General features: G+C 43.7%; 7 protein-coding genes across 13 annotated transcripts; 6 read left to right on the top strand and 1 right to left on the bottom strand.

Moving 5' to 3' along the window:
* The first annotated feature begins 12,182 nt into the window (after window positions 1-12,182).
* Window positions 12,183-26,568, top strand: LOC103717150 (glutamate receptor 3.5-like). Of its 6 annotated transcripts, none has more exons than XM_039116120.1 (7): window positions 12,183-12,267; window positions 12,399-13,117; window positions 13,774-15,119; window positions 15,247-15,524; window positions 24,532-24,563; window positions 25,146-25,552; window positions 25,641-26,568. In XM_039116120.1, the coding sequence occupies exons 2-7, from the start codon at window positions 12,766-12,768 to the stop codon at window positions 26,097-26,099; spliced, it is 2,874 nt and encodes a 957-aa protein (XP_038972048.1). In that variant the 5' UTR covers window positions 12,183-12,267; window positions 12,399-12,765; the 3' UTR covers window positions 26,100-26,568. The 6 variants fall into 6 exon arrangements, with proteins under 6 accessions (XP_038972048.1, XP_026664265.1, XP_038972050.1 ...); XM_039116122.1 differs by having other exon boundaries at window positions 12,223-12,515; window positions 12,649-13,117; XM_039116119.1 differs by having other exon boundaries at window positions 12,223-12,515; window positions 12,646-13,117.
* A 14,317-nt stretch (window positions 26,569-40,885) lies between these two features.
* On the top strand, window positions 40,886-41,511 carry LOC120104641. Its single transcript, XM_039116127.1, has 2 exons — window positions 40,886-40,930; window positions 41,408-41,511. The coding sequence occupies exons 1-2, from the start codon at window positions 40,888-40,890 to the stop codon at window positions 41,482-41,484; spliced, it is 120 nt and encodes a 39-aa protein (XP_038972055.1). The 5' UTR covers window positions 40,886-40,887; the 3' UTR covers window positions 41,485-41,511.
* Window positions 41,512-43,332: 1,821 nt separating this feature from the next.
* LOC103717151 (sigma intracellular receptor 2) lies at window positions 43,333-48,349 on the top strand. Its single transcript, XM_008805434.4, has 2 exons — window positions 43,333-43,774; window positions 47,869-48,349. Exons 1-2 carry the CDS (start codon window positions 43,451-43,453, stop codon window positions 48,043-48,045), a joined length of 501 nt encoding a protein of 166 aa, XP_008803656.1. The 5' UTR covers window positions 43,333-43,450; the 3' UTR covers window positions 48,046-48,349.
* A 22,562-nt stretch (window positions 48,350-70,911) lies between these two features.
* Window positions 70,912-74,748, top strand: LOC103717153 (septum-promoting GTP-binding protein 1-like). The gene is given in 7 exon segments (XM_008805436.4): window positions 70,912-71,483; window positions 71,581-71,659; window positions 71,662-71,700; window positions 71,852-71,948; window positions 72,257-72,296; window positions 72,445-72,528; window positions 74,380-74,748. Coding segments are annotated over 7 exon segments (813 nt in total). The 5' UTR covers window positions 70,912-71,174; the 3' UTR covers window positions 74,545-74,748.
* Window positions 74,749-80,856: 6,108 nt separating this feature from the next.
* LOC103717152 (pentatricopeptide repeat-containing protein At3g53700, chloroplastic) lies at window positions 80,857-84,762 on the top strand. Its single transcript, XM_039116117.1, has 2 exons — window positions 80,857-83,727; window positions 84,335-84,762. The coding sequence occupies exon 1, from the start codon at window positions 81,252-81,254 to the stop codon at window positions 83,547-83,549; it is 2,298 nt and encodes a 765-aa protein (XP_038972045.1). The 5' UTR covers window positions 80,857-81,251; the 3' UTR covers window positions 83,550-83,727; window positions 84,335-84,762.
* A 2,821-nt stretch (window positions 84,763-87,583) lies between these two features.
* On the top strand, window positions 87,584-91,789 carry LOC108510881 (putative disease resistance protein RGA1). The gene is made up of 2 exons (XM_017841063.3): window positions 87,584-91,427; window positions 91,567-91,789. Exon 1 carries the CDS (start codon window positions 87,700-87,702, stop codon window positions 91,276-91,278), a length of 3,579 nt encoding a protein of 1,192 aa, XP_017696552.3. The 5' UTR covers window positions 87,584-87,699; the 3' UTR covers window positions 91,279-91,427; window positions 91,567-91,789.
* Window positions 91,790-94,872: 3,083 nt separating this feature from the next.
* LOC113461820 (condensin-2 complex subunit H2-like) lies at window positions 94,873-95,883 on the bottom strand. Of its 2 annotated transcripts, none has more exons than XR_005507021.1 (4): window positions 95,729-95,883; window positions 95,538-95,639; window positions 95,260-95,422; window positions 94,873-95,131 (listed from the first exon to the last, which is right to left on the bottom strand). XR_005507021.1 is itself a non-coding variant. In XM_039116125.1 (4 exons), exons 1-4 carry the CDS (start codon window positions 95,822-95,824, stop codon window positions 95,035-95,037), a joined length of 483 nt encoding a protein of 160 aa, XP_038972053.1. In that variant the 5' UTR covers window positions 95,825-95,883; the 3' UTR covers window positions 94,873-95,034. The 2 variants fall into 2 exon arrangements, 1 of the variants encoding a protein (XP_038972053.1); XM_039116125.1 differs by having other exon boundaries at window positions 94,873-95,160; window positions 95,260-95,418.
* Window positions 95,884-103,107: the final 7,224 nt, after the last annotated feature.

Genomic DNA, 103,107 nt, shown 5'->3' with positions numbered 1-103,107 from the left:
ATGACATGCTCATTTATATTTTTATTGGACTAAAACATCCTTGGCATGAGTTGTGTAACTTGCTGGAGGAGCAAGCATCCACCGCCTTTGGAAAAACTGTTTTGCACCACCTCATTGGGATGTGCTTTAGCACACATAAAAAGCAGGATAGCCATTGGGTCAGTATGGGAACTCAAATCTACCAATTTTGTCTTAGGCTTTTATTGGGCTCGTGCGTACAGGGGCTACTTACTTTCTTTACTTCCTTGGCATGAGTTGTTTGTGGATCTGAATTTGAACTCCTGTAACTTGCTGGAGGAGCAAGCATCCACCGCCTTTGGAAAAACTGCTTTGCACCACCTCTTTGGGATGTGCTACCTTCGATATGGCCGGCCAATTGGTGAACCAGATCATAACCGATCCATAATGATCTGGTTGACCAAGTCAGGCTTGATCATGAGTAAATAGAAAATTGATAATGTACATTCTCCTTCATTGGCAAAATGCATTGCCATCCCATCAGAAATACTTGGTTTGGCCATTTTCCTTCATTGGCAAAATTCATTTCCAGTGAGAGAACAAGCTCAGAGCCTCAGAGAGGAGTGGAGCCAAAGCACATCCATGTATTGATCCAGTTACAGAACTAGTGAATCAAGATGGTCCCCTATTTGCCCTCGCCCATGCCAGCTTCCACTTCCAGTACTGTTCCCTCTCGACTCCCTCTTCACCCCCCTCCTCCTCGTCGTATCTTTCTTAGCCTCCACCATTAGGGATGATTAGGATGGTGGAGACCATGGCCCTGGCCCACCCTGCAACTCTTCACCTGAACGCTCCTCACTGCTGCCACAGGAGCATAAGAGCTGAAGTAGTGGTGATTGAGGAGGCAAAGCGGGTCGAGGTGGAGGGTGACTCGGCAATGGAGATGGTCCCCAAAGAGGGTGACCAGACCATCATTGCCAATGCTATGGGGCTGGCCTTGTGATCTTGGTCCGATCACTCCCACCGCGACTCCTCTCTCTTTAACAATGGTCGGATGACTGGTCGAAAGATCCTTGGAAATGGTCAAATATCTAACTGAATGGTTGTAAACAAAATGATTGCTGAAGAAGCAAAGACATGAACAAAGGATTGGAATGGAATGTGACAGTTGAGGGGAAGTGGAAAGGACTTCAAAAAAGAATTTTTTTTTTTTTTTTTTTTTTTTTTTTGTACATTGGCACCTCACATAATCCAGATGTGAGTGCAGCTCATAAAGTCAAAAAGAAGAAGAAAATACATCGAAGGCGGCACCGAGGTGTCAGTATCTCCAACAAAGTCTCCAAAATGACGAGCCGCAAAAAATGCCACCCAGTCTGCCATACTATTAACCTCTTGGAAGACATAGGTAGTCCAAGGTGCACTCCTCCAGGAGTCTGCGGATGTCATGTATTAGTCGTAATCCGCCTGCAGCATAGTCCGACTCCTGGACCCACTCGATCACTATAGCTGAGTCCTTCTCCAGAATAATACGATCTGCGCCCAACAGTCTCCTCGCATAGAAAATACCCTCCCACGCGGCCATGACCTCGGCACTGAGCACAAACTGATCGTAGATCCATCGGCCCCCAGCTGCCACAAATCTGGCCTCCTAGTCCTTGATAACAAACCCGACACGGCATACTAACAACATTTGGCGGTGGATAGCCTCAAAAATAGCACAAATTGGCCAAAGTGGGACTTCTGCAATTTTGCCTTAATATACAAATTGCATCATATTTGTTAAAATTTGAAGGATGAAAAGTGAGGGCCACATAATTAAGAACAAAAAGAAATAGCATCTTATCAAAAATTATTAGTATATTTGGATGGCATCTCATCCTAAGAGCTTGTCCTCTAAGAAATCTAGGATTCAAATCCTGAGATATATTGCTTCAACTAAAAAAAGAAAGAAAGAAAACATCTACAAGTGATACAGAAGCCATCCTCATGGTACATTCAGACAAGGGCATAACCCTTCTACAAACACCTTTGATGGTGTTGTACACCTCTAAGCTTCTAAATTCAGTCCAACTCCGGTCCGGTTTGATTAGGCTAGTACTTCTGCCAGATCGGTCGGTTCGACCCGGCGCTTATGGATGTATTTATAAACTTTATAGGCTGACACTTATGGATGTACTCATGCATGTTTATGTTATGTATGGTGTATCTGTTCGGCCAAAAAAAAATTGTGAGCAAATCTAGCCTGGTCTACTTGGAAGTCAACTTAAGTTGCTGGCAAGTTCAGGTTTCTAGTGCAACAAGAATCAGCCTGAGATCGGGATCAAATCGCAACCAAAATGTTTTAGAGACTTTAAAAATCAGTCTAACTCCCTCCCCCATTTACTTGGGTTTCAAATGACAAAGTATGTTTTTCCCCACCTACCATCCGAGCGGGATATCCCTCACTCTTTTCCGCCATTCTTCACCAACTCTTGGGAGTTTTCTGCAAGTAGTCAAGCTGAGCCTGAGCTCGCCACCAACTCCCCTACATCACAGCAATTGCTTCGCTCCGTGTCGGATGAGCACCCGCGTTGGGCCCCAGTTCCTAGTGTGACAAAAAGCAGCCTGAGTTCGGGATCAGATCGCAAACAAAATGTTTTAGCAATTTAACACACCGTCTCCCTGAGACTTCAAATCGGTCCACCTCTCCCATCCCTCCCCATTTTTCTTGGGTTTAAAATGACAATTAAACCTTTCCTCACCTACCCTCCCATTGACAAATCTCTCTCTCTCTCTTTTCCTCCATTCTTCCCTAGCTCCTTTCCTTTGTTCTTCCTTCGTTCCTCTTTTCCCTTCTCCATTCCATTCCCTAGCATTGGATCTCAAGAAGAGAGGATGCCACGTGTCCCAATGAATGCAGCACTGTCTCTGCCGAAGTCATAAAAGAATCCTCAAGCAACATCATAGGCTCTGCTCTGCAAAGAATTCCATCAATCTGAGGGTTTGCATGATCGGTTTGATCCGACCGTAGAGCACATTTGTTGGGGCGATGGGCAAAAAGAGGGGCGGAGATGAGGTCCATGTGGAGAGAGAGGAGATCATTTTGAAATTTGAAAGTCTCATCCACTTCCCGTGAGCACATTTGTTGGGGCAATGGGCAAAAAGAGGGGAGGAGATTAGGTCCATGGGGAGAGAGGGGAGATCATTTTGAAATTTGAAAGTCTCATCCACTTCCCGTGACTACGAGAGGCATTGCCATCAGGGATAGTGACATGCCATCTGGGATAGTAATAGGGCAAACCGAGTTATAGATTGGGTTGCCTCCTTCGTCACTCGATATTCCGAAGATTTTTTCTTGACTAGGGCAGATGTTATCCCTTCTGTCTTGTATCATTTTCTATCTCTTATCTTGACTTGGCTGGCTGTACTCATGTAAGAGCCATATAATATGCCGTTTTTACAAGAAGAAAAAAAAAACAAAACAAAACAAAAAAAAAAAGAAGAGTTGAGGGGCATGACATCCTCCAAAGCCCAGCCAACTCCGCGAGTTAGATTGGGCTATGAGATGACTCGATTTAGAACCAATTCTGGAACTCGTGAAGAGCAAGACAGGCTACTCAAGTCTCAAGCAGGAGACCGACCACCCAAAGCTATTGGAGATGAGTGATGATTAGCCCCTGCGAACTTCGTGGGGTGGGTTAAAGCTACCTCTTCCAAGGGTTGGGACCTAAGCATAGCAGCTTCAACCGGCAAATACCCACTAGAGCTCAGAGGATCTTTACAAGAGAGGGCGGATGAGGTCAAGGCATCCACATAATCCTGAAGCATAGAGAGCTCATACGACGAAGGAGATTCAACAGTAAAATTGAGGACCTCAATTTTAACTAGATAGAGGAGATCACTGCAGGTGAGCTCAATGGTCCTCGGGATGAGACCGGGGTCCTCGCAATAGATAGATAAGATGAAGCATCTCGATCAAGTCCAACTAGAGATGAAGGGAGGATATTTTGTAGATGACCAAAACTGTTGGAAGTCCAATTAGAGATGAATTATAGAGAGTACAAGTCTCAATGCTACATAAAAAAGCCGTTGGAATATTGAAGAAGTGATAAATTCGGTCTAAAAGTGGAATACATAAATAATATTCTATATTATTTAATGAGAAGGAATTTTATTAAAGTTTCGGCTAAAAGGTTGATACAAATAATATTGTCCTAGTATGATGAATTTCTACGGGTCTTTCATACTATTTTTTAATCTCTCTCACTTTTGTTGGAGAGCTTTGGACGTCGCTTTGGAGGCAACTATCCTATCGAAGAGGGTTGGAAGTTGAGATGCATCTTCTACCCATTTTTGATGGTTGGAAGTTGAGATGCATGCTTCTACCTATTTTTGAGTAGCAAATCGGGACTGTAACTACAGATCTCTACTCCACAGGAACCAATGAGAGACAACAGACATTTCATGTACTTCTTGATCATCTACCAACAAGATGTAGGGGATTTATTATTTACACTCTATCCTAATAACTTAGCTAGAGGCTATGAGTAAACATCACATGGACAAGTTTAGATGAAGTAAAGGAAGATGGAAATCACGTGACTTTTATTGAGCTAGATAGGGTTCGGGTACGATGAATCCTACCTGCAAACATACAAACTCAAGAGGAAGAATTCGACCACGATGCTGATGAGCAGCCTAATAAATCAAGACTTAGCCGTGATCAATCACAATATAAGAAGTATAAAGTCGGATGGTCCGTAGGAGTAGACCAAGATGGCTAAATCAATCTCAAAAGTATTCTCTAGTATAGGAGATCATATTATAGGTCGAAGTAAAAATAAACGGCCAGTATAAGCCATGTTGAGATAAGCTATGGTCAATAAGATATGATTATTGGTCTAACAGTCATTGCCGAGCAATTATGCTAACGAGCATGCATAGTGGGAGGACGATTGGCATCAGTTATTAGAACCGTCAAGCGTAGAGGCTAGACATGGATAATAACTATAAGAGTGGACAATTATTATATTATAATATAAATAAATAAAATTGTACTTTACAATCATCCTGCAACAATCTAATTTATCAATGCAATTTATCTTATCTTATCTTACATTACTGGCTGCTTTCTGCTTTAGGAGTAGTCTACATCCTATCCTTATACAAATCTATTTTCTTTGAACGGTGGTATGATGATGGCGGAAGTTTCAAAGGTCAAGATACTTGCACTCATGCTACTGTCGTATCCTCCCTTTGACCACCAACTTTTTGGCTGCTTTAATGACGATGGTATGCCTACGTACCTATCTATCCTACTATTTAACTTGTTATTCTTTCCATCCATCAGTGAGTTTCTTGGCACATCCGGACAGGACTAGGAGAGGGCAAACAATCACAAAAATAAAACACCCATAACTTGGTAAAATTCTTTATATCTTATTACCCCATCATTGGTTTCCTTAGCATGGTCATCAATAAAAATATTAGGCGTTGAGGTTCGAACTCAACCTTCCTTCTGCAACTCGACCTCATCACAAGTGGCCCGTGATCCAAGATGAGGGCAATATTAGGCCTCATGAAGGGCACCAATTATTTGTCAAACCAAATCCCTCCTCCTCGTCACCCAAAAAGGACAACAGAAGACCAAGATAGGGCCTACTTTGCTTGATGTATAGAAATGTAAAGAGACTACGAAGGGGCACGGTGGCCACGCTATGCCTTTGTTTAAGGGATATCAGCTCAATTAGAGTGGGTGTCACCGCTACAAAGTGCTTGAAGTAAAACCTCCCATTGACCATATTCTCGGAGCCAATGTATGGTACCTGACCTCTCTTTGAACCCTAGACTTCCTTTGCATTCCTTGACTTGGTTGAGCTATTGCTTGACCCTACCATTCTTGACCAAGTCTATATCTGCATCACAAATAACATTTGCATAAAAACCAGAAGAATAGACTTGCAGAAATAATTTTGGATTTGTATAAAATGTCATACATAAGAACAAAAGATACACAAATTCAGATATTATATAATTGGATATGTTAGTCAATTATCAAATATGAAATATTTAACATTCAAACATGAATATAACAAAAAATGAATCATTTTTCACTTGTGGCATCATCTTAAGTATGTGCAAATAAACAAAGAATGTGTGCAAGGTTTTATACTTGTGTAATTGGTCAAAAAGTGTGTGCATATTTGCACAAACAATAGTCATAAAATAGTAATTATATGCAAAATACGGTAGTTAATAAGTATGTGCAACTTCATATTACTTGTGCTCAAGGGAATAGAAAGTGATGCTTAATTGGTTTATTTTTGTACCAGTGTATAGTAAGTATGTGCATCTTTACATTGTTTCGGCGTAAGAGAACAATTTTTATCATACAGTAGAAAAGAATTTCTGTGACACATTGGAAATTTTGTGCAGGTGAACAATTTTTAAGACATAAAAAGATAGAAAAATTAACAACCAAAATTAAGTGATATAAAATTCAACTTTCTTTTCATAAACACAATTAATATATGGATATAAAATCAACCAAAATAAACAAAAAAAAAAGAAATAATTACAGAAAAACCTAGGGCAGCTATAGCAACGATGAGATGACGGTAGAGTTCACCATGTAGACAATCGCTGCAGCAACGACGAGATCGAAGAGGGGCTTAAGGGTGAAACCTAAATTCTGGAAAAATGAATAAACAAACCCATATAAAATATATGCTATGAATAATCCAAAATGGCTATACTTATTGAAAAAATCGAATTTGTAAAAAATTCATACCAATTCATAGAATAATTCGAATTTGAATGTAAAAAAATTTGGGATGGGGTTAACTATTTCGATAATATATCAAAATCCATTACTTCTTGATCAAAAAAAAATTCTATTAATCCAACGAACAAAGTAAATAGTACCAATACCTGTCTAGGAGTTGTTCCAATAGAGCTGGGCGAGCTTGGGGGATGGCTGGGGGATGTCGGTGAGGATGACATTGAGGTCGAGAGGGGTGAGGCCAAGGCCAGGGGGCCATCCCTAGAGACTTGCTCGATGGTGCATTTGTCGATGAACTAGAGGAGATAGCTAGGTGCAGGGGTTGGGGGTGGAAAGGTAGGGGAGCTAATGATTGACGAATTTAACAAAAGGCGAGGGAGCAAGGCCTAGATGGATGGTGAGTTTGATCACCAGCGAGACAATGAACTTCATCTTTTTTGTGCGGCCAATCAGGTCGGAGATTCTACCTTTTTCTGATCATTGTTGAAGAAAGTTGAGAGCGAGGAGAAATTTTTGTAGTTTATGACAGAGCGCTAACTAGGACCACATTGGATCGTTCGTGGGCCATAGGACCACATTGGAACCATTTGGTAACTCAAGGAACTCAATTAAAAATGTTTAAAGAAGAGGGGGTGCAAGTGAGAATCGCTCAAACTAGAAAAAGTGAAGCTATAATATATCCAAATAAGCTGCTTGAGATCCTACACGTAAGGCCTCCCACATAAACTATAATATCTCCAAATAAACTGCTTGAGACCGTGCAGGGTGACAAGCACTGCAGCTTTATGACTCGCATAAATGATAGTTCAGGATCTTCATGGATTTGCATCATTTGCTGGTAACACGAATTTCAAAGATAACCATGCATTGGTCATACCCCACACCCATTGCAAAATAGATTAATCCGCCCCTGAAATATATGTCCTATAGAACAATTAGATTTCAAACTAAGAGTTAAGTGGTTACAAAGCTACCCCTTTCAAGCTAGCATCATAAGCGCTTCCAGGTTGGAGGAGCTATGAAATTATGAAAAGAACACATAAGCTGGTTCAGCTTATGTTAGATTTTAGTGTCAATCATGCTCCAACAAAACAGATTGCTGCAATTTGTTATTCACTTAATCCATGGGAGTTATGAACTAATCTTACACGAGCAAGTCACACGAATCTCTTTAATTTTATCTCTTACTGGTTGGGATTTTATAAGAAGTTGTCTCGAAGGTTTGCTGAGAACCCAACCCAACCCAACCCATGCTTCTTGTAATAGGTGGAGGAGACCAGAGCGTCAACCAGGTAAAGCTAAGGTCGAACGTCCACTGAACGAACGCTGACCCACTTGTAGCCCTAACAAGGTGGCTGGCTATTGCCCAAGTTATTATTTCAAAGTGGATTTTTTTTCTCGAGGAAAGAAAGTGGCAGGTTGACTTAGGAATTCTTAGAAAGGAGAAGGAAGAAAGTATAGTCAATAAAAAAATAAAAAAATATCTTATATTTAGTTGAAGTTTTCAAGGAAGGGAGATGCAGAGTAACTTTCTTACCGAAATAAAAAGAAAAATGTACATGAAATATGAAAAAAATCTAATTCCTACCATTAGGAATTAGTATATTTTTTTTCTCAAAAATATCCTTAAGCTTTTGGATAGAATGAAATACAGTTTTTCCTTTTTAAAGGGTATAAAAGATATTTTACATAACATTTTTAAGAAAGTAGATACTCAACCAAACATAAACTAATTTGAAATATGTCATTTTTTCATAATCAACCAAATATGCAAAAATTATTTTTTCAAGCATCATATATTCACATATCAATTTTATAAAAAAAAATATTTCAGTAAAAAAGAATTCTTTCTACGAATCAAACGGGTCTTTAAATATAGTTTCAATACTCCAAAATAGCAAGCCACATCCATGGAGACATGTTTTTGCTGCATAAAGAAATTGACCAAGTTTTGCACCCGACCGAAGCTATTTTCTTTGTCTCATTTCATAAGTCGATTATAAATATAAGGTTGCAAATATTATACAAGAAAAATAGGGCTAATTATACTTGGCACTCATATTATCATCCGATTTTCTTCCAGATTATAGATAATGTAATAAGGGGTATTTTCTTTTTCTTTTGTTTGAAGCTTTAAGGATATAATAAGACTTATGACCTGAAGTCTTCGGTGGGTTTTGGCAGAATCGACGAAATTTTGTGGGTCGCCATATGATGTTTTTCAAATTGTAGCCCTCGAAATCATTCCCCGACCCACCAGACAAGTCCTGTTGACCATGTGTTAACCCAACGTGTGGTTCGGGTTTATCAAATTGAATTCATTCCAATCTAGATTTGATTCAGTTGAGGTCGACGACATGGCCTTTAATTCATCCCACCCACTCTTTCAACAATATCTTAGATTTACATAGATAATTTATACACATCTTCATCAAGTTGCAGTGACATCTTGGCGGTAGTGTCCGTCAATCATGTCTCCATCAAGTAGTTTAGTTTATGGCTCTGGTGATTAGAGTGTGGAGCAGGAAAGCCAAACTTTGTGAGGATTTACTAAATATAGTCAACGTAACTACGTAAGTAGCATCATCCTTTTCTCTCTGCTATAATTATATATAAAGTTCATTTGTAGATTGATTTGCTATCTCAAAAAGATCCGAAATTTATAAACAGTTGATCATTGTTTTGGAGCAACCAAACTGTACCTAAACCTATCAGCCCAAGGCGCAAGTTAAGCAAGCGAAGGGCTTCCAATTTCCTTTACAAGGCAAGTATAGTGCATTAATAGACTGTTTTACTAATATTATACTTTCAATACCTTTTTTGTTATCAAAATAATAGGAGGGATTCCTAATTACTACCTAATTCGCTGAGATTCTAAATTTAAATGTGTGTAAGTAGAGCAAGAACTCGATTCATTGATAACAATTCTAAATAAGTTTATTAACTGAATTAGTTGATACCCATGCTTGTAACATAATTCATAAAAAAATTGACCGTACCATCACGAATCATTCCTAAAATCTTGTTCCAAAAGTCTATCAAGCATAAAGAATCAGATTCGTTTTTGAGTTGAACAATCAAGTGCCTTTCACTGTTCCTGTTTGTTAAATTTTCTTTTCAAAAGAATAAGGTAATGGAATGGTGGATAACAATGTTTCTAACGACTTAGAGGAGGAAGAAAAGCATGGCCGGTAGAAAGGCGAAAAAAAAATAAATCTCATTGGTGTTTTCAAATGATTAAATCTTTCCGAGTGGAGACTTTGAATCCCGTATTAACCGCGCTAAGACGATAGCAATCCGGAATGAAGCCCAATAAATTTGTGAAGAAATGTAGAGCAAGGATCGCAACGTGGCCAATCCCAGACCGTATCTTTCCCTGGCAATGGTGGGTCACGTTGCGGGTCCAAATAATTAATAAGAGACCTTCGTCATCGTGGCCAAGATTTTGGAGACGAAGGAATTTATCCTTATCTTTTTATAGATAGACCATTGAATGTAAGTTGTGCCCTCAGAGGTTTACAAATATCCTTCTCATGCACCAAAAAAATCTTTGTACCTAACGCTGTTTAGACAAACCATACTAATTTTTCCATATTAACAAATGGGTTATGTGCGCAAATATCTTTTTGCTTGGAAGGTCAAAACTAGTTTAGTTATGTGTGGTCCCTCCTCCGTCTTGGCTTAATCATTTTCTAATGAGCACGATTGCCCCAACATCTTTTCAATTGTCCAAAAAAAAAAAAAAAAAGTACATTATGAAAGTGGAGCCTCTATCTCAAAAATAATCTTAGAACAAAAAAAAATATGGTATTTTTAGATTATTTCAAAAGAGTTAATTTATCTTTTTGAAAATCAAACCGTAACTTTTCGGGAGAAAAAATGTTCGGCAAAAGAAAATATTTAAACCAACTAAAATCTAGAAAAAAAATTTAATTTTTAAAATATTATTTTTTTAAAATTAAAACTAGAACACTTTTGGCCTACCATTCTCTCCATGGGTGTCAAGGGACGACTGGTCTTTGTCAAAAAAAGTTAGGGATTTATTAAAAATAAAAGTGGGGATGTAAACTACTTGAATTGGTGAAGTCTCTGGATATTGGACATCAGTGATAAATGCCCTTTTTTACCAGCTTCTTTGAAGCAAAGCATGCGAGTCCAATACGCAATACCCATCCTTTGTTTACTCTTTTGGGTGATCAATAATTCAATATCCCATCCTCCAGTTAAACCCAAGTTGCGGTCCTCCCTCGGCATTGGCCTATTCAGGCCAGGGTTGAACTCAGGTAGGTCATCTCATTGGCAATCAATAGAACCACGTCAACCACACGGAAAACGTGGTAAATAAGAATAATTGGGACCCATATCAAAGGTGTCTGCATCACTGCAGCCAACTTTGGTGGGCCAAAGCCGAGAAGGGTTAAAAAGACTTCGAGTCTTCAACCAAAAAATTAGAAGGAAGGTGAAAAAGAAATAATAACATTCCCCCCCAATGTAGAACCATCATGCAGGAGTACAAGTCACGTTGCATGCTTCCATACAGTTGATATGAAAGTCACATAGCTACAGTTTGCCGTACCCATCAAATTAAACCGTATGAATTATACCATATTCGTACCGATTCAGTACTGATATGCAGTACGGAAGGCATACTGATACTTGGTATACTGAAAATACTTTCTACCGTACTGTATCGATACTATACTAGCATGATACTAATATGGAGTCTGGCATCGAGACGGCGAACCATACATATAGCCTAATGATGTCAATACCAAATAAATAATAATTACTATAATTTCCAGCTTACTCCAAGTATGATAAAATGCCAAATTTCTGATCTAGTTTTTACCCTATACTAGAACAAGTAATATGGTGTACCAATAATTACTATGGTCGCCTGCAACGAGTTCCTACACTAAGTTATGATGTTAGAGTTGCAACGTACAACATATTCCAATTTATAGCACTTATCATGTCAAAAACTCAGAATTATGTAAAAAAAATTGCAGTTTTGCGATATACCAGTTGCTGAAATTTGGACACTATGGATTATGGTTTTAGATAACAATGTCATAACTACTAAAGTTATTGCTGAAATTATTGTTTTAGATTGATTTGCTTAGACATGCTTGCACCATAATAACTAAAAAGAATAGGCTACAAAAATCCATAGGAAGGTAGATTCGGTAATCAATTTGAAGCCTTACATTTATCAGGGACAAAAGTTAATGTCCCAAGCTTTTTACAGGCTATCAATGCATATATATTCCAAAATAAAGCATGAGACATTGGAAGGTAAATGAGGATTTTGCATGGAACAATCATATGCCTTTCTCCGAAACCTATAGGAAAAGAAGAGATTCTTTGACGGCCGTGGACCTCAACATCAATGGGTAGCGAGACAAGTCATTCCTTTCATCAGCACACGGTGCGAACTGTTCCTCCCACGCACGCACTCAAAGCTCCTGCCATTGTCTTTATATGTCTCCCATCCCATGCCCACTCCTTTTAACCAACCATAGTCAATATATTGCCTCTGGGTTCTCCTGGTATCTCTGGTTCTATCTATGCGTTTGTTTATTCCAACTAGCTCTAGATTTCCAAGTATTTTGTCCCCAAATCCAGTGCCATCCTATTCTAATCACATCCAAACTTATTCCAGTCTTCTTAATTTATACAGCAGGTAGTGTGTTGTCTCAGTAGAGTGGAATCTGGGAAGTCTTGCTATCCCTCTTCTTTGCCCCATGGTGGTCTGAAATCTTGGTCGTTCCATAAGTCTACAAACCATGTCAATCTGGTATCTTTGTTCTATCTATGCGTTTGTTTATTCTAACCAGCTCTAGATTTCCAAGTATTTCGTCTCCAAATCTAGTACCGTCCTATTCTAATCACATCCAAACTTATTCCAGTCTTTTTAATTTATACAGCAGGTAGTGGGTTGTCTCAGTAGAGTGGAATCTGGGAAGTCTTGTTATCCCTCTTCTTTGCCCCATGGTGGTCTGAAATTTTGGTTGTTCCATAAGTCTGCAAACCATGTCAATTTATCCATGAATAGCAAAAAAAACCACCACTCTCCCCTTTGCCGGAATACTGGTGGGAAACTTGGGTCTGTTCTTTTCTCAAAGATGGGCTCAGTTTCCCTTCTGGCTTTGTGTCTCTCCGTTCTTCTGATTGGGGCTGCGGCCGCCGGCCGGAACGGCACCGGCGTGCCCTCGAAGCCGAGTGTGGTCAACATAGGGGCTCTTCTCACCTTCAATTCTATTATTGGGAGGGCGGCGAAGCTGGCGATTCAGCTCGCGGTCCAGGATGTGAATAGCAACCCGAACCTTCTGGCTGGGACGAGGTTGAACGTGATTGCACAGGACACGAATTGCAGTGGGTTTCTTGGAATTATGGAAGGTATGATGATATAATTATTTGGTGATATAGTTTTAACTGTTACCATTGTTTTGCTATTAGGAACTTCTCGGTAGTGACCTTTTTTGGAAATTTAAATATTTTGTTTAGAGTGCTTTATGGCAGTTATTCAAGTTATGACCATAGGATTTCATGAGTCTCCTGCTATCTGCATTCTTTTTAGTTTTTACTAGGATTCTAAATTTAGTTATGTGTTATTGCATTGAATATTTTTAATTGAGTCTCCATCTGTGCAGTGTTGTTTCTTGAGGATGTCGAACTTTAAATCTTTAAGCTATGGTGTAGATGCATATTTAATATGGGAAGTGTGGTCATCATGAACTGTTGTTCTTTTCATGTCCAATTATTATAATGTTACTCTGTTGTAATTTACAATTTCTTTGTTTATTTCTTGTTCAGTTTGATGAAGTATATTATGGTATGTAGTGTTTTTTTTTAGTTCCTACTTCTCTCTTTCGTTATGATGAATAGGGACATGCGCATATCTTTACAAATACAAGGATTGACTAGTTACGGCCTGTAATTTTGTGCAAACATAGGGTGATCTAATGTTATTGGACTGCCTTCTCCTTTTATGACAATTTGTGATGACCAAAGTCTTGGATATGTTTGATGAGGAAAGCTCGTGGTTTGTGCAGCCTTGCAGCTGATGGAGAATGATGTGGTTGCCATAATAGGTCCACAATCCTCTGGAATTGCCCATGTCATCTCTCATGTTGTTAATGAACTCCATGTTCCTCTTCTTTCATTTGCAGCAACTGACCCCACTCTCGCTTCTCAGCAATATCCATTTTTCCTACGCACAATTCAGAACGACTATTTCCAAATGAATGCAATAGCTGACATGATTGGATATTATGGATGGAGAGAGGTCGTTGCCATCTTTGTAGATGATGATTATGGGAGAGGTGGGATCACTGCTTTAGGTGATGCCCTCGCAATGAAACGCTCTAAGATCGCATACAAAGCTGCCTTCCCTCCTAATGCTGATAGAAGTGTAATTAGTCAGTTGTTGGTACAAGTGAACCTGATGGAATCTCGCGTTTTTGTTGTTCATGTGAACCCCGACTCGGGGCTTGATGTTTTTTCTATTGCAAAAGATCTTGGGATGATGGCTAATGGTTATGTGTGGATAGCAACAGATTGGCTTGCTTCTGTTTTGGATTCATCGAAACCTTCCTATCCTGACATAATGGTCTTCATACAAGGGGTCATTGTTCTCCGCCATCATACCCCAGATTCTAATCTCAAACGAGCATTTATGTCCAGATGGAATAATATGCTTCAGAAAGGGAATGCTACCTCAAGCTTAAACACTTATGGGTTGTTTGCATATGATTCGGTATTGTTGGCCGCCCATGCCATTGACCAGTTCCTGAATGAAGGACAGACAATTTCTTTCTCTAATGATCCTCGGTTGCATGACGCAAATGGAAGTACACTGCATTTAACTGCACTCCGATACTTTGATGGAGGTGATGAGTTACTTGAGAAATTGCTGCTTACAAATTTTACAGGCCTGACTGGTCAAGTTCAGTTTAGTTCAGATAGGAACCTAATACATCCAACCTATGATATCCTTAACATTGGAGGGACAGGTGTCCGGAGGATAGGATACTGGTCTAATTATTCTGGTCTCTCGGTCGTTGCTTCTGAAACTTTGTATGGAAAGCCACAAAATGCTTCCAACACTAGCCAACAGCTTTATAGTGTCATTTGGCCTGGTGAAACCACAACAAAGCCTCGTGGTTGGGTGTTTCCAGACAATGGGAAGCCTCTGAGGATAGGAGTCCCATACAGAACAAGTTTTAAAGAATTTTTATCGAAAGATAGTGGTCCTGATAATGTAAAGGGGTACTGTATTGATGTGTTTAAAGCTGCAGTTAGTTTGTTGCCATATCCAGTTCCATTCTCATTCATTCTATTTGGAGATGGTTATAAGAATCCGAGCTACAACGACCTTGTGGAGAAGGTTGCTGATAATGTGCGTATTGCTTCAGTAACAGAATTGCATTTTAGATTTAACTGTACATAGTTTATGGATCTATTTTACTTGAATTTGTATGTTTTATGTTCTATAAGCGTCTTAACCTACAAGCTTTCTTCTTTAGTACTTTGATGCAGCTGTAGGGGACATTTCTATTGTGACAAACAGAACAAGGATTGTAGATTTTACACAGCCATACATTGAATCAGGCCTCGTAATCGTTGCACCTGTCAAAGAGATTAACTCAAGTGCTTGGGCTTTCCTAAAACCATTCACTGTACCGATGTGGTGTGTCACAGGGGTTTTCTTTCTTTTCGTTGGAGCAGTTGTTTGGATTCTTGAGCATCGCACAAATCCTGAGTTTCGTGGATCTCCAAGGAACCAACTTATGACAATATTCTGGTCAGTATCCTTGACTACTTATGTTCTTTTTATGGATAAAACATATACAAACAGTCAATTTTTCGATTGAAAGCTGCTAAACCACATGTTTTGATATGAATTGGTAAAACAAGAAAAAAAGCTTGATATGACTTGGTGGCAACCAATTATTGCAAATATTAAAGATATATTCTACTGCAATTTCTCTTCTCTACTGTTTATACAGGAGTAATAATTTATAGGGGACAACACAATCTCCATCAATTAAGTTGAATCCACGAAATGATTGTTTATGAATTTACAGTAGTTTAGGTCGTTTTCTTTTCAACACATTTTATCAAATATGAGTGCAAGTGCTGGAATGAGTGCTACTATCTCCTTAGAGAAAGAAATCATTATATACACCTATAGAACCTGCATCCAAATGAGCATATAACACTCTAGGATGCATGTGTATTCAAATCATGGTATGCCGTACCGGCCTGAACTGGGCGGTACGGGGCGTACCGTACCGGTTCGGTACCAGTACCCAGTATGGGTGGCATACCGACACTTGATACACCAAAAAAAACTCCATACCGTACCGTACTGACACTGTGCTAATGTGGCACCGGTACGGGGTCCGGTATCGAGATGGTGAACCTTGATTCATATTGTATACATACAATTCATATACAGTGTTATAAACAAAGCTACCTATCCACATCAAGGATCGAAGAGATATGCAACAATAATATACAAGACATACATTTTGTGTAATATAGATATGATACTGTAGGTGCTATGCTTATAATTTATTTTCTCAACCACGTGCCCCCTCCCAAAGAAGTAGAAAGATAAAAGGAGAAAACTTTCTCCTAACTCAAGGTGGAACTGATTCTTGTCAACAAAATTTGTTAGGAAAAAAAAGCAATATTTCTGTGATATCCAATCTTTAATTGCAAAGAGCGACAAGCGAAACTCTCTTTTTGTTGACTGAGGGAACAAAGTGAGCTCCAATAGCGAAGGCCTTTCAAAGGTAGACAATTTGTGACCTTGAGCGGTTATATTTTGGCTTCATCCATCCGTCCCCAATCCCACCATGGAGTTCTGGTAGAGCTTACTTGTCTTGGTTTTTGTTGTTGGCTTCAAGCCTTCCAAGTGCCACAAACAGTGAGCTCATTCCATTTTTCATTCTTAGATAGTGAATTGTGAAGCATTGGTGGACTATAGCATAGACTAAGTTGTTAACTTACCACTAGAAGGTGTCAACAATGTATGCTAGGCCTAGAAACGCCCACTCACGTGGAACCCAGACCAAGGTCCGCCGTACTGGTACCCGGTCGGCGTACCGGTGGTGGCCCGAATTGGTACGTACCGGTCCCATGCCGGTCCCATACCGGTCCCATGCCGTTCCCGTACCGGTCCCATACCGGTCCCGTACCGGTCCCGTACCAGTTCCATACTGGTTCTCCAACGATAAGCTACTAGTACTGGATTTCACGCTGATCCGATACCGGTCCCAGGCCGGACTGGTACGTACTGGTCCATTTCGGCTAGTACGGACCGGTACGGCAGACCATGACCCAGACCATGCATGTGAAAGCACAAATGCAACTCAAGATAACGAGTTTAGAATGACCCAAGTAAATGGGATTTGAACTCATGGCCTCCAACTCTGGTTCCATGTTAACTTACCACTAAACCTTAAAACCTTAAACCATCAAGGAAAGGGACTGACAATATATATTGAGCTTTTACCTGTTGGGGTAGGGTCCAGCCTCATGTGGACCCCTATCCTAGTCTAGTTTTGATCCATGCCTTTCTCCTTTCCTAAAGTGAGTGGAGAGAGAGAGAGAGAGAGAGAGTGGTGTGATGGGTGTGGTTATCAAAATAAAACACTAAAGCACTGTTGTGGCCATGGTGGAGAGCACAACTGCAACACACATGAGAGAGGAGAGAAAAGTGGGAAGAAAAGAGAAGAGAGAGAAAAAACTATCCTCGAGTGATTTGTTGTCAGCTCCAGATATTGACATGCAGGATCAGTTCAAGATTTGGCACGTTCTGTCGCATCCACCTGCTCGGTATTGTTTCTGATCTCTACATAATTTCTCTTGTGATCCTCCCTGGTACTTTTATGGTTAGGTGATACTGGCATGTGTTGTGTATACAAGCAGTGAGCCTCAGGATAGGATTAAGTGGCCTGAGTGGTGAATTTGTAACTACTCATTGCTTAGTGGATTGATCTTACTGCCTCTTAGGTTTTCCCTCCTGAGATACTTCCATGTAAAATTTGTGTGCCTAGTTTATTGCTTATTTTATTCTCTCTTGTGGGTTGGCAATCCTATTGATACACACACAGAAATGCTTTGTCGCTACACCAACTTGCACAAATTTCAGCATGACGTTGCATAATTTGCATAACTACTCAAGATAATGAGTTAAGAATAACTTGAGTAAATAAGATTTAAACCCATGACCTTCAGCTTTGATACCATGTTAACTTGTCACTAGACCCCAAAAATTTAAGCTGTAGGAGAAGGTATCGACAATGTGTATCACGCCTTAACAAAGTTGATGGTGTGGATGAAGAGCAGTTAGAAGGCAGCAAAGTCTGTTAATGGTGGTGCTTGTGTTTGAGTCAATTTATGGGTTTTAGACCTTATCTCTCACGTTGTGGAAGTCAATGTGATGGCCAGTGGGCTGCTGTTGTAATATCTCATTTTAAATCAGGGAATAAAGATAAAGAGACCAGTTTGGATCTTATGCAAAATTTGCCACAACATAAATGGACTGATTGGTGATAAGCAAGGTTTGTTGTACCATACTGAATTGGGCAATGTGGGGCGTACTGTGCTGTACCGATTCGGTACCGGTACATGGTAGAGGAGGCGTACCGACACTTGGTACGCTGAACCGGCTCTATACCATACCATACCATAACGACACAGTGATAGTGTGGCACCGGTACGGAGCCCGATACCGAGACGGCATACCTTAGTGATAGATAAAATATTTGTTATGAAAATGTAGAAAGCAAAGAACGTAATGTAGCAGCCATTGCATGAACATGATTGGATAGATGGTGGCTTGAGTGCTCGGCTACAATATGAGTTAATAGAATGCTTATATTCTAAGATTAGGAGTCACAAGTACATAAAGGCATTAGCATTGTTGACATCATCATGATGACTTCGTAATGTTGGATATAATGGAAGCCCATCAGCAAGCTTAAATAGTGGCTCAAGAATTTGCACAACGCTGAACAAATAATCATGCTAGGAATAGAAAATAATGAAGGTAATTGGCAGAACTCCTAGCAAGTGGGGCTAAACCAAGGTTTGATGTTTCAACCAAAACCAATCCAAAGTTGACCGAAGATTTCAGTTTGGTCCAGTTTCAGCTAGTACCGGTCAGTTTTGACTTGGTTTTTGTAGTTTTATCTGAAACCAACCAAAACTATTATTTTTCTTTTTTTGTTTAATAAGTTAATGTTGTTAGTATTTTCTAAAATTGACTAGGTACTGTTGAACCATGTTTTTCTAAGGCTTTAAATATCAAATTTGTGTTATTTGTATTGAAGTTTTGTTATTATGATGGGTAAGCTGCATATTGAAATATTGAAATAAAATTTGTTCTTATTTGTATGGGTTTCTTTTTTGCTTAGATGGGTTATTCAAGTGAAATAGAATGAAACATGCTTTTATATATATATATTATTTTTCTTGCTTAGATAGGCTACTAAAAATGGGTAGGTTGAAATGCGTAGATCACTTTTTTTTCTTAGTGAGTTATTAAAATTGGAAATAGAATTAAAATCGATGTAGATGGATTTGTTCTTGCTTAACTAAGCTATTAAAAATTGGAATAGAATGAAATACATAGAGGGAAAAGTTTAGTTTAATAAAAAAAGGAGTAAATATGGGGAATTTATTAAAAGTAAAGAGAAGTGTAGGTAATTTAGCAAAGCTATGTGAAGTGTGGTAAAAACACAATATATCTTATTGTGGGGTAGAAATTTTGTTGTAACGTATCAAGTTTAAATATAGTTTACAGGTAACCTAGATCTACCCAAAGTACACAAATTATAATCCTAAATAATTCAAAATATAATAAATAATACGAAATAACTTTACCTCGTATTATTTTCATAACTTTTTTTCTAAGATTTTTCTAACTTTTTGACGGAAACCTAAAACTCGGTGTGGAACAGTAGAAACCATCGAAACTGCCTACTTGGCACAAGGCTTTTCTTGCCGCCTAGGGATGGGCATACTAAAAAGCTTGTTTCACAACTCCTCGAGGCAAAGGTTAGATAGTTGTGCGGGTATTACACCGACATTCGAAAAGCCAGAAAGAGGTTAATCGAGAGGAGGATACGAGAGTAGCATAGGTCCATGTGCCTTAACCTTTAAGGACTTTCGCCAACGTCACACTGTCGTTCAAAATATGGATTAGATTAGGATGTCTCCTGAAATACAGTTTGAGTATATTCCTACTTTTAAGGTAGAGTTCTACTGGTACTGGTCAATAAAGTGCGAGATAATGTAAAACTAATGCAAAGATAATAAACATAAATTAAGTCTCATTGATGTGTTCTTAGTTGAAAAATCTTTCTTTTAGCATTACAATATAATATTTATAAATGACCCTCATTAACTACCTTGTACTTGTCTATGCCATTGTGTGCCATATGGGCCATTATTGCTAAGATAGGTACTACCGCCACTCCACTCACGTGCTAAATAGTGGTCGATGGGTATTAATACTCACTGTGGCTTATCCTTGCTATTGTGTGGCACATAGGCCAAAATTGCTTTACATGATATGTAGTTCGACCACTCCTTCCATGCATAGGTAGTGGTAACTGCTGGCCAACCACCATCCTTGGATTCTACTCTACTAAGACTTCCTCCTAAGTCGATAGCTCTTGTTCTCTCAGTTTACGTCACTCGGCCTGCATCCTTGGTATTGCGACCTACGCCTTTGGTATTCCGGCCAAAAATATTATTTCGGTCAGAAATCTTAGTGTTTCAACCAAAAATCTTATTATTTTGGTCAGAAATCTTGGTGTTTCAGCCAAAATCTTCTTTTGTGTATTTATTAAAAATCTTGATGTTTCAGCTCGAAACCTGGTGTTTCAGCTAGAAACCTTGGTGTTTCAGCCAGAAATCTTGATGTTTCAGTCACGAACCTTAGTTTTTCTGCCAAAAATCTTGGTGTTTCGGACTGAAATTTTAGTATTTGGGCTTTAAATCTTGGTGTTTCAGCCTGCTCTGACACTTGGTAGGAGACTGCGCAACTTGGCCTGGTGGATACATACGACTTCGGGACAAGTATTTCATCCTAAGATTCTCAGTCTACACCTTAATACTTGAAGGTTGACATCCTTCCAAAACCTTCTATTCAGCTTGCCCAAGATGTCCCTTTGGAAGACTTGCTATTACTCGGTCTATACTAAATAACCTTCTAAAACTTATTGTTGATCAGTCTTTGAATTATAGGTTTTGGTCTAGATGTGGTGTAAACATTGCCAAAACTAAAACTCCGCTTAAGGGACCAAAACTGAAATCGAAATTGGATTTTTAAACCTTGCGTTGAACCATAGTTCGCCGTCTCGGTACCGGACCCCATACTGGTGCCACACTAACACAATGTCAGAATGGTACGGTATGGAGTTTTTTTGTTGTACCGAGTATCGGTACGCCATCTGTATCGGGTGTTAGGAACCCGCCCATGCCGCAGAAAAATTTCAAAAAATTTCAGATGCAGCGGAAGAGGCATGCGCGGGATCAACCGTTCATCGCATGAACGTTGTTTAAAACCGTTCGTAGATAGATAAGGATTAAAAACTTTTTAAAACATTAGAAGATCAGATCTTCACCTTATGCGGGTAGATGATCACCGCAAACTGATGATCGTGGTTTTGGATGAAGATTCGCTTGAAGCCGTTCAAGTGCCCGGCCTCTACGGGTATCCACACGAAGCAGGAACCGATCCAAGCTTTCTATCTCCCCGGGGTGCTAGCTCCCTTGCAGAGATAACTTTTGATGGCTGATGTCCTCCCTTTTAATCAACCCTTGATTGTGCTTGGGAGGAGGAAGAAGAAGGATGAAGAGAGGAAGAAGATCAAAGCCCCTGCAGCCTTCTTTCTTTTCCCTGCGTTGGAAGGAAGAAGGGAGGAGGAAGAGGCCACCAAACAATCTTCCTTTGCTTTCCCTTGCTTGCGGCTGAAGATGGAGAAGGGGGAGAGGGAGGCCACGGCTGCAAGGAGAGGGAGATCACATTCCTTAGGGCGCCGGCCCTGGCTCCCCTTTTAAAGCCATCTAGGGCTCCTACAATTTAGGAGCCCTAGACTAACTTCCTAAGAGGGGGCGCCGGCCCCCTCTCTTCATGCCGCACCAAGAAAAGGAGAGGGGCTCATGCCCCTCTTATTTGGTTAACCTAATCCTCCTCCAAGGAGGATTAGGTGTCCCTCTTGTGGCTTAGTCCTAATCCAATTAGGCTTAAGTCAAATCATGAATCAATTGGGTTCAATCTATACTAGTCCTAATCCAATTAGAACTTGAATGAACCATGACTCAATTGAACCCTTCAATCCTAATCCAATTAGGAGTCATGTTGATTCATTAGATTAATAATTAATTAGGACTTAAGAAACCCTAATCCAATTAGGACTTATTTAATTTTAGTCCTAGTCCAATTAGGACTCTTATTTGAATTCGAAGTCCTAATCCGATTAGGACTCTAGAAATCCTACTCCAAGTAGGAATCCAAATTTAATTCAAAACTCCTAATCTAATTAGGATTGTAGGAATCCTACTCCAAGTAGGAATCCTAGTCCCTACTCCAAATAGGATTCCCAGTCCAAGTAGGAATCCCAGTCCAAGAAGGATTCTTGTTTGAAGTCCAATTAATTATTTCCCTCTGTTCCTTCTTCAACTTATTATCAATCGAATTGATTACTTGTGATTCCTAATCACGATTCAACCATCGGATCGGTCAATACCTCTAGTGTGTGTGACCCCATAGGTTCTACCCTGACTGGTAGTGAGATATATTGTGATCTCTATCACAATATCATTGAAAACTCCTTTCAATAGATTGGAACGTTTCCAACTCTACTCATTAGGGTTTATCGATCATCGAGATAATCCCTATGAGTCCCACCATCCACCAGTGACACCTAGCAGCATGTAGTGGCTACCCAGTAGAATAGAATGATGAACCTCTAGGTGCAGTTATCATGTGATACAGTCCTACTATCGTGGATCCCTACAGGACGGAGGTCATGGACAACTCGTCAAACCCCATCGCCTGTCATATGTCAAGATTTATTCGACTTAAGTTCGAGAGTGGAAACTCTTTCTCCACTGTGCATACTGCCCCGGCCGAGGTCTTACGAACTCAGTCTTATAAATCACATAGGATCTCTCTTTATCTATCAAGGTCGATAAATTCCTTATAGGTGCATACCCTACTCCTACAGGAAACCTACTACAGCCAATCTACACTGCATAGACTCATATGGCTAGAGACCATGCATGTGTGCAGTCAAACTACAATAACCTTACTGTGAGTGGCCGAAGCACCGCAGGTCAAAGGACCAGTCACACTATTGCAACATTAAGCAAGTCACTGACGAGTGGATAGACATCCAAGTGATTTCTTGTCTTGGTGACGCTCAGTACCCTTGTTCTCTAACAAGCACCTGCACTATTACTTCAGTGTCTCCACACCGTGGACTCGAGTCTCGTCCATCCATAGGGAAAGTAATGTGTGCACTGATCTCATCGGATCGATCACCGTCCTCGTGATGATCCATCGATCTTGAGCGTTTAGAAATTAATCACTAATGATATATGGCTCAAATTCTCAACTCTTGAGAATATACATCGTCATCTTATTAATTCCTTGGACGATTCATAGATACAATAACAATATGAATGAAAAAGATGCATTTCATTTATTCAATAATAAATAGTCAAGTACAAAATTATGTTCCTAGAATTAACAATGTGTCAGCCAGATTGGCTTCTAGGGCATACATCTAACATCGGGTATTGGTACTTAACCGGTATGGTATGGTATGCCCTGCACTGTCTGATTCGGGCCGGTACGGCGTACCATGCATTGAACCATTTTATAAAGCCTCAAGCTATAATTTCAGTAGTTAGAAGTTCTTTTAGAGTGATAATCACATAACTCTGGCGAACATCTTTTATGTTTTTCTTCTAAGCACAAGGAAGGCTGCATTCAATTGGCTGAAGGAAAATGCCATGTATGATCTGTGGTGAAATTTAATTAGAATAAAAATACTCTTTAATTTTTCAAATCAATCAAAAATGGTTATTGCAATTTTGGAGTGTAATCCCTTCTATATCCCTGCAAAAATGTGCAGTTATGTGTTTTCTTAGTCTTCTCTGATATCAAGAATGGTGATCAGATGTAAATCAATGTTTGAAACCTCACAAATTTAAACAATCAAATATTATGCAATAATTGCTAGGATAGCAGTCCTGGTTTATCTTTTAGATGTAATGGTTGGGCTGTTACTTGCTGAGGATTTGTGATTAGTGTTTCTTCATAATCAAAGCTGAGTGTTTATGTACTACTAACAGTGGTGATGACATGTTTTTTTATGAATTTGGGACTTATTTGAACTTTTCTCTTTTCAGTTGGTTTCAAAATCATGCTGGAGTTTGTCTAGATGTAGATGGCTTAAATCAATCTGTCTATTTGTTTGTAATCTGGATGTTACTCTGTTCAGTCTCAATCCAAAATTCTGGTTGGATACTTTATGATTTGACTGCATTATCAAATAATGGTGGTTAACATATCTGATGGATTTGACTTGGATTGAAAACTATAAATTTGTTACCTGAAAAAAAAACTTATCATCTTATTCCATTTGATATGCCTTCTTTCACGTTTTAATTTCGTAGGTCTATCATGATTCAATTTCTCTTATATGTATTTGTCTCTTTATTTTTTTCTACTTTTTTGCTTTGAATACTGAAGAATTCATTCAGCTTTGTTTGTTTTGCAGGTTTAGTTTCTCAACAATGTTTTTTGCTCACAGTAAGTAAACATCACCACTATACCATAATCTTGAGATTTCAGTTGCTGAGGGTTTTGCTTTCTCCCTTAGCACAAATCTCTCAAAGAGAGAATAAATTTGCGAGCCTTACCGGCGGCGGACCGGAACGATTCCGGCAACCGAAATGAAAAGCTGTTGGAGGGGGAGAAGGAGAAGGAAAGAGAGGAAAAGAGAGAGAGAGCGAGCGGGGGAGGGAGGGAGAGGGAGAGGAAGGAAGAGAGAAGGCCGTGGAGGCCGGCGAGCCGCGCTGAGGAGGGGCTCCGCCTCTGGGTCAGGTCCCCTCCCCTGCCTCCTTCGCAAGCTCGCCATCCCTCTGCCAGCCTCCACCACCCTCTTTCTCTCTCCCTCCCTCCCCCTTCTCTCTCTCTTGTTCTCTCTCCCGTTCTACCTCTCCCCTTCCTCTTCTATTGTGTCGGTACGGGCCCGGCACGGAATGGTGCGAGGGCGTACCGATCCGTGCCGCCGGACAACTGGTCCGGGTCTCGGTTTCAGCACAACAAACCTTGCTTTTGAGTATGGAAGTCCAAAATTCCTATGTTAAAGTTGTGTGGGGTCTGTTTCAGGAGAGAACACTGTGAGCACCCTCGGACGGCTTGTGCTGATCATATGGCTGTTCGTAGTGCTAATTATCAATTCAAGCTATACTGCAAGCTTGACATCGATCCTCACGGTTCAACAGCTCTCTTCTAGGATTGAAGGTCTTGACAGCTTGATATCCAGCACTGACCCAATTGGTTTCCAGGTAGGATCATTTGCAAAGAACTATCTGACACAGGAACTCAACATACATGAGTCCAGGTTGGTCCCGTTAAACACTCCTGAAGATTTTGCAAGTGCTCTTGAGCGTGGGCCAAAAAATGGGGGCGTCTCTGCAATAGTAGATGAGCTTCCATATGTTGAGATCTTCTTGTCCAATTACTGCAAGTTCAAGACAGTAGGTCAGGAGTTCACCAAAAATGGATGGGGATTTGTAAGTATCAAAGGTTCATAATCATTCATCGCATTTCTCTTTGCAAATGTATCATATGGTCTGAAAAATTTTGATATCCTTCCCACAGGCCTTCCCAAGAGACTCTCCCCTTGCAGTGGACTTGTCAACGGCCATCCTGACACTGTCAGAGAGTGGTGATCTCCAAAGGATCCATGACAAGTGGTTAACACGTAGCGGATGCACTTCACAAGATACAGGAATCGATTCAAACCGGCTGAGCCTCGGAAGCTTCTGGGGCCTCTTCCTTATTAGCGGCCTGGCATGTTTAACTGCTGTCATGGTATTCACTATGAGAATACTTTGTCAGTATAGCAAGTATAGCAGCCGAGAGGATGTTGAATGCCCCGAATCCGAGGGAAGTAGTAGACGTCCAGCAAGCTTAACTAGCTTAACTAGCCTCAGGGGTCTGATGTCTTTTGTTGACAAGAAGGAAGAAGAAGTTAAGAGTGTTATCAAGAGAAAACCCAGTGATAGCCTGAATCGAAGTGGTCCGGGTTCAGATGGACAGTCCATGTCACCAGCATAGAGGGATTTATTTTTGTTTGGGACCAATGGATGGACTTGATTGTAGACTTGTAGTTTCTGATCAATAGACATCATGATATACCAAGCAAGGGTTCTTTTCGCGCCGCTACAAAATTAGCCTGGAGATGCTGAAGACTTTTCTAGTTAGCTGTTCATCGTGATTACGTGGTAGAGCAGAAGGAATTTCTTGCAAATTTTGCAAGGTTATGACTAGAGATCACTTGGTGATTTAAAATTTGCATTGCTCATATACGTCAACCAAAGTTTCAGTTATTCTGAATACAGCTTTGTAGTGATTACAAAGAGAAATAAACTTGGCTGTCATGAAATATTTGGCCATTTCCCAATTGAAATGCAATACGACCATGCAGATTATGTGTGTACCAAGGTATTGCAACATTTGCTTAAATAGAAAAAGCTTGCAAGATGTATAGAATTTTGTGAATATGTTCCTGTCAACATTGCATAAATGGTTTCATGCATGTGCGTATATTATACTGTATAACTTTATACTGCAATAACTTTATGCTGTATAATTACAGAACTGATTCAAACTTAACTGTCTGTGTTCCAATATATAATTATTATCAAAGATGATCTTCCATTTAAGCTGCATATGTTTAGTGTTAGTTGTGATGTGCTGCTATCTGCTTGTTAAGTATTGGTTTTTCTTATTTGGTAATTGGGACTTCGAAATGACCAAAACTCTCTACAAACACACATGTATATGTATATTGTTGCTGGAAATTGGACCCGGGGGCTGCTGCGAAACCAGAGGAGGAGGAGCTCCGCTGCCGGGAGGGCGGACGGCGGTGCGCCGGCCGGCTGCGTCCTCCGTGGAGGGGGTGAGCGAAGAAGAGTGCGTTCTGTCCTGCAAAAAAGAGCCGGTGGCCGGGCTTTCCGGCGCCGGCCCTCCGATGCTTAAGTCAGAGGGAGCAGATATGTGGAGAGAGCAAAGAAAAGAATATTTTGTTCAATTGTGTCTGTGCTGTTTTCTTCTTTTTTCTTCCGGTCCCCTTCCTCTTTCCTCCCAGGTTCCCTTTTATAGAAGGGTATTATGTTACCTGGGAGGTGACAGGGGAATTTGTCTTCTTTTGTGATAATTGGGTACGATTTGGCCCATTAATGGCATAGTGGAGAATAATGTCGAATCAGGCCGGAGTCAGGGAGTTGTCGTGGGTGACCAGACCCGTTGGAGTGGTTGAACCGTCGGCTGTAGTGGGCCTGGGGTTCGTAGACGGCAAGTGCATTTATTACCGAGTGAACCGGCGGTCAGGGAGAGCCATATGCTTTAATGGTTCAGCGATCCGGAGATCGTCTTGGGCCGTGTTCATTAAATGACTGAGTGCTCTGGAGACTTGAGTGGGTCTCGTGCATTAATGATAGGTCGTGCCAAAATACCTGCGGAGATCTTGTGCCTTGACGGCTCAGAGATGGCGGCAGGTGGCAAGTTGTAGTGGAGTCGTGTATATAGCCGTCTGATCTTTAAAAGGTTAGGCGGAGATCGAGTATTTGGTGAGGGCATCGGCTCGGCAAGGATGCCGAGCCGAGCTGGTCGCCCAGCGGGGCGCCCTGTGGCGGGGTTGCTTCTAGTACTTCTGGTCGGCGCCCTTTGGGCGAGCACCTTCTAACCGAGCGCCTCTACTTGGCGCTTTGGTTGGGCCTCTTCTGATCGGCGCTCTCTTAGCTGAGCACCCTTCTGTTCGGCGCCCTTTGGTCGAGCGCCTCTACTTGCCGGTATTTCCCTCTGGTCGGCGCTCTCTAATCGAGCGCCTTCCTGGTCGGCGCTCTTTCGCCGAGCGCCTTCCTGGTCGGCGCTCTTTCGCCGAGCGCCTCCGTGGCGGTATGACTTGGGTTTTTCCCCCAACACTACCCCCCGACTTCCGAGTTCCAGCTGGCTTCCAGCTTGAGCGCGGGAAGTAGCATTAGTTGGGTCATTTCGGATTCCGAAAATTTTAATTTATTGCGCGTTTTAAATTATCGGGTGCTTTGAGGTGCCTTTAATAGGCGGCATCTCCTCCTTTTCGAAATATCTCATTATTGGGATGCTTTCTCCGAAGCGTCCTCGCGTCGTGGGCTCATGATGGGGCCGCACGATCCGATGGGGCGCTTCGGTGTTCGAAGCGTCAACCTGAGTTAAATGCGGCGCTCTGTCTTTCGGGCCGACGCGTGTCGTAATCCAAACGGGATGCAGCATTTTTCTCGCTGATCCGGGCCGTTGGGGAGGTCTATATAAACTCTCCCCTGGCCTTCCGTCCTCTTCTTATTGCCTTCTTCTTCCAGCTTTTTACAGTCCGAAGTTCTTTTTTCTCCGGCGTCTCTCTCAGGTCTCCCTTTTTCTTCCTAATCTTCCTTTTTCTTCCAATGGGTTCTATCCCAAGCGAAGTCGAGTCCACCATGAGCGTCCTGGAGGTCGAAATGACCGAAGAGTGGTTTTTCCCTCTTCACGGGTTCCGTTTGGAGCCCGCCAGGCGGGGGGATCGGGTAACCGATCCTCCGGTAGGCCGGATCGGAGTGTATCTAGAATCACTCTGGGCTGGCCTACGATTTCCTCTTCACGGCTTCGTGAATGAGTTGTTGACGGTATACCAACTGGTTCCGGCACAACTTGCTCCGAACGCCTGGAGGACAGTTATCGGTTTCCTGTCGCTGTGCTTACTGCACGGGATTCCGACCTCTGTCAACGTTTTCCGGCGGCTTTTTATTTTAAAGTCGAATCCGGGAGACGGAGAGTGGCTCTATATTGCCCTTCGGGCGGGTAGGCCACTTTTTCATGGTGCCCCTTCATCTATTCATGACTGGAAGAAGAAATTCTTCTTCCTAGGTTCCGAACGGTCATGGGGGTACGACCCTAGGTGGAGACCGGCCCAGCTCAGGTCTATCAATAAGCCCCCCCAGCTTTCTCCACGCGAGCAGGGGATCGTCGACACCATCCGCAGCCTCAGGGACGGCATTTTACTGAACGGCCTCATAAGTGAGGACGCTCTGGTGAACGTGGGCTTGAGCTCGGCGCGTCCCCACGGTAAGGATAGTAACAGTATCTTTTTCGTTTTATTACTGTTCTAATGTTCTAATCCTGCTTGCCTTTGCAGATATCGCAAAGATGGTAACTAAGAGTGAGGTCCTCTACGCCCGCTTCCAGAAGAGGGCGGCCGAGCTCTCGGGCGAGCCCACCGAGCCGAGGAAAAAGGCAAAGGTCTCGGCGACCTCGGCGGCCCTGGCGACAGCAGTGGCTGAGGCGGGCCCTTCTCGCCCCGCGCACTCCGAGGCTGGTCGGAGTGAGGGCGCGAATTCCAGGGGCACGGGCTCCCGGGGAGCTTCGGTGGTGCTCCCGTGCCCGGTGCCCTTGGCACAAGTCCCTGGTCGGCAGGATGCTTCAGTTGCCGACCAGGGGAGGAGTCCTGCGGGTCTCGCGCTTGCGCGCCCCGCTTCAGCGATGCGGCAGTCAGATCAGCCGCTTGTCCGACCCCAGCCTTCTAGCTCCGAGCCGGGGAGCAGTCAGGGGGCCTCGGGGTCGGCTCCATCCAGGCCAGCCGGTGCTGACCTTCCAGGCCCATTAGGCTCGGGGGAGCGGGTGCCCCTTGCACCCGTCTGGTCGGTATACGAGGGCGATTCAGCCCTCGACAACCCTCGAGTGGCGCGCGAAATATTTCGGGTCGCGCTGCTCCCGGCCGACCAGGCCAGGATTCGGTCCATGAGCTATAATGCTTTCATGGACGCTACCCGCTGCAATGCCGTCCGGGTAAGTTAATTTTTTTGTCCGTGTAATTTGTGAAAATTTTTACTCGTAGCGCCTAATGTTTTTTTTTTACGTCTCTTTTACAGCACTTGCATGAGACAGAAACGCTGATGCACGTCGTCCAGGACTACTGGGAGCGGGCCCGGAGGTATCAGCGTGGATATGAGGAGGCCGAGGCGAGGTGCCAGGCCTCCGAGGCCGAGCGTCAGGTGCTCCAACAAGAGTGGGAGCAGCTGAGGAAGAAATCCGAGCTCTGACCGCCGAGCTCGATGAGGAGAAGGGCGCGCATATACTGACAAGGTCTGAAGTGCGCGCCGCAGAGGCTCGTCTAGCCGAGGCCGAGCTGGCGCTGGCCTCCCGCGAGCAGGAGGTGGGGAATGCCCGCCTCCGACACTTAGAGCTCGAGCGGGAAATAAGAACCCTCGAGCGGAAGGCCGCATATCATGAGGCTCGGGAGCTCGAGGCTCGGGAGCAAGCTCAGAACGCGGTGACGCTCTTCCGGGAGTCGGAGGAGTTTCACGACCTCCTAGCAGAGGAGGGCGTGAACGGGCTGATTCAGGGCTTCCGGGACTTCCGCAACCAACTGCGGCGACTCCTCCCGGATTTTGACGTGAACCTGCTTCAACCGAGAGCAGGGGTTGAAAGGCCGGAGGCGGAGGCGGACACCTCGGAGGCCGACCAGGGAGGTCTGGCCGAGGCGGCCGAAGCCATCCTTGAAGTCGCCGAGGTCGCCCCTTGAGGCTGCTCCTGCTGCCGCCGAGGCCATTGAAGAGGTCCCGACTGCTGAGCCAGCCGCTCCCGACACCGCTGGAGCCGAAGTAGTCGAACTCGAGTCTTAAAGTGTAATTTTTGTTGTTTTTTGTTAAGTCGGGATGGTCCCCACACTTGTAAGGGCCGAGCCTGAATCTTTGTACTTGGCCTACGGGCCTTCTTTTGAAATGAATATATGTTTTTGGAAACTCGTCTGTTGTAGACTGAAGTTTCTCTGCTCGGATCCATTTTAGGTTCCAAGGATATGGGCTCTATGGCCTCAACTTCGTCCGCCACAGGGTTCGGATTTAGGTTCGGCTCGCCGAGCTCCATTGCTCGGTCCTTCGGCCAGCGGTACAGTAATGCTTATGCCTAAAGGGATTTGGGCTCGAAGAGTCTTTCCGAGCCTGGTCCAGAATACGACCGAGCCCTAGGGCGGTTATTAGGACTAACTTTTCAGTAAAGTTAGTGAACTTTGGGTCCGAGCCTCGAGTTACCGGGGCGGACCGGATTCTTTTCCAACGAATGGGTTGAATGCTCGTCAGCTCGTGACGGGGATTCACCAGACTTAGTATAAACTAAGCTTGCTGGTACCGTGAGCATTTTCACGCCGAAGCGACTGAAGACGCTCTGCTCGGGGTCCACTCTTTGAGGACGTCGAGAGAGAAACCTAAGAATAGGTAGGATAATGTAAAAACATTAAATAAATGGGTACCTGGTACCGCGGTTGTTTTTTCGCCGAGGCGACTGAAGACGCTCTGCTCGGGGTCCGTTCTTTGAGGACGTCGGCAGAGAAATCCAAGAATAGGTAAGATAATGTAAAAACATTAAATAAATGGGTACCTGGTACCACGGTTGTTTTTTCGCCGAGGTGACTGAAGACGCTCTGCTCGGGGTCCGTTCTTTGAGGACGTCGGCAGAGAAATCCAAGAATAGGTAAGATAATGTAAAAATATTAAATAAATGGGTACCTGGTACCGCGGTTGTTTTTTCGCCGAGGCGACTGAAGACGCTCTGCTCGGGGTCCGTTCTTTGGGGACGTCGGCAGAGAAATCCAAGAATAGGTAAGATAATGTAAAAACATTAAATAAATGGGTACCTGGTACCGCGGTTGTTTTTTCGCCGAGGCGACTGAAGACGCTCTGCTCGGGGTCCGTTCTTTGAGGACGTCGGCAGAGAAATCCAAGAATAGGTAAGATAATGTAAAAACATTAAATAAATGGGTACCTGGTACCGCGGTTGTTTTTTCGCCGAGGCGACTGAAGACGCTCTGCTCGGGGTCCGTTCTTTGAGGACGTCGGCAGAGAAATCCAAGAATAGGTAAGATAATGTAAAAACATTAAATAAATGGGTACCTAGTACCGCGGTTGTTTTTTCGCCGAGGCGACTGAAGACGCTCTGCTCGGGGTCCGTTCTTTGAGGACGTCGGCAGAGAAATCCAACGATGGAGAATGAGCCGAGCTCGTCTGGTCAATCAAGACCGCACCTCGACGTCTCAAGTCTTCCCGACGTCTCGGGGCATCCCGACGTCTCGGGGCATCCCGACCGTGGTCAGGGTAGGAGAACGAGCCGAGCTCGTCGGTGGAAGTCGATGGAGAACGAGCCGAGCTCGTCTGGTCAATCAAGACCGCACCTCGACGTCTCGAGTCTTCCCGACTTATCGGGGCATCCCGACGTCTCGGGGCATCCCGACCGTGGTCAGGGTAGGAGAACGAGCCGAGCTCGTTGGCCGATGGAGAACGAGCCGAGCTCGTCGGTGGAAGTCGATGGAGAACGAGCCGAGCTCGTCTGGTCAATCAAGACCGCACCTCGACGTCTCGAGTCTTTCCGACTTATCGGGGCATCCCGACGTCTCGGGGCATCCCGACCGTGGTCAGGGTAGGAGAACGAGCCGAGCTCGTTGGCCGATGGAGAACGAGCCGAGCTCGTCGGTGGAAGTCGATGGAGAACGAGCCGAGCTCGTCTGGTCAATCAAGACCGCACCTCGACGTCTCGAGTCTTCCCGACTTATCGGGGCATCCCGACGTCTCGGGGCATCCTGACCGTGGTCAGGGTAGGAGAACGAGCCGAGCTCGTTGGCCGATGGAGAATGAGCCGAGCTCGTCGGTGGAAGTCGATGGAGAACGAGCCGAGCTCGTCTGGTTAATCAAGAGCGCACCTCGACGTCTCGAGTCTACCTCGACGTCTCGAGTCTTCCCGACTTATCGGGGCATCCCGACGTCTCGGGGCATCCCGACCGTGGTCAGGGTAGGAGAACGAGCCGAGCTCGTTGGTCGATGAAGAACGAGCCGAGCTCGTCGGTGGAAGTCGATGGAGAACGAGCCGAGCTCGTCTGGTCAATCAAGACCGCACCTCGACGTCTCGAGTCTTCCCGACTTATTGGGGCATCCCGACGTCTCGGGGCATCCTGACCGTGGTCAGGGTAGGAGAACGAGCCGAGCTCGTTGGCCGATGGAGAACGAGCCGAGCTCGTCGGTGGAAGTCAATGGAGAACGAGCCGAGCTCGTATGGTCAATCAAGACCGCACCTCGACGTCTCGAGTCTTCCCGACTTATCGGGGCATCCCGACGTCTCGGGGCATCCCGACCGTGGTCAGGGTAGGAGAACGAGCCGAGCTCGTTGGCCGATGGAGAACGAGCCGAGCTCGTCGGTGGAAGTCGATGGAGAACGAGCCGAGCTCGTCTGGTCAATCAAGACCGCACCTCGACGTCTCGAGTCTTCCCGACTTATCGGGGCATCCTGACCGTGGTCAGGGTAGGAGAACGAGCCGAGCTCGTTGGCCGATGGAGAGCGAGCCGAGCTCGTTGGTTGATGGAGAGCGCATCACGAAATCACGAGCATCTTCAGGGAGCCCACGTAGGTACTCCATCATCCCGAAACATCGGGGCATCCCAACCGTGGTCAGGGGAGGAGAAATAAACCTGGCACCATGGGATAATCAGAAAAATTGGTGAGCTTGAAATAAGTACGCAGGCCATCATAAAATGAAATCCATAAAATGAAATTCATAGTTGAATAATGGGGGACCCCTTGGGGTTCTACTGGTGGTACACGCGGAGATTTTCAGAGCTCCAGCTTCGTGGAATGGGAGTCCCGTCTAGAGACTCTAGTTTATAAGTTCCGGGTCGGCGGATGCGCGTGACTCGGTAAGGTCCTTTCCAATTCGGGGCCAGCTTCCCTTGCTCAGTTGGTCGGGAGGTTTCAGCTCTTCTGAGGACAAGGTCCCCTGGTCTGAAAGATTTGACTTTGACCCTGGCGTTGTAGTACTGAGCTGTCTTTTGCTGGTACCTCGCCATACGAACTCGGGCAGCCTCCCTTGTTTTCTCGATTAGGTCAAGGTTGCTTCTGAGTTGCGAAGAGTTGGAGCTGGCATCATGATGCTCGACTCTTGGAGAAGGAAGCCCAATCTCCAGTGGGATGACAGCCTCCGTTCCATATGTTAGGTTGAAGGGAGTCTCGCCGGCGGGGACACGGAACGTGGTCCGGTAAGCCCACAGGACATTATATAGGTCTTCGACCCACTGTCCTTTGGATTTGTCGAGCCTGGCTTTGAGACCCTGCAAAATAGTACGGTTTGTTACCTCGGTTTCTCCGTTCGTCTGAGGGTGCGCGACCGAGGTGAAGCGGTGGTCAATGCCAAGCTCGGAGCAGAATTCTCTGAAGTGAATGTTGTCAAACTGGCGACCGTTATCAGAGATAAGGATGCGGGGGAGCCCGAATCTGCAGATGATGGACTTCCAAACAAAATCCCGCATCTTCTGCTCGGTGATCCGGGCAAGGGGCTCAGCTTCCACCCATTTTGTGAAATAGTCGATGGAAACGACCAGGAACTTCCTTTGCCCGGCGGCCAGCAGAAATGGCCCTAGGATGTCAATTCCCCACTGGGCAAAAGGCCAAGGGGAGCTGATCGAGGTTAAGGGAGCCGAGGGCCGGCGTTGAATATTGGCGTTCTTCTGGCACCGGTCACATCTTTGGACGAAGTCCACAGCATCCTTCTGGAGTGTCGGCCAATAGTATCCTTGGCGTAGAATTTTATGGGCCAATGCTCGTCCTCCCAGATGATTTCCACAAATTCCTTCATGGACTTCGCGCATGGCGTAATCAGCCTCCGTTGGGCGAAGGCATCTGAGGAGGGGAGATGTGAAAGATTTCCGATAAAGCTTTTCCTCATGCAGTATGTACCGGATGGCGGAGCGCTTTATTCGGCGAGCCTCTCGTTCGTCAGTAAGGAGGATTTCGCCTTGTAGATAGCTGGTGAGTTCATCCATCCAGCTTGGCTCGAACTCAGTGCAGAGGGTCGGCTCGGGCTCGTCTATACTGGGCTTTTGGAGATACTCCAGTGCTGCCTCCTTGGGAAGCTCGCTCATACGGGAGGACGCCAGTTTTGACAGCTGGTCGGCCCTAAGATTCTCCGACCTGGCAACATGTTGAATGTAAAAAGATTCCAAGGTCGCGATGAGATCCCGTACCTTCTGAAGATACTTTTGCATGGTCGGGTCTCTAGCTTCGAAGTCGCCCATGATTTGATTGACGACGAGCTGAGAATCACTGAAGGCCTTTAAGTCCTTCACTCCTAGCTCTTTGGCTAGCTTGAGCCCGGCGATAAGCGCTTCGTACTCCGCCATGTTATTGGAAGCAGAAAATTCGAGGCGCAAAGCTTGCTCGGCGACCACCCCCTCCGGGCTGGTGAGGATAAGTCTCGCTCCGCTACCCCCCGAGTTTGAAGAGCCATCGACATGCAGAGTCCATGTCAAACTCGGAGTCTGCTCCGTTGGTGGCTCGGGCTCGGGCTCGGCCTCATCCAGTATGGTGCACTCGACTATAAAGTCTGCGAGCGCTTGTGCTTTGATCGCCGGTCTGGGTCGGTACTCGAGGTCGAATTCTCCGAGCTCGATAGCCCATTTAGTGATCCGACCCGCACGGTCTGATCTCTGCAGGATCTGCTTGACAGGCTGGTCGGTCAGCACAGCCACTGTATGAGCTTGGAAGTAGGGTCGGAGCCTCCGAGCCGAGATGACCAGAGCATAGACAGTCTTCTCCAGCTTGGAGTATCGGGTCTCAGCATCCCTCAAGACCCGGCTGGTGTAATATACTGGCTTTTGGAGTTTGCCCTCCTCTCGGACCAGGACCGAGCTTATTGCCATAGGGAAAACAGCTAGATATAAGTAGAGGAGCTCACCCTGTTGAGGCTTTGTGAGCAGGGGAGGGGAAGCCAGGAGATGCTTGAGCTCTTCAAAAGATTGCTGGCACTCATCCGACCATAAAAAGTTCTTCGGTTTCTTGAGGGCTGCAAAGAATGGAAGGCAGCGCTCGGCCGAGCGGGAGATGAATCTCCCGAGAGCTCGGCCTGTTAGCCGTTGTACCTCCTTGACCGTCCCGGGAGGCGTCATCTCCTGGAGGGCTCGGATCTTCTCAGGATTGGCCTCGATTCCCCGTTGCGTAATGATGAAGCCGAGGAATTTGCCGGAGGTGACTCCGAATGCACATTTAGCTGGATTGAGCTTCATCTGGTACTTTTGGAGTGTGGAGAATGCTTAATTGAGGTCGGCTATATGGTCTTGCACCATCTTGCTTTTCACCAGCATGTCATCTACATAGACCTCCATGTTTCGGCCTATCTGGTCTTTAAAGATCCGGCTGACCAGCCTTTGATAAGTTGCCCCGGCATTTTTTAAGCCGAATGGCATCACTTTGTAGCAGTAGGTTCCCCCGTCGGTGATGAAGGCTGTCTTTTCCTCATCCTCTGGCGCCATGCGGATCTGGTTGTATCCAGAAAAGGCGTCCATGAATGCCAGCAGCTCATGACCCGAGGTGGAGTCCACGAGCTGGTCGATGCTAGGGAGTGGGAAGCTGTCCTTTGGGCAGGCTTTATTCAAGTCGGTGTAGTCCACGCACATACGCCACTTTCCGCTGGCTTTCTTGATGAGGACCATATTGGCGAGCCACTCCGGGTAGGATATCTCCCGGATGAAGCCAGCTTCAAGGAGCTTGCCGACCTCCTCGGCTGCTGCTCGCTGCCGTTCAGGGGCGGCGCCTCGCTTCTTTTGTCGCACGGGCTTGCAGGTTGGCTTTACTTGGAGCCGGTGGACCACGATCTCCGGATCTATCCCCGACATGTCTGCAGGCGACCATGCGAAGACGTCCATGTTGTCTCGTAAGAAGTCGACGAGGCGACCCCTCTCACGCTCGTTGAGGCCAGAGCCGATCTGCACGGTTAGCTCGGGAAAGTTCTCACGTAGAGGAACTTGGATTAGTAACTCACCAGGCTCTACCCGCTTTTTTTGAGGGTCGGCCCGTGCCTCCATAGCCTTAGTTGAGGGCTGGTCGGATGCTGGGACGGGCACCTTGACCGGTCGTTTTGCCTCGTGGGTCGCCAGGTAGCATCGCCTTGCCACCATTTGGTCCCCTCGAACTTCACCGACTCCCTGGCTGGTGGGGAATCGCATGAGCAGGTGGCGGGTCGAGACCACTGCTCGGAGGGCGTTGAGACCCGGCCTTCCGAGGATGGCATTGTAGACTGAGGGCAAGCGTATCACGAGGAAGCTCATCCCCACGGTACTTTCACGGGGAGCGAGCCCGGCTGTGACCAGGAGGTCGATCTCGCCCTCCACTGGGACTGAATCCCCAGTGAATCCGACTAAAGGAGCATTCATCCTCCGCAGCTGCTCTTTTGTCATCCCCATTTTACAGTAGGCACCAAAATACAAGACATTCGCCGAGCTTCCATTATCAACCAAGATGCGTTTTACATCAAATTTATTTATGACCATGGAGATGACCACGGCATCATCATGGGGAGTTTCGACTCCCTCTAGGTCATCATCTGAGAAGGAGATGGCTTTAGAGGCGCGCAGGCGCTTCGAGGAGGATTCTTCCCCTGAAACTTCTCCAGCCGAGGCCCCGCCTCGGATGGTGTTGATGATGCCGGCGATGGGCCTGTTGGCATTTGAACCTTCAGGCTGTGCGACTCCTTCGGCTGGCTTCTTCTCTTCACGCCGGCCTTGTACGAACCGATCGAGCACCCCTCGGCGGATGAGTGCTTCGATCTCGTTTCGGAGCTGATAACAATCCTCAGTATCATGGCCGTGATCCCGGTGGAAACGGCAATACTTCCGGGGATCACGCCGGATTCTGGTGTCTTGTTTCGGAGGTGGGAGCCGGATGCAATCCCGACTCTCAATCTCCATGAGGATCTCAGCCCGAGGGGTATTGAGGGGAGTGTAATTTTCATACCTCCCCTCGGGTGCACGGGCCCGCAGTGGGAACCTCGGGCAGAGTGGTGACCTCTGCTGTGGCGGTCCCCTCAATCGGGGTGGACTCTTCGGGCGGGGCGGATTCTTGGCTCGCCGCGGAGACGGGCTTCTGGGCTGGCCGCGCTCCTCGCGGCGTCTCTTCTTGGGGTTCTGCTCGGTCCCGCCCCGCCTAACAGCCACGGCTTCCTCAGCCTTGGCGTACTTCCGCGCCCGAGCGAACATTTCGGTGAGGTCCGCGGAGAAATTCTTCTCGATCGAGAAGAGGAACCTGTAGGACCGGGCTCCAGTCTTTAGCGCCGATATGGCGATCGACTGGTCAAGCTCCCGGACCTCCCATGTTGCGGCGGTAAACCGGTCCAAGTACTCCTTGAAGGATTCTCCCTCCTTTTGTTTGATATCAAGGAGGGAGTCAGATGTCCGCCGCTGGGGCTGGCTGGCGGCGAAATTGCCGGCAAATTGTCTGCCGAGCTGCTCAAAAGAGGAGACAGTACTCGGCTTTAGCCCGGTAAACCAAAGCCGGGCTGGTCCTCGGAGTGTTGCTGGAAAAGCCTTGCACATCATGGCCTCCGAGGCTCCTTGTAGGGCCATTAAGACCCGGTAACTTTCCAGGTGGTCAAGGGGATCAGCCTTGCCGTTGTAAGGCTCCACCTGGGGCATCTTGAACCGTAGTGGAACCGGCTCATCTTCAATCTCCGGGGAGAAGGGCGACTTCGTAGTGAACTCGAAGTCGCCATCACGCCCTGATTTTCTTCCGTGGAGTGCCTGGATTTGGCGTTCCAACTTCTCGACCTTCTTGTCGAGTTCGTCATTCTGGAGGATCGTTGCAGCGGTTCGTTCGGGTGCAGGTTGCCCCGGAACCGACTCAGCTTCTGAAGGTTGTGGCCAGCCTCCGTGGCCTCTGACTGGGTGCTCTCTCCAAAGGGAGGCCTGGACTTGAGAGTCCTGACCTCGAAGAGGAAGTCCGCTTGTAGGGGGCTTCGGTTGAACTGGAGCCGGAGGAAGCGGTGCCGTTGGGATGCCCCTGGGTTGCAAGCTTTGGACAGCAGTGGCCAAGGCTTGCACTTGTTGCACCAGGGCATCAAACTGCTCCGGCCGAACTTGAGGGGTTGACTCGGCCGGAGGCGGCGAGTTTCGAACAGAACGTTCAGGACTAGGTTGAGGACGTCGAGAGGCATTGGAAGCCCCTTTACTTCTTAGCTTCATGGCAGCAACTCGGGCCCTTCCTCTAGCGCCAACTGTTGCTGGAAATTGGACCCGGGGGCCGCCGCGAAACTAGGGGAGGAGGAGCTCCGCTGCCGGGAGGGCGGACGGCGGTGCGCCGGCCGGCTGCATCCTCCGTGGAGGGGGTGAGCGAAGAAGAGTGCGTCCTGTCCTGCAAAAAAGAGCCGGTGGCCGGGCTTTCCGGCGCCGGCCCTCCGATGCTTAAGTCAGAGGGGGCAGATATGTGGGGAGAGCAAAGAAAAGAATATTTTGTTCAATTGTGTCTGTGCTGTTTTCTTCTTTTTTCTTCCGGTCCCCTTCCTCTTTCCTCCCAGGTTCCCTTTTATAGAAGGGTATTATGTTACCTGGGAGGTGACAGGGGAATTTGTCTTCTTTTATGATAATTGGGTACGATTTGGCCCATTAATGGCGTAGTGGAGAATAAGGTCGAATCAGGCCGGAGTCAGGGAGTTGTCGTGGGTGACCAGACCCGTTGGAGTGGTTGAACCGTCGGCCGTAGTGGGCCTGGGGTTCGTAGACGGTAAGTGCATTTATTACCGAGTGAACCGGCGGTCAGGGAGAGCCATATGCTTTGATGGTTCAGCGATCCGGAGATCGTCTTGGGCCGTGTTCATTAAATGACTGAGTGCTCCGGAGACTTGAGTGGGTCTCGTGCATTAATGATAGGTCGTGCCAAAATATCTGCGGAGATCTTGTGCCTTGACGGCTCAGAGATGGCGGCAGGTGGCAAGTTGTAGTGGAGTCGTGTATATAGCCGTCAGATCTTTAAAAGGTTAGGCGGAGATCGAGTATTTGGTGAGGGCATCGGCTCGGCAAGGATGCCGAGCCGAGCTGGTCGCCCAGCGGGGCGCCCTGTGGCGGGGTTGCTTCTAGTACTTCTGGTCGGCGCCCTTTGGGCGAGCACCTTCTAACCGAGCGCCTCTACTTGGCGCTTTGGTTGGGCCTCTTCTGATCGGCACTCTCTTAGCTGAGCACCCTTCTGTTCGGCGCCCTTTGGTCGAGCGCCTCTACTTGCCGGTATTTCTCTCTGGTCGGCGCTCTCTAATCGAGCGCCTTCCTGGTCGGCGCTCTTTCGCCGAGCGCCTTTCTGGTCGGCGCTCTTTGGCCGAGCGCCTCCGTGGCGGTATGACTTGGGTTTTTTCCCCAACATATATATACACACCCATGTATATATGTATATATATACATGTATATATATATATATATATATCTATATGTGTGTGTATACATGCAGGGGCGGCTCGGGCCTTAGGCGACTGAGGCGGTCGCCTAAGGCCCCCGACCCAGGGAAGGCCCCATCCCACCGCACTTTTTTTTTTTTTTTTTTAATTTAATGCATAGGTTGAGCCGCTGAGCTAGTATATCGGGTTGTCCTCTACTGAGTCTACTCCTCTGTTAGCTTGAATAGCTTCTAAGCTAGTCGTAGCTGGGCAGTGGACAGGAGCCAGGACGACGCGACGCCGCTACAGTGCATCCCCTTCGGCCTTCGGCGTCTCCCCGACGACAGGCTGGCTGGGCAACGCCGCAACGGCTACGGCAGTTGACAAATGACAAGCAACGGGCATTTTCTCCCCCCTTCTCTCCCCCCTTCTCAGTTCTCTGCCGCCGGTGCTCTCTTTTTTATTGCTGAACCAGTGATGGTGAACCTTCTCCCAAATTCCAATCTCCCGACTCCCGTTCTCTGGTTCTCAGCAGACTCGGAAGCTCGGTTCTCAGTGCTCCGAAGTCCTCTCCAAGCTCCACCGCAGCACGCCAGCACCGCTCCTCTTTCCTCACCGTGCTCGGCTCTTCCGACTCCGACCTCCGACCTCCAAGGCTCTTCCATCATGGGCCTCTACATGCTCGATTGGTGGGAGCGCTACCTCTTCAGTATCCTTTCTCATCCAATATTTCCCTACTTTAATTCGGATTCATCCATCCATTACGGCTCTATTTTTTTTTCTTTCTTTGAGGTTCTGCTGTTTGATTCGGCGAATTAAAGAAACCTACCGTGGAATCACTACTTGAGCTTTTGCATCCGCCGTGTCTCACTTCTTTTTCTTATAATTTTGACTCCGTCTGAAATTTCTATTCAGTGTCATGCAAGGGCTACAGAATTGCATCAAATTTTTGTAATTTTTATGGTTTCTTAATCCATGAAAGTTTTCCCCCCTTTTTTATATTAAGCGCGATGTGCTGGTCTTTATTTTGCTCTGCTTCAGCTGCTTCGTTTCTCTTTCATATCACAGAATCGCCACCATTTCCTTCTAGGTTTCTTCATGGGTTACCGAGGTATTTTTGGAGTTTTTGTTCCTATGATATTATACTAAGGATACTCTGGATTGTGGGCTTTCTTAACTCTGGTAGACATATTAATCCTTATTTTGCTCTGGTTCATCTGCTACAATGGATCTCGTTTCGCAACTGAGTTCTATGAAAGGTAAAATCTCTTTCCCTAATTTTGTTTTCTATTTTTTTTTCCAGAAAAGCCTGAGGAATATTACTCCAAGGTCGCTCTAAGAAATATTTTCAGAGTGTGGAGGCAGCCATTTGGATTGGACCATGACTTGAGCTGATTAATAGTAACTACCACACACCATAGACAATTTTCACTCTAAGAAATTTTTTTATTATTTAAATAATAATTAAAAAAAAGGCCTTATCTAATGAGTTCGCCTTAGGCCCCCAAATGTATTGGGCCGCCCCTGTATACATGTATATATATGCATGAATGGGTGCATGCATATGATATTAAATTTTATTTTTTTATATATCATAAAAATAACTAATTTGTGCGATTGGTAAAGTAGGTGCGGTGTCTTTATATGTATACATATAATATTAATTTTTTGTTTATTTTTTTTATAGTATACCATAAAAATAAATAATTTGTGCGATTGGTAAGGCATGTCCGGTGTCATTCACTAGAAGAGTGGTGCGAAGATGACAATCTTCCAGTTAACACGTGAAAAGCCAGAAGTGTAGAAGAAAAAAATTAGTAATCGATAGGATCTTTTTTATTATTACTTTTTCTGACATTTTTTTAATTATTACTATTATTTGGTTTCTTGATGCCTTGCTTCGAGCGCGGTCCACACGTGCAAAATATGCCGGGCTCCAGCTAGCTGGCAGGAAACATCAACCTTTTGGCTCGACCTGCTTGCATCAAATTTGAAATAAATTCAAACTACGTGCACTCCACTGTTCACCCACTTGCCTCGCCACCCACGCTCCTGGCCCGATGGAGTCATGGAGATGTGTCAGAGACTGTCCCTTTTGCTTTCCTTTACGGGTGAGAACAGTTGGGTGTAATCGAACGGTTTTAAATCTATTTTCTTCAATACTAGAGATTCGGATCCAAGTGGGCCACGTGGACATGGAGTTTCGGTAGCCATGCGCCTCTGAAGCATTTTAACTAAGATGATCCGCACCTACTTTCCAAGGCGACTGATCCTTGCACATGAGGGTTGGCTTTCGTTCTTTAATTTTGATTCCTGACCGGTCTGGTCTGCCAACTTCCAACGCTTCTCTGCTTTTTTTAATTAACCTTTCTTATTTCATTCAAAAAAAATACACTTTCTTATTTTTTTGGAAAACAATCTGAAGTTTAGAAATGCCGGAACATGAATTAACTACAATTATTTTTTTAAATTTAATCTTTATTATTTTTATTCAATTATTTTTTCTAGATTTCTTGTTTTTCTCTGAGTGTACACATATTTATTGGATTGTGTAATTTTTTTGTATCTTATGATTTAATATTTTTGTTTTTTCTAGTGATTAGCAAATTAAGAAGCTTTGCAAGATAAAACTCAAGACAGATGAGACATTCCCACAACTCCATTGCCAACATTTATTTGATTTAACATATCTTACTCCTCATTTAATAGGTCAAACAAAGCCTAACAGTTTAACTTATAAGTTATAGATAAGTCAACTCTTATTCTAGGTGAGATTGGTTGGCTTATGTCTAATTTGATTGGTCTAACAAATTCTAGGCTTGACTTGACTTGACTTACCAATATTGCAGTGATTTAGACCCATGTCCAAGTTGTGTCCATCTTCCATAAAGCAACGGTTCATGTAAACCGTCACCCGGTCGGTGTTGCTCCGACCCGGCTCGGCGGTCTACGAGCGCGGTTCGGTTCATCTAACCATCCCGGATTCCCCCGGTCCCCGATTTCAGGCAGCCAACCTACCCTCTACGTTTACTCGATATAATGACTCGCGGGACAACAGAACAACGCCAACCATTCCCATCGGTCCGTTCACCGGTTCCGCTTTACCATATCACTCGCCTCGGGCGAACGGAGAAACCGAGAGACAGACCCAGAGAGAGAGAGAGAGAGGGAGAAAGAGGGACAAAAACAGAGACCCTTCGTAGAACGGTAGAAGAAGAAGCCGAGAAAGATGGGGTTGATCTCGGGGCTCGTTGATGCCGTGGTGGTGCTGTTCTCGGCGGTACTGGCTGTGGCGGTGCCGCTGATCGACTCCCAGACCGTCCTCCCCAGCTCGCTCTTCCCGGCGCCGCTGGTGGAGCTCAAGAAGTGGTACGGCGAGGAGTACGGCGACTACCTAATGGTCGAGAAGCCCCACTTCTTCGTCGGGCTCGTCTGGGTCGAGATCGCCTTCCTCTGGCCCCTCTCGCTCGCCAACATCTACGGCATCCTCGCCCGCCGCCCCTGGGCCACCACCACCACCCTCATGGCCGGCGTCTCCGCCGCCACCTCCATGGTATGCCTCCTTCCCTTCCTTCATCGAACACCCCCCCCCAACGAAAGATCCTATCTTTTCTCGTATTTATGTCCCGTTTCGCGAAGAATTATATATTTTTGAAGATTAATTAGTTGTTCGTGTTTTTTGTAGGTTAATTAGTGAGATTCGTTGTTTTAAGTACTCTATATGACTATGTGATAATCGAATCCCAATAATGACGAAGATTGGGTTCGGTAAAAAGTCTTAATGTTCTAATTAATGTTCTATAAATCTTTTGGTTTCTGCCCTTACCACGAAGAAAAGATCTTAATTTGATTTCTTTCGGGATGGTAGAGAAGTGGGTATTTTGGAGCCAAGTTGGGAGGATCAAGTTGCTGCAAGAATGATATTTTGGTTATCCTGCAAAGATCCTAAAAGGATTGCACTAGGAGGTTCAGGTTATCCTGAATTGCTGACATGTTACAGCTGGCTCCATAGTGACAAATCTCTGATTCTTTTTTTCCTCCTTAATATATATTCCAAAAGTTTTTGAGATTTTGTAAGAGAATGATAAAAACCCGACAATAAATGATATTTATCTGTTGCCATTGGTCTCTAAGGAAGATCTTGATATGATAGCTTTAGGCTGATGATGTTATTACAAGTATTATTATTTGGTTATCATGGTCCATTTTGTGAACTCCCACAACTCAAGCTCTAAAAATATTGGACCTTCAACACTATTTCCATGGATTTTAAGATATTGCAAACTATTATCATACCTATAGAAGCTATAAATCTTCTAAAATAGGAATTACACACTATTCTTATCAGAAGCAGAAAATAATCAAATAAATAATATTTCATCGTTGAGAAACATGATTGTGTGGTACAGACTATTTGTCGCTATACTAAAAAACAAGAGTTTGGATGTTCTGAGATAGTCCATGTATCATTTGTGTCATCTTTTTCCCCAGAATACCTTCCACTTAACTCTGAAACACCCTCCACACGGTAGAAAAAATATTTCCAATTTTCATATACCATCTCAGAGAACAGATGTATCTATTTGTGCATGGCTGTGCATGGCTCTATCCATGTAACATGTGGTGTTAGAATCAAACTCTGAACAAATGCAAACTCTATCTCTCTTCTTTGCACTTACGAGATTTTAAGGGGAAAAATAAAACAAGTATGTCACAATAGTAAAGAGGGAAAAAAGCCGAGATGGAAGGAGCCCAAGACAACTGCCACCAATCCTGCTTAGCCCCTCCTTTGTCAGCCCTCTCAGGACCCTACTCTAGCACCATTGATGTTAATCATGACCTTTTTTCTCTCTCCATCTCTATCTCATAACTTCACATTTTTTTTAGATTTATATAGTAGCAATCCGATATCCTCTCTTTGCTATTTGCCATTGGCAGCTGCTCTAGCACCACTCTTGGTCAGAATTCATCCACGTATATTGGATAGGGCTGCTTTTCTCTTTATCTTCATTCTCTTTTCACTCCCATGATATTTTAGGAAAATCTATATCACAAAAATAACATGATGGTAACAAACACTTGCAATTATTGGGAATTTATTAGTGTAATCTTTCAATCTCTCTTCCTCTTGAAAGTGCAAATTCTTGTTTTCAAAAGCCAATAAAGGCGAAAAAAATTCTGATTATAATATTCATCAAAAATTAAAGAAATCGTATTGGTATATGAAAGCAAGTCAATTCCTGTGAACTATCTTGTACTTTGATGAGATGGGGATGAGAAGGGGCCAAATCCTACATTTTGAATCTGATCTTGATGTGAAGGGTGCCAGAGTGGGACTAATGACAAAGGATGGCAAGGAGTAAGGTGGTGTCAATCCCCTTGATCTCCACCTGTTGTCATACCCTTTACCTTTTAGGTTGGAGAGACCCTAAAGAGCAAGGTTTTAAGTTTCAGCCAATGTCAAATCTGTTTCAGCGGAAGATTGAACTGAATGGACCCCTAATTTTTGGTTTTGGTCAACTTCATTGGTTTCAGTCAATTTCAGCCGAAATTGATCTAGGTGTTTTTTTTTAGTTCTGATTTGCTTTGCTATTATAATGTGGTCATTTCCTTTTTGTCTAAATACATAGGCTATATAATACCAAATTTAAGAAGGATTTCTTTCTTTTTCTTAAGTTAAAAGAGAGTATAAATACATAATAGACAGTCCTTGATATATCAAGGCCTCATAGATCATGGCCTCTAATATAGCCCTTACCATAGTACCCTACGTATATTATCATAAACAACTAAATATGATATATTTCACAAACATAATAATTTTTTATAGAATAAATTTAACATTTCATAACTCAGTGGATTGGTCATGAGCTATCACATTAATATCATCCTCCCTATCGATACTCCCACCCATGTTGTGATGATGATAATGATGAAGACCAGTATTTGCATAATCCACCTTAAAATAGTATCTGGTACTGAATAGAGAAATGTAATTTATTTTATGCAATTGTACTTGTCTTGTTAGTTTATGAAATTTGTTATTTTACCAAAGAGAGAATATTCATGTGATATATTTAAAGCATAAGCATTAATACAGCTTAATTTCGGACTAAAACTAACCAAACTATTTAAATGATATTCCTGAATAACTTAAACACAATTAAGTGATGGGAAATAAGCTTCCTTGATTTTTTTTTACTAATTTTCTCTTTTTTTTAAATTTTTCTGACCTTTTAAACTGAAACTCCATTATTGGAGAGACACTTGAAATCGCCAAAACTGAAGCCTAGTTCTAAAACTCTACTTGCAGGACCAAAATTGGAAGTGAACTGAAACCTAGTTCTAAAACCTTGCTAGAGAGATAATTCTTTTGTTTTCTCTCAATTTTTTCACATTTCCTCCTCTTTTTCATCTATCTTCTTTGATTTTGTTGGAAGCAAAGAGAAGATAACAAGATCCTTCTCTTCTACCCAATTGAACTTTTTATTTTCTGTCTTATTCGGCTGTGAGGTATTCATTAGTTATTCCATTGATATCTCGTAAATGCAATGAAACGAAATGGAACTAGAACTCGGCTTTTTAGATTTGATTCCAATACCATGTGCCACCTGTATAAGGCTGTCCACCCTAGATGCGTCCCTATCCGCTCCTCCCCTTCCCTTCCCAACCCTTAAATCTAACCACTAACCATCTGAAGAAATCTGAGCCCCGAGTTACCTTAAGAAAATAGGAGTCCTGACATTTCTAAGTTTACTGAATATAAATTTACTTCAAATTTTAAAACCTGGTCAACTTAGGAAGTTCAATCCAACAAGATTTGGATTCTCATTGGAGAGAATGGTCTAGGCTGAAAAGAATTGTTTCCTCTGTTATTCCCTACGTCGCAACACCTCTTTGTTTGCAAGTACATTCAAATATATCAAAATCAAATTTGAGTACTTTTTCCAGACTTCCTATTTTATATTTAATGTGTATTACAGTGCCCATTCACCAGAACTTAAATCCAAGGATAACTAATCATGGATTCAGGCAGTAACTATTATTTGGCGATGCAAATGGGCTCCATTGTTGTCAGTTAACCTGATACTTCGATTCAACTTATTCTTATATTAGCTTCATTGTTTGTATGGGACATGGCTTTTGCATTATAATTAAAACTCTCTATGGCTCAGAGTTTTTTAGAGTGCCATTAGAATAGAGAACATGCTAATCTACTCAATTATTCACCATACCAGCATATACAAATAAACTCTTCTTTTATAAAATGCATATCTTCCTAAAGAATTGGTTTAGAAAGATCCTCTTATTTTTTTTGCAAAATGATAGCAATGAGTGGGTCTAACTAAGTATAAAAGTGATGGGAATGCTGACAATACTTATGCTTGGAAGAAGTTAACAAGTCATTAGTTCCATCTCCTAAAGGGAAGGGTTAGGCTGTTGCTGTGATAAATCACAACATTCTGGGTTGATATATAATAAGGGTGGCTGGTCTCATGGTGGCAACATCCGTCAAGCTTGATTAGTATGGTGTGATGGATGAATATATTGATAGCAAACCTAAATCATTTCTGTAGTGCTGAAATATAGTTGGATAGTGTTTTCTTTGAGTTTTTCTACCATCTGATATTGTGCTTATTTATTCAGGCTGCTCTAATGGCGGAGCTGAAACTTTCAGGCAAGGCATCAGACAAGCTGATTCAAATGTATTCTCCGTTTCTGGTTTTTGCCTTCTTTGCAACCCTAAGAGGACTTTTCTCCCGCCCTCGACGCACAATTACAAGTGCATCTCATTCTGCTGCTGCTAGGAAGAAGAGGGCTTAATCTACCAATTGGTGCTTTTCGATTTTGCACTATTCCATTGCTGAGAAATTAGTTAGGAATCTTCAGTTATAATGGAAGTTTAATGTTGGTGGAGAAACTGGGGGACACCCAAGATTTTTCTGTTTCAAGTATTCTGCTAGAAACAATTTATGATCGCCTAGATGGTTTTGCCTTTGAATTTTGTTGTAGTTTTTGTCTTAAGTTCTGATCAGTGTTCTAACGACAGAGATAAATTGCTCATTTAACAGGGCATCTATGATTAACTCTAGAATGATATGACATTGTTGCAATGATTTTCATGCCATTAACAGTCCAAATATTTAAGAAACGTTTACTATAAGACCATGGTCTTCAAAATTCAGGTGTGGGGAGGCATAAACGGCCGTTGCTTCTCTCCTCTGAAAATTGGATAAATTTTATATGAAACCAGCAGAGCGAGCAATCACTAGTTTGCAGCTTGTCTCCAAATCCTACATTCAAGGAAAGCAGTTGCAGAGGACAGCTCCAGGTCCAGCATAACCCGGAGATCAACCAAGTTGGTTTGTGTTCTTGGCTTTAATCTCAGATCTGGTCTGACTTTGTAATTGCATTTGTTGTCCTGGAGAAAGTCATATATTTCCAGGAAACTCGAGGCTGAATTCCATGTTAATTCTCGAGTACTTGCCATAGTGCCATTGCTGGTCTGTCATTCCTGCATCTTCGTCATGGGAGCTTACTCCTTGTTCATGGTTTTTAATTGATGTAGATCAACTGACAACCAGGTCCCTGCAGTACACGGCGAGGGGCACGAGTGGCCCGCTTGGCTGAGGAGCAGGCGAAAACAGTTTCATTTCAGGTTTTGTTGCTAACCTGCCTTCGATTTCTGTCTTTATTGCAGCCATCAATAAGACTGCAAACAAGTCGGTTTGATTAGAATTTGGTTCAGACATGAATCAGCTGTAGAAGAGCTAACTTTAGATTGAGACTGATGAATAGTTTCTCATTCTAAAGCTGGAGTTGCTGGCATAAGCTTTTGGCTGTCTGATATGTTCCAGACTAAGGTGGTGATATTCTACTCGGCTTAGGTTCCATGTCCAATTTAGCTCTGTGGTCAGTACCTTTCACTTCTTACTGAAAGGTCAGCAGTTTGAATCAATGGGACTTGGTGTAATGACGCTACCAAACTAGGATCTCAGAGCTGGAGAACTTTGTTGATTGTAATGTTTGATCAGTTATTTGACTTACTACTTGGATCTTGAGAGGGTGGGTCAACTCTTCTCCCTTCCAAATACAGCAACTTAGTTTGGACCTGTCTTAAAAACAGAGCTGCTTTTTAACTTGTGTTCCTGTGATGCAGCATGATAAGCTCAATGGAAGGTTAACATGTATAGCTTAGATGCAACTTTAAAATAACATCTGTGTGATCCAAGAAGTAGAATTAAAAGAGTCCGCCTAATCCAACCGGCATTTATCGCATGTCATGCACATGAGAAGAAGCAGGATGGATGGATTGAATCCAACTCAAGATCTTCAATGCATTACGCTTTTGACTGCTAACCTAAAGGAACTAAGCAATGTGGGGGCATTTAGTGAAAAAGGAGAAATATTTACTAAAATTGCTAGTAGAAATGCAAGCTCTTAGTTGTACATCTAGTCAAAAGTTTACTGCATCATAGAGATGACTTCGCGAAAAGCGATTAATCTAATCTATGGATATGTATCTCAGTTAATTCTACACCCGACATGGCCCGTCTCAATCAAAATATGATAATTCATGTATACGTAGTACATACATGATATAATAATTAGGTTAGACCAACCTACAGCCAAGTTCTAAAACTATTTGGTGGTTACCTAGCAGTGACCAAAAACAAACCTGAGTCATTACATATCGCTTAACACATGGCATGAGTACCTAAATGCTACTCACAACTACACTTTTAATTTAATTCCACACCTACAACCGCCTCCCCTAACTATAATTCAAACCTATGACCTCATAGTTAGGGGGCAAGCATGACAAGTGTCTTACCATGAAAGCTAAATAATGAACTTTAATTCAAGCATAGGAGGTCATGGCCAGTTCCTTGCAGCCATATCTAATTAATCCTCAACTCTTAACATGATAGAAAAAGAGAATGCAACAACCCAATCCCTCGAAAAAGAATTTGTTTCTAGCACTTTCATGGCTTTGTTTGACACCAGGGCCTTGAAAAGCTTGTCCCTTGTGCATCACCAGCTTGAAAGAGAACTTTGCTTAAGCCAGTGACTCATGATCACTATGAGACAAGTTGTTCCCCTTCTTCACCTGTTCAAACAAGTACACAATTCAGACACGAACCTAGCGATGACATAACTTAATGAACTCTTGCATAATGCAGTGATGGTAATCATTATATAAATCCACCAATTATTTTGTGGTAGTAATCACTGTTGTGGTTCCAAGCCAAATGCCTGGAAGAGGAGAAATTCTGGTGGCTGAAATCTTATTCGTTTGGCAAAGTAATCTAGATCGAACATGAATAATGCACTCCAAAATTCTTAAAAGAATACTACTTTATGTTGACTGGATATATGATATTATAATTTGTTTGGTTAGTAGTTTTGGTAAGGGTCATTAATCCCTTGTGTGCTAACAGAACTAATCCACCAATCATAAATCTCCACCCATTTACCATAGAAAAGGATAATTACATTTTCCAAATCGATTAACTAGAACAAAAGTTTCCTTAAATGGTTTAAAGCACCTAATTGATATGGGTGCTGTCAATTTCCACAGCACTATGTAAAGCTTTTCTCTCTTTTTTTTTTTTTGGAATAACCATGCAAAAAAACCCTGAACTATGTGAAAATTTTCAATTTTCTTCTGAATTTAGTATAATTAAGTTATCGAATTTTTAAATTCATTCAATTCGAATCCTAGCTATGAATTCCATCTGACTGCTGTGACGGAATTGTCACGTGATGTTATATGAGGCATCATCCTCTACTGCCATATAAGCAGGTCATATAACAATTTCATCATACCAGCGAGACGGAACTCATAGCTAGGGTTTGAATTGAACAAATTTAAAAGTTCATTTCTTTTAACTACTCTTTTCTTTTCTCTATCCGTCTTTTTTTTTTAGGGTAAGCTTTCCTCTATGGGTTTAATGAAGTAAGATGGTTCTCTCGTGAGCAACTTAATAACAATTTGGTGGGTAACTTACATGGTGATGGGATTCAAGTCTCTTGTCTATAGAGCGACCCTGTGGCAAATTAATACCAAGAAATAGAAATTTATAGATGATTGCTGCCACCATTAACCACATTTCAGTATCATAGTATACGACATGTCTTAGTTCCAACTGCATTAAGACACCACACTGTTGTTTGGTGTGGATGGTTGCTTCTTACTAATTTTCCTTTCTAAAGTGGATTAGGTGTTTACCAATGGAGAGTTGTCCCAATCCACTGCACTCATCATGTCGTTCTTAGCTTGTTCATATTTTTCTGAGTGGCATATGCACCAACTCCCATTCCTCAGACACTTGATTTAGCTGTTCTACATGTTCACTCTTGTAAAGCCGGTAGGTATGGCTCAATGGATGACATTTCAGCTTCCACAACTTGGCAAGAAAAGATTAGCTGAGAAAGAAAAGAAACAGAGACATAATATCTTTATGCTACACTAGGGCAGATCAAGTTATAGCCATCACTCGATCTTATTTAAAAGCAGATGGCCTAAAAAGGATGATAGATTGTGAAAGATGTAGCACCATATATGTAACCTTTAATGAAATTTATGATGGCTATCAAGCTCATGGAATAGTAATGTCTATTTCGTTGCGCATTATGTAGTCCATTGAATAACTTTTCTCGGGTTTGAGTTTGCAAGAATTTAGTTGAATTGACCTAAACTTTTAGAAATCAAGGAAGTCTTGAAATCATGAAACATTGGTCATTCATACACCAATAAATTTGTCCAAGGGCATGTGCAGTATTCCCAAAAAAATATTTTTGTGAATTTTAAAAAGGAAAATATTTTAAAAATAATAATAATGTCTACAAAAATATTTTTTAAAAAAAAGTCTGAAAAAAGATTTTTAGGAGAAGCTAGAAAATCTAGTTTCTAATTTTGTTTTCTTGTTACAAAGTAGTCTTCTATGTCCAAGTAAAATAGCAAGTCCTCTCCTGCATGACCTTCAAGATATCAAAAAACACCTTACCATAATTAACAATCCTTAAAAGAGAAAAACAAAGTCAAGCCATGGTTTACAGAACTCCAAGGTCTTGAGACCTCTTGCACCAAACCCACTAAAAGCTCCCTTTCCACTGGACGCCACAACTAGCCATTACTTACTCTTAACATCTATAATAGTAACATATAATGCATGTGTTAAAAAAAAAAAAAAACCATATTTTCCTATCTCAAATTATAACACTAATTCTAATTTGACGCTCATATATCTCTCTTGTTGGTCATTTTTAACATCTTATTGGGTCTTTATTTATTTAGTTAGTTAGTTAATTTTTGATATGGATAGTATTAAAATCACCATTTGTTTCAAAAACTTAAGTTTGGAGAATAAAGTAGACTTATTAATATATTTTATATTTTTTTATATAGGATCTTTACTCTGATATTATGTTGAAGTCACTGTTTGTTCTAAAAATTTAAATATGTAAAATATGATGGATTTATTTATATATTTTATTTTTTTTATATGTACAAGTGGCACGTTACGGGTGTTATTATTATCCTGGACTATTGATCAACCTGGTTCCTTTTTCCTCAAGTGGTTTCGTTAACAATTATTTTAAAAAAGCCTTGAAGTACTGATCCGTGGACTGGTTGGCGACCCATAGATTGACAACAACGTTCACCAAATGAATGGATAAACGTATCAATCTATTCTCATGAGTTGGTAATGCCATTGTCGACGAATGGGACCCAAGTTTGAAATTGATGTTGGCCAACCAAATACAAGAAAGGGGGTCAATTTTAACTTGTGGCAAGTACCTTCCTAGAAAGAGCCTCTCGAGCACTCTTCAATGCCCAAGGTGCCAACCCTTGGAAGCCTTTCTGAAAATCTAATCTGTGGCTCGGCTTCGCATGGACCAATGGGAATCATGATTCCAATAAGATACGTTTGAGACGCTGTGGTGAAGTATTCTCTACTCCAGCGTGATTGTTTTCTATAAGAAAATAATTAACGTTATTAAACATATGCCAAATTAATAATTACACCTTTGGAGAATGGATAAGGGTCCTAGGGGATGATTTATTGACATCAAATTTTATTATCATGCAGCATAAAAGTAGAATTATCTTTAAATACAAATCTATGACATATATTATTTTATACACTATGTTATATAACTTTTCGATATTAATGTCCAATATTTTTAGCATGTTTGGTGGGGTTCATAGGCACTTTTCTTGTACAGAAATTTCCAGCCCATCCTTATATTACATTATGTTTTCCTTTCATAATGCATCGAAGAGGCACAATGAATAACCAATATTAGGTCATCGTTTGCAAAATTAGATGATGATGCAATTGCTACATGATGCGAAGAACATCACCTTTAAGTTTCTCCAAGGATCCCTTATCATTGGTTTTTTTAAAAAATTAAAGATCGCCTTACCATTTGCTTTTCTATTTTTGGGTACAAATCATTGTCTTTATAATTAGAATTCCATCTCTGGAGTGATAGTTATATATTAGTCTCTAAATGGGGTTCCAATGGTTCCCCTTCTGAGTTTTTTCTTTTTTTATAAAAAGAGAAGAAAAAACATCTTGAGGGATGCAAAGTATGTGTTATATGGGAATCTAAATGCTATATTATCAAATAGAAGAGTATCTGTGAGATCTGTACGGGCATATGTTTAATCCCACATCGTTAGGATAGATCTTGGATACTTATATAGGATCAAGAAACTTAAATAATAACTTTTAGTTGGCTTTCTAGATAAGGCCCTCGATTGTTACAAAATGGTATCAGAGCGTATCTAGTTTATGGTCAATAAAGACCAGAAAACACTGTAGCCAATAGATTTGGACCTTTAGCCTGGCAAGGATGCTAGGGCTTAAACGGGAGATAGGACATGTATTTAGTTTGATATTGGCTATACATTGGATAAAATCTTGAGTACTTGTACATGACTGAAAAAACCAAATAATAACTTATGGCCGGCTCTTTTGGATAAAATTCTGAATTGTTAGATGCTCAAATTTTTTACAAGATGTAGCAAAATTTCTTTACTTCGGCATATGTTGAAGTTTCTCCCATATGTTTGTATCGAAATTATCTGCCATAATCCGGTGCAAGTACGGTGTTGTTTTCCACAAAGATGTTGTATCCACTGATGAAGTTCTTAAGTGAGATTCTGTCATGCACACGTGTCATGGTCTACACCTACGAAAGAAGAAAATGTAACGTAGTTAGCTACTTTGCCTTCAAGAAAAGCGACCAAAAATCTTGGCCATTTCGTGTTTCATGGATGTGAAAATTTCTAATACTTCAGAGCTAGCTGAAATTCCGCGTTGTTAAAAAATCTAAATGCACCCCACCTTGGTGGTACAATTATGTCAAAAACTATTATACTTTTTCTATTGAAACGGTTTAAAAATGAATAGTAGATAATTTATTTGATATAGAATATGTATGATCATGTTATGTAAAAAGATAGATAAAAATTTTGTAAAGGGGCAGCGGTGAAACGGCGGTTCTCTTTTTTTTTTTTTTGTTCTAATTGCAAGTTTCTTTATGATACCCAAATCCCTCATAGCAACATTATTCTATGTCGGTGATCATATTGCCCTATTTCTTTAAAAAAAGAACACAGACAAAGATTCCTGTTGGGGGAAAAACCTCAAGTCATGCGTCCACGGAGGCGCTCAGCCAAAGAGCGCCGACCGGAAAGCTGCTCGGTCAGAGAGCGCCGACCAGAGAGCTGCTCGGCCAAGGAGTGCCGACCAGAGAACTGCTCGACCAAGGGATGCCGACCAGAGAGAGCGCCAAGAAGAGGCGCCCAGCCAAAATAATCGAAGTAGGGATGCTCGGCCAAGGGATGCCGACCAGGGGGCAAAAAGCGCCGAATAGAGGCGCTCTGCTAGAAGGTGCTCGCCTAAAGAGCGCCGACCAGGAGTACTCAAAGCGGCCCCGCCACAGGGCGCCCCATTGGGCGACCAGCTCGGCTCGGCACCCCTGCCGAGCCGATGCCTTAATGCTTAACCTCCGCCTAAAGTCCAAGTGACTTGACAACTCTTACAGCTTGTAACCTGCCGTTATCTCCAAGCCATCAAGGCATAAGATCTTCGCAGGCATTCGCCACGACCTGCCATTAATGCACGAGACTCCCTCAAGTCTCCGATGCACTCAAGTCATTTAATGAACACGGCCCAAGACGATCTCCGGATCACTAAATCATCAGAGCGTATGGCTCTACCTGACCGCCGGTTCATTCGGTAATAAATGCACTTACCATCCACGGACCCCAGGCCCACCACGGCCGGCGGTTCAACAACTCCAACAGGTCCGATCGACCGTGACAACTCCCTGGTTCCGGTCTGATCCGGTCCCGTTCTCCACTACGCCATTAATGGGCTAAATCGTGCCCAATTATCACAGAACAGGACAAACCTCCTGTCACCTCCCAGGTAACCAAATCCTTTTATAAAAGAAAGCCTGGGGGGGAAGAGGAGGGGGATTCTCTCCGGACGGACTCTGAGAAACCCCTAACAAAAACTCTCCGGACTGGACCCTCCGGGAGGGGGTGGGAGGAAGCACAGACACAATTGATGACATCATCCCTTTCATCTTCTTGATCTTATCCAAATATCCTCTGTGTCTTCTCCACATACTCTCCTCCCCGCTCTCTCCACATACTTGCCCCCTCTGACTTAGGCATCGGAGGGCCGGCGCCGGGGAGCCCGGCCACCGGCTTTTTTGCAGGACAGGGCAGGACTGGACGCACCACTCCCCTCCTCGGACGCTCCCACGCCCCACGGTGGAGGACGCAGTCGGCCGGCGCACCGCCGTCCGCCCCCTGTAGCAGCGGAGCTCCTCCTTCTCCGGCTTCGCGGCGGCCCCCGGGTCCAATTTCCAGCAACAGTTGGCGCTAGAGGAAGGGCCCGAGTTCGCTGCCATGAAGCTAAGAAGCAAAGGGGTTTCCAATGCCTCTCAACGACCTCCACCTAGTCCGGAGCGTTCCGTCCGGAACTCATCACCTCCGACCGAGTCAGTTCATCAAGTTCGGCCGGAGCAGTTCGATGCCCTGGTACAACAAGTGCAGGCCCTGGCTACCGCTGTCCAAAGCCTGCAACCCAGGGGCATCCCAACAGCACCGCCTCCTCCAGCTCCGGTTCAGCCGGAGCCTCCTACAAGTGGACTTCCCCTTCAAGGTCAGGACTCCCAAGTCCAGGCCTCCCCCTGGAGAGAGCGCCCAGCCAGAGGCCACGGAGGTTGGCCACAGCCTTCAGAAGCTGAGTCGGTTCCAGGGCAACCTGCGCTCGAACGAACCGCTGCAGCGATCCTCCAGAACGATGAACTCGACCGGAAGGTCGAGAAGCTGGAACGTCAAATCCAGGCACTCCATGGGAGGAAGTCAGGACATAACGGCGACTTCGAGTTCAATACGAAGTCGCCCTTCTCCCAGGAAATCGAAGATGAACCGGTCCCGTCACGGTTCAAGATGCCCCAGGTGGAGCCCTACAACGGCAAGGCTGATCCCCTGGACCACCTGGAAAGCTACCGGGTCTTAATGGCCCTACAAGGAGCCTCGGAGGCCATGATGTGCAAAGCTTTTCCGGCGACACTCCGAGGACCAGCCCGGTTGTGGTTTACCGGGCTAAAGCCGAGTACTGTCTCCTCCTTTGAGCAGCTCGGCAGACAGTTTGCTGGCAATTTCGCCGCCAGCCAGCCCCAGCGGCGGACATCCGACTCCCTCCTCGATATCAAACAAAAGGAGGGAGAATCCTTCAAGGAGTATTTGGATCGGTTCACCTCCGCAACATGGGAGGTCCGGGAGCTTGACCAGTCAATCGCCATGTCGGCACTGAAGACTGGAGCCCGGTCCTACAGATTTCTCTTCTCGATCGAGAAGAGTTTTCCCGCGGACCTCACCGAAATGTTCGCTCGGGCGCGGAAGTACGCCAAGGCAGAAGAAGCCGTGGCAGCCAGGCGGGGCGGAGCCGAGCAGAACCCCAAGAAGAGACGCCGCGAGGAGCGCGGCCAGCCTAAAAGCCCTTCTCCGCAACGAGCTAAGAATCCGCCCCGCCCAAAGAGTCCACCCCGGCTGAGGGGACCGCCACGGCAGAGGTCACCACCCCGCCTGAGGTTCCCACTGCAAGCCCCTGCACCTGAAGGGAGGTATGAAAGATACACTCCCCTCAACGCTCCTCGGCCGAAATCCTCATGGAGATCGAGAGTCGGGATCGCATCCGGCTCCCACCTCCGAAGCCTGATACCCGAACCCGGCGCGATAACCGGAAGTATTGCCGTTTCCACCGGGATCAAGGCCATGATACCGAGGAGTGTTACCAGCTCCGAAATGAGATCGAAGCACTCATCCGCCGGGGGGTGCTCGATCGGTTTGTGCAAGGCCGGCGTGAAGAGAAGCAGCCCGCCGAAGGAGCAGCACAGCCTGAAGGTTCGAATGCCAACAGGCCCATCGCCGGCGTCATCAACACTATCCGAGGAGGAGCCTCGGCTGGAGAAGCTCCGGAGGAAGAAACCTCCTCAAAGCGCCTGCGCGCCTCTGAAGCCATCTCCTTTTCAGATGATGATTTAGAGGGAGTCGAAACTCCCCATGATGATGCCGTGGTCATCTCCATGATCATAAATAGATTTGATGTAAAGCGCATCTTAGTTGATAATGGAAGCTCGGCGAACGTTTTGTACTTTGGTGCATATTGTAAAATGGGGATGACCAAAGAACAGCTGCGGAGGATGAATGCTCCGTTGGTTGGATTCACTGGGGATTCAGTCCCAGTAGAGGGCGAGATCAACCTTCTGGTCACAGCCAGGCTCGCCCCCCCGTGAAAGTACCGTGGGAATGAACTTCCTCGTGATACGCCTTCCCTCGGTCTATAACGCCATCCTCGGAAGGCCAGGCCTCAACGCCCTCCGAGCGGTGGTCTCCACTCATCACCTGCTCATGCGATTCCCCACCAGCCAGGGGGTCGGCGAAGTCCGAGGGGACCAAATGCAGGCAAGGAGATGCTACCTGGCGACCCACGAGGCAAAGCGACCCGCCGAGGCGCCTGCCCCAGCGACTGACCAGCCCTCAACCGAGGTTATGGAGGCACGGGTCGACCCTCAGAAAGAGCGGGTAGAGCCTGGTGAGTTATTGATCCAAGTTCCCTTACGAGAGAGCTTTCCTGAGCTAACCGTGCAGGTCGGCTCTGGCCTCGATGAGCACGAGAGGAGTCGTCTCGCCAATTTCCTGCGAGACAACATGGATGTCTTCGCATGGTCGCCTGCGGACATGCCGGGGATAGATCCAGAGGTCATGGTCCACCGGCTCCAAGTAAAGCCGACCAGCAAGCCTGTGCGGCAGAAGAAGCGAGGCACCGCCCCTGAGCGCCAGCGAGCAGCAGCCGAGGAGGTCAGTAAGCTCCTTGGAGCCGGCTTCATCCGGGAAATAGCCTACCCGGAGTGGCTCGCCAATGTGGTCCTCGTCAAGAAGGCCAACGGAAAGTGGCGTATGTGTGTGGACTACACCGACCTGAATAAAGCCTGCCCGAAGGACAGCTTCCCACTTCCCAGCATCGACCAGCTCGTGGACTCCACCTCGGGTCACGAGCTGCTGGCATTCATGGACGCCTTTTCCGGATACAACCAAATCCGCATGGCGCCAGAAGACGAGGAGAAGACCGCCTTTATCACCGATGGGGGAACCTACTGCTACAAGGTAATGCCGTTCGGCTTGAAAAATGCCGGGGCAACCTATCAAAGACTGGTCAGCCGGATCTTCAAAGATCAGATAGGCCGGAATATGGAGGTCTATGTGGATGATATGCTGGTAAAAAGCAAGGTGGCGCAAGATCATATAGCCGACCTCAATGAAGCATTCTCCACACTCCGAAAGTACCAGATGAAGCTCAATCCAGCCAAGTGTGCATTCGGGGTCACCTCCGGCAAATTTCTCGGCTTCATCATTACACAGCGAGGAATTGAGGCCAATCCAGAGAAGATCCGAGCCCTCCAAAAGATGACGCCCCCCAGGACGGTCAAGGAGGTACAACGGCTCACAGGCCGAGTTGCAGCCCTCGGGAGATTCATCTCCCGCTCGGCTGAGCGCTGCTTTCCATTCTTTGCAGCCCTCAAGAAGCCGAAGAACTTTTTATGGTCGGACGAGTGCCAACAATCTTTCGAGGAGCTCAAGCATCTCCTGGCTTCCCCTCCCCTGCTCACAAAGCCACAACAGGGTGAGATCCTCTACTTGTATCTGGCCGTCTCCCCTATGGCAGTAAGCTCGGTCCTGGTCCGAGAGGAGGGCAAACTTCAAAAGCCAGTGTATTATACCAGCCGGGTCTTGAGGGACGCCGAGACCCGATACACCAAGCTCGAGAAGACCGCCTATGCTCTGGTCATCTCGGCTCGAAGGCTCCGACCGTACTTCCAAGCCCACACAGTGGCTGTGCTGACCGACCAGCCGGTCAAGCAGATCCTGCAGAAATCAGATCGCGCGGGACGGATCGCCAAGTGGGCCATCGAGCTCGGCGAATTCGACATCGAGTACCGACCCAGACCGGCGATCAAAGCACAAGCGCTCGCAGACTTTATTGTCGAGTGCACTATACTGGATGAGATCGAGATCGAACCTGAACCACCAGTGGAGCAGACCCCGAGTTTGACATGGACTCTGCATGTCGATGGCTCTTCAAACTCGGGGGGTAGCGGAGCAGGGCTCATCCTTACTAGCCCAGAAGGAGTGGTCGCCGAGCAAGCCCTGCGTCTCGAGTTCCCTGCTTCCAATAATATGGCGGAGTACGAAGCGCTCGTCGCCGGGCTCAAGCTAGCCAAAGAGCTAGGAGTGAAGGACTTGAAGGCCTTCAGCGATTCTCAGCTCGTCGTCAACCAAATTGTGGGCGACTTCGAAGCCAGAGACCCGACCATGCAGAAGTATCTTCAGAAGGTACGGGATCTCGCCTCGATCCTGGACTCTTTTCACATTCAACATGTTGCCAGGTCGGAGAACCTCAGGGCCGACCAGCTATCAAAGCTGGCGTCCTTTCGCATGAGCGAGCTTCCCAAGGAGGCAGTACTGGAGTATCTCCAAAAGCCTAGTACAGATGAGCCCGAGCAGACCCTCTGCACTGAGTTCGAGCCAAGCTGGATGGACGAACTCATTGGCTACCTGCAAGACGAAGTCCTCCCCACCGACGAACAAGAGGCTCGCCGGATCAAACGCCTCGCTACCCGGTACATATTGTACGAGGGAAAGCTCTATCGGAGATCCTTCACCTCTCCCCTCCTCAGATGCCTCCGCCCAACGGAGGCTGATTATGCCCTACGCGAAGTCTACGAAGGGATTTGCGGGAACCATTTGGGAGGGCGAGCATTGGCCCATAAAATTCTGCGCCAAGGATATTATTGGCCGACACTCCAGAAGGATGCTATGGACTTCGTCCAAAGATGCGACCGGTGCCAAAGGAACGCCAATGTTCAGCGCCGGCCCTCGGCCCCTTTGACTTCTATCAGCTCCCCTTGGCCCTTTGCCCAGTGGGGAATTGACATCTTAGGGCCATTTCCACTGGCCACCGGGCAAAGAAAATTTCTGGTCGTCTCCATCGACTACTTCACCAAGTGGGTGGAAGCCGAGCCCCTTGCCCGGATCACCGAGCAGAAGATGCGGGATTTTGTTTGGAAGTCCATTATTTGCAGATTCGGGCTTCCCCGCATTCTCATCTCTGACAACGGTCGCCAATTCGACAACATTCACTTCAGAGAGTTCTGCTCCGAACTTGGCATTGACCACCACTTCACCTCGGTCGCGCATCCTCAAATAAATGGAGAAACCGAGGTAACAAATCGTACTATTTTGCAGGATCTCAAAGCCAGGCTCGACAAATCCAAAGGACAATGGGTCGAAGACTTATATAATGTCCTGTGGGCTTACCGGACCACGTTCCGTGTCCCCACCGGCGAGACTCCCTTCAACCTAACTTATGGAACGGAGGCCATCATCCCACTGGAGATTGGGCTTCCCTCTCCAAGAGTCGAGCATCATGATGCCAGCTCCAACTCCTCACAGCTCAGAAGCAACCTCGACTTGATCGAGGAAACAAGGGAGGCCGCACGAGTTCGTATGGCGAGGTACCAGCAAAAGACAGCTCAGTACTACAACGCCAGGGTCAAAATCAAATCTTTCAGACCAGGGGATCTTGTCCTCAGAAGAGCTGAAGCCTCCCGACCAACTGAGCAAGGGAAGCTGGCCCCAAACTGGGAAGGACCATATCGAGTCACGCGCATCCGCCGACCCGGGACTTATCAGCTAGAGTTCCTAGACGGGACTCTTATTCCGCGGAGCTGGAGCTCTGAAAATCTCCGCGTGTACCATCAGTAGAACCCTAAGGGGTTCCCCATTATTCAACTATTGAATTTCATTTTATGAATTTCATTCTATAATAAACTTATGGTCCGCATACTCATTTTGAGCTCACCGATTTTCCTGATTATCTCATGGTGTCAGGATTATTTCTCCTACCCTGACCACGGTCAGGATGCCCTGCCGCAACGGGAGGCCCCGGCTATAGGGATGCCCGAGACGTCGGGATATGAGTTAGCGGTCCTCTCTGACCGGACGAGCTCGGCTCGTGCTCCATCGGCTATGAGTTAGCGGTCCTCTCTGACCGGACGAGCTCGGCTCGTGCTCCATCGGCTATGAGTTAGCGGTCCTCTCTGACCGGACGAGCTCGGCTCGTGCTCCTACCCTGAGACGTCAGGATGCCCCAATATATTGGGATGCCCTGCCGCAACGGGATGCCCCGATCCGTCGGGATGGCCCGAGATGTCGGGATATGAGTTAGCGGTCCTCTCTGACCGGACGAGCTCGGCTCGTGCTCCATCGGCTATGAGTTAGCGGTCCTCTCTGACCGGACGAGCTCGGCTCGTGCTCCATCGGCTATGAGTTAGCGGTCCTCTCTGACCGGACGAGCTCGGCTCGTGCTCCTACCCTGACCACGGTCAGGATGCCCCGAGACGTCGGGATGCCCCGATCCGTCGGGATGCCCCGAGACGTCGGGATGCCCCGGCTATAGGGACGCCCGAGACGTCGGGATATGAGTTAGCCGTCCTCTCTGACCGGACGAGCTCGGCTCGTGCTCCATCGGCTATGAGTTAGCGGTCCTCTCTGACCGGACGAGCTCGGCTCGTGCTCCATCGGCTATGAGTTAGCGGTCCTCTCTGACCGGACGAGCTCGGCTCGTGCTCCATCGGCTATGAGTTAGCGGTCCTCTCTGACCGGACGAGCTCGGCTCGTGCTCCTACCCTGACTACAGTCAGGATGCCCCGAGACGTCGGGATGCCCCGGCTATAGGGATGCTCGAGACATCGAGATGAGTTAGCGGTCCTCTCTGACCGGACGAGCTCGGCTCGTGCTCCATCGGCTATGAGTTAGCGGTCCTCTCTGACCGGACGAGCTCGGCTCGTGCTCCATCGGCTTCAGCCAACGAGTTCGGCCCACTCTTCATCACTGGATCTCTGCCGGCATCCCCGAAGAACAGAGTCCGAGCAGAGAAGTGTCTTCAGTCGCCTCGGCGCAAGGACACACGGTACAAGAGAAGCGTCTTCAGTCGCCTCGGCGCAAGGACGCACACGGTACAAGGTACCCATTTATGTAATGCTTTTACATTATTTTATCTATTTTCGGATTTTTCTCTGCCGACGTCCCCAAAGAACGGAGTCCGAGCAGAGAAGTGTCTTCATTCGCCTCGGTGCGAGGACACATGTTAAAGGTACCCATTTATGTTTCTACATTAATGTTTACATTACCTATTCTGTTCTCGGATTTTCTCTGCCGATGTCCTCAAGGAACGGACACCGAGTAGAGGAGCGTCTTCGATCGCCTCGGCGAAGGAGTGCTCGTGACACCAGCACATTATCATACAAAGTTCGGCGAATCCCCGTCACAAGCTGACGGGCATTCGACTTGTTCGTTAGAAACGAACGTGGTCCGCCCCGGCAACGCGACGATTGAAAATAGGTAACTTCGCTGAAGTTCGAGTACTGGTGACCGCCTTAGGGCTCGGTTAAGTCCTGGACTAGGCACCGAAAAGCTCTCCGAGCCCGAATCCTTGGTATAAGCTCAAGCGTTGCTATACCACTGGTTGAAGGACCGAGCAATGGGGCTCGGCAAGCCAAACTTAAACTCAAACCCTGTGGCGGGAGAAGCTGAGGCCCTAGAGCCTATATCTTCGGAACCTAAAACGGATCCGAGCAGAAAAACTTTGGACTATGACAGGCGAGTTTCCAAAAAGAAATGTATATTCATTTCAAAAAGGCCCGTAGGCTAAGTACAAAATTCGGGTTTGGCCCTTAGAAGTATGGGAGGCCATCCCGACTTTACAAGAAATAACCAAAATTACATCGAAGGCTCGAGCTCGACCACCTCGGCCTCGGCAGTACCGGGACTGGTTGGCTCAGCACCCGGGACCTCTTCGGTGGCCTCGGCAGCAATGGGGGTAGCCTCGGAGGCGACCTCGGCAACTTCGGGGACGGCTTCGGCCGCCTCGGCCAGACCTCTCTGGTCGACTTCCGGAGTTTCTGCCTCCGCCTCCGCCCCCGGCCTTTCGACCCCTGCTCCTGGCTTGAGCAGGTTTACATCGAAGTCCGGGAGAAGCCGCCGCAACTGGTTGCGGAAATTCCGGAAGCCTTGGATCAGCCCGTTCTCGCCCTCCTCTGCCATGAGTTCGCAAAACTCCTCCGACTCGCGGAAGAGCTTCACTGCGTTTTGGGCGTTCTCCCGGGCCTCTATCTCCCGGGCCTCGTGGTACGCGGCTTTCCGCTCGAGGCCCCTCAGCTCCTGCTCGAGCTCCGAATGTCGGAGGCGGGCGTCCCCCACCTCCTACTCGCGGGAGGCCAACGCCTGCTCGGCTTTGGCCAATCGAGCCTCTGCGGCGCGCAGCTCGGACCTCGCTAATGCGTGCGCGCCCTTCTCTTCATCGAGCTCAGCGGTCAGAGCTCGAATCTTTTCATCAGATGCTCCGACTTTCCCTTGGAGCACCTGCTGTTCGGCCTCAGAGGCCTGGTATTTCTCCTCGGAGGCCAGGTACTTCGCCTCGGCGGCCATGTACCTCTTCTGGGCCTCCTCGTAGCTGCGCTGGCACCTCCGGGCTTTCTTCCGGTACTCTTGAACCAGGTGCATCAGCATCTCCGTCTCGTGCAAGTGCTGTAAAAGAGAGACGTAAGGCGCCACGAGTAAAAAATCTCTACAAATCACGTAAGAGGAAAATTTTACTCACCCGGACGGTATTGCAGCGGGTAAAGTCCATGAAAGTGTTGTAGCTCATGGACTGCATCATGGCCCGGTCAGCCGGTAGCAGCGCGAGCCGAAATATCTCGCGCGCCACTTGTGGGTTTTCGAGGGCTGAGTCACCCTCGAACACTGACCAGGCGGGTGCATAGGGCACCCGTTCCTCCGAGCCTGATAGGCCCGGAAGGCCAGCATCGGTTGGCCTAGGCAGAGCCGACCCCGGGGCTCCCTGACTGCTCCCCGCCGCGGAGCTAGGGGGCTGGGGTCGGATGAGCGGCCGATCTGACCGCCGCACAACTATAGCGGGGCGTGCAAGCACGGGACCCGCTGAACTCCTCTCCTGGTCGGCAACTGGAGCGTCCTGCCGACCAGGGACCTGCGCCAAGGGCGCCGGGCATAGGGACGCCATCGGGGCTCTGGAGCCCGAGCCCCCGGAGCCCGCGCCCTCTCTCCGATCAGCCTCAGGGCGCGCGTGCTGAGAAGGCCCCGCCTCGGAGTCAGCGGGGCGAGAAGGCCCTGCCTCGGGATGCGCAGGGCGAGAAGGCCCCGCCTCGGGATGCGCGGGGCGAGAAGGACCCGCCTCGGCCACCACCGCCGCCGAGGGAGTCGAGGTTGCCGAGACCTTCTGCTTCTTTCTCGACTCGGCGGGCTCTCCTGAGAGCTCGGCCGCTCTCTTCTGGAAGCGAGCATAAAGAACTTCGCTCTTCGTCACCATCTTTGCGATGTCTGCAAAGACGAACAAAATTAGAACATTAGAACAATTAAGGAAATAAAAGGTTGCTGTAATTATCCTTACTCTGAGGACGTGCCGAGCTCAGGCCCACGTTCACCAGAGCGTCCTCGCTAATGAGGCCGTTCAGCAAAATCCCATCCCCAAGGCTGCGGATGGTGTCGAGGATCTCCTGCTCACGCGGAGAAAGCTGGGGGAGCCTATTGATGGACTTAAGCTGGGCCGGCCTCCACCTGGGGTCAAACCCCCAGGACCGTTCAGAACCCAGGAAGAAGAATTTCTCCTTCCAACCATGAATGGATGAGGGGGCACCATGGAAGAGTGGCCGACCCGCCCGAAGGGCAATGTAAAGCCACTCCCCGTCCCCCGGATTCGACTTAAAAATAAAAAGTCGCCGAAAGACGTTGACAGAGGTAGGAATCCCCTGCAGTAAACACAGTGACAGGAAGCCCATCACTGTCCTCCAAGCGTTCGGAGTAAGTTGCGTCGGAACCAACTGGCATACCGCCAGCAACTCATTCACGAAGTTGTGAAGAGAAAACCGGAGGCCGGCCCAGAGTGACTCCGAGTGCACTCCGATCCGGCCTACCGGAGGATCGGTTATCCGATCCCTTCGCCTGGCGGGTTCCAAACGGAACCCGTGAAGAGGGAAAAACCACTCTTCGATCATCTCGACCTCCAGGACACTCATGGTGGACACTACTTCACTAGGCAAAGAACCCATTGCAAGAGAGAGAAGTCAAAAAGAAGGGGACCTGGGGAAGATGCCGGAGAAAAGGGACTTCGGTCTGAGGAAGACTGGAAGAATAGGAAGCTGGAACAGAAAGCAATAGAAAGAGGACAGGGGGCCGGGGGAGAGTTTATATAGACCTCCCCAACGGCCCGGATCAGCGAAGAAAATGCTGCGTCCCGGTTAGATGATAACACGTGTCGGTCTAAAAGACAGAACGACGCATTTAATTAGGGCTAACGCTTTGAACATTGAAGCGCCCCATCGGATCGTGCGGAAAGGCGTCCGCAATCGAAGATCGTGCGGCCCCATCATGAGCCCACGACGCAAGGACGCTTCGCAAAAAGTGTCCCAATAATGAGGCTTTTCGGGAAGGAAGAGACGCCGCCTATTAAAGGCACCTCGAAGCTTCCGATAATTCAAAACACGCAGTAAATCGAAATTTTCGGAATTCGTAATGACCCAACTAAAGCTACTTCCCGCGCTCCAGCTGGTAGCCAACTGGAACTCGGAAGTCGGGGGGTAGTGTTGGGGGAAAAACCCCAAGTCATGCGTCCACGGAGGCGCTCAGCCAAAGAGCGCCGACCGGAAAGCTGCTCGGTCAGAGAGCGCCGACCAGAGAGCTGCTCGGTCAGAGAGCGCCGACCAGAGAGCTGCTCGGCCAAGGAGTGCCGACCAGAGAACTGCTCGGCCAAGGGATGCCGACCAGAGAGAGCGCCAAAAAGAGGCGCCCAGTCAAAATAATCGAAGTAGGGATGCTCGGCCAAGGGATGCCGACCAGGGGGCAAAAAGCGCCGAATAGAGGCGCTCTGCTAGAAGGTGCTCGCCTAAAGAGCGCCGACCAGGAGTACTCAAAGCGGCCCCGCCACAGGGCGCCCCATTGGGCGACCAGCTCGGCTCGGCACCCCTGCCGAGCCGATGCCTTAATGCTTAACCTCCGCCTAAAGTCCAAGTGACTTGACAACTCTTACAGCTTGTAACCTGCCGTTATCTCCAAACCATCAAGGCATAAGATCTTCGCAGGCATTCGCCACGACCTGCCATTAATGCACGAGACTCCCTCAAGTCTCCGATGCACTCAAGTCATTTAATGAACACGGCCCAAGACGATCTCCGGATCACTGAACCATCAGAGCGTATGGCTCTACCTGACCGCCGGTTCATTCGGTAATAAATGCACTTACCATCCACGGACCCCAGGCCCACCACGGCCGGCGGTTCAACAACTCCAACAGGTCCGATCGACTGTGACAACTCCCTGGTTCCGGTCTGATCCGGTCCCGTTCTCCACTACGCCATTAATGGGCTAAATCGTGCCCAATTATCACAGAACAGGACAAACCTCCTGTCACCTCCCAGGTAACCAAATCCTTTTATAAAAGGAAGCCTGGGGGGGAAGAGGAGGGGGATTCTCTCCGGACGGACTCTGAGAAACCCCTAACAAAAACTCCCCGGACTGGACCCTCCGGGAGGGGGTGGGAGGAAGCACAGACACAATTGATGACATCATCCCTTTCATCTTCTTGATCTTATCCAAATATCCTCTGTGTCTTCTCCACATACTCTCCTCCCCGCTCTCTCCACATACTTGCCCCCTCTGACTTAGGCATCGGAGGGCCGGCGCCGGGGAGCCCGGCCACCGGCTTTTTTGCAGGACAGGGCAGGACTGGACGCACCACTCCCCTCCTCGGACGCTCCCACGCCCCACGGTGGAGGACGCAGCCGGCCGGCGCACCGCCGTCCGCCCCCTATAGCAGCGGAGCTCCTCCTTCTCCGGCTTCGCGGCGGCCCCCGGGTCCAATTTCCAGCAACAATTCCAATTCAATCTTAATTCAGATAATATTCTGCTCTAGTCAAAACCAATATCTTGAAGGATTGAAGTTCTTATCTTATTGCAAGCTAACCAATATTCCCTATCATTTTGCATGGAGTCAAACAATTTTCCTTGCATCACATTCATTTTAAAATATTTCGAGCCAGTAGCAGTAATGGAATCTGATGCAGGCTGAACAAATTCAAAGCATGCTCATGAATGAGTAAGTGGCACTCCATCAGACGAGTATTAGTCTTCATCCTAGGGCCGTTGCTATGTCCAAATAGGCCTATAAATAAAACTACCAGTAATTAACAAAAGATCTTCTATACTAATAGTCTTTATTAATTATGTAACCACAAGGCTGAAGCATTGTCTTATTCACATTTCAAAAATGTGCTGAAATGGAACACATAGCCTACTCTAAGGTGTACAATTTAAATCATAAGGGCGGGTAGCCCGACAACTGATTAATTTATCTTGAAAAAATCGCCATGACTAGCTCCCATTTCGAGGTTGGTGGTGCAGATGCCATTAAAATTACTTTGAGGATACCCCACAAAAGTACTGACATCCATCAACTTTTTAATGCCGGGCTTTTAACTTGAGTTCTGACGGAGCCCAACCTCATGAAAGGCTTGTACTTGGTGTATGGATAAACTATAGCTCTCAGCCTTCCTTTTAAAATTAAGGGCTCACGGAAAGAGAAGGAGGAAAAGTATGGTTAACGGGAAAGTAATGAAATGCCTCTTATTTAGTTGGAGTTTTCAAAGAAGAAAAAAGGAAAAGTTGTATTTCCATGGTAATGTGATTCCCATATTTCATGGAAAAGTCTTTCCCATGAGAAACATGAGAAAGTTACTTTCCCATGAGGCGGGAATCACTCCATTTTTACTTTTTCCCAAAAAGTCCCTTCAGCATTAAAGAAGCATTAAAGAGGCATTAAAAACCTAATTTTTATTAAGGGCATAATAGGAATTATATATAACTTTCCTAGGAAAGTGGATGGCCAACCAAACATAAGCACCTTGAAAATTTGTCACTTTTCCATGGTCAACCAAACATGCCAAAAGTACTTTCCTAGGCATCCTCTTTCTAGGAATTTGTTTCCCAAAAATCATATTCCTAGGAAGAAAAATGCTTCCCGCGAACCAAACGAGCCCTAAAGGGAAAGTAGACCCTTCTCCTGCACTCGTCCCTTGATTCCCCAGCCATTCAACTCCAAAACCTAAAAAGGCTTCTAATTTGTGGACTACTAATCTTTGTTAATTAGCACCCATATAATAAGATCATGAATATAAACACGCCCATAGCTTTTCAGTGAGCTTTAACTTTCTTGGTTTAGATGTTCCACAAGCCAAACAACCAATGGGTATATCGAAATCAGCATGACTTCATTCGCACTTAAATACAATGAATTTGCTCCTAACAGAAGTTGAAGTTGCTTAAAGTTGCTTGCTATTTGTTCCAACCTTAAAAACAATGATTGGATAGCTATGCCCATGGACCTTCCAACTTACCTATCTATTCACATGGGAACACTAGGAGCTTGTGATAGACATAACGGTTGCTTTATATTTTAGACAAGGTTGCATTATTATAAGATTATATAAAAAAATTACAATGAATTTGTATAGTAATTACCTTATAACTGATGCAAATTTGCAACCTTTCTTCCGTGGTAGGCGTTTTAGTATGTTAACCATGGCATGACTAAGAAGTCAAATACCCTAAGGTCCTAGGTAATTAAAACCAAAGTTCTGATTGGTGGCACAAGTTATATAGCAAATGAGAATCTTTCTTTGAAAAACTAACAATTCCATTTTTTTGGGTTAGTTAATGTATATATACGAATTATCAAGAGATGCACATGAAATCCTAGGATGAAAAAAAAGTGATGTAGATATATTTCGATAAAAAGCATGAGTTTCAAAATCTAAATAATCACCATTATAGTACGCCACGCCATGCTGTACCGAACCAGATGTAAGAAACATACCGTACCAAACCAAATAGTAAGGACATGGCGTATTGTATAGAGGGTGTACTGAGTGTCGATACGTTGAACCAACTATTATATCGAGCGTACCGATACAGTAACAAGATGACACCGGTACGGGGTTCAGTACCACCATAGTGTTTTTCTTTCTTTCTTTCTTTTTTAGATGAACCACCATAGTCTATTTGCAGTGGGAATTCTTTCGTATACCCCGTGCATCACAATTTCAAACAAACCAATCAACTTTCTATTACTACCTATATGTTCTCGATGAATCAAACTAATTCTAGAAGAATCCTTGTCACTAGGATTCTGCAATAAAGGATTAAACTATGTGGTTATTCCTCTCTTACAATCATGCACTGTTGGTTTGACTTCAAATGACTAATATGATGTACTCTTTTCAAGTTTGAAGCTCTCATCATTATTGGATTTTCTCATAGACATACACTAAGCGATTTTAAACATCAGATCTCTGTAACCATTTGATAGCACTCTTCTGAAAATTGCCATCTAATTATCGCTTAGCAGCTAACACATTCTAAGAAAAGTTGGCAGCTAACTATTAGCAGTACTTTCCCCATTGTTATTGTCTAGTTAGTTTCTTGGATTCTCTATATATTGAGTTTTATCAGATTTTCTATATTTTCCTTTCATGTTTATAACAGAGAACTTACCCTTAAAATTCCCACCACTCAAGGACTTCCATTTAGCTTCCAAAATAGGTTACATTGTACTCCTGGATAACACATCAAACAAGCAATTTGACCCCTAGGAGGTTATAATCCAAAATGGCCAAAAAGACCAAGTGTCTTTGGTTCGAGTTTGAAATTTGAAAAAATTGAAATTAAAAAAATAAAATCAATCTTATATTCTAAATTTTAGTTAGTTTAAATATTGTAAAATATTTTTTTAGTCTCATATAAAATATGTTTTAGGGGAAGTAGATTGGTTGCGCGCATGTATAGTCACCAGCCATCACTATGTTATGATGTTTCAGAAATATAGTTTCCCTCCACCATCAACTAAACTTTAAATTTTTTTAAATTTAAAAGGTCAGATTGATTTTATTTTTTTTAAAATTAAAAATTCCACCACCTTAGATAGGCCTCCCTCTTGCCAAGAAGCCGGCATTTTGGACTGACCAAAGATATCTCTCCTCTCTTATAATCGGTCAACCATCCCCCTCCCCACGCACGCAGTCTTCGTACTATCCGGTCGTTACCACGATAACAAATGATAGATAGAGAGAGAAGGCCAGATTAAAGAAGAGGGGAGGAGAGAGCACAAAGAAAGAGAGAGAGAGAGAGAAAACAGAACACCACCTACAATAACAAAGATAACTCCTCTATCCCCTCCCTTGTTGATGGCCAACCCTGTTCTTCAACCCTCCATCACCACCACCACCTCAACATGACTCACCTCCGCCGGACCTTGCTTCGCCTCGACCGCAAATGGGCCTGCTTCGTCCAGCTCGCCGTCGTACGCCGCTTCTTCCACCTCCTTTGGGACCGCCTCCTCACATGTTCTTCGCCCGGCGGCCACGCCCGGTACCGGCGGCTCAAGGGGTGCTTCTCGCCGCAGCTCATGGTGGTCGAGGACGCTCCCCTGGCTGCCGCCTGCCCTGCGGCCGCATACGGCGATGTCGACGTGGATTCCGACTTGGTGCCGCTGAAGATCAGCCTCCTCGGCGACTGCCATATCGGAAAAACAAGCTTCATGGTAACAAAAGTTTTTGATGGTTTTTAATAAATTTTGTATTACATTTAATGCTAATTTATTGTGTTCTGTTAATTTTGATGGTTGCTTTTATTGGCAGGTTAAGTATGTGGGTGATGTGGAGGAACAACAGGGGTTGCAGTTGACAGGACTGAATTTAATGGATAAGATTTTAGTCGTTAGGGGGCGAGGATTGCATTTAGTATTTGGGATGTTGGAGGTTTGTTTTTTTCTTTTTTTTAATGGCCTTTTTTTTTTCTTTTCTTTCAACATTCTAATTAATTTTGTTATTTCTCATTTAGTTAGTTCTATAATTCAACTTTTTCTTCCATTTTAATTTTTTTTCTTTTGCCTTCCATTGGTACTCGTAGGTGATCGTCAATTTCTTGATCATGTTCCCATCGCTTGTAAAGATGCTGTGGCGATTCTTATTATGTTCGATCTAACCACCCGTCGCACACTAAATAAGTAAGTATTATCTCTAATTCTATTTATTTATTTATTTTTATTATCTACTTAAGTTTGGATTTCTGGTTCAGAGTAAATATTTCTTTTGTGGTCTGCTTGAAAATTATGAGATTCAGAAATGGTCTTTGAGTAGAAACTTAAGGAGGGCTTTAGATTTGTCAATATACTAATTAATTCCATGTTTTGTGGTGCTAAATATAGCCATAGGAAATATGTATTTCATCTGAACAAGCAATATATGTCATAGATATCATGTGGATAAGCTTTTGATCTGCCACATTATGATTTGTGTCCTTTTTTTGGTTCAGTGCTATCGGCTGGTATCAACGGGCAAGAAAATGGAATAAGGTATTCAAATCTATATCATCACTGCCCTACAGCTTATGTTTGCTTGGATATGTGCAAAAAAAAAAAAAATTATGTTATCATATTCTGATAAGTTGTTTAAGCTGATCATTATGTTAACTTTTTTCTCCTTTTTTTCTCCTGGATTCAGACAGCGATCCCTATATTAATAGGAACAAAATTTGATGACTTTGTTCAGCTTCCTCTCGAAATGCAATGGACGGTTGTGAATCAGGTAATCTAAAATTTTATCTTCCTTATGCCGGTTGATACATATGTTAGTTGCAAAAGCCCCCAAAAGTATGAGGGCTCGTTTGGTTCGCGGGAAAAGAAGGAGGGAAAGTGTGGTCAACGGGAAAGTAATGAAATGCCTCTTGTTTGGTTGGAGTTTTCAAAGGAGAGAGAAGGAAAAGTTGTATTCCCATGGGAATGTGATTCCCACATTTCATGGGAAAGTCTTTCCCATGAGAAACATGGGAAAGTTACTTTCCCATGAGGCGGGAATCGCTCCATTTTTACTTTTTCCCAAAAAGTCCCTTCAGCATTAAAGAAGCATTAAAGAGGCATTAAAAAACTAATTTTTATTAAGGAAATAATAGGAATTATATATAACTTTCCTAGGAAAGTGGATGGCCAACCAAACATAAGCTGAGTGTATTGAGGCTGAGCTTCCTTCCTACTGAGTAGTTTTTTTGGTTGGGAAACAGGAAAAATGTTAGGTGCCATTAGGATGGCTGAACTATATGATTTAGACCTGAACTGAAAGTTGCAACAGCTATGTATATGGTAGGCCTGATGAACCCATGGGAAATGATGGCACAAATCAATACAAAAGTGAAAAATAATTGAAAAAATCATGCCACAGTTACCTATACTTCTCTGTATTAGAAGGGAGAAGAAAACAGAAGAAACAATTGACGTATGAAACTAGCAGAAGTAACATGTCCCATGAGTAATGCTCCTAATATATAGGTAGAATCATGTCATCTGATTTCTTCAAACCTCTAGGTTCTACTCAACACATGAATTTAAATTGGCTTTCCGATTGGATTCTCCTAGAAAAGTTGCGTGGGAAGCAATATTATATGGTTCAAGTTCCATCTTGGAACAAATCTTTTCTTTGGGAGTCATGACTTCTGTGGTGGAGGTCGAATCACAACCTATTTTGATTGTTGTATTGATTGTCTTTTTTGATGAAATTGTATCAATTGTCCCCATCAAAATAGTGCATATTTTCTCTAAGCCTTGTCTCCATATCAAAAGCAATTGAGACTTCCATACACTCTAATGTGAGCATTAGCAATTAAAACTGTCGATATTGAGTAGACCCCCAGCTAAGTACTACGGAGGCAAAGCCATCATTTCTTCACTACAGCAGCCTGTTTTAGAAATTATATACCTGAAATAAAGATAATCACAAACTGATCCAAATATGAGAAAAAATAATGCATGTACTTTCTTGGACCACCGAAAACTAGTGGCCCTCAGCTTGATGGAGATCTTGTTCTGAGCCTCTTCAAAAGTAGAATAAGGAGCTTTCAGAATGGGGTCCATTCCATGGAATAATTGAGTCCCCATCTGCTTGGGTTGTGATTTTCCACACGTTCAGGCCGAAGAGTTCAAATTTGATGCATTGCAGCACGTTTTCTTTCGGCTTTGTCCCCAAGTCAGTAGGTGATAGGTTGATAGCTACTCTGCGCCGATGAAATGATCACCGATTATTGTCGAATGGATTAATGATCGGCGGTCGAATACCTTTTCCATCTTGAACAGAAGTGGAAAAAATGATCTGCTAATTATTCTTCTTTACAATGAATTCTACAATTGAATTTGGAGCTGTCTTCAATTCAGATAGACTTAACAAAAGAAGACAATTTGGACAGAAGTCTTGAGAATTGGTCTAATAGAACCTTCCATGATGGAAATCTTGCTCTTAGATGGAAGCCAATGGCAAAGTGGGACCATGGAGCAGTTCAGGCTTACTAGTTAATTTATAACTTTTTTAATAAAAATATTTATTTATAACTTTATTAAACATGGTTTCTGAAAGAAACTAAGTTGGATTTTGTTCTTGTTCTTTGGGCAGGCCAGAGCATGCGCAAGAGTGATGAATGCAACTCTCTTTTTTTCAAGTGCCGCCCACAACATAAATGTGAACAAGATTTTCAAGTTCATCATAGCCAAGCTCTTTAACTTGCCATGGACTGTAGAGAGAAACTTGACACTCGGAGAACCCATCATCGATTTCTAGGGTTCTCTCTTTCTTTTTTCTTTCTTCTGTTTTGCTTTCTTTAGTTAACCTTTTGTCTTGCAAGTGCAAGATTGTACAAAGCAAAAAATCCCATCATGCCCTGGTGTTTATCCAGGTGTTTCACAGTAATTTTCCCTAAAACTAATTGTGTTATAATCATCATTATTATAAGGAAAAATAAATTTTGATGCAGCATGTCTACAACACTTGTAACTCCTCACATCATTACCATTGGTTATTGTCATTTGTTTAATTATTTATTTATTTATTTATCTTAAGGTTGAACATCAAGTTGTTAGTTCCTAATTTAGAACCAAATCCATCATCTACTTCCAATATAACAAAACTGAGATACTGAGGTGCTTTTGATGTTTTTATGCTAACTGCCAATTTAGCCTAATAATTAGTCCATGAGATTCGATAATATTTATTATCAGCAGCTGTTATAAGGGTTAGTGATGGAGTGGACTACAAGACTCAAATATTAATTCATTCGAATGCTGCCCTTATCCTCTAGTCTTCTCTTCTACTTCTCTTATGCTTTCCGACCATCCTCTCTTCCTCTTCTTTTGCCATATCTGACATTGCTCGAAAAAAGATCTTTTCCTAACATCGAAAGTAAAAAAGGTGTTTTATGAAAAGAATAATTGTTTGGTTTATGGAAGAAGCATAAGCCAGAAGGTGGCTTTTGGCAGAATCTAAGAAAATGGCCTCTGGCTTTTGCTTTAGTGAGCTTGCTCTTGATCTTCCAACTATGACAAGTCCATCCATAATAAACATGATTGAGGATGGGACCAAAGGGATTCAGCATCACCAAGAAAAGGGCAACCAGAGTATACTTGAAGGATTAAGGAAACAAGCATGCTAGACTAAATATCTTTTCTTTCAAACACCGATCGAAATGCCCAGGAATTTTGGATCTTAGCTCTTTCATATCTATTTCCATTTGGTAGATAAAGGTAATACAAGCAACATGTTGGTGATCTTTCGGCTGGGTCTCATCATCTGTAGGCACCTGAGCAGCAACATAGCCTAAACAGAATGTAAAAGGGCTCATACTCATCATGAACATGAAGACATGAGATTTATGAAGTGTCTCACATATATGCCCTTCAGAACATTAGTATTAACAATTTTCACAAAGGGTTAGATCTAGAGATCAAATGAGAGATTAACAACTGAGTCATCTGAACTTCCTTTTTTTTCTTCCCATCTAGCAGGCATCAACTAAATATTCCTGTTGGAGTTTTAATTTGTAAAAAGATTTATTTTTTTTAAAAAATAAAACCAATCCTATCTCCTATTTGTCAAGTGTTTCAAAGACTCTAAAACTCTTTCTTGCTCAAAGGAAACTTTTTCCAATAAGCCCAAATCGGGCTTTGAGGGAGTGGGCTGGTGATCACACACACATAGTAGGCTCGGCCGACTATGGTGGCGAGGTGGGGCACAGGTGCGTCGCATGACTCTTCGGAAGAGAATGAAACATCACATGACCTCAGAACTATAGCATTTCCTCGGCCATAGAGTCTATAAATAGGCTCTGGGTGCTCTCACTCACACCCTTCTTGGCCACCTAGATAGGGTCTATAAATAAGCTTTGGGTCCACTCCTCTCTCACTCACACATACTGAGATAGAGATTTTTTTCTCTTCTTCTCTCTTCAAATTCCGGCTTTTTTTCTGAACATCTAAAGGAGTCATTTGTGAAGGTTTATTTCAATTCATTTTTTCAAAGCGTAAATAGCAATTTCTGGGTATATTCCTCTAACAATCCCAACCTCAGCTAAGTCCCCTTATATGACATGTTCAAGATTCAAATCCAATTGGTGGCATCTCACCATGTATTGATGCAAAAAAATGATAATAAGATGGTTCCATATGTGATCTTCTATGATTAACCCAAGCATGGCCAAGTTCAAATAATTTGTTCGGTGTTAGCAGTGCCTACTTCTGATCACTGGCCACTCCTCGATACTGGTCATAACTTTACAAGAACTTCTTATTCCATTTCTAGAAAATTTAGCTTCGATATGAAGAACTTGAGGATCTTATTAAGCAGTGGTGGCTTGGTGGAAGAGAAAAGCAATGCAGCACATGACCTGGTAGTGATGCTTAGATTTCTTGGATAGAAACAGAGAAATTGGAGTAAAACTAGTGTAGTGGATGTTACGGCAAGAAGAAAATTAAGTTTGGATGGGATGCATTGGTTGGACTTGGAAGAAGAGAACAGATCGTTGCTAAAAGAGGAGCTTTCTGAACGTTGTTCTCTAAAAGTGGAGGAATTCAGCATTCTTCCACCGAGCTGCCAATAGTACCAGGAGGAAGAATCATATTAGCCGGCTTCTAACTAGTGGGAAACATAGATGAGTCAGAGATTGGAAGCGTGACTTTGGTCTACCATTTGATGAAATTTATGCAGGCAAACAAGAGATTGGAAGGTTGAAGTTTACCATTATAACCCTGACACGAAAGAATGCTATGAGATTATCTCTCTAATGAATGGTGTTCTTAAGATGTTTCAAAGATCCTCGCTGACAAGGCTGGATGGCGAAATTAATAGGTTGGTGACTCACAATCCACCTTAGGATGCTATTTTCTAGGAATTGCTAATAATTGCACGAAATTAAATTTATAAATAATTTTAAATTAATAAGAAAATTTGGAAATTGTGCTTGGAATGAGGTATATGAAGATAAATAAATTTCACCTTATGCAAGTCTTTGATGAGATTGTCTCTAATGTACAACAAACTTGATTCAGATCGAATTCTCCTATCACTAGCACGATCATATGGAGGTGTGGCCTAACAACTCTTTTGGTTGCCCAAGAAGAAAGGACGGAACAAAATTAGGAAAAGAGTAGAAAAATTAGGAGAGAAAAATAGAGTAGAATTGGGAGAAAGCAGAAGTTCAAAGCAGGCTAAATTGTAACTCACACAAGCTTTCTTTGCCTTGTATTTCAGACCTAGGACTTGGAGCTTTTTTACAGGTTCGGTCCAGATAATCCTTGGAGACGCTTATAAATGTCTTAATGGCTCTTTCAATAAAGACCTTAATGATTTTCTTATACTAGAACCTTATAAAGACTAGGTAGCGCATGTGGGAAAGAGTCCTGTCGAAATTTTTGATATATGTAATGCATCATGCATGTGCACACTATGCTTGGATGCATGCCACGCCACGGCCAGCTAAGCCGAGGTGAGTGAGTATACATGTGTGGTTGCAAGCCCAACATCTCCAAAGTCCAACGAGGCCTAAAACTACTATATGTTAATAAATACAAATTTACTTGCATTTAAGTATCCAATTTGGGACTATTAACAATGAGTTAAAAAATTCAGACCTTTTCAAAAAGGGAAAATCAATCAAAATTTTCCAACACATTGAAGGGAGACAGATCCAAAGATACCTTTGCTTGTGCTATTGAGGTAATGTGTCACTGCAAGTTCACCAAGGAAGAAGGAATGTTATGTAAATTAGATTTCGAGGAAGCTTACGATCAAGTAAGCTTATCCTTTCTATTTTGGCATGAAGTGGTGTAGATGGGCTATTCCCCTGAATGGTAAACTGAAAGGACAACAGTGCAATCGAACATCGTGACGTGGCGGAATGTTAAGACTAGATCCCTATTTTCAAAAACTCACTATAAAAACTTAGGTTTCATGAATATCAAGATAGACCATTACATTCTCGTGAAGGCGTATCAGTCAGCGACAGTGTGTCAAAGTCGACTTGTTGCAAGCTTGGGGTCGACTGTTGAGGTAGCTCAGGATAATATTTTTTTTGTCTTGTATGTGAATGTGAGAACATAATAAGATGCAGGAATATGGATGAATACTTCTCTAGACACCACTTAGATGTACTAGGCAAGCTCTTAAAGAATTACTCAGAAGTCCACATAAGAGCCCTAGCTAGAAACCCTAGGCCATGTGATGCCACACTAGGACGCCTTTAGTGGCAGCCACTAAGGGTTCTCACATACGGTCGGCCAACTAGAGTTGGTCCTAGGAGGCAGGAGCCAGCCACAGGAAACCTTAATCCAATGTATAGATCCAGTTCATTGACCATTCTAATTGGGACTTGTTTTCCCATATGAACCAATTTCTATTCTAAGGTCTTGGTCCTTCTAGTCAGATGAATTTGGTAAGTATGAGATGAGAGAGACTAAGGCTGATGGATAAGTATAAGACTTGAGATCAATTTAGGTTTCTAATCTACACTCACTGTAAAGTAAGTCAGACTAACCTTTCAATATATAATGATATAAAATTAAACTGACTCCTAGTAGATATAATGAACCCAATAGTCTCTTTTTATATATGATATCTATTTCTGCAACTCAATCTATCTGCGTTTCTTTGTCTTCGATCGGTTATTGAGAAAATATTAGCACGGTCAAGCCCATAGCCAATTGATTTCATGGCCCATTAGTATCTTGGGTTACGTGTTAGACTCCACCAAAAATCGATGTGAGCGCAAAACCAATTTTGGATAAAATATTTTGTTTATGTTCAATATAATATTTGCATAATATAAAAATAGATTTTGTTAAAATATAGTCTAGATCTAGGACTTCTATATCTGAATATCTCTATTCTGATACGGATAAACTCCTATAGATGGATTTCTTGTTGGACAATCTTTACCCCCACTAATGGCAAAGCACAATAAGCTAGTGTGCTTGCTAAGATAATTCCAGAGTATCCTAGAAGGTACAGGGATTTGGCCCTAAATTTATTGGACTAACCTCAAAATGGATAGTCATGTCTTCAGGTTAGAGGACCACTTGCATACTATATATAATGAGATCACAGTCATGATAGAATAGTAGAGGTAAATAGAGCTTTTGTATATTTTCATAATCCATGAACAGAATTTGTATAGACATATAGATCTATGGACCATACATCTCAGTTAGAAAAGAAACAATAGAAAAAGAATTAAATGATATCTTTCTTGAAATATGTAAAAAATAAGAGAAGAAAGATGAACACATAAATCATGATTAATTAAGCCCAAGTTTGCTTAAAAATAAGAAAGAAAAATCTTGATGCCTACCTCATATATAGCTGTGAACTATTTACAAGTGTGGGGAATGATCCAATTTTTCTTGTGAAATACATAATTGTCCACTTAGTTATTCTATCTATAAACGATTTTTATGGACTCTTTTCTAGCTCTAAGATCGATGTGTGACGCAATCCCCTAACTATTTACGAGCGTGACAGGAGAGATACCTATAAAAAATCTCAAAGCACAGCAGCCCATTAGAAGGCTGCAGGCTCGAAGTTGCTCGGCAAGAAGTTCATGGCTATGCCTGGGACCCCACTATTTTTCAGTAGATTGGAAGAAACTCCATTAGTGGGTCTCCAGTGAAGTGATGAGGATCTCCTGTGAGGCAGGTTGAGTGTGGCTTTTGGTGATAACGATCCTTTGGTTGGTATCTCCAATATGAAAAACTTGTTACAAGATGCAGTACCTAACCCCAGCATGAAGAGAAGGCACAAGTTAAAGGTCAGGATTTGATGCATTTGCTATGGCATCTTCATTAAGAAAAAAAAAAAAAAAAGAAGAGAAGAAGAAAAGAAAGAAGATGAATCGCTTCCAAAAGAAAGAAGATTTGCTGGGCCTCCCAAAAACCATTTCGAGCTTGATTAGTTTCCTTCGAATATAATTTTCTTCCTTGTCAAACTAGCCTAAATGGATAGCAAATATATATTTTCTGATATTAAAATATTGATACAACGAAGGATCTGGATTGCATTAGGATTCTTCTTACATCATAGAAAGGGTTCTAGTTGGTCTAGATTAGTAGCTGGCAGGAAGACTGGATCCTGAAGGTATGGCCCCTGACCACTGGGAAGCCAGGTCCAATCCTTCTCTTATAAGGCCACCACAAAGTGGAACCCCAAGCTTGGTCCATGACCATTTGGACTCAAGCTCGATGTACCAAATCTGGTTGAGTCCAATCTGACCTATATGTAGGCGGCAAAAATTATATCCTATACTACGTGCACCAGCATGGCTGTGTACACCACCAATCATCAAGATGCATTATGGGCCAATCATCAAGACAAATGTATGTATGTTGTGCACCATGTGGCGTTGCACGTGGCCATTGATAGCTGCTCGTTTCTATAGTTTCTATCCATCAAGGGCTCATCTGAATGCACTGCTAGAGAAATGGATGATTGTGATTATCTGCATGCAAGTGCTTTTCTTTGGAACACGGCAGCCAAGGAACAGGAGGGCGCACGGCACGTGCATGCAGTGTGGGGTATAATTTCTCCCGTTATGGTCACCACTTCCCTCAATTCTCAAATTGGGATAGCGACTGGACCTCTTATCCATTTCCACTCCACCTGTAAACATCTTTGTTTCCAAAACAATTCCTTCTCCAGTTTCCCTTGTTTTATCCCAATTCTTCTCCACTTCTAGTCCTGCACTCCTTTCTCTTGGAAAGAAATCCTCTCCAGCTGATTTCTATTTCTAAACTTTCCAAGCTCACGATTTCCAAATGCCATCCGCCTCGTATATTCTCACTACCATTTTGATTTTTCTCTTTAAGCAGCTGGATCTTTGCACCTCCATCTCCCTTTCTATTATTTTTTAGATAATCCCCAGCTGTTTGAGCGCTTCAACTGAAGAACCCACTTCTTGCAGATATCTGTTCCCTGTTCGAGCGCTACATGTTTGAGATATTTCCCCAATGGCGCCTTTTTTGTCAGCTCTGATGCCTCATCCCTCTGTTCTTCTTCAGAAGTTAAGCTGCCCCCCTCATACCCTAGACCGAAAGCTGCCGAAGTTTGTCCCATTTGCATCCGTCCAAGGTCGCCAAGAGCTTGCAGTATCGACTGCTTCTGACGCCAGTCCTATCCACCAAATCCCTCCTGATTTTACCCCAGATGATCTTCTTGGCGTCCTCCGCCGCCAGAAGGATGCGGAGTCCTCTCTCCGCCTACTTAATTGGGTGTCAAAGAAAGAGAATTTCACACCCACTTCCTCCATTTACAAGGAGATCCTTCAGCAGCTCGGAAAGGCCGGATCTTTTGATCAGATGAAGGGCCTTTTACAGGAGATGAGGCTCTCCGGCTGTAAGATTGATGCAGGTATTTTCCAGATCTTCATTGAAAGTTATTCTAGATTCCAGCTGTTTGATGAGGCTGTTAATGTGGTTCTCAATCTGATGGAAGAATTTGGAGTCAAACCCAATACATATATTTGCAATTTTGTGCTAAATATCCTTGTGGAAGAAAGCAAGATTAAATTGATTGAATTGGTGTATTCTACAATGACTAGTAGAGGAATCCAACCAGATGTATCTACTTTCAATATCTTGATTAAGGCTTTGTGTAAAACGCATCAAATTAGACCCGCAATTTCGATGATGGAGGAGATGTCAAGCTATGGTTTGGTGCCTGATGAGATAACATTCACTACCCTGATGCAGGGCTTCATTGAAGAAGGGAATAGTGAGGGTGCATTAAGAATAAAGGCAAGAATGTCGGAGATGGGTTGCATTCGGACCAATGTAACGGTTAATGTTCTGATACATGGATACTGCAAACAAGGAAAAGTAGAAGAAGCTCTTGGCTTGATACAAGAAGAGTCTGTAAAGGGATTCAGCCCTGATAAGTTCACTTTCAACACTCTGGTTAGTGGGCTGTGCCGAGCTGGGCATATCAAGCATGCACTTGAGATATTAGATGTGATGCTTCAGGAAGGTTATGATCCTGATGTTGTAACTTACAATACTCTGATTTCTGGGTTGTGTAAATTAGGAGAGATTGAAGAAGCTACATGTGTCCTGAATCAGATGGCCGAGAGGGGTTGCTTACCAAATATGGTAACCTATAATACTCTTATTAGTACTATGTGTACAGAGAACCGACTTGATGATGCTATAGAACTTGCCCGTGGCCTCACTCTCAAAGGTCTTCTACCAGATGTATATACTTTCAATTCCTTGATCAGTGGTCTCTGCAAGGCTGGGGATTATGAGATAGCTTTGCGAATGTTTGAGGAGATGAAAAACAGTGGTTGCTCGCCTGATGAATTTACTTACAACATATTGATTGACCACCTTTGTCTCCATGGGGAGCTAGGGAAAGCTCTGGGCTTGCTGAAAGAAATGGAACTGAATGGCTGTGCCCGAAGTGTTGTGACATATAATACTCTAATAGATGGGCTGTGCAAGAACATGCGAATTGAAGAAGCAGAAGAGATATTTGACCAGATGGATATGCAAGGAGTCTCAAGGAATTTGGTGACTTATAATACTCTTATAGATGGCTTGTGTAAGAGTAATAGGGTTGACGAAGCCACTGAACTTATGGATCAGATGATAATGGAGGGATTGAAACCTGACAAGCTCACATATAATTCCTTGCTCACACATTATTGCAAGCAAGGAAACATAAAGAAAGCTGCGGATATAGTTCAAACTATGACTTCAAATGGCTGTGAACCTGATATTGTTACGTATGGGACTCTCATTGGTGGCCTGTGCAAGGCAGGTAGGACACAAGTCGCTTGTAAGCTCCTTAGAACCATACAGATGAAGGGGATGGTCCCAACTCCAAAAGCTTATAATCCTGTGATACAATCACTCTTTAAGCAGAGGAAGACTAGAGAAGCTATAAGGCTCTTCAGGGAGATGGTAGAGAAGGGAGAGCCTCCAGATGCTGTCACACATAAATTTGTTTTCCGTGGTCTGTGTCTTGGGGGAGGACCAATTGGAGAAGCTGTTGATTTCCTGGTGGAAATGACAGAGAAGGGATTCTTACCCGCATTTTCCTCTTTTTCAATGCTAGCTGAAGGTCTCTTATCCTTAGCCATGGAGGATACGCTTAATAGGGTAGTTGAATTGGTAATGGAGAGGGCTGATTTTACAGAAAGTGAAATTGCCATGATAAGGGGTTTTCTTAAGATACGCAAATTTCATGATGCACTGACCACCTTTGGCCGTCTATTGAGAAGTAGAGTGCCTGAGAAAGTTTACAATTAATGCTAAAATGTGGAGAAAGTTCTGCTGAACAGCTTGTTAGCCTTGAATATCATACACAGCACCATCGGATGTAAAGCCAAGTCTGTATAGAATTAGATGGAATATGATCATACATAAAAGGATGGAAATCATTCTGGCTGTCAAAGGTCAATAGGAATTGGTTATCATATAATGATATGTAAGGAGATCCTTCTGGAATATTTTTTTTGCAGTCAAAGCCTGTTCAGTGACGTAGTTTGATTTCTAGATTGCTGAATCAACGTTTTAAATCCTGTGGGACAGGAGTATTCTGGTTTCTCCTTTTTCTTTCTTTTCTTCCTCTTTCCTTCCTTTTTTTTTCCTTACCTTTCTTTCTTTCCTTTTTCTTCTTTCTTTTTGCTATCTCTTCTTTTTCTTCTTTCTTTCCGTTTCTTCTTCTTTCTCTTTCCTTTCTTCTTTGTTTCTTCTTCATTTTTTCACTTCTTCCTTCCTTTTTCCTCCTTCCTTCCTTCCTTTCTTCCTTTTTCTTCTTCTTTCTCCGTATGGATAGATTTCGGAGTCTTGACCCTATCCCGGTCCCATTTTCTCACAAGAATGGGAGAGGACATATGTTACTGTTGTAAATTATTCCATCTGAAGAAACTGTAGATCTTATGTTTAACATTGGCTTTTCTTCTCGACTATCATTGCCTTTACTGAGCTTCTCTTCAGATCCTATTCCTCTCATGGCTTATTTTAGTTTGCAGTTTGTTTGCATCTTAGTTTTATTTTGCTAGTTCTTTTTTAACATTATTGTTTTTCTGAAGGAAACAAAGCTCCGAACTCGTGATTAGTCTCTAGAAATCTGCAGTATGCTAATGGTTTGCTGTACTGGACTGTGGTGCAACTAGTGGAATACCTGGCTCTGTATATCTAGTACTTGTGGCTGGCATATGGAATATCAGTAAATGAGCTTCATACAAAATTTGAATGCATCACCTGGAATGCTCTTCAAACATGGCACAGCAACATTGTATTTTGTCTTTGTTTGGCATATTCTAACTGGTTCTTACTCTTAGTCCTCATCTAAATGCATTTACTCTTGTAAGACCTATTTATTGTCATGCATTGTACCACTTTGCATCCTTATAGTTAGTTTATGGTCCAAACTCTGTAGCTTTGAAATTGTTGGAAGAATATGCTGTACCTTGCCATACTAATATCTTGATCTGTAATCTTTTTCAACTTAATTGTTTGATATTGTTGTTAAATTCTATCATGCTCTTGATAACTATGTTTAGGAATTACTAACTATTAGCATTTAGTTACTTGAGCATAGTGTTAATATCTTCTTGGCTAATGGACTTTAAGAATTCTTAGACTTTAATGAATCTTCTGCATGTAGTTAATTTTGGTTGGTCCAATGGAGCTAAAAGATTTTGTTTTGTTCTTGTATGACTTAGGAGAAAAATCAGACTTTTTTTGGTGACCGATACAGAGGTAATATACCACCACTTGAACCTTGGACCTACGGTGGGCTCTTGAGAGAGGGGTGCCAACCAGGTGAGCTAACTGTTGTTGGCGGCTATTATCTTATAACTAAGAAGCATATTCTGATAATCTTCTTTGCTAATTGTGGGAATGCTTGATTTTCATGGGCGATCTGTAGTTCATTGATTTCAGTTGGATGTGAAATTTTGTAATCAGACCACTGCCATCGGATCTCTTCACTATAGTGATATCTCCCTCTCTGCACTCACCATTCATTGGAGGTTACGATAACCTACCCCTCTCCTTTTCAAGGATCATTCCATTTTCAAGGCATTGAATCGGCCAAACTTGAACTCAGAGTTCTGTCACCACGTCATGGCCCTTGTTATTGGACAAATCATGTTGAGTCCTGCTGCGATACAATTACTGCCCTGCTGGCTCGTCTGTGAATTAGCCATCATTAAGACTAGGGGTGTGAATTACCTGCTGGCTGCGATGTAAAGTGGTTCACCTACTTCAGTCGTTCAGTTCACTTCAAGTCCTAGCCATCCCCAATCATTCGGTCCTTTTCTTGCCTCTCCTAAGACTCCTTACACTCTACCCATCCGCCACTCAAGATCCACCCTTTTTTTTTTTTTTTTTTGGTAAAAAAACGGCTACTCATTTCATATAACTCTAACGTGAGTACAACCCACTCTCTTTGTTGCTTGGTCCCTTTCGCATTGTCACTGGAGGCCCGAAGGAGGCACTCCTCTCAATATATTTGGCAATGTCTCATTGGACGTCAACAAGCTCTGCTTCATCAAATTCAAGATCTCTCCTTCAGCCTTGTTCTTTGATCCCCATTCCACCTTTTCTACTCCTCAATCCCCATTCCACCTTTCAAAAATTAGGGTTTTGCAATTCTTTCTTCCTTCAATCAATCACTAAGATGAGTAGATTCATGTTTCAATCCCACAGTCTCCCGCTCTTTGGTTATCATTGGGTTTGTTCAGAGAAGGTGGAGGCGGAAGCCGCATGTAATTGACAGCCAGGATTCTCCATTTGAGGATGATGGAGCTAGAGGCGATAAGCCGAAGGAGAATTGGCACTTGGTGGGGGTTTCTGCCTCTATGTTGAAGAGACTCTCGAGCACAGGTAGATCACACTGTAGCAAACTTATTCCTCTATAATTGCATATTCTCCTTTCCTCCCCCATCATCCTCATCACCGCTCCTTTTCGAAGAGGGGATGATGTTCTAGCAAACTCGGGGGATGATGTTGTAGCAAACCCGATAAACTGAACGAAATGAATTTTTCGAGTCAGTTTGAATCAGTTTTCACATAAGGTCAATTTTGTTTTAGTTTTGGTTTTAGAAAACTGATTTAAGTTGGTTCGATTTTAAAAATATCCCTGAATCATGCAAACCTCTAGTCAAGACATAAAAAAGCTGGGCCAGGACGGCCCAATGGTCCTACTTGTTGGACCAGTTCAAGCAGTCTGGGGGCAAGTATGAAGACCCTGATGTGCGCCCTCACCTAACTCGATCTGCTTTCTGTTCTCTCTCCTATTTTTCAGGTTTCTTCTCTTCCCTTTTTTTTTTTTTTTCTTTTTTCATTGAATGAATGATTTCATGGGTTTTTATGTTAAACTGTTCAAACTTTAAAGGGTAATAACATGACTAACAGGATAATGAGGCCATTATGTTTTGATGCCGGCACTTTGTTACAATATAGGAAGAGGAACAAGATATGCTCCTCACACCCATAAGCGGCATCTTGAAAAAAAAAAAATTGTATAAATATCTTTCTAAATATTAAAATTTGCATAATTTTTTTTAAATTAATATTTAATTTTATTTTTACAAAACATTATTTTTGTATGAATATTTTTAATATATATATATATATATATAAAGACTCTGCGTCAGCAGCAGAAGTCTCTCTATATCTGCCAAATTTACAAGGAACCACTTCCATGTCCCTCTAAAATATTATTTTGGGAGACCACTTTATTCCCCACCAAGTATACCGATCTCCGTGGCAACCCTGCGTATTACACCAATTGAGTGGTCCCGTGATGCATTTCTTGAACTATACACGCCCACTTGGACGAGAGGTGTAACCTTTGGGGTGTAGTCGAGTTTGCATCAAAGGCGTGCAGCTGTTGGTATTTCTAGATCTACTTATGTAGAAGATTTGAACCTTTTCAAAACAGTTAAAGGTGCCTATTTCAAATATTGATTCTTGAATCATGCCAAATCCACTGATTGAACCGGAGGCTCTTCATTGGCAGATCCCTCTATCTATGTAAGATATTTATTTTTGACCACTTCAGCTTGATGCCCACCACTCTGTCATTGTTTTTTTAACATTATATATAGACAACTTGTACGATAAGTAAACCAGTCACTTTCTTGCTTGATGTATTTTACTCCAGCTGAGTGTGCGGATGACAATAAGAGAGAGAAAAAAAGTTGAACATTATCTGATCTCCTGCCTTTCTAAAATAGAGATTATCTTGTCTTTCCACCCATTGTCAAACCTACCGGAAGCTCTCCACTAACTTCTCAATAATTGAGGCGAAGCACACCAGCGATCAACTTCTCAATAATTGAGGCCACACACACCAGCCATCCCAAAAAAGCAACTATATTTCCTGGAGAAAATCTCTCTCTCTCTCTCTCTCTTCTGTAGGAGGTGCTCTTGTCCACCGATCGATATGGAGGCACTGCGATCAGTTGGAGGATCCATCGCTTCCGCCGTACTGAACAACTTGGCCGGCCTGGTGATCTCCGATGTCATCCAGCAGTTCGGGCGCCACTCGGGGCTTCAGGATGACCTCATGAGGCTGCAAGCTACCCTAGCACGGACACGCTTCATCCTTGGCATCGCGGAGAAGAAGCGCACCAAAGATGACAACCTTGCCCAAATCCTCCAAGTACTCAAAGATGCTGCCTACGATGCCGAAGACTTACTGGACAAATTCAAATACCAAGTCCTGCAGCAAAAGGCTGAAAGCCAAGAAAATCAGAGAGGTACCTTCTTATTTCCTTCTCTTACACTTGCCAGAAATGTGTTCAATCGTGACGGTGATGCTGTGTCTAAAGTGAGGGAGGTTATGGGGAGGTTAGATAGCATTGCTGATGATATGGAAAAAGTCATCAGACTCCTGGATTTAGATGATGAAGGAAAAAAATATCATAGATCGGCGAGACGAGAGACAAGCTCATTCTTCGCTGAACCCAAAGTGTTTGGGCGAGAAAAAGAAAAAGAAAAGGTGATAAAACTGCTGTTAAATTCGCCAGATGCAACTGAATCCGGTGATGATCCTATCCGTGTTTGTTCAAAGAGACAAAAGAAAGATAGTATTTCTATTGTGCCAGTGGTCGGTATCGGAGGGATCGGAAAAACTACTCTTGCCCAACACATTTACAATGATCCGAAGCTAAATGATTATTTTGATTTAAAGATTTGGGTTTGCGTGTTTGATAATTTTGATGTGAAAAGGCTAACTAAAGAGATAATAGAGTCTGTTACCCAGGAGAGACTCTCTGATCACCAAAATTTGAATTGTCTCCAAGAGATCCTTAAGGAGAAGATAATGTCAAAGAGATTCCTGCTCGTCCTTGATGACATCTGGAATGATGACCGCAACGAATGGGATCGTCTGTGTGCTCCATTAAGGTCCGGGCTGCAGGGAAGCAAGATCTTGGTAACAACTAGATCTCAAAAGGTAGCAAAGATGATGGGCACAATGGAGGCAGTCTTCTTAGAGGGTTTACCAAATGATGCCTATTGGGAATTTTTCAGTAGACTTGCATTTGGTTCTCAGAACCCCAAAGAACATCTTGAGTTGGAAGCTATTGGTAGGAAGATTGCTGACAGGCTGAAGGGATCTCCACTTGCAGCAAAGACGCTAGGAGGCCTATTGAATTTAGACTTGGATGAGAGGCACTGGAGAACCATCATGAACAGTGAAATATGGGAACTAAAACAATGTGAAGATGGCATTATGCCGGTCCTACAGTTGAGCTATCAGTACTTGCCTGGATATCTGAAGCAGTGTGTTGCATATTGTTCTATATTTCCTAAAGGTTATTTCTACAGAAAAGACGAGCTAGTCCAAGTCTGGATGGCACAAGGCTTTATTGTACCTCAAGGAAATGTGCGGATTGAAGAGGTAGGGAGTGAGTATTTCGATGATTTACTTGGCAGATCTTTCTTTCAGCATAAATGGAATGATGCATATGGGATACATGATTTGATACATGATCTGGTACAGTCTGTCTCAGTCGGCGAATATCTAAGAATAGAAGATGGCAAGTGGCAGAAAATCCCCAGCAGGCTTCGACACCTATCAATAAATACTCTGAATCTGGAGTTGAGTAACTTTGCCAATTGTAAGAATCTACGCACCCTTGTCTTCAAGAATTTGTATGATACAAACTTTTGGTCTGTGCTTGATTGCTTGTTCACAGCGTCAACAAAGATCCGTGTGTTGAAATTCAGGAATTGTCGGATCAAAGAGTTGCCTGAAAGTATTGGCAATTTAAAACATCTTCGATACCTTGATATCTCTTTCACCAGAATTCGAAGGTTGCCTGAATCACTGTGTAACCTTTACAATCTTCAGGTGTTAAATATATTTGGCTGCCCAATTGAAAATTTTCCTACACGCATGGCCAACCTAGTTAAATTGAGGCAGCTTAAAATAGATGAGGAGACAAAATGCGAGTTGGCTGATATCAGGAAGTTAACGTCTCTCCAAGAGTTGTCAGTATTCGAAGTTGTAAAGCAGAGAGGGCACAAGATTGAAGAATTAAAGGACATGATACAGCTTCGTGGAAGAATTTGCATTAAAAATCTTGAGAGCATCGAAAGTGAGGAAGAGGCCAGTCAGGCTAAGCTGAATAATAAACAGTACCTTGATGAATTGGCCTTGATATGGAATATTGATAGAGGCACCAGCTTAGGGAACGCTGATGAGGTACTTGAAGGCCTCAAACCGCATTCCAATCTCCGAAGGTTGGAAATCAGAAACTATGGTGGTGTCCGATTTCCAAGTTGGCTGGAGCCACAATCGCTCAAATATTTGAAAGCTATTTGCCTAGAAAATATCCAAAGCTGCGGGCAACTTCCATCTCTTGGACAGCTGCCATCCCTCGAGATTCTGCGCATCAAAAATATGCATGCGGTGAAGCAAGTTGGTCATGAATTCTATGGCTCTCCAGAGGTCCAAGGATTCCTGTTGCTGAAAGAGCTGGAGATTTTAGACATGCTGGCATGGGAAGAATGGTTCAGCGCAGAAGGTATCCAAGTATTTCCTCGACTGCTTAAGCTTCATATCCGAAACTGTCCCAAGCTAAGGGGTTTACCCTGCCACCCTCCCTCGCTCATAGAATTGGTCCTAAACAATGTGGGAATAAATATGCTCCCAGAATCATGGGACGGAGACCATGGTTTAACTAATGAGAGCAGTCTGACACAGCACAGCAGAAGCAGCAGCAGGACCTCTTCAATTTCTCGCATGGATATCTGGCATTGTCCAAACCTGGTAAATCTGGAACAATGGCTGTTGTCACACCACCTGCCGGCTATCAGGGACTTGAGTATTATTGACTGTCAAAAGGTTGTGCGGTTGCCAATGGAAAGGTTTAAAGACTTTCTCTCCCTCATCTTCTTGGAAATCAGGGAGTGTCCCTTGCTCCCGTCCCCAGTGCAATTGATCCTTCCCTCTTCTCTCCAATGCCTTTTATTGGATTCATGTGGTCATCTGGATGAGTCACTACCCGGCTGCCTGCACAACCTCACCTCTCTCACCATGTTGCAGTTGATCTGCTGCCCACACATAACATCTCTTCCGGAAGAAGTGCTCGGTCACATGATTGCTCTCACAAGTTTGAATATTCGGGACTGCGGAGAACTGAGGTCCCTAGGGGACTTACGAGCTCTCAGATCTCTTGATTTTTTGAGTATAGGAAGATGTCCTCGGCTCACGGTATTGGCAAATGAGGAAGAGCATGGCGAGGGTTCGGCACGTCTTCGCTTCCTGTGCATCGACGACACTGCTCTGGTCAAAGTGCTGTTCTCCACAATCACCCCAGCCTCCCTTGAATCACTCCAAGTCCGGGACTCAACTGAACTCATTTTGTTCGCTGGAGAGGAGCAATTATGGTTGCAAGGACTCAAATCTCTCAGATGGCTACGCCTTGTAAATTGCAACAATCTTCAGTCCCTGCCAACTGAGTTGCAAAAGCCTTTCCACCCTCCGACTTTTGGAGATAACAAATTGCCCTGAGATCCGCTCGCTGCCAGAAAAGGGCCTGCCTTCATCCCTAGAAAAGTTACATTTCGATAATTGTCATCCGGTGCTGACTGCGCAATTGCAAAGGCACAGAGAAATGATGAAAAAGTCGCATAATGTGATTTCGTAGCCTACCGAGACAGGTACAGCCCATCACACCGCCCTCTTTACCGACTTTCTGTTTCCTATTTTGTAGGAAAAACTGCATTATTTTGAGCAAAGAAGGATGTTTCTATTTACTGGATTTTTTTTTGAAAAAGTATTTACTGAAAAATGTTTCAGGGTCTCCGTCCATTGCTGCCGCACCAGCTCTCCATGTTACTCTTTTTGTGCAAACAGATGGCCGTTACTCTTTTGTACTTAGCCAGCAATAGCAAATGGATTGCTCCTTAAAAAGCAAAAAATGGATTGTTTGTATTTATGATAAATTGCAGTGCTTGTAAATATATGTAGACTGATGATTTACAGCGGAAAGTGCGTGAGAATAAGTACGCATTTTTCAAAAAGTATTTACTGGAAAATGTTTCCAGGTCTCCGTCCACTGCTGCCGCACCAACTCTCCACGTTACAACCGATTCTGTCGCGACATGTGCCTGGAATATATTTTTGTGCAAACAAATAGCCGTTACTCTTTGTACTTGGCCAGCGATAGCAAATGGATTGCTTCTTAAAAAGCAAAAAATGAATTGTTTGTATTTATGATAAACTACAGTGCTTGTAAATATATGTAGACTGATGATTTACAGCAGAAAGTGCGTGAGAATAAGTACGCATTTTTATTGATGAAAGTGAGCCCTTTTTGAAACTGAGACTTATCTTGTACTGTATCTATTATATGGTTTATATTAATAAACATAATGGCCACGGTAGGCTTAGCCCTGCTTTCTCCCAAAAACAACAACAATAACGGTTCGAGTAGCCCCCCTGGTTTAGCCTCTTGGTGGACATACCTGCAAACTGTTTAAATATTAATTTCATCAAGATTGGTCAGAGGTCAGGCTATGAAGGAGGACTGCCTCTATTTCATAAGCCAATCTTGCACACTGGCCTCATTTGCACACTATTATATGCAACAAAAGGTGCAAGGAGGAGGAGAAGAAGAAGAAAAACAAAAGAAGCACCACTAGGACTTCTAGTGCCCAACATATGCTGTTTGGTCAAATACAACATTTGCATCAACAACATAACCAGGCTCCAAATTTGTGATCAACCTCATAGGCAACGATGCCGCAGAAGGGGCAAACAAGTATCAGATAAAGTAGCTGGGAACAATTTTGGCAGTGGCCACATCAAGAACTGTGCAAACGAAATCATGCTCACATTCTTTCAGCAAATCTAGGCATCACAGGAGGCTGCTCACATTATTGCATCGCTCGGGAGCAAGAATTATACAGACCACAAATTGAAGACGGTCATAGGCCAGATTGAACAACTAAATTGGGAGATTTGTTCAGCATATTGCATGCAAATATTGGTGGAAAGTTGCACGGTGCTCTTTCAGAAACTACATTAAAAGAAAAGAGCAAAATATAAATATTGGTGGAAGGTTGTATGGTGCTCTTTCAGAAAGTAAATAAAAAAAGACAAAATATTGGGAGATACAGGTTTTGTTCGAACATATAAGCCTCAACTATGTATTATGCAAGAGCTTGGATGAGGTTGCACTACCTATAATTCTCCTATAAATACCTCATTCTAGTAAAAATTATCATAAATTATGAAAAAATTTGCATGATTACATTCATGCAAGGCCGACACTTTTTAAAGTATTATTTTTGTTTGCATCCATTGTACGTAATTTTGGAAACCTTTACCCCTCCATTAATTGGCCTGATTGGATCAAGACGAACTCATTTAATTTGTGGAAAGAAGTTCTCCTCACTGAAATATTTTTTCAATAAAAACTAATGCTTAGTTTATATGATACTTGAAAAAGTGGCTTTTGCATGTTTAGTTGACCACAATAAAATGACATATTCTAGAGTGACTTATGTTTGGTTAAACATGTACTTTCTTGAGAAAGCTGTGCAAAGTACTTGTAGTTGTGTTAAATACTTGTTATACCTTTAATAATAATAATAATAAAAACTTACCCTACTCTTTCTAAAAAGCTTAAGGGTAGTTTTGCAAAATAATAATTCTAATTCTCAGCCGGTGGGAATTGGACTTTTCCGTAGCCCTCGTAGATTTTTCTTTCTAATGAAATGTGGGAATCTTATTCCCATGGGAGAAGATATTTTCTCATCTCTTTTGTTTAAAAACTCCAACCAAACATAAAGTATTTCTCCATTTTTCTATTGACCATAGTTTTTCCCTCCTATTCCCACGAACTAAATGAGTCCAACATGGCCTCTCCCTATGGACTCCATAATTAAAGTGGTCGTGCATTTGATGTTCCTCTGATTTCCTCTTGGCAGGTCTATACATACCCCTCTTCCCCACCACAAAGCTTCGTTTCCCACCCAATGATGGCCTCACCCAAATTAGCTCAATAAATAAGAATTCTTAACGTTGGTGGAAGATCAAAAATCCTGAAAGATGAATTGCTTTTCACCTCAAATGAAAACAAAGTGGATTCGTTATAACTTGTCCATGCTCCTTCACCTCGTCCATCATGACATATTTCGCAGCCCAACCTTCGGTGATAACCTTCTTCCCTCGAGGAGACGAGATATCGCTCGTTTGTTCACTCAGTTTCAACCCATGCACTGCATCACTATCACATTTCCTGCTTGGTTTCGACTCCTTTCTCCTACTCTCCACCCTGGCCTTACCCACCTCCACATAAAGAAGGGAGATATCGTCCATATCTTCTCCACCAACCCCAACTCTAGAGCCAATGTGAACGAAGAGGCCACGGACATCAGACAAGACATAAAGGGCTTCGACACCTTGCTCAACTCATGGAGCTAAAATCAAGCGATTTATGAACCCCACGCAAGAGATATCATGCATCGATCCAATCAAATGATAAAACACGGAGAAAAAGCATCCAAAAACATGTACAAAAATCATAGACGAAAATGACGCCCCTAATGTTTTTGTGAAAATGATATCTTGTACGAAAAAAGAAAAAAGAAACATTTTATCTATCCACACTAATAAATCATATAGATATTGAAATGAAATGCAAAAGAGAAGTCACCTAGAAACAGACATCTAGCCTTGTCGAGAAGTTTTGCTTGTAGCTAAAACGTTTCATCTTAGACACCATCCCAAATGAGATTGACACCGACAACTTTAACACACACAAAAAAAAGTTTAGATTTATTAATGGGGCATTGCTACTATTACATATAAACAAGGATGGACAACCGAAAAATATATTGATTAATGAATAAACATACAAGAATTACAGAAATTTTTAACATATATACCTGCCTAGACCTAAGCCATAAATTAAAGTGTTGTCGCCTACCCACTTGTTAGAGGGAACTGATACACCGAGTTACATAGAGTATGGTACTGATATATGATCTCCAGACCATTCAACAGACATTTTACATCATCCTCAATTTTTTTTTTTTTTTTTTTTTAAAAGTTGTTTTATGTCAACCAGCAGACTGCAAATCAAATAGCTCTATAAACCGAGTAGACCTCCGTCTTCTTTTCCCCTCAGGAGTACACCCGATAACATTGCCCTTCCCAAGCTTAGGAGAGAACCTGCCATTCTGATGCAATGATTTTAAAGGTGAGGTGGCTTCTGAGGTGGAGGAATTTGCTTTTATGCACCCTTTCCTCAAAGGGAAATTAACTCTCTTCCTTGTCGAACAGTTGCCCATATCTTCTCTTCTGGCATGGCGAAGGAACTTCACGTAGATGGACAAACTCATCACTTGCTGGAGCTCTTTGTAGATCAACATTCCCATTGTTTACCTGAAATCCAAAGTTTGTGGTAAATACACAAAGTTTCTCAATTTTTGATCACAAGAACAAGTATGCCATATATGCTTGCAAGCAGAAAAAAGTAAATACCAGCTGCAGAAGTGCAGAAAATGTCCTTGCAACATCATGCTTGGGTTGGCCCATCACAACATCCATAGAGGACATGCTTCCTCCACTGTCTACTTTGAAGGAAAGCTTGTCCAAGATTCTCTCGCCATATAAGTGAATGTCAAAAGGAGGGTGTGTATCCTGTCTAAAACAATTCCCAATCAATGAAAAAAATAAGGAAATCTCAAATAACCAGAAGAATTCTTTGGCTAATATAGATCAGGACTGGAAGAGAACGGAAGCAATCTCCTGCTACCCACTTGCTCTTCCGAGGTGTGTTCAATCCGTTCTTTCCATGTTGAAACTCGTGTGGCCAACTCTGTTTGCTTCTCTGTTTCAGCTATGCTAGCAAGAAGGGCATCCTGAATGAAGAGAGGATAGATTACGAAATCAGCATGAAGAAATTGGAGAGGTAATATTAGAAATTTTAAACAAACAATATAGTGCCCACAAGATGCAATATAAAACAGGACTTGAGGGAGCCAAGTGAAGTAGAACTGACATCTGGTCCGATACTCTTGGGAACCATCCCTGAAACCTTAAACATCTGACCAGATCCTCATGAAAACCAACTCATTGCCCAACAAATTGAACGATCATTAAAAGAAATATGAATTCTCCTTAATATATTCTCACTATAAAACACCATAGCCACTGCCACAAGTAGAAGTTTCCTTAACAATCCTTCATTTAACACACAGATCATCATCTGCCTAACCAGTTGATAAACCCTTAATAGTTGATAAACCTGCTGAAAGGCAACGTAATACAAGGCAATCCATGTTATCCTCAAACCTAAGAACTGGCATCTAGAGGCCAGAGTTTAACTCATCTGCAATAAGCAATGGACTGATGTAGCTCCTTCCATGGCCATTCCCACAAGCACCATGACTGGATAACAGGAAAAATTGGGCGAGAGACCCATTTACCATTGCAGTCATTGCAGTCACATCATGGTTCAAATTTAACCTATTATTAAAGCTTAGAACCAAGTTCATTCATCCGCCAGCTGCTCCTACAAAATTAGATATTGATGTAGTCTCAGGACTCCATCTTATACATGATTTATATTTTTTGTTGTTTCTGTGTTTTCCATCTAAAATTTAGGGCTTGAATTTTCAGTCGAGTAATGTACTAGTACTGCCAAGCAAAAGGGATCTACCTAGGTGTGACAGGAAGCCTAACCCAACTCCAAACCACCACACTTAATTGCTTGAATCTTAGCATTTCTTCAATGCCCACGGGTCATCATTCATCTCTAGGAACGGAGGAGGATGGATGATAGTCTCGAAAATAGAATTGTGTGTATATGGAAGAAGGGGAGAAGAAAGTTAGAAAGAGAAAAAAAATGCAGAAATCTGCAGAAAACATCACAGAAAAAAATACCGTTTACGTGAATAGTAACCCGACCCATTACTATTCACGGAACTTAACTCGGGCCTATAAAAAGACAGGACAACAACCAAAAAAAAAGAGAAAAATTCCTAGAAAGGTGAGTGCCACCATGGACGAAGCTCTGAAAGACCATTTTCCTTCCACTTTCATCCTGCTTCTTGACCTATTTCTTCTTGGAGCCAACCTTCTGACCCTGTCATCCTTCATCTCGATACTTTGGTGAGCGCGGCCTGAAGATTCTCATTGGATTGAAGGAATCAAACTCGTAGAGGAATTATCCGACTAGTTCTATCACCATCTTTTGCCCAACCTTTGTTTCTTCGTCCATCAATCATTATCTTCATCCATCACCATTACCATCATTTCCATTTATTACATGCCTTGGAATCCGAGTTTACTGGCAGTATTTTTTTATTGTTCTGTTTGTAGTTATTTTCAGTTTGCTGCACTAGTTATATTTCATTGATAAGATATCTATCATGTTCTGTTTTGCGTTTACTTTTCTCTATGATGATCTTTTGAGATGATGAAGTATTTGCCGAAGTGTCTAATCAATCGCATCATAATTGATTATTATGAAATTTAATTTACATCTATAGTAATCGATTATAGGTTGCAACCAAAGTGATATCAGAGCAAATAGGTCCTTGCATATCTAAAAATCTTCATTATTGTATTTGCATCATAACATTCATTTTTTCTGCACTTTAAATTCTAAAAATTAAATTTCTGCACTTCAAAACAGAAAAATATATTTTTGGATTAATAAAATCAGTAAATTATATTTTCAGCATTTAAAACTACAGAAGATTTTAATTTTTTGGAGTTAAAAACATAAAAAAATTAGTTTCTGCATTTTAAAAAATTCTGCATTCATTTTCCGCATTTAAAAATATAAAAAAATATTTCTATACTAAATATAATTTCTGTATTAGAATATTTATTTTCAGCATTAAAAAAATAAAAAAATGGAAAAAAATTTCTAAAAAAAAATCTTTTTCACCTCCATAATATTAGAAGCACCTTTGAAAAGTTTTGGATCGAATCTTAGCCTACAATCATATCTGATAATTGGCAAGATGCATGTAGAACTCAACAACAAATCTTAGAGCCAGATCCAACGACAGGTTAGAACACCTCTCCAACTTCATAACTAGACTAGAATTGGAACATCACTGAGATAGTGGAGACCTAGGAGAGAGAAAAATCATCAGGATGAACCAAGACGTAGAGTTAGATCTCAAGATAGACAAAGGGTCAATCAGATGGTAGTCAAGAGTAGTGAGTCAGATGAGATAAAAAATAACTTAGATGATCGACCACTATGTAGAAACAGAGAGAGAGACCACCACATAGAGAACCCCTTTATGCAGTACGTGGGATGATGGCATTAAAATAGATATGGAGATTTTGAGGGGCATTTCCAGCCAAATGCTTTTCTTGATTGGGTCAACAAAATCGACCAATATTTGGTTGAAAGAAAATCCTTAGGATAAAGAGGTCAAATTTGTGACTCTCAAATTAAAAGGACATGCACTAGTTTGGTGGAAGCAACTCCAGGAACGAAGAGTTCATGAGCAAGGTAAGGATAAGATCCGTACCTGGAGTAAGATGAAGAAAAAGTTGAGGAAGTGATTTCTCCCATTGGATTATCGCCAAAATCTCTACTTGAAATTCCAAAACGTCCAACAAGGACTAGGATCGTGGATGAGTACACCGAGGAGTTCTATGAGCTCCAAGCAAGAAATGACCTTAGTGAGGACCCCATTCATGTTACTAGTAGATATATCAATGCTTGAGACGGGACATCTTGACCAAGTGGAGATATTCGATGTCATGAGTATTGATGATGCCCATCGCTATGCACTGAGAGTGGAAGCACAACAAAGGCGAACTGGTGGTCGAAAGTGAGACTCAAACAAAAACTCCATTACCCGAGAAAGTCAGTTGGAAACAAGGCAATAAATCTCAGAACCTACCAAGACCACAACTGCCCTAAAGCCAAATTTTAACAAGGACTTATGGACAAGGCACAGGCGTACTGGCACCGGCACCTAATTCCACTATCATTGCTATAAGTGCCGACAACCCGAACATAAATCCTCTGAATGTGTTCTAAAAAATTCCAGTCTCAGTCACACCTGATTGAGCAAGACACCAGGACGATTCAGATGAACCCAATCCAGAGGCAAATGATGATAAGTCTGAACAACAGAATGAGTCGGAGAACAACATGTCCCACATTATAGGTATGAGTGGGCCCACTCATGGTGATTCACCGTGTCATGTTGCGCCTAACTTGCCCAAGAGAAGTAGTTTAGGTGAAGTATTTTCTGACTATGGGTACTGCTGTCACGCCCCGACCCAGCACCCGGTCCGGTACGCGACCGGCCGCATGACCCTAGCAATGCCCTAAAGATCATGCAAGGCCTAAGATGGAACAAAAAATCTAATAAAATCCACAATTAATTTATTTATTTAGATAGACGAATCCAACATGTCCAGATAATCAAATGATTCAATTACAAAATCTTCAAATGCTCATCATCATCAAGAAAGATAAACTAACTAGCTAGCTAATAACTCTGATACTCTTCTCTACGCCCAACCCATTCATGTATGCATCCTGCAACTCTGAAAGAGAAAGAAGAAGGTTGAGCTTTACAGCCCAGTAAGAACCCCTACACATCCATACCAACACAATATAATATGAATTTGGAAAACCACGGCAAACGATGCACACTTCATGAGATCATAAACCGGCTATCAAAAGACTCAAGTAATCAATATAAGTTTGTACGTCAAACATCAATGAAAGTTCAGTCACACAAGAATGATTATAGCATAGATAACTCATATATTCATTACTGTGTTCTTTTTTTTTTTCCATTCTATATTACTTGATCCGGATCAATATCTTTCCGACTTTGGCCAAATCCCGGTCACGTTTCCAGCCCGTGACAGGGCAAACCAATAGTGTCACACTTAGAGCCTGTGACGGGGCAAACCACATTGTCACACTTAAAGCCTGTGACGGGCAAACCAATATTGTCATACTTAGAGCCTGTGACGGGCAACCAATAGTGTCACACTTAGACCTATGACGGGCAAACCAACATTGTCACACTTAGAGCCTGTGACGGGCAAACCAATAGTGTCACACTTAGAGCCTGTGACGGGCAAACCCATAATAACGAGACGGCCCAAAGTCAATGTTCATTTAATCAATTTCACATCCACACATCCAATCCCTTTTATTTACAACTATAGACTAATCCGGTCACCGTTTCCAGCCCGTGACGGGGCAATCAATATTAACAAGTTAGGTCCTATAGCACCACATCCATAAATCCAATTATACAGGTGTAGTTATGCACATGCATACATCATAAATCAATCACAAGCCAACACAATCAAAATATAGTTTTAATATAACAATTTTGATTGTCTGGATCATAGCATATTAATTCAGATCGTAGCATATTATACATATATAAGTATAAAAATATTTATATTATGCAGGATTGGCGTACAAGGATTCTTACTCTTTGAAAAACTCAGACAGACTAAACACCCGCCCTCACGGCGATCTATGAATCGGGATCCGCAGAACTCTGCTCAGCGTCTTCTTGTCCAACAGATTGTTCCCCTACAGAACCAAATCAATATTAGAAATTATCCAAGATATATATATATATATATATATAAAACCCAAAACTCTCTATGGATCCTCTTAAAGGTCCACTAGTATCTAGCGCCCCAGGACTAACCAACAGTCCATGATCTCCCTATATTGAACTAGAGAGAAAACAAAGCAATAAAAGGGAGCAACTAGAGAGGAAGAACAAAAAAAGAATTGTTCTCTCTCTCTCTCTCTTTCTTCCTTCTTCCCATCAATAAATTAATAGAGAAGAGAGAGTTGGCTCTCTCTCTCTCTCTTTCTTCCTTCCTTCCTCCCGATTGGAGGGTAAACTCCATGGCGGCGGCCCATGGTCGGCACCGTCCCATGACCGACGGCCTCGGCAGTGCCGGCGATGCGCCATGGCCGGCAACGGCTGGCCGGAATGGAAGAGGAAGAAGTCGCACAGGGGCTCGGCTTCTCCATCAATCTGGTGGATTACCGGCCGTATTCCCAAAGAAACAATGGCCCTTAGACAAAGGAGAAGGAGGAGAGGGACCTTACCTCGTCTCCGGTGAGCTTCTCCGGCAAGCCCGACGGCGAACAACCCAAGCCTCTCACGGATCGCCTAGAACTCCAAATCTCTCTCTCCCCCTTTTTTTTTTTTGAAAGGATCTCTCGGTTGGTGCCCTAGGAAGAGAGGGAGAAGGTCTTGGAAGAGGATTGGCCCAAAATAGTAGGGTTTGATCCCCTCCTAAATCTCTCCTTCCGGTGGATTCGGGAGGAGGGAAAAATTCCCGAAACAGGGGAGGGAGAGCATTCAATCGGAAGACTCCCTCCCTTTTTCTTTCACATGTTGGGCCGCCCTTGCTCAGAGGCCGGCCCAACTCAAACGTGGCCTTTACATTCTCCCCCCCTAAAAGAAAATTTTGTCCTCGAAATTGACATACCTGAGGTTTCAAAAAGCTGCGAATACTTGACTTTCATCTCTTCTTCGAGCTCCCAAGTAGCCTCTCTTTCCGTATGATTATTCCATTGTACCTTCACAAAAGAAATAGTTCGATGTCGTAGTACCTGATCTTTTCTGTCCACAATTCGTATCAGGATCTCCTCATAGGTCAAATCTTCTTGAAGATGTAATGGCTCATATGCTACCACATGACTCGGATCTGGAACGTATTTCTTCAACATTGACACATGAAAGATACTGTGCACACTGGATAAAGTCGGGGTAATGCCAGTCGATATGCCACCTCCCCAACCTTGTCCAAAATCTCAAACGGACCAACATACCTAGGGCTCAATTTGCCACGAATCCCAAATCTCATCACATCTTTTGTGGGTGACACTCTCAAGAAAACATGATCTCCAATTTGAAATTCCAATTCTCTCCTTCTATTATCAGCATAACTCTTTTGGCGACTCTGAGCTGTACGAAGTCGTTCTCTGATCACTTGTACCTTTTCAACAGTCTGTTGTACTATCTCTGGGCCTAACAATTTTCTCTCGCCCACGTCATCTCAACAAATAGGCGATCGGCACTTCCGGCCATACAACGCCTCAAAAGGAGCCATTTGTATACTTGCTTGATAGCTATTATTGTAAGCAAACTCTATTAGTGATAAGTGGCCATCCCACGCTCCTCCTAGATCCATGACACAGGCTCTCAACATGTCTTCCAAATCTGGATGGTTCTTTCTGACTGTCCATCGGTTTGGGGGTGGAAAGCTGTATTGAAGCTCAATTTGGTTCCAAGAGCCTTATGAAGACTCTTCCAAAACTGTGATACAAATCTACTGTCTCTATCTGACACAATGGTAACTGGGACCCTATGCAACTTCATAATATGCTCTATATATAAACCTGCCAATCTCTCTAAGGAGAAACCGACTCTGAAAGGCAAAAAGTGTGCTGATTTGGTTAGCCGGTCAACAATTACCCACACGGCATCATTACCTCGTAGGGTTTTTGGCAACCTGGTCACAAAGTCCATGGTGATATGCTCCCACTTTCATTGAGGGATAAGTAGAGACTGTAATGGTCCCGCAGGTCTCTGATGTTCTGCCTTTACCTGTTGACATACTAGACACTGAGCTACAAATTGAGCAATATCCTTTTTCATACCACTCCACCAAAAATGTTTCTTTAAATTCTGATACATCTTTGTGCCTCCTGGATGCATCGTATAAGCCGAGCTATGAGCCTCCTTTAAAATTTCATTTCTTAATTCTGGAACTTTAGGGACGCACAACCTGCTACCAAATCTTAAGGAACCATCCTCATGCACATGAAATTCGCTTTGAACACTAGATTCTACTGTTCCTCTTATCCTCTGTAATTCTGAATCCTCTTTTTGAGATGACTTAATCATCTCAATCAGGGTAGGCTGCACCATAAGATTAGCAAGTCGTACTTGAGGATCATGCAGTCGTACTTCAATTTCATATCTCTCCAAGTCCAACAAAATGTTTCTTTGTGTAGTTATCAGAGCTGCTAATTTACTTGAAGATTTCCTGCTTAGAGCATCAGCCACAACATTTGCTTTTTCGGATGGTAATTTATAGTTAGGTCATAATCCTTTAATAGCTCTAACCATCTCCTTTGCCTCAAATTCAGCTCTTTTGAGTATAGATATACCTCAAACTTTTGTGGTCTGTAAAAATTTCACAATGTTCACCATATAAATAGTGTCTCCATATTTTTAAAGTAAAGATCATAGCTGCTAACTCCAAATCATGAGTAGGGTAATTCAGCTCATATGATTTCAGCTGTCTAGAAGCATAGGCTATCACTTTCATTCTGCATAAGAACACAAC

The sequence above is a fragment of the Phoenix dactylifera genome, unplaced genomic scaffold (genome assembly GCF_009389715.1).
Source record: "Phoenix dactylifera cultivar Barhee BC4 unplaced genomic scaffold, palm_55x_up_171113_PBpolish2nd_filt_p 000057F, whole genome shotgun sequence".
Classification (NCBI taxonomy): domain Eukaryota; kingdom Viridiplantae; phylum Streptophyta; class Magnoliopsida; order Arecales; family Arecaceae; genus Phoenix; species Phoenix dactylifera.
This window is presented reverse-complemented; position numbering and strand designations above follow the sequence as displayed.

Bases quoted from the DNA above. Each gene is read 5' to 3' on its own strand.
- LOC103717150 (XM_039116120.1), top strand. From the start codon at position 12,766: ATGAATAGCAAAAAAAACCACCACTCTCCCCTTTGCCGGAATACTGGT. The intron at 24,564-25,145 runs GTAAGTAAACAT...GGTCTGTTTCAG, and splicing joins AACAATGTTTTTTGCTCACA to GAGAGAACACTGTGAGCACC. The intron at 25,553-25,640 runs GTAAGTATCAAA...TCCTTCCCACAG, and splicing joins CCAAAAATGGATGGGGATTT to GCCTTCCCAAGAGACTCTCC.
- LOC120104641 (XM_039116127.1), top strand. From the start codon at position 40,888: ATGGGCCTCTACATGCTCGATTGGTGGGAGCGCTACCTCTTCA. The intron at 40,931-41,407 runs GTATCCTTTCTC...TAACTCTGGTAG, and splicing joins GTGGGAGCGCTACCTCTTCA to ACATATTAATCCTTATTTTG.
- LOC103717151 (XM_008805434.4), top strand. From the start codon at position 43,451: ATGGGGTTGATCTCGGGGCTCGTTGATGCCGTGGTGGTGCTGTTCTCG. The intron at 43,775-47,868 runs GTATGCCTCCTT...TTATTTATTCAG, and splicing joins TCTCCGCCGCCACCTCCATG to GCTGCTCTAATGGCGGAGCT.
- LOC103717152 (XM_039116117.1), top strand. From the start codon at position 81,252: ATGGCGCCTTTTTTGTCAGCTCTGATGCCTCATCCCTCTGTTCTTCTT.
- LOC108510881 (XM_017841063.3), top strand. From the start codon at position 87,700: ATGGAGGCACTGCGATCAGTTGGAGGATCCATCGCTTCCGCCGTACTG.
- LOC113461820 (XM_039116125.1), bottom strand. From the start codon at position 95,824: ATGTTTAAGGTTTCAGGGATGGTTCCCAAGAGTATCGGACCAGATGTC. The intron at 95,640-95,728 runs GTGGGCACTATA...CTCTTCATTCAG, and splicing joins CCTGTTTTATATTGCATCTT to GATGCCCTTCTTGCTAGCAT. The intron at 95,161-95,259 runs GTATTTACTTTT...TTTGGATTTCAG, and splicing joins TTTCTGCACTTCTGCAGCTG to GTAAACAATGGGAATGTTGA.